Consider the following 144,179-nt stretch of genomic DNA (forward strand, 5'->3'; position numbering starts at 1 on the left):
TCAAACACTCCCAGGTCAGGTACAGCACGGGGTTAGGTACAGAACAAAGCTCCCTCTACACTGTCCGCATCAAACACTCCAGGAAAGGTGCAGCACGAGGTTGATACAGAGTAAAGCTCCCTCTACACTGTCCCCATCAAACACTCCCAGGACAGGTACAGCACGGAATTAGATACAGAGTAAAGCTCCCTCCACACTGTCCCCATCAAACACTCCCAGGACAGGTACAGCATGGGGTTAGATACAGAGTAAAGCTCCCTCTGCACTGTCCCCATCAAACACTCTCAGGACAGGTACAGCATGGGGTTCGATACAGAGTAAAGCTCCCTCTGCACTTCCCCCATCAACCACTCCCAGGACAGGTGCAGCACAGAGTTAGATACAGAGTAAAGCTCCCTCCACACTGTCCCCAACAAACACTCACAGGGCAGGTACAGCATGGGGTTAGATACAGAGTGTGGTAGTATGCATTAGGGGTCATGTTGGACTGTGAAGCCATGATGTCATTGGCTGACAGATCCCGGGTCCTGGGTGGACGTTGACCTCTAGCTCCGCCCTGAAGGCGGAGTATAAGTACCTGGAGTCCTCCCCCGCACGCAGTCTACTACTGAACTTCGGGGGAACAGTCACGCTTAATAAAGCCTCATCGACTTCACTCTATTCGTCTCTCGGAGTCTTTGTGCGCTACAATTTATTAAGCGTGACTAAAGGACTATGGAGCTCAGGATCATCCCGGAATGCCTGAGGATCAGCCCCCACGCAGTGAACGCGGCAGCAGCTTTCAAGCGCTGGCAGACTTGTTTCGAGGCCTACCTCAGAACGGCCACCGGCCGGGTCACAGAAGACCAAAAACTACAGGTCCTGCACTCGAGGTTAAGCACGGAGATTTTCTCTCTCATCGAAGACGCAGAGGATTTCCAGACGGCGTTAGCAGCACTAAAAAGTCTCTATGTCCGCCCAGTAAACCAGATCTACACTCGCTATCAACTCGCAACGAGACGGCAAAGTCCCGGAGAATCTATAGATGAATTCTACGCCGCGCTACTAATTTTGGGACGAGCCTGCAGCTGCCCGTCGGTGAACGCAAATGAACACACGGACATGTTAATGCGCGATGCTTTTGTGGCAGGTATGAACTCCTCCCAAATCCGCCAAAGACTTCTAGAAAAAGAATCGCTAGGACTCTCAGAGGCACGGGCCCTAGCAGCCTCCCAAGACGTGGCCGCGCAAAATACCCACGCCTACGGCCCCGACCACGCGGCAGCACATTGGGCTCCGTACGTACCCGTCGCGACAAACCCACCCCGCCCCCCGCCGGACACCCCACAGGCTTGCGCGGTCCAAATGCCAAGTCGCACCGGGGGCGCCCGCTGCTATTTCTGCGGCCAGGCGAAACACCCCCGGCAGCGCTGCCCGGCCCGCGCAGCGATCTGTAAGAGCTGCGGGAAAAAGGGCCATTTCACGGCTGTGTGCCGGTCCCGCGAGGTCGCCGCTGTCCCGGGAGAACAGGGAGCCCTGCACGCCGTTTACGCTCCCCAACCCCCCCAGCGCCCCATGTACGACCCGCAGGCGCAGCCACTCTGGGTCCCGACCACCGCTGTCCCGGGAGAACAGGGAGCACTGCACGCCGTTTACGCTCCCCAACTCCCCCCCCCCGCCCGCGCCCCACGTATGACCCGCCGGCGCTACCACTTTGGGTCCCGACCACCGCTGTCCCCGGAGAAGAGGGAGCACTGCGCGTTTCTAACGCTCCCCAACACCCCCCAGCGCCCCATGTGCGACCCGCAGACATCGCCATTTTGGGTCCCGGCCACCACGAGGGGAGGAAGGGCGCCGCCATCTTGGACCACCCCAGACCTGTACGACGCATGGGGGCGGCCATTTTGTCCACCCCCGCCGCCATCTTGTGACCCCCCCAGCCATGTGCGATGCATCGGGGCAGCCATCTTGTTCACCCCCGACGCCATCTTGGACTGCAACAACGGACCCCAGTGTCGACGGCTCCATGGGGTTCGAAGAAGACGCTCAACCACTACAACCACGTCTCGCTTCAATGACGCTGGACCAAGCTCGGCCCCGGACACTCCAGACGACGACGACAACGGTGCTGATAAACGGGCACGAGACACCATGCCTAGTCGACGCCGGGAGCACGGAGAGCTTTATCCACCCCGACACGGTAAGACGCTGTTCTTTGACCATCCATCCCAGCGCACAAAAAATTTCCCTAGCTGCAGGATCCCACTCCGTACAGATCAAAGGCTTCTGCATAGTTACCCTAACGGTGCAAGGGAGGGAGTTCAAAAACTACAGGCTCTACGTCCTTCCCCAACTCTGCGGCCCCACATTACTGGGATTAGACTTCCAGTGCAATCTACAGAGCCTAACCTTCAAATTCGGCGGCCCAATACCCCCACTCACTATCTGCGGCCTCGCAACCCTCAAGGTGCAACCCCCGTCCTTGTTTGCAAACCTCACCCCGGATTGCAAACCCGTCGCCACTAGGAGCAGACGGTACAGCGCCCAGGACCGGACCTTCATTCGGTCCGAAGTCCAGCGGCTACTAAAGGAAGGCATAATCCAGGCCAGCAATAGTCCCTGGAGAGCACAGGTGGTAGTAGTAAAGACAGGGGAGAAGCAAAGGATGGTCATAGACTATAGCCAGACCATCAACAGGTACACACAACTAGACGTGTACCCTCTCCCCCGCATATCCGACATGGTCAATCGGATTGCCCAATATAAGGTCCTCTCCACCGTGGACCTCAAGTCCGCCTACCATCAGCTCCCCATCCGCCCAAGTGACTGCAAGTACACAGCCTTCGAGGCAGACGGGTGATTATACCATTTCCTAAGGGTCCCATTTGGCGTCACAAACGGGGTCTCGGTCTTCCAATGAGAGATGGACCGAATGGTTGATCAACACGTGTTGCGGGCCACGTTCCCGTATCTCGACAATGTAACCAGCTGTGGCCACGATCAACAGGACCACGACGCCAACCTCCAAAAATTCCTCCAGACCGCTAAAGCCTTGAACCTGACGTACAACGAGGACAAGTGCGTTTTTAGCACCAACCGGCTAGCCATCCTGGGCTACGTAGCGCGCAATGGGATAATAGGCCCCGACCCCGAACGTATGCGTGCCCTCATGGAATTTCCCCTCCCGCACTGCTCAAAAGCCCTAAAACGCTGCCTGGGGTTCTTTTCATACTACGCCCAGTGGGTCCCCCAGTACGCAGACAAGGCCCGCCCCCTAATACAGACCACGACCTTCCCTCTGTCGGCAGAGGCTTGCCAGGCCTTCAGCCACATCAAAGCGGATATCGCAAAGGCCACGATGCGCGCCATTGACGAGTCCCTCCACTTCCAGGTCGAGAGCGACGCCTCCGACGTAGCTCTAGCGGCCACCCTTAACCAAGCGGGCAGACCCGTGGCCTTCTTCTCCCGAACCCTCCACGCTTCAGAAATCCGCCACTCCTCAGTGGAAAAGGAAACCCAAGCCATAGTGGAAGCTGTGCGACATTGGAGGCATTACCTGGCCGGCAGGAGATTCACTCTCCTCACGGACCAACAGTCGGTAGCTTTCATGTTCGATAATGCACAGCGGGGCAAAATCAAAAACGACAAGATCTTAAGGTGGAGGATCGAGCTCTCCACCTTCAACTACGAGATCTTGTATCGTCCCGGAAAGCTAAACGAGCCGTCCGATGCCCTATCCCGCGGCACATGTGCCAACGCACAAATTAACCGCCTCCAAAACCTCCACGAGGACCTCTGCCACCCGGGGGTCACTCGGTTTTACCACTTTATCAAGTCCCGCAACCTCCCATACTCTTTGGAGGAGGTCCGTACAGTCACAAGGAACTGCCACATATGCGCAGAGCGCAAACCGCATTTTTTCAGGCCAGATGGTGCGCACCTGATTAAGGCTTCCCGCCCCTTTGAACGCCTTAGTCTGGATTTCAAAGGACCCCTCCCCTCCACCGACCGCAACATATACTTCATTAATGTGATGGACGAGTACTCCCGCTTCCCATTCGCCATCCCCTGCCCTGACATGACCGCGGCCACAGTCATTAAAGCCCTGAACATCATATTCACACTGTTCGGTTGCCCCGCATACGTCCACAGCGACAGGGGGTCCTCCTTCATGAGTGACGAGCTGCGCCAGTTCCTGCTCAGCAAGGGTATAGCCTCGAGCAGGACGACCAGCTACAACCCCCGGGGGAACGGGCAAGTAGAGAGGGAGAATGGCACGGTCTGGAAGACCGTCCTACTGGCCCTACGGTCCAGGGACCTCCCAGTTTCACGGTGGCAGGAGGTCCTCCCGGACACCCTCCACTCCATCCGGTCACTACTCTGTACTAGCACTGACCAAACGCCTCATGAGCGCCTCCTTGTTTTCCCCAGGAAGTCCTCCTCTGGAACGTCGCTGCCAACCTGGCTGGCGGCCCCAGGACCCATCTTGCTCCGAAAGCATGTGCGGGCGCACAAGTCGGACCCGTTGGTCGAAAGGGTTCACCTCCTTCATGCGAACCCGCAGTACGCTGACGTGGAGTACCCCGACGGCCGACAGGACACGGTCTCCCTGCGAGATCTGGCGCCCGCCGGCAACACACACACCCCCCCGACACCAATCATCCACCCCCCCCCTTCCTGCCACCGCCGCACCCCGCGACCGCCCCCTTCCCAGGAGGATCAGTCCTCCTCCCAGGCCCGACCAGGAATGAAGCCCAAGCTGAAACCGTAAGGCTCCCAAAGAACAAAGAAATGTACAGCACAGGAACAGGCCCTTCGGCCCTCCAAGCCCGTGCCGACCATGCTGCCCGACTAAACTACAATCTTCTACACTTCCTGGGTCCGTATCCTTCTATTCCCACCCTATTCATATATTTGTCAAGATGCCCCTTAAATGTCCCTATCGTCCCTGCTTCCACTACCTCCTCCGGTAGTGAGTTCCAGGCACCCACTACCCTCTGCGTAAACAACTTGCCTCGTACATCTACTCTAAACCTTGCCCCTCTCACCTTAAACCTATGCCCCCTAGTAATTGACCACTCTACCCTGGGGAAAAGCCTCTGACTCCCGGAGACGACAGCACCGGAACAAGCACCACCACCACTGGGGCCGAGGCGATCGACACGGACGACCAGAGCGCCCGACCGACTCGCGGCGTCGATCTAACAGTACAATATGTGGACTTTTAACGAGAACATTTTGTCTTTTCCTGACGATTACTGTAAATAGTTTGAAACAAAAAAAAACCTTGTACATACTGTAATAACATGCGAAAGTTTTCCTCCCAGGACCAGCCTTGTAAACCCTTATCACCATGCGAAGCATCACCCCGCCGGGTTCATTTTTAACAAGGGGTGAATGTGGTAGCATGCATTAGGGGTCATGTGGGACTCTGAAGCCATGATGTCATTGGCTGACAGATCCCGGGTCCTGGTTGGACGTTGACCTCTAGCTCCGCCCTGAAGGCGGAGTATAAGTATCTGGAGTCCTCCCCCGCAGGCAGTCTACTACTGAACTGCGGGGGAACAGTCAGGCTTAATAAAGCCTCATCGACTTCACTCTATTCGTCTCTCGGAGTCTTTGTGCGCTACACAGAGTAAAGCTCCCTCTTCACTGTCCCCATCAAACACTCGCAGTACAGGTACAGCATGGGGTTAGATACAGAATAAAGCTCCCTCTACACTGTCCCCATCAACCCCTCCAGGGACAGGTGCAGCACAGAGTTAGATACAGTGTAAAGCTCCCTCCACACTGTCCCCATCAAACACTCCCAGGACAGGTACAGCACGGGGTTAGATACAGAGTAAAGCTCCCTCCACACTGTCCCCATCAAACACTCCCTGGACAGGTACAGCATGGGGTTAGATACAGAGTAAATCTCCCTCTTCACTGTCCCCATCAAACACTCCCAGGACAGGTACAGCACGGGGTTAGATACAGAGTAAAGCTCCCTCTACACTGTCCCCATCAAACACACCCAGGACAGGTACAGCACTGGGTTTGATACAGAGTAAAGCTCCCTCTACACTGTCCTATCAAACAATCCCAGGACAGGTACAGCACTAGGTTTGATACAGAGTAAAGCTCCCTCTACACTGTCCTATCAAACACTCCAAGGACAGGTACAGCACGGGGTTAGATACAGAGTAAAGCTCCCTCTACACTATCCCCATCAAACACTCCCAGGACAGGGACAGCACGAAGTTAGATTCAGAGTAAAGCTCCCTCTACACTTTAACATCCAACATTCCCAGGACAGGTACAGCACGGGGTTAGGTACAGAGTAAAGCTCCCTCTACACTGTCCCCATCAAACACTCCCAGGACAGGTACAGCACGGGGTTAGATAGAGTAATGCTGCCTCGACACTGTCCCCATCAAACACTCCAAGGACGGGTCCAGCACGAAGTAGATACAGAGTAAAGCTCCCTCTACAGTGTCCCCATAACACTCCCAGGACAGGTACAGCACGGGGTTAGACACAGCGAAAAGCTGCCTCTACACTGTCCTATCTAACACGCCCAAGACAGGTACAGCACGGGGTTAGACACAGAGTAAAACTCCCTCTCCACTGTCCCCATCAAACACTCTCAGGACAGGTACAGCATGGGGTTAGACACGGAGTAAAGCTCCCTCTGCACTGTCCCCATCAAACACTCCCAGGACATGTGCAGCACGAGGTTAGAGACAGAGTAAGACTCCCTCTACACTATCGACATCAAACACTCCCAGGACAAGTACAGCACGGGGTAAAATACAGAGTAAAACTCCCTCTACACTATCCCCATCAAACACTCCCAGGTCAGGTACAGCACGGAGTTAGATACAATGTAAAACTCCGTCTACACTGTCCCCATCAAACACTCCCAGGACAGGTACAACACAGGGTTAGATACAGAGTAAAGCTCCCTCTACACTGTCCCCATCAAACACTACCAGGACTGGTACAGCACGGTGTTAGACACAGGGTAAAACTCTCTCTACACTGTCCCCATCAAACACTCCCAGGACAGGTACAGCACGGGGTTAGATACAGAGTAAAGCTCCCTCTACACTGTCCCCGTCAAACACTCTCAGGAGAGGTACAGCATTGTGTTAGACACAGTGTAAAGCTCCCTCTGCACTGTCCCCATCAAACACTCTCAGGACAGGTGCAGCTCGGGGTTAGATACAGAGTAAAGCTCCCTCTACACTGTCCCCATCAAACACTCCCAGGACAGGTACAGCACGGGGTTAGATACAGAGTAAAGCTCCCTCCACACTGTCCCCATCAAACACTCCCTGGACAGGTACAGCATGGGGTTAGATACAGAGTAAATCTCCCTCTTCACTGTCCCCATCAAACACTCCCAGGACAGGTACAGCACGGGGTTAGATACAGAGTAAAGCTCCCTCTACACTGTCCCCATCAAACACACCCAGGACAGGTACAGCACTGGGTTTGATACAGAGTAAAGCTCCCTCTACACTGTCCTATCAAACAATCCCAGGACAGGTACAGCACTAGGTTTGATACAGAGTAAAGCTCCCTCTACACTGTCCTATCAAACACTCCAAGGACAGGTACAGCACGGGGTTAGATACAGAGTAAAGCTCCCCCTACACTATCCCCATCAAACACTCCCAGGACAGGGACAGCACGAAGTTAGATTCAGAGTAAAGCTCCCTCTACACTTTAACATCCAACATTCCCAGGACAGGTACAGCACGGGGTTAGGTACAGAGTAAAGCTCCCTCTACACTGTCCCCATCAAACACTCCCAGGACAGGTACAGCACGGGGTTAGATAGAGTAAAGCTCCCTCGACACTGTCCCCAAAACACTCCCAGGACAGGTACAGCACGGGGTTAGATACAGAGTAATGCTGCCTCGACACTGTCCCCATCAAACACTCCAAGGACGGGTCCAGCACGAAGTAGATACAGAGTAAAGCTCCCTCTACAGTGTCCCCATAACACTCCCAGGACAGGTACAGCACGGGGTTAGACACAGCGAAAAGCTGCCTCTACACTGTCCCTATCTAACACGCCCAAGACAGGTACAGCACGGGGTTAGACACAGAGTAAAACTCCCTCTCCACTGTCCCCATCAAACACTCTCAGGACAGGTACAGCATGGGGTTAGACACGGAGTAAAGCTCCCTCTGCACTGTCCCCATCAAACACTCCCAGGACATGTGCAGCACGAGGTTAGAGACAGAGTAAGACTCCCTCTACACTATCGACATCAAACATTCCCAGGACAAGTACAGCACGGGGTAAAATACAGAGTAAAACTCCCTCTACACTGTCCCCATCAAACACTCCCAGGTCAGGTACAACACGGAGTTAGATACAATGTAAAACTCCGTCTACACTGTCCCCATCAAACACTCCCAGGACAGGTACAACACAGGGTTAGATACAGAGTAAAGCTCCCTCTACACTGTCCCCATCAAACACTACCAGGACTGGTACAGCACGGTGTTAGACACAGGGTAAAACTCTCTCTACACTGTCCCCATCAAACACTCCCAGGACAGGTACAGCACGGGGTTAGATACAGAGTAAAGCTCCCTCTACACTGTCCCCATCAAACACTCTCAGGAGAGGTACAGCATTGTGTTAGACACAGTGTAAAGCTCCCTCTGCACTGTCCCCATCAAACACTCTCAGGACAGGTGCAGCTCGGGGTTAGATACAGAGTAAAGCTCCCTCTACACTGTCCCCATCAAACACTCCCAGAACAGGTGCAGCACGGGGTTAGATACAGAGTAAAGCTCCCTCTACACTGTCCCCATCAAACACTCCCAGGACAGGTACAGCACGGCGTCAGATACAGAGTAAAGCTCCCTCTACACTGTCCCCATCAAACACTCACAGGACAGGTGCAGCACGAGGTTAGATACAGAGTAAAGCTCCCTCTTCACGGTCCCCATCAAACACTCCCAGGACAGGTACAGCACGGGGTTAGATACAGAGTAAAGCTCCCTCTACACTGTCCCCATCAAACACTCTCAGGATAGGTACAGCATGGGGTTAGAAACAGTGTAAAGCTCCCTCTGCACTGTCCCCATCAAACACACTCAGGACAGGTGCAGCACAGGGTTAGATACAGAGTAAAGCTCCCTCTGCACTGTCCCCATCAAACACTCCCAGGACAGGTGCAGCACGAGGTTAGATACAGAGTAAGACTCCCTCTACACTATCTACATCAAACACTCCCAGGACAAGTACAGCACGGGGTAAAATACAGAGTAAAACTCCCTCTACACTGTCCCCATCAAACACTCCCAGGTCAGGTACAGCACGGAGTTAGATACAATGTAAAGCTCCCTCTACACTGTCCCCATCAAACACTCCCAGGACAGGTACAACACAGGGTTAGATACAGAGTAAAGCTCCCTCTACACTGTCCCCATCAAACACTACCAGGACTGGTACAGCACGGTGTTAGACACAGGGTAAAACTCTCTCTACACTGTCTGCATCAAACACTCTCAGGACAGGTACAGCATGGGTTTAGATACAGTGTAAAGCTCCCTCTGCACTGTCCCCATCAAACACTCTCAGGACAGGTGCAGCACGGGGTTAGATACAGAGTAAAGCTCCGTCTACACTGTCCCCATCAAACACTCTCAGGACAGGTACAGCATTGTGTTAGACACAGTGTAAAGCTCCCTCTGCACTGTCCCCATCAAACACTCTCAGGACAGGTGCAGCACGGGGTTAGATACAGAGTAAAGCTCCCTCTACACTGTCCCCATCAAACACTCCCACGACAGGTGCAGCACGGGGTTAGATACAGAGTAAAGCTCCCTCTACACTGTCCCCATCAAACACTCCCAGGACAGGTACAGCACGGCGTTAGATACAGAGTAAAGCTCCCTCTACACTGTCCCCATCAAACACTCACAGGACATGTGCAGCACGAGGTTAGATACAGAGTAAAGCTCCCTCTACACTGTCCCCATCAAACACTCCCAGGACAGGTGCAGCACGAGGTTAGATACAGAACAAAGCTCCCTCTACACTGTCCCCATCAAACACTCCCAGACAGGTACAGCACAGCGTTAGATACAGAGTAAAGCTCCCTCTACACTGTCCCCATCAAACACTCTCAGGATAGGTACAGCATGGGGTTAGACACAGTGTAAAGCTCCCTCTGCACTGTCCCCATCAAACACTCTCAGGACAGGTGCAGCACGGGGTTAGATACAGAGTAAAGCTCCCTCTGCACTGTCCCCATCAAACACTCCCAGGACAGGTGCAGCACGACGTTAGATACAGAGTAAGGCTCCCTCTGCACTGTCTACATCAAACACTCCCAGGACAAGTACAGCACGGGGTTAGATACAGAGTAAAGCTCCCTCTACACTGTCCCCATCAAACACTCTCAGGACAGGTACAGCACGGTGTTGGACACAGGGTAAAACTCTCTACACTGTCCCCATCAAACACTCTCAGGACAGGTAGAGCATGGGGTTAGATACAGTGTAAAGCTCCCTCTGCACTGTCCCCATCAAACACTCTCAGGACAGGTGCAGCACAGGGTTAGATACAGAGTAAAGCTCCCTCTACACTGTCCCCATCAAACACTCTCAGGACAGGTACAGCATGGGGTTAGACACAGTGTAAAGCTCCCTCTGCACTGTCCCCATCAAACACTCTCAGGACAGGTGCAGCACGGGGTTAGACACAGAGTAAAGCTCCCTCTGCACTGTCCCCATCAAACACTTCCAGGACAGGTGCAGCACGAGGTTAGATACAGAGTAAGACTCCCTCTACACTGTCTACATCCAACACTCCCAGGACAAGTACAGCACCGGGTTAGATACAGAGTAAAGCTCCCTCTGCACTGTCCCCATCAAACACTTCCAGGACAGGTGCAGCACGAGGTTAGATACAGAGTAAGACTCCCTCTACACTGTCTACATCAAACACTCCCAGGACAAGTACAGCACGGTGTTAGATACAGAGTAAAACTCCCTCTACACTGTCCCCATCAAACACTCCCAGGTCAGGTACAGCACGGAGTTAAATACAGTGTAAAGCTCCCTCTACACTGTCCCCATCAAACACTCTCAGGACAGATGCAGCACGGGGTTAGATACAGAATAAAGCTCCCTCTGCACTGTCCCCATCAACCACTCCCAGGACAGGTACAGCACGGAGTTAGATACAGCGTAAAGCCCGCTCTACACTGTCCCCAACAAACACTCCCAGGACAGGTACAGCATTGTGTTAGACACAGTGTAAAGCTCCCTCTGCACTGTCCCCATCAAACACTCTCAGGACAGGTGCAGCACGGGGTTAGATACAGAGTAAAGCTCCCTCTACACTGTCCCCATCAAACACTCTCAGGACAGATGCAGCACGGGGTTAGATACAGAGTAAAGCTCCCTCTACACTGTCCCCATCAACCACTCCCAGGACAGGTACAGCACGGAGTTAGATACAGCGTAAAGCCCGCTCTACACTGTCCCCATCAAACACTCCCAGGACAGGTACAGCACGAGGTTAGATACAGAGTAAAGCTCCCTCTACACTGTCCCCATCAACCACTCCCAGGTCAGGTAGAGCACGGGGTTAGATACAGAGTAAAGCTCCCTCTGCACTGCTCCATCAAACACTCCCAGGGCAGGTACAGCACGGGGTTAGATACAGAGTAAAGCTCCCTCTACACTGTCCCCATCAAACACTCGCAGGACAGAGAGAGCACGGCGTTAGATACAGAGTAAAGCTCCCTCTACACTGTCCCCATCAAACACTCCCAGGACAGGGGCAGCACGGGGTTAGACACAGAGTAAAGCTCCCTCTGCACTGTCCCCATCAAACACTCTCAGGACAGGTGCAGCACGGGGTTAGATACAGAGTAAAGCTCCCTCTGCACTGTCCCCATCAAACACTCCCAGGACAGGTGCAGCACGAGGTTAGATACAGATTAAGACTCCCTCTACACTGTCTACATCAAACACTCTCAGGACAGGTACAGCATGGGGTTAGACACAGTGTAAAGCTCCCTCTGCACTGTCCCCATCAAACACTCTCAAGACAGGTGCAGCACGGGGTTAGATACAGAGTAAAGCTCCCTCTACACTGTCCCCATCAAACACTCTCAGGTCAGGTAGAGCACGGGGTTAGATACAGAGTAAAGCTCCCTCTACACTTTCTCCATCAAACACTTCAAGGACAGGTACAGCACGGGGTTAGATACAGAGTAAATCTCCCTCTACACTGTCCCCATCAAACACTCGCAGGACAGATACAGCACGGGGTTAGGCACAGAGTAAAAGTCCCTCTCCACTGTCCCCATCAAACACTGTCAGGACAGGTACAGCATGGGGTTAGACACAGAGTAAAGCTCCCTCTGCACTGTCCCCATCAAACACTCCCAGGACAGGGGCAGCACGGGGTTAGACACAGAGTAAAGTTCCCTCTACACTGTCCCCATCAAACACTCCGAGGACAGGTACAGCACTGGGTTAGACACAGAGTAAAGCTCCCTCTACACTGTCCCCATCAAACAGTCCCAGGACAGGTACAGCATGAGGTTAAATACAGAGTAAAGCTCCCTCTACACTGCCCCATTAAACACTCCCAGGACAGGTACAGCATGAGGTTAAATACGGAGTAAAGTTCCCTCTACACTGTCCTCATCAAATATTCCCAGGACAGGTACAGCACGGGGTTAGATACAGAGTAAAGCTCCCTCTTCAATGTCCCATTAAACACTCCCAGGACAGGTACAGCACGGGGTTAGATACAGAGTAAAGCTCCCTCTACACTGTCCCCATCAAACACTCTCAGGATTGGTACAGCACGGGGTTAGATACAGAGTAAAGCTCCCTCTGCACTGTCCCCATCAAACACTCCCAGGACAGGTACAGCACGGGGTTAGATGCAGAGTAAAGCTCCCTCTGCACTGTCCCCATCAAACACTCCCAGGATAGGTACAGCACGGGGTTATATACAGAGTAAAGCTCCCTCTGCACTGTCCCCATCAAACACTCCCAGGACAGGTACAGCACGGGGTTAGATGCAGAGTAAAGCTCCCTCCATGGAGCCCAGCCTGAACCGTAGATGTGATATTTATCCAATCTCTCAGATCAGGCACTCTGAGTTCCCTGACAGATATTGCCTTCGAAAATGAAAATCTCTGAACAGTTAACGGTAGCAACAGGCCAGAAGCTCGACCCTGCAATGCTGGATATTCCTTGCATCAGAAAAAAATTAATGTCGGGAGCTGTGTCTGTGCAGGATTGAAGTACTGCCATCATTGTGTTAAAATTGGAATGTCAATGATGCAATTATTTTAGTAACCACTAGATGTCAGGGATGATACACCTCTGACAATTATTTTTGTCAACTGAGTGAGATAAGTTTTCATTCTTAAAAAGATGGAGTTTTTTGTACTTTAAAATGTTTTAATGCCCTTTTTATATTATGAAGATCAGAATAGTGCATGTTACTGTAAGTACTATCTGACTGAGCATTTTAAACTGCTTTGCTGACCTGCAATGCTGTTTATAATGATTTTTATTCTGTCCCTCTGGATCCCTTTGCTCTTCTGCCACATTCAGTTTCCAATTTGCTAAAATGCAGATGGGTGTTTTTTATTTTCTCAGCAAATATCATTCCCGCATCTTCATTTATGATGGGCAGCACGGTAGCATTGTGGATAGCCCAATTGCTTCACAGCTCCAGGGTCCCAGGTTCCAGGTTCGATTCCCGGCTTGGGTCACTGTGTGTGCGGAGTCTGCACGTCCTCCCCGTGTGTGCGTGGGTTTCCTCTGGGTGCTCCGGTTTCCTCCCACAGTCCAAAGATGTGCAGGTTAGGTGGATTGGCCGTGATAAATTGCCCTTAGTGTCCAAAATTGCCCTTAGTGTTGGGTGGGGTTACTGGGTTATGGGGATAGGGTGGAGGTGTTGACCTTGGGAAGGGTGCTCTTTCCAAGAGCCGGTGCAGACTCGATGGGCCGAATAGCCTCCTTCTGCCTGCAAATTCTATCATAATCTATGAAACCTGATGTACTGTCGATTACCACGAGACGAGAATGGTGAAACAATCGAGGCTTTATTGCACAAGATGTTGTGCCTCCTGCAGCTGGAACCAGAATGGGAGCAGCGCAGGAGAGCAGACACTTTTATACACCGCCTGCTGGGAGGAGCCAGCAGGCTGGGATTTACTGTGGTATCTGTAATACAGTGGCAGTGCCGTAATACATGCAATGTGTTACTAATGGTGTTTACCACATTCACCCCCTGTTTAAAAAAAGAGTCCGGCGGGGGTGAAGAACATTACAGATTGAGTCTGTCGGGGGCTCTGACCCTCCGCTGCAATCGCCTCAGTCCTGGTGGTGGTGTGCGCCGTTGTGGTCACCTGCGACTCCGGGAGCACGTTGTCCTCTTCTTTGTCACCCCGTAGTGGATCCAGTGGGAGGACGGATCCCGCTGGGGTGGGGGCTGTGGTGAGGTTCGCTGGTGGGAGGGTGGGTGGCGCAGGGGTGAACGATCCAACCGGGGTGTGGGTGGATGGAACGGTATCAGGTCGGGGTTGAAGGTGGCGACCCAGCGGGTGCCAGGTCCCGGAGGGAGACTGTGTCCTGTCGCCCGTCGGGCTGTGCCACGTAGGCGTACTGTGGGTTCGCATGGAGGAGGTGGACTTTCTCAACCAAGGGATCCGATTTATGGCTCCGCACATGCTTCCGGAGAAGGACGGGTCCAGGAACTGTCAGCCATGTTGGGAGCGAGACACGGGAGGTGGTCTTCCTGGGGAAGGCAACCTACATATTGTAGGTGAGGTTAAGGAGTTTGGCGGTATGGAGGAATTTTTGGAGGTTTGCATCGTAGTCCTGCTGATCGTGGCCGCAGATCGTGACGTTGTCTAGGTACGGGAAGGTGGCCCGCAACCCGCACTGGTCAACCATTCGGTCCATCTCTCGCAGGAAGACCGAGACCCCATTGGTGACGCCGAAGGGAACTCTGAGGAAATGATAGAGGCGGCCATCTGCTTCGATCGCAGTGTATTGGCGGGCCTCCGGGTGGATGGGGAGCTGGTGGTAGGTGGACTTCAAGTCAACTGTGGAGAAGACTCGATACTGCGCAATCTGATTGGCTATGTCAGATATGCGGGGGATGGGGTACGCATCGAGCTGCGTATACCGGTTGATGGTCTGATTGTAGTCAATGACTATCCTGTGCTTCTCCCCAGTCTTTACAACTACCACTTGAGCTCTCCAGGGGCTGTTGCTGGCCTCAATGATCCCTTCCCGCAGACGCCATTGGACCTCCGACTTGATAAAGGCCCTGTCCTGCTCACTGTACCGTCTGCTCCTGGTGGCGACGGGCTTGCAGTCTGGGGTGAGGTTTGCAAACAGGGAAGGTGGATCGACCTTAAGGGTCGTGAGGCCGCAGATGGTGAGGGGGGGGGGGGGCAGGGGTCCGCCGAATTTCAAAATATGGCTTTGGAGGCGGCATTGAAAATCAAGGCCTAGTAACAGGGCAGCGCAGAGGTGGGGGAGGACGTAGAGCCTGAAGTTGCTGAACTCTACGCCCTGAACGGTGAGGGTTGCGACACAGTACCCCCGGATTTCCACAGAATGAGAGCCAGAGGCCAGGGAGATTTTCTGGGTGACTGGATGTACTGGGAGGGAGCAACACCTTACCGTAGCAGGGTGGATGAAACTCTCTGTGCTCCCGGAGTCAAAGAGGCAGGTCGTCTCGCACTCGTTGCAGGTCGCGCTCCGTGCCGGGATGCGCTGCCTGGGATGTTTGGTCTGGCCACAAAAATAACATTTGGGCCCCCCGGAGTTGGCTGGCTGCTGCCCGGCGCAGGCTTGCGGTGAGTTCGAGTCGGCAGCTGGTGGGGCCCACGATGCCCACGAGGGTGCCGCGCGGTCGTTGGTGTAGGCCTCCAGATTACGGGAGACCACGTCTAGTGAATTAGCAAGCTGCCTAGTCTCCGCAAGATCGAGTGTACCTCCTTCCAATAGTCGCTGGCGAACGTACATAGACTTCAGTGGCTGCTCTGAGGTAGCCTTCGAAGCAGGCTAGCCAGTGGTCGAAGGTGGACGTGGCGTTGGCTGCGTGAGGGCTCTGCTCCAGGCGATCAGGATTGATTAAGATGTTCATCTTTTAAAATCTTGTGCAATTAATTGATGTACCGTCAATTACCACGAGACGAGAATGGTGAAACAACCGAGGCTTTAATGCACAAGATGTTGTGCCTCCTGCAGCTGGAACCAGAATGGGAGCAGCGCAGGAGAGCAGTCACTTTTATACACCGCCTGCTGGGAGGAGCCAGCAGGCTGGGATTTACTGTGGTACCTGTAATATAGTGGCAGTGCCGTAATACATGCAATGTGTTACTAGTGGTGTTTACCACAAAACTAAAACAGGAAGTGCTGTAAATACGCAACACTCTGGCACAGGCAACGTCTTTGGAGAGAAAAATAGAGTTAACCTTTCAAATCGAATATTATTTTTCTCCAGAACGATCTGCGATGAAGTTAATTTGCCGCTTAATGGCTCAGAGTGCAACTTTTCCAATGGCTTCTTATATTAACATAGAACATAGAACAGACAGTGTTGAAGGAGGCCATTCGGCCCATCGAGTCTGCACCGACCCACTTAAGCCCTCACCTCCACCCCATCCCAGTAACCCAATAACCCCTCCTAACCGTTTTTGGACACTAAGGGCAATTTAGCACGGCCAATCCACCTCACCTGCACGTCTTTGGACTGTGGGAGGAAACCGGAGCAGCCGGAGGAAACCCACGCACACACGAGGAGAACGTGGAGACTCCATATAGACAGTGGCCCAGCAGGGAATTGAACCTGGGATCCTGGAGCTGTGAAGCTACAGTGCTAGCCACTGTGCTAACGTGCTGCCCTTGGTCCCTTCCTTGGTATTTGATATCAGGGGCGGTTTTCCACCACCCTCTCCTCTTATGTCTCGGCACAAATCCCGTTCTGGTCGAAAGCTCTCACGATGGGGCCATAAGGGGATTTCCGATGGGGCGATATCAGAATGAGCGGGCGTGCAAACTCTACTCAGACTGTCTGTGTGGAGTTGGCACGTTCTCTCCGCGTCTGCTTGGGTTTCCTCCCACAGTCCAAAGGCGTGCTGGTTAGGTGCTTTGGCCATGATCAATGCGCGGGGTTACGGGGATGGAGGGAATGGGTGGCGAGGGGTGGGGGGAGGCGTTAGGACTAGGTTGTTCTCTTTCGGAGGGTCAGTGCAGAATCAATGGACCGAATGGCCTCCTTTTGCGCTGTAAGGATTTTATGAGATCTTCCCCGCTCCCCTCTGCCGGCAACGTAATAAAGGTTTACGCCTGGTTAGAGCATGAACCTGATTAATATATTGCAATATTCAAATTCGGCTTAATGCTTCTGGGAACGTCAGATATTCCCACCTGCCGGCACGGTGTAACAGGAATCACTACTGGTCCTCAAAAGAGACGTTCTGACCATGCCGGGCGCTCGGGGGCCAGTGTTGTCCCGGATGCTCAGGGACATGGCAGAGGGTAATGCCAGGTTGGCACCTGTCCACTTCAATATTCACTCGAGTTTTTTCTAATATATTCCTTCCAATTACTATTGTATTTATCTTTTTGGTCTTCACACTTAATCCATATTCTAAGCATCGGGATTTTACTTTGTCTATGATATTTTGTGGGGCCTCTCCTGATTCTGTGAGCAACTGTGTGTCATCAGCATATCGCAAATTCTTTAAGGGGATTATCTGTCCTGTGTACAGATTGAATGATTCTGGTGGCAGCGCACAACCTCATCTCTTCTCTTCCCTTCACCTGAAACATGTCTAATTGCCCATCTTCAATCCTGATGCTCGCCATTTGGTCCCAATGTAAGTTCTGGACAATTCTCACATCTTTACTGTCAATGCCACATTTCAGCAACACGTCTGTTAGCTTTTGGTGACAAACACAATCATGAAGCATTGTCTATGAAGCATATGTAAACATCTGTGTTTACTTCTAGATATGTGTTGAAGATTGCTCTAATGTTAAATATTGTTCCTACTGTATGGGGACGGGGGGGGGTAAGGAAAATTCAAAGGCAGGAGAGGACCAGAGTGAAGGAAGGATGTTCGGAGGGGTACAAAAACAACAACAAATTATCTTTGTATGGTGCCTTCAAATGCCCCAAGGCGTTACACAGGAGCATTGTGAAACAAAACACGAGACTGAGACCCCTGATGCAATAATCGGCCAGGTGACCAAAGGTTGGTCAATGAGTTGGAGAGATTTCAGAGCTTAGGGCTGAGCCAGTCATGGCTGCCAATGGCAGAGCAATTATAATGGGAATGCACAAGAAACCAAAATTAGAGGAGAGCCGGAATCCCAGAGGGCTGTGGAGCGGAGGAGATGCCAGGGATAGGTCACACGGATCAGATTAACAGGAATAATTCCGGCCCCGATTTCACAGGTAGGGTTAGCAGCGCAATGTCGAAGGGTCTCCAATTGATGCCCAACAACTGACCCATGTGGTCTATGGGTGGATGATGGAGCCACAACACTCTGCAAAAAATACGCCTCAATTAGCTACTGTTTGTAAATATTGCTCCTTCCCACGGACATTTTATTCCCTCACACGCCATTCCAATTTGGGCATATATTGGCTGCTCCCGCGGCGTTGCTTCATCAAGGTCCTCAGATTCCCGGCCTAGCAGTACTCACCACAGGCAGCCCACCGGCACTTTCCCCAAGGTCGACCTGGAATGGACAATGAACAGCACTTCCAGCAACGCTCACATCCCACGATTGCATAAGAAGCAAAGGCAGCAACCAATACAGCAAGCAGTCCCATTCACTTCCAAGGGCTCTCCCACATCACCATCACTCCTTGTACAGTCATTTCCGACTACAAATGCCGACTGCCAGTGTGACTGTCTTCAAATATAAAGTGCATGTGAAACTCCACAGAAATGGTTCATGACATAAATCACTGTGTTGTGATCTTGGCCCAGAGCCCTGCGGTCCTTCCTCAACCCCCAGCCTATCATCCGGAACCCCAGTTGCCCCCATGGTGGACACCCTCTAGGCGTCTCCTAACCTTCCTTCTCTGGGACCCGTACCAGTGACCTGCCCTCCATGTCAGGGCGCCTCGTCCCAGGCACATCGTGAGGTGCTTCATCCAGCCACTCCAGTGCTGCGCCCGGAGAATCTGGAGCCCTCCGAGGTGGGACGTCCTCCCTATGATGGATGGGCTTTCCCCCTTCTGCCAATCAATGCTCATTAGGGCATAAAATGGCAGCAGACCTGTTGGAGCCACCCCTGCCGATTCTCCAGATGGTAGGATCCAAACCCCCACCAGCAAAACATTTACACCCTGCATTTGAGCTTCAAGCAAAGGGGAAAGATCTTTCCTCTGTCTGATCTATCAAACCCTTTCATATCCTTAAAGACCTCTATCAGGTCGGCAATATAACCTGAACAAACATGTTAAAGGTTTCTGCAGGAGACAGACAGATGAAGAGGTGTATATGTACACAAACATTTGATGTTGAAATAACCAATGTTTGATTGTTTGTAAAGTACAATTTTTACGAGCTTCCGGTTGCGGCTATGCAGAGCTAAGTTCGGCAGCTCCCGCTTGGAACGGACTTTTGGGCTCTTTTCAGGGCCCCCAACGGCATTCTTTCGACATTTCCCGGTGTGGGAAGAAGACTGCAACATTCCCCCGACAGTGTATGGCTTGGACCAGGAGCGGGGCGACTAAAAAAGTGGTGGTGAACCCAAAGAAAGTTTGAGGGAAGAAGAGCAAGATGGCGGCGGGCGGGGACCAGGCAGCGTGGATGCAGTGGGCGCAGGAGGGTATCCAGCGCTGCTTCAGGGAGCTCAAAGCGGACCTGCTGGAGCCGATGAAGGCTTCTATAGATGAGCTGCTGGAGACCCAGACGGCCCAGGGGGTGGCGATCCGCGAGGTTTGACAAAAGATCTCTGATAACGAGGATGAGATCTTGGGCCAAGTGGTAAAGGTGGAGGCGCACGAGGCGCTCCACAAGAAATGGCAGGAACGGTTCGAGGAGATGGAGAACCGGTCGAGGCGGAAGAATCTGCGGATCCTGGGCCTCCCGGAGGGGCTGGAGGGGTCGGACGTGGGGGCCTATGTGGTCACCATGTTAAACTCGCTGATAGGAGCGGGGTCCTTCAAGGGGCCCCTGGAGCTGGTAGGGGCCCATAGAGTGTTGGCGAGGAGGCCCAAGGCTAACGTGCCGCCGCGGGCGGTGCTGGTGCGGTTTCATCGGTTCGCTGATCGGGAGTGCGTACTCAGGTGGGCCAAGAAAGAGAGGAGCAGCAGGTGGGAGAACGCGGAGGTTCGGATATACCAGGACTGGAGTGCGGAGGTGGTGAAGAGGAGGGCCGGGTACAACCGGGCGAAGGCGGTGCTGCACAGGAACGGCATGTTGCAGCCGGCGCGACTGTGGGTCACCTACAAGGACGGCACCATTACTTTGAGTCCCCGGAGGAGGCGTGGGCCTTTGTTCAAGCCGAGAAGCTGGACACAAACTGAGGGTCGGGATAGCGGGTCGGGCGTGGGGTGGTCGGGGATTGTGGTTGCTGTGTTACATTTTGAGGGGGGGGGGGTTCTTTGTTCTTGTTTCTTTTTGATTCGGTGTGGGTGGTTAGGGTGGGTTGGGCACTGTTTTGGTTGGGACTGTCGGGTGGGCTCTTGGAGGGGAGCAAGTAAACGGAGTAGGGGGTGGATGGTCGGTAGGGGGGATGGGACCCCGCAGGGGAGGGGGAGGCCTGAGTCGGGGGTGAGGGGACTGGGCCTGTAAAAGGAGCTGCGACAGAGGAGGCAGGGCAGAGCAGGTGGAAAGCGCGGGCTTTTCCCCGCGCTGAAGGCTGGAGGGGGCGGGGCCGGGGCAGGGAAGCGCGGGTTTTTTTTCCAGCGCTTGGGATGGAAGAGGGAGGCGGAGAGCCTGCTGGTGGGTAATGGAGGGGGAGGGGAAGTCCCACAATGGGAGGAGTCGAAGGAGAGGCGGGAGTGGCCAGGGTCAGCAGGAGTCAGCTGACTTGCGGGAGTGCAATGGGGGGAGCAAAGCAGCTAGGAGGGGTCCTAGCTGGAGGGGGGGTGGGTAACATATTAGCTCGGATTGAGGATTGGTGAACTGATAGAAAATGGAGGGCGGGAGCGGGACTTTTTCAGATTGGCAGGCCGTTACTAGCGCAGTGGTACAGGGATCAGTGCTGGGGCCTCAGCTATTTGCAATCAATATCAATGACTTCAATGAGGGGACTGATTGTGATGTGTGCAACTTGGCTGTGAAAGATAAAGATAGGCAGGGAAAGTAAGTTGTGAGGAAGACACAAGGGGACTGGAAAAACAGAAAAAAAATCCCCCCCCCCCCCCCCAGTTCCACCCTATCCCCACAACCCAATAACCCCTAACCCTAACCTTTTTTGGTCACGAAGGGCAATTTATCACGGCCAATCCACCTAACCTGCATGTCTCTGGGCTGTGGGAGGAAACCGGAGCACCCGGAGGAAACCCACGCAGACACGGGGAGAACGTGCGGACTCCGCACAGACAGTGACCCAAGCCGGGAATCGAACCTGGGACCCTGGCGCTGTGAAGCCACAGTGCTATCCACTTGTGCTACTGTGCTGCCCAGCCCTTAATGTAATTTCAGAAGCTCTTGGTGAGATCGCAGCGGAGACCGGTGTACTTTTTATATCCTTGCTTTGGTGAGGAGACCAATGTCTGGTAACTTTCTAAGGTGTGCGGGTTCCTGGAGTGAAGGGGTTAATTTATAACAGGTGGCAGAGCAGACGGGATGTATGTTCCTCGGAATTAGAGGCAATCTGATTGAAAGAGGGATTCGACGTTCTGGATGCTGGGAAGTTTCGAACTACAGGTTATAGTCTCGGAAAGAGAGACGCAATTTAAGACTGAGATTAGGAGAAATGTCTTCAATTGGAAGTTTGCAAATCTTCGGAATTCTCTGCCCAGAGAACTGTGGATCCTCGATTGTTGAACATATTCAAGCCAGAGGCTAATCGATATTTGGATACAAAGATAAAAGCAAATTACTGCGGATGCTGGAATCTGAAACAAAACCAGAAAATACTGGACAATCTCAGCAGGTCTGTGGAGAGAGGAGGGAGCTAACGTTTTGAGTCTGGCTAACTCTTTGTCAAAGTTAGGGAGATCTGGAAATAGGGTCAGATTCATATTGCTGTAGGGTGGCGGGGGGGGGGGGGGGGGTGAGATTGACAAAGATATCGTGGACAGAAAGATGAAAGGAATGTAAATGGGGGCGATTCAGGCGAAGAAGGGAACTGATAGTGGCTCATAAAGAGATTAGAATGTGTGAATGGCAGAACAAGGGTGAGCAGTGTGTCAAAGGGCAACCAGGAACAGGTGATCGAAGTGCAGTGGGGAGACGTGGGGAGGGGGTCAATGGTGAGGGAAAAACCGGTCAATGGAAGAAATGAAAAAAAATTAATAGAAATAAAAATGTGGTGAAGGTGGAGGAGAGAGTTCACAGTCTGAAGTTGTTGCACTTAGTGTTAAGTCCAGAAGGCTGTAAAGTGCCGAATCGAAAGTGATATTTGTATTCTCATGGAATCAAGGGATTATCATAGAATTTTGATAGAATTTTCATAGAATTTACAGTGCAGAAGGAGGCCATTCGGCCCACTGAGTCTGCACCGGCTCCTGGAAAGAGCACCCTACCCAAGGTCCACACCTCCACCCTATCTCCATAACCCAGCAACCCCACCCAACACCAAGGGCAATTTTGGACACTAAGGGCAATTTATCATGGCCAATCCACCTAACCTGCACATCTTTGGACTGTGGGAGGAAATCGGAGCACCCGGAGGAAACCCACGCACACACGTGGAGAAGGTGCAGACTCCGCACAGACAGTGACCCAAGCCGGGAATCGAACCTGGGACCCTGGAGTTGTGAAGCAAAGGGATGTGGGATAGTGTAGGTAGATCCCTCATGATTTTACCGAATGTGGAAACAAGCTCAAAGGTTGATTCCTGCTCCGATGTCTTATGTTATGTTCATCCATCCAGTCTCTTCAAATAATAATTACATTTATCAAATAGAACTTGCCTCGAGTTTCCACAAGACATTCATTTGGGTTCCCCTTTGAATGGACTGGGAGCTTTACCTGACTGCACCGTATCCCACGATAGTGTCACTGCGCCTCAGCGATGAAAACTACTTGTTACACAAACTAATACTCCCGAGCTCACACAAAACATCCTCCAATTCTCAGACTAGTTAAACTAATTAACAATTTAGTGTGATCAGGTCAAATGTAAAAATCAATTAATAGGTTTATTTTACAACAGTTAAATGAACAAGCAGAGTAAAATTTATAGCAACTCTCAAATTCACATCACGTCAATAAACACACTGCACTCTCCAAGTAATTGGACCAAATGTTACTTTCCCAGTCAATCATTTGCTTCAGTGCAGTTGCATCTTCAGGTGGTCCTGTTTACTTGCCAAGGCCAGGTGTTCACCTGTACTTTCGACTGCTAAGGGGGAAGCCATCGGGTTGCCCTTTGGCTCTCTCCCAGCTCTTCTTGCGTTGGCCAGTAGAGCTGCCAATTAAACCAGTCATCATTCCTTTGTGTTTGGGTCCTTCAAAACAAAACCCGTCACCTCATCTTCACAATTGAATGGAAACATGCTTACTTCAATGAGCCTGACGTTCCCGGGGAGTTTAAACTGTGTGCCCATTGTCTCATGTTTGATTGGCTCATCCACCTCTAATATGCATCACTCAGCCATCTGTTTAGTGAATATGACACCTTCAATTCTAAATTTAACAGTAGAAGTTTCATACTAATAACCAGAGGAAGAATCTTCAGTGGACCAAAAGTAAGACGTTCAAAAAGTCAAACACTGGCCATCTCTAAATATTTAGCTTGACTTGTCTTAAGTGTGACCACAACTGGCATTCAGTTAATCAATCCAAAGTTCCCGTTTATCCTTCTCTCCCTTCTTGATCAGAGGGTGCATATTAAAGATGTTCCAGTCCCACACTCCATTCTCCACCTTGACGTCTTTCTGCAGTCAAGGTGCAATGACTCATCCACCTTGTTAAACCGGGAAAAGGAGAGTGGGTTGATCCATGGAGGAATGGAATAGGTTGGTCACCGCACAGGTTTCACCCTTCCTCCTCCCCACACCTCCAACCCCACAAAACACAAGCCGTGCATCATTTGCGGACAGTTTAAACCCATGACCTGCAACTTTGCTTCTTGTATTTGTCCTCGAATTGCACCATTTAAGGACCTGTGAAGAGGAGGCATTCGCGACAGGAGAATACTTTTTTTTAAACAAAGAGTCAATGTTCAACAAAGTATTGGGGATTTGGTTTCTTGTGCAGTAGAGTTATCAGAAACTGGAGGGCGTCTATTGCTCTTTCATCGTGGATATTGCTGGCGGGCGAACTGCCCTCAGAAACAGACGGATTGAGTAGGTCCCCATCCTGCGCGTTTTTGAACATTAGCCTCTCGCTCTTTCGTTCAGATGCCTGTGTTTGTTTTGTGGGAAGGGCAACACGGAGCCGCTTCCAGAATCGCTCCTCAGTCTCGCGACCTCTCCCCCTCCCACTTGATGGTCGCCATTACTGCCTTCAGCTTTCTCAGCTCCACCACCTGGCTGACCTTCCTCACAGGGATGAACTCCAACAGTATAACTCTGATCTGCCAGTCCTGGCCATGCACTCAGTGCCAGCCTTCAGCTCTAAAAGGGCCTGGGTCCCACTTACCAGGTAATTGGGGCTCAGCACTACCACCAGCCTCCTGCTCTTCCCGATGCAGGCCAAAGTCTCATCTGTAATGACTGAGAAATGACAGAGGGAGGTGTTAGGAGAGGAGGATGATGAACAATGGTCGACATTCACAATGAACACAGTCAAACCTACACGACACTCCCATGTTGCAGTGCTATTGTATCAGGCCTTGATGAGCCCACTTGGTGCATTCTGCACTGTTCTGGTCTCCATATTACAAAATGTACAGAGGCAGTGGAAAAGGTTTAAAAAACAAATTCACAAGGATATTAGAGTTGAGAGCTGAATCAGTTGGGGTACTCTTCTCGAGAAAAGAGAAAGATGGGTAACCTGACAGAGGTCTGTAAGATACATGAAAGGATTTGATACAATAGAAGTGGGGCAGGATTTCACAGATAATGGGGCTTTATTTAGATCAGCACTTGAACATTCGTTGCGCACAAGGCTACGGACCAAGTGCTCAAACACGGGATTCGAGTAGATCGGTGCTTGGTGACCATCCGATGGCAGGGAGGGAACTTGAGGCCTGCGGGGGTTACTTGCGGAGAGGGGGGGGGGGTTTAATGGCGAGGCTGAGGTGGCAGGGATGTGGGGGAGGAGGAAGCTCCTGTTGGGGGGGGGGGGGAAGACCTTGAAGGATGGGATGCCCAATGTGGAACCGGCTCACCCCTCCCCCCTCCCCTCTTTCCCCCCCCCTCTTCCCCCCCCCTCTTTCCCCCCTCCTTTCCCCCCTTCCCCCCCTTCTTTCCCCCCCTCCCCCCCTTTCCCCCCTCTTTTCTCCCCCCCTCTTTCTCCCCCCCTCCCCTCTTCCCCCCCTCTTTCCCACCCCCTCTTTCCCCCCCCCTCTTTTCTCCCCCCCCACCTCCCCCCCACCCTCCTCTCCCCCCCCCCACTTCTCCCCCCCCCCCCTCCCCCCATTCCCACCCAAGGCCGTGCCAGGCTTCTCCCTGACTCTGAAATTCCTCCTGTCAGACTCAAAAGGGACCACCTCAGAGCCTCGATTGGAGCAGGTGCAGGCAGGCCACTTGGGGCCTCACCTGCAGCCCTCCCCCCCGCCCCCCCCTCCCTCCCCACCATGAAATTGAGGATGGTGAGGGGACAATGTTGGGGAGGTGGAATAAGAATCTGATATGGAACTCAGGAGAAACATCTTTATTCAGAGGGATTGTCTTTACTCAGGGGGATTGGCGAGAGCGTGGAACTCGCTACCGGGGGCGGTTGAAGCGAAAGTTACACTTGAGAGAAAACTAGATAACCACATGAGAGAAAGGAATAGATGGATATGCTGATTGGCTGAGATGACGAGGTGTGGGCGGAGTCTCATGTGGAACATAAATGCCAGCAGGAGCAGGTGGGCGGAGTGGCCTGTTTCTCTGCTGCAAACTGGTTCACGTATGTTAGTCTCCACCAGTTGGCTCTCGTGTAGGCATGGGCTTCCCAGATGGGTTTGATGGCCAGAATGGCCCTCTGGTGCCAAAAGGTCAGTCTTCACATGAGCCTGAATAAATATCAATGGGATGTCAATCAGATGGACAACAGCCGGGAGATTAATCCCACTCCCATCGAATGCGTTTCTGCACACTTTTAAGATGGAGTCGCTGAATGGATAAAGATGAGGACCCCACCCAAAAACAGGCGAATAGCAGCTTTCCTATTGCCACCTCAGCCAAGAACAATAATCCAGCACAGAGCTGGGATTAAAGACCTCACCAATCATTAGCTGAGATTAGTTATCAAGAATCCCTACAGTGCAGAAGATGGCCACTCGGCCCATCAGCTCTGCATCGACCCTCCGAAAGAGCACCCCATCCAGGTTCCCGCCCTCTCCCTGTAACCACGTAACCCCACGTAACTACACATCCCTGGACACTCAAGGGTAATTTTCACGGCCAATCCACCTAACCTGCACATCTTTTGGGACTTGTGGGAAGAAACCGGAGCACCCGGAGGAAACCCACGCAGACACGGGGAGAACGTGCCGACTCCGCACAGACAGTGACCCAAGCCGGGAATCGAACCCTGGTCCCTGGTGCTGTGAAGCAACTGTGATAACCACTGTGGTATCGTGCTGCAGGTCTGACAGCATCTGTGGAGAGAGAAGGGAGCTAATGTATCGAGTCGGGACGACTCTTTTACAAAGCTGGAATGAACCGGAAATAGGGTCAGATTTATACTGTATTTTTGGGGGGAGGGGGCGTGGACCATTGGGGCTGGATAGGGGGCCAGTGATAGGTGGAGATTGACAAAGGTGTTGTGGACATCTGTAGAATGTAACGGGGGTGAGTAAGGCTAAGAAGGGAATTGATATTGGGCACATGAAGAGATTAGAATGTGTAAATGGCAGAACAAGGTGAGCAGTGTGTCAAAGGACAACCTGGAACAGGAACAGGTGGCCTTAGTGGGATGGGGAGGGGGGGGGAGCTCAATGGTGATGGGAAAAACAGATCAATGGAAGAACTGAAAATAAATTGATAGAAACAAAAATTGGGGTGAAGGAGGAAAGAGTTCACAGTCTGAAGTTGTTGAACTCAATGTTGAGTCCACAGTCCGAAGTTTTGAACTCACTGTTAAGTCCGGAAGGCTGTAATTGGAAGATGCGGTGCATGTTCCTCCAGTTTGCACTGGGCTTCACTGGAACGTTGCAGCAGGCCAAGGACAGAGGTGTGGAAATAGAGAGCAGGGAGGTGAATTGAAATGGTAGCGACAAGAAGGCCTGGGTCCTGCTTGCGGACGGAGCGGAGGTATCCTGTAAAGCAGTCACCCAGTCTACGTTTAGTCTCTCCAATGCAGAATCGACCAATTTGGGCGTATGCACACTTGAGATGAATTCAATTAAAACTCAAGACAGCTGGGCTGTAAACTTTAGGATATCAAAAGATTGTAGGTGTGAAAGACAGGTACTTGAAATAAATGTGACCAAGTTGAATTTTTGACAAGTAAATGAACCATGGATTGAAATTTGCATTAGGAGCTAAGTTTGTGTTCAGTTGTTGCATTTCAAAAGCAAAGTAAAAAGGCGTTTACAACTTGGAAAAGGTCATCAATAAATACGGCAATGTCATTGCATTTTATTTTACTCAGAAAACAGGGGCAGTCGGGCGAACAGAAAAGATTTTGATATTCTGCGAAAGGTAAGTTTCAAAGACAGATAACGGCAATGGAATAAAGATGAAAGAGAAAAAGAATACTTAAAGAGCGGTGTGAAATCTGTGTTGGGAATGGCCCTGTGAGACTTTCTGGGTACTGTGTCCGGGGAAGAGTGCAGTGAAATGGGAAGCAGCCTTTAGTCAACCCCAAAATGTGCCTTTTTTTTTTAAATCAGGAAGCAGGGTTTTGTTTTAAAATTTCTTGAATGCCCAGAGTAGGGGGGAGTGAGAAGCTGTGTTACATACATACCCTAAAGCAACATTGCATTGCCTTCTGGTAATGTTATTGGATTTAATAACTTAAATATCTACAAAGGGATTGTTAGCTATTTGTGATCTAACCAAGTGTATAAATCTTTTTGGGGGGGAACAGCATGTAGTACTAATTTTAACTGTGCAAATGTGTGTGTTAAATTTTCTTTTCTTTTGTTAATAAATGTTTTAATTTTGTATTTAAAATTACCGAACGTGTTACTGGAATGTGTGGCTTCTGACTTCAGTACACCAATCTTCTCATCGTCAAAATACTAAAAGAAAAGGATTGTGATAACTTGTCAAGTTTCATTGAATCCGGAAATTTGGATGCGAACAGTGGAGCAGGCTCAAGGGGGCTGGACGGCCTACTCCAGTTCCTATTTTCCCATGTTTCAGGAACCCCAGATGATTTAATACCTCTTGAAATGCTGAGACCTGCATTGCATCAGCATCCACACAGCCCAAGTGACCAATTCAGCACAGACAAGAGAGCAATTCTGTGTCTCCTTTAATGTGGGAATGTTTTAAGCAGTGGATCTAAGGGGAGGCAGAGAGGGAGAAACCGTCCATGCGCAAAAGCTGAGCCTCAGAAGGTGCAATGTTCAGTTTTCTGTCTGCGTCACACTAGTTCACCTCAGTGTGGCCTTCACTGAGAGGGCGTCACAACTGGGCTGCAAAACCAGGGTTCAGCAAGTTGGGATGACAATTCAAACAGTGCTCTTAATTCTGATTGCGATTCAGATAGTCACACCATCAGAATTTTCCTGGGTAGAATTCAGCATCGTCAGGAGTTAGGCAAAAGAGGCAAAGGGGGTAATGGAGTACGGGCCAGGGGAAATACCAAATAATAATAATAATAATAATAATAATAATAATAATAATCGCTTATTGTCACTAGCAGGCTTCAATAATGATGTTAGGAAAAAGAGGCAAAGGGGGTAATGGAGTATGGGCCAGGGGAAATACCAAATAATAATAATAATAATAATGATCGCTTATTCTCACAAGTAAGCTTCAATGAAGTTACAGTGAAAAGCCCCTAGTCGCCACATTCCGGCGCCTGTTCGGGGAGGCCGGTACGGGAATTGAACCCGCGCTGCTGGCATTGTTCTGCATTACAAGCCAGCTTTTTAGCCCACTGTGCTAAACCAGCCCCTTTTGTGGCCTTTAAGAGAGTAAGTAACTGCACTCTGTACATACGTCCGCCTGGTAAACTGTCCCGTTCATAGATGAAGACTTTGTATCCGTATTCATTTTCCAAAACGGATCGAAGAGTGTTAAGGACAAACTCTTCTTCTTCGGTGTTCCTCGCGTACGACATGTAGACATCAAACTCCTTCCCATCTGTAAATCGCAAGAAAGGGACAAGAGAGAAATGCTTCAGTGTGTCTGTCTCGTGTCACCCTCCCTTCCATTCCTGTACCTTTCCTAGCTACGTACACACGATAAGTCAACAGAACGGTGAGATTACTGAACTAGTAATCTGAGATGTGGACCACTAATCCAGAGGGGATTGAAGAACAAGAGAGCTTCATCATGGTTCTTGATCAATAAGGGGATCAGGGGTTATGGGGAGAAGGCAGGAGAATGGGGATGAGAAAATATCGGCCATGATTGAATGGCGGAGCAGACTCGATGGGCCGAGTGGCCTAATTCTGCTACTATGGTCTTATGGTCTTCAGGTTCACTACTGTAAAGGAACTTGGATTAACCCTGGATGTATTGCAGGCTGTGCAGTGGACTAGACTAGAGTAAGGTGGTTGACTTCAACAGTCCTGTCCAAGGTAGAGAAAAGAACCAGCTGGACCCTTGTTCATTGGAGCCACTGGTAAGTGCACACACATGGTGACAGGTTGTGGGTTACTGTGGTCAGCGGGGTCCCAACCATCAGGTGAAGAGCCATGATTTGGTTGAGGTGCTGGAAAGTGTTGAGTGCCAGTGAGGGGGTCAACACCTTCGACCAGGGAAAAGTAAGGGACAATACTTTTAATGTGAATTTAAATTTAATAATACATTTTATAAATTTAGTATGAATTAACTAAAAAGCGTAAGAGACGGATCCAGGAATTTGCAAGCCCTGTTGTTGCAATGATAGTGGTGTGTGGGAGTTGGGACCCTCACTTCCTGGGTCCACCTTGTTAGGAATTCTGAGTTTGCCAAACAGGTGCAATAAAGTTAAAGAACACATCTTGTCCACCGTTGCAATGCAGAGTTCCCTCACCGCCTACTGTTTCGTCAGTCCCAAAGTACAGTCGATAGAGCAATATGATTTCCATCCACCAGAAATGGTAGACAATGATTGGAGTAACGAGTATCAGCAACGTAACGCCCAATGCACAGCCGAGTTCAATCGCGTAACTGGGAGCTGGAAGAGGATGGAGAAAATAATAAAGCAACTTGTCGGAAGGAAAACAAAACAGTGCGAAGTACAAAGATAACTGAGGCTTATCAAACACCTTGAGCATCAGCAGAACCACAGAACTGTCACCACGCAGAAGGAAGCCATTTGGCCCATCGTGTCGGCACTGAATTGCCAAAGAAAGGTGGTGACTGGAGCCTTTAGGGTAACTGTCAGTCAATTTTGAAAAAACAGGTCTAATCTCCATGGAGACTGTTGGAAAGGTTTGCATGGCGGGTGTCGGGTGGCTGGTGAACATGAGGGAAGGACAGGAAAATGGGATTTCACACATCAGTGCTCATTGTCTATTCCCTACAATTTGGTATTTTCACTGAAGATAAATATTCTTCACACTTAACGGGAGATGAAGGTGAAGTGGTATTGTTATTGGACAGGAAACCCAGGGTCATGCTATACGGACTTGGGTTCAAATCCCTCCATGGCAGCCAATGGAATCCAATTAATAAATCTGGAATTATAAAGCTAGTCTCAGCGATAGCGATCATGAATCCATTATCCAAAAAATCCAATTTGTTCACTTCCTTTCGGGACGGAAATCTGCCGTACTTACCTGATCTGGACTACATGAAACTCCAGCCATACAGCAATGTGGTTGACTATGTGTAAAGGCTTGGCAAGCCTTTCAGTTCAAGGGCAATTAGGGGTGGGATACAAACTCTGGCCTTGATAGTGACATCCAAATCCGATGGTGGAATACAAAAAGCACAAAGGCTGATGATAGAAGTAGAGGGCGTTATATCAGGAGAGGGGTGGGCTATTCAAACCTTACCAACCATTTAGTTACATAACAAGTGAAATATTCCTCCATTCCTTTTACCCACTTCTCATCCAAATCAGTAAAATACACGGTGAAACGCTGTGGCTTGACAACAGATTCCTCGGGGACACCAATTAATGTATCCACCAGAGGAGGTATCCTCCATTGCTACCAAGCTCTGGTTGAGGAGGATGCCAGGCTGCACCTTTTACCAGGCTGAGTGAGCGGGGATGGGACTAGGATGCTCTTTCCATCATTCTGTTGGCGGATAATGCCGTGTTCAGCAGTGAAAGAAAGATCCTGTATTTCCATAGTCACCACCTCATAAAGTCCCAAAGGGCCCGACAGTCAACAAGGATGCTTGAAGTAAAAGAGAAATGCTGCGGATGTGGAAATAGAACCTGAAAGTGCTGGGAAAGAGAGAGAGAGAGAGAGAGAGAGAATCTGTGGAGATAGAGAGAGAGAATCTGTGGAGATAGAGAGAGAGAGAGAATCTGTGGAGATAGAGAGCGAGAGAGAATCTGTGGAGATAGAGAGAGAATCTATGGAGATGGATAGAGAGACAATCTGTGATAAAGAGAGAGGGAGAATCTGTGGAGATGGATAGAGAGAGAGAGAATCTATGGAGATAGAGAGAAAGAGAGAGAGAGAATCTACGGAGATTGAGAGAGAATCTGTGAAGATAGAGAGAGATAGAATCTGTGGAGATAGAGAGAGGGACAGAATCTATGGAGATAGAGAGAGAATCTGTGAAGATAGAGAGCGAGAGAGAGAGAGAGTGAGAGAATCTGTGGAGATAGAGAGAGAGAATCTGTGGAGATAGAGAGAGAGAGAGAGAATCTGTGGAGGTAGAGAGAGAGAGAGAATCTGTGGAGATAGAGAGCGAGAGAGAATCTGTGGAGATAGAGAGTGAGAGAGAATCTGTGGAGATAGAGAGAGAATCTATGGAGATGGATAGAGAGACAATCTGTGATAAAGAGAGAGGGAGAATCTGTGGAGATGGATAGAGAGAGAGAGAATCTATGGAGATAGAGAGAAAGAGAGAGAGAGAATCTACGGAGATTGAGAGAGAATCTGTGAAGATAGAGAGAGATAGAATCTGTGGAGATAGAGAGAGGGACAGAATCTATGGAGATAGAGAGAGAATCTGTGAAGATAGAGAGCGAGAGAGAGAGAGAGTGAGAGAATCTGTGGAGATAGAGAGAGAGAATCTGTGGAGATAGAGAGAGAGAGAATCTGTGGAGAAGAGAGCGAGAGAGAATCTGTGGAGATAGATAGATCGATAGATAGATAGAGAGAGAGAAACAATCTGTGGGGGGAGAGAGAGAGACACACACACACAGAGAGTCCAAAATGACTCTTCTTCGGTACTGCAGCTTCGAAGTGCAGTCAATGTTGTAATGGAGGAAATGCATTGACCGATTTGTGCACAGTAAGATCCCACTAACAGCAATGTGATAAATGACCAGATAATCTGTTTCTGGTGATGTCGGTTGATGGATAAATATTGGGTCAGGATACCAAGTCTCCTGTCCTTCTTTAAGGTAGCAGCATGGGGACTTTTACCTTGGAGGGCGGACAGGGTACCAATTCAGCACCTTACCTGAAAGAAGACAATTCCGGTCATGCAACACCCCCTCAGGACTGGACTGGATGTGTCAGCCCAGATTAAAGTCCTCATGCCCCAGTACCACTAAAACACCGATACCTGGAATGCAACTTGAACCTGTGAACTTCGGACTCAGGCAAGAGTTTGAAAGGGCTGCTTTATAAATATTTATAAATATTTATGTATTGTTGGGTCCTACAGAGAGGCTGAATCAGATTAGAGTTGGTTAAAATCCAGGGCTCCCCATAACGGTCAAGTAAAGTTCAGATACCTTTCTTGAATAAGGTCACTTGAGCAAAGGTCAATCCTATTCTGTTTTTCCCAAAGCAGGTGTAGTTTCTCTGGAGGTCACTCGGGGTCACCGCTTTGATGCTTATTGTATTTGTAATTGTCCTGTCCTTGACCTTCGACTCCTCTTTACTGGAAGAAAGGAGAAAGTTAGCCATCCTGGAATATACTGAGTAATCCTTCCTCTCTGCTTCTCCCTGGTCCCTTGTTCTCTGCACAAATATATCTAAGTCAATAATCGACAGAGTACATTGACAAATGGTACATTGACAAACAGCGATTGGTTACAGTGCGGAACAAGGGGCCAAACAAAGCAAATACGTGAGCAAGAGCAGCATAGGGCATCGTGAATAGTGTTCTTACAGGGAACAGATCAGTCCGAGGGGGAGTTGTTGAGGAGTCTTGTAGCTGTAGGGAAGGAGCTGTTCCTATGTCTGGATGTGCGGGTCTTCAGACTTCTGTACCTTCTGCCTGATGGGAGGGTCTGGAAGAAGGCAATGTCTGGGTGGGAGGGGTCTCTGACAATGCTGTCTGCCTTCCCGAGGCAGTGGGAGGTGTGGACAGAATAAATGTGTGGGGGGGGGGGGGGGGGGGGGGGGGGGGGGTGGCAAGCTTGTGTGATGCGTTGGGCTGAGTTCACCACACTCTGCAGTTTCTTGCGATCTTGGGCCGAGCAGTTGCCATACCAGGCTGCGATGCAGCCGGATAGGATGCTCTCTATCGCACATCTGTAGAAGTCATCATACTTCAGGATATCTCAGGAGTTCTTCACAATTGATTATTTTGGGGGGTAGGGCATGAATGTAAGGTTGAGGGTGAGGGCGGGAGATGACCATACTGAATGGCAGAGCAGGTAGTGGGCTGAAGGGGTACTTTTGGTCCCGATGCTTTTACGAATTATCTCCATAACGAAAATGAACAGTCACTAACTAAGAATGGCCATTTTGGTAAGTTAACGGTGGGTAATTAGAGCCCACAGAATTGACCCCAGCAATGGACAGCACCTTCAGGAGTATGGGAATGGCAAGTCAGCAGGTTGCTATTTGACTGATCGCACTCGCTCCAGTCAGAAGGTTGGGGAGGAGCACAAAGAGGCGGCAGAAAAGGACACCATGGACTGTTTTGGATAGTTCCCATGATCTGTTGACTCGGTTCTTGGTTATGGGTACACGTGACCTATTATCCCTTAGACCGACTGAGGTCATTTTTACTTTCTCTAAACTAGTTTATTAAACACATCCAAGCAGGTTACAGAATTGGTGTGTTGTTCCTGACTACAGTTGCATTCCATCCTCTCTCTCTCTCGAGGGAGAGAGAGAGAGCGGGACAGAGAGTTAGCGGGAGAGAGAGTCGGGCACGTAACTGACTGACGTCACAACAGGGGCTGGTTTAGCACAGGGCTAAATCGCTGGCTTTGAAAGCAGACCAAGGCAGGCCAGCAGCACGGTACAATTCCCGTACCAGCCTCCCCGAACAGGCGCCGGAATGTGGCGACGAGGGGCTTTTCACAGTAACTTCATTTGAAGCCTACTTGCGACAATAAGCGATTTTCATTATCATTATCATCATCTACAATCACTCATTAACATATCCATTCTATTTAGAACCATGGAATCCATACAGTCCAAAAGGAGGCCATTCGCCCCATCGAGTCTGCACCAACCCTCTGAAAGCGCATCCTACCTAGGCCCACCCCTCCGACCTATCCTAGTAACCCCTTTGGACACAAAGGGGTAATTTATCATGGCCAATCCACCTAACCTGCACATCTTTGGACTGTGGGGGGAAACCGGAGCACCCGGAGGAAACCCACGCAGACACGGGGTGAATGTGTAAACTCCGCAGAGACAGTCACCCGAGGTTGGAATTGAACCCGGGTCCCTGCTGCTGTGAGGTAGCAGTGCTAACCATTGTGCCGCCGTGCCACTAAAGGACTTGAACTCTCACAACACCATTCACAATATTGGAGCATCCCAAAGTGCTCCACCGACAAGAAAGAACTAACTTTCTCAGTCCCCCATCACTTTGAGTTGGTTTGTGGCTATAATCCATGTCTTGTGAATTCCTTTTAACTACACCAGGCAGCTAATTAGATCCTACAAACAGAACAATGATTGGCTAATTTTAGGTGTTGGATGAATCAAAGCTCGGACAGTCGGCCAATCACCTGTTCTTCTCCAGATAATGCAGTGAAATCCTTGGCATCGACCTGAACAGGTGAATGCAGAGCCGGTTTAATATCTCATTCAAGCGAGTACCTCTCCGTGCGGAGAGCTGCCTTGAAGTGGCAGTCTCGATCATGTGCTCAAGGCCTGAAGTGAGACATTGATCTACCATCTTCTGACACAGAGAATACTGTGTACTACCAAAAGAGCCAAACAAACGTGAGTCACATCCTTTTGACAGGATACTTCTGACCTTTTACATTAAAGTTGACCTTTTATTGTTCGAAACTCGTGGAATCTTGTGGCTTTATACACCGTGCAAGTATCTCAAATCTTAAACTTTGGCAACTTTAACAAAACGCTATTTTCTGGACTTTTTTATGCGCGGATGGTGAGCAGGTTCCCTCAATACCCCATCCTTTGACCTTCGGGCCACTTTCTCACAATCACCGAAAAAGCAATCACATGACACAACGGTAATTGGCTTTTGACAAATATCCTGGGGGTTGAAGCCCTGCTCTGGACACAAACAGTCATTTTTTGCCCAAAACATGCTAGAAATGTAGCTGCATTTTCAATCTAAACACCAAAAATCATTTCCACAATTAGGAATTTAAAATTTCCCATGAGTCAGTTCAGTGGAGCAGTGTTAATTAATTAAAAGTCTCTAGGAATAGAGTATCTGGGGAGGCGTCCGAGATACAGAAAGAAGTTTGAAAGAATGTTTCCGCAGAGTGTCCTTGGGGATTTCATAGAATTTACAGTGCAGAAGGAGGCCATTCGGCCCATTGAGTCTGCACTGGCTCTTGGAAAGAGCACCCTACCCAAGGTCCACACCTCCACCCTATCCCCATAACCCAGTAACCCCATCCAACACTAAGGGTAATTTTGGACACTAAGGGCAATTTATCATGGCCAATCCACCTAACCTGCACATCTTTGGACTGTGGGAGGAAACCGGAGCACCCGGGGGAAACCCACGCACACACGGGGAGGATGAGCAGACTCCACACAGACAGTGACCCAAGCCAGAATCGAACCTGGGACCCTGGACCTGTGAAGCAATTGTGCCATCCACAATGCTACCGTGCTGCCCCTGCAGGGATGAACGGCAAGGACAACTTTTTCCCTCCCTGTAAACTCTTAACTGCCACCTGCCCCTTTATAGTTCAAAGTGACATTGATCTGATTAATAAATTCGTACAATTTAAATCAATGTACAAGTTTTCAAAGCTGCTTTTATCCCAGATGTGACCCCCCACCCCCCCAAAAAGGTTTTGATAAGATCCAGTGAGGGATCTATAATATTTTGTTTAAAGTTCCCAAAGTTTAAGATTTATGGGGTGGGATTCTCCGACCCCACCCCGCTGGGTCGGAGAATCGCCGGGGGTCGGTGTGAATCCCGCCCCCGCTGGCTGCTGAATTCTCCGGCGCCAGAGATTCGGCAGGGGAGGGAATTGCGCCGCGCCGGTCGGCGGCCCCCCCCCCGCCGATTCTCCAGCCCGTGATGGGCCGAAGTCCCGCTGCTGTCATGCCAGTCCCGCCGGCGGGAATGAAACCACCTCTTACCGGCGGGACGGGCGGCGCAAGCGGGCTCCGGGGTCCTCGGGGGGGCGCGGGGCGATCTGGCCCTCGGGGTGTGCCCCCACGGTGGCCTGGCCCGCGATCGGGGCCCACCGATCCGCGGGCAGGCTTGTGCCGTGGGGGCCACTCTTTTCCTTCCGCCTCGGCCACGGCCTCCGCCAAAGGCCTGTCCCGCCGACCGGCGGCGTGCCAACCACTCCGGCGCAGGCCTCGCCCCTCAAGGTGAGGGCTTGGCCCCTAAAGGTGCGGAGAAATCTATACTTTTGGGGCGGCCCGACGCCAGGGTGGTTCCCGCCACTCCCTCCCGCCGGGACGGGGAGAATCCCCGCCAAGATACTTGCACGGTGAATAAAGCCACAAGATTCCACGTGTTTCGAACAATAAAAGGCAATCTTTACTGTAAAAGGATCAAACGATTTACAATATCTATCATCCTCGAACATTCACAGTTAATGTGAGGTATGTGTGGATTTTTAAAAAAAAATTTAGATTACCTAATTATTTTTTCCAATTAAGAGGCAATTTAGAGAGGCCAATTCCCCTACTCTGCACATTTTTGGGTTGTGGGGGCGAAACCCACGTAGACACGGGGAGAATGTGCAAACTCCATGTGGTAGTATGCATTAGGGGTCATGTGGGACTGTGAAGTCGTGATGCCATTGGCTGACAGATCCCGGGTCCTGGTTGGCTGTTGACCTCTAGCTCCGCCCTGAAGGCGGAGTATAAGAACCAGGACTTCTCCCCGCAGCTCCAGTCTGTTGCTGAACTGCGGGGAACAAGTCACGCTTAATAAAGCCTCATCGACTTCATCGCTATTCGTCTTTCGTAAGTCTTTGTGCGCTACAATTTATTAAGCGTGACTTAAAGGACTATGGAGCTCAGGATCATCCCGGAATGCCTGAGGATCAGCCCCCACGCAGTGAACTCAGCAGCAATTTTTAAACACTGGCAGACTTGTTTCGAAGGCTACCTCCGAACGGCCCCCAGCCGGATCACAGAAGACCAGAAACTGCAGGTCCTGCACTCGAGGGAAAGCCCGGAAATTTACCCTCTCATAGAAGACACAGAGGAGTTCCAGACGGCGTTTGCAGCACTAAAGAGCATCTACGTTCGCCCAGTGAATCAGGTCTACGCACGCTACCAACTCGCAACGAGACGGCAAAGTCCCGGAGAATCGATAGACGAATTCTACGCCGCGCTGCTAATCTTGGGACGGGCCTGCAGCTGCCCGCCGGTAAACACGGCTGAACACACGGACATGTTAATTCGCGATGCATTTGTGGCAGGTATGAACTCGCCCCAAATCCGCCAAAGATTGTTAGAAAAAGAGTCGCTAGGACTCTCAGAGGCACGGGCCCTTTCAGCTTCCCTAGATGCGGCCGCGCAAAACGCCCGCGCGTACGGCCCCGACTGCGCGGCAGCCCCTTGGGCTCCGTGGACCCCCGTCGCGACAAACCCCCCTCCCACAGGCTTGCACAGTACAGACGCCAGGTCATCCCGGGGGGGCCCGCTGCTATTTCTGCGGCCAGGCGAAACACCCCCGGCAGCGCTGCCCGGCCCGCGCAGCGATTTGCAAGAGCTGCGGGAAAAAGGGCCATTTCGCGGCCGTGTGCCGGTCCCGGGGGGTCGCCGCTGTCCCCGGAGAAGAGAGAGTCCAGCGCATCCCAAACGCTCCCCAACCCCCCCCCCAGCGCCCCATGTGCGACCCGCAGGCGCCGCCATTTTGGGTCCCGGCCACCACGAGGGGAGGAGGGGCGCCGCCATCTTGTGACCCCCAGCCATGTGCGATGCATGGGGGCGGCCATTTTGTCCACCCCCACCGCCATCTTGGGACCCCCCAGCCACGTGCGATGCATGGGGGTGGCCATTTTGTACACCCCCGCCGCCATCTTGGACGACAACAATGGATCCCAGCATCGACGGCTCCATGGGGTTCGAAGAAGATGCTGAAACACTGCGACCACGTCTGGCCTCGGTGACGCTGGACCAAGCACGGCCCCGGACGCTCCAGACGACGACAACAACGGTGCTGATCAACGGACACGAGACACCATGCCTGATCGACTCCGGGAGCACAGAAAGCTTCATCCACCCCGACACGGTAAGACGCGGTTATTTGACCATCCGTCCCAGTACGCAAAAGATTTCCCTAGCGGCAGGATCCCACTCCGTAGAGATCAAAGGGTTCTGCATAGTGACCCTAATGGTGCAAGGGAGGGAGTTTAAAAACTACAGGCTCTACGACCTTCCCAAACTCTGCGCGCCCACATTACTGGGATTAGACTTCCAGTGTAACCTGCAGAGCCTAACCTTCAAATTCGGCGGCCCAATACCCCCACTCACTATCTGCGGCCTCGCAACTCTCAAGATTCAGCCCCCATCCTTGTTTGCAAACCTCACCCCGGATTGCAAACCCGTCGCCACTAGGAGCAGACGGTACAGCGCCCAGGACCGGACATTCATTCGGTCCGAAGTCCAGCGGCTACTGAAGGAAGGCATAATCCAGGCCAGCAATAGTCCCTGGAGAGCACAGGTGGTAGTAGTAAAGACAGGGGAGAAGCAAAGGATGGTCATAGACTATAGCCAGACCATCAACAGGTACACACAGCTAGATGCGTACCCTCTCCCCCGCATATCCGACATGGTCATTCGGATTGCCCAATATAAGGTCTTCTCCACCGTGGACCTCAAGTCCGCCTACCATCAGCTCCCCATCCGCCCAAGTGACCGCAAGTACACAGCCTTCGAGGCAGACGGGCGATTATACCACTTCCTAAGGGTCCCATTTGGCGTCACAAACGGGGTCTTGGTCTTCCAACGGGAGATGGACCGAATGGTTGATCAACACGGGTTGCAGGCCACGTTCCCGTATCTCGACAACGTAACCATCTGCGGCCACGATCAGCAGGACCACGACGCCAACCTCCAAAAATTCCTCCAGACCGCTAAAGCCTTGAACCTCACATACAACGAGGACAAGTGCGTTTTTAGCACAAACCGGCTAGCCATCTTGGGATATGTAGTGCGCAATGGGATAATAGGCCCCGACCCCGAACGCATGCGCCCCCTCATGGAATTTCCCCTCCCCCACTGCTCCAAAGCCCTGAAACGCTGCCTAGGGTTCTTTTCATATTACGCCCAGTGGGTCCCCCAGTACGCAGACAAGGCCCGCCCCCTAATACAGACCACTACCTTCCCCCTGTCGACAGAGGCTAGCCAGGCCTTCAGCCGCATCAAAGCGGATATCGCAAAGGCCACGATGCGCGCCATCGACGAGTCCCTCCCCTTCCAGGTCGAGAGCGACGCCTCCGATGTAGCTCTAGCGGCCACCCTTAACCAAGCGGGCAGACCCGTGGCCTTTTTCTCCCGAACCCTCCACGCCTCAGAAATCCGCCACTCCTCAGTGGAAAAGGAAGCCCAAGCCATAGTGGAAGCTGTGCGACATTGGAGGCATTACCTGGCCGGCAGGAGATTCACTCTACTCACTGACCAACGGTCGGTAGCTTTCATGTTCGATAATGCACAGCGGGGCAAAATTAAAAATGACAAGATCTTAAGGTGGAGAATCGAGCTCTCCACCTTCAACTACGAGATCTTGTACTGTCCCGGAAAGCTGAATTAGCCGTCCGATGCCCTATCCCGCGGCACATGTGCCAACGCACAAATAGGCCGTCTCCAAACCCTCCACGAGGACCTCTGCCACCCGGGGGTCACTCGGTTCTACCATTTTATAAAGTCCCGCAACCTCCCCTACTCCGTGGAGGAGGTCCGTACAGTCACCAGGAACTGCCACATCTGCGCAGAGTGCAAACCGCACTTTTTCAGGCCGGATAGAGCGCACCTGATCAAGGCTTCCCACCCCTTTGAACGCCTCAGTCTGGATTTCAAAGGGCCCCTCCCCTCCACCGACCGCAACACATACTTCTTGAACGTGGTGGACGAGTACTCCCGTTTCCCTTTCGTCATCCCCTGCCCCGACATGACAGCGGCCACAGTTATTAAAGCTCTTAGCACCATATTCACACTGTTCGGTTGCCCCGCATATATCCATAGCGACAGGGGGTCCTCCTTCATGAGTGACGAGCTGCGCCAGTTCCTGCTCAGCAAGGGTATAGCCTCGAGCAGGACGACCAGCTACAACCCCCGGGGGAACGGGCAAGTAGAGAGGGAGAACGGCACGGTCTGGAAGACCGTCCTACTGGCCCTACAGTCCAGGGATCTCCCAGTTTCACGGTGGCAGGAGGTCCTCCCGGACGCTCTCCACTCCATCCGGTCGCTGCTGTGTACCACCACTAATCAAACGCCTCATGAGTGCCTCCTTGTCTTCCCCAGGAAGTCCTCCTCTGGAACGTCGCTGCCGACCTGGCTGGCGGCCCCAGGACCCATCTTACTCCGGAAACATGTGCGGGCGCACAAGTCGGACCCGTTGGTCGAGAGGGTTCATCTACTCCACGCGAACCCGCAGTACGCCTACGTGGAGTACCCCGACGGCCGACAGGACACGGTCTCCCTACGAGACCTGGCGCCCGCCGGCAACACGCACACCCCCCCTGACACCAATCACCCCCTCCCTGCCACCGGCACACCCCGCGACTGCCCCCTTCCCGGGAGGATCGGTCCTCCTCCCAGGTCCGACCAGGAGTGAAGCTGAAGCAAAAACCGTAAAGCTCCCGGAGACGACAACGCTGGAACAAGCAACTGCACCACCACCGGGGCTGAGGCGATCGACAAGGAAGACCAGACCGCCCGCTCGACTCGTGGCATCGGTGTAACACAAGAATGTCGTGGACTTTAACGAGAATGTTCTTTTTCTTCTTACGAATATTGTAAATAGTTCACAAACCCTGTACATAGCCCAGTGTAGGGCACTGTAATGACATGCAAAAGTTTTTTTCCCTCCCAGGACCAGCCTTGTAAACCCCTACCACCATGCGAAGCACCACCCCGCCGGGTTCATTTTTAACAAGGGGTGAATGTGGTAGTATGCATTAGGGGTCATGTGGGACTGTGAAGCCGTGATGCCATTGGCTGACAGATCCCGGGTCCTGGTTGGCTGTTGATGTCTAGCTCCGCCCTGAAGGCGGAGTATAAGAACCAGGAATTCTCCCCGCAGCTCCAGTCTGTTGCTGAACTGCGGGGAACAAGTTACGCTTAATAAAGCCTCATCGACTTCATCTCTATTCGTCTCTCGTAAGTCTTTGTGCGCTACACTCCACACGGACAGTGACCCAGAGCCGGGAATCGAACCTGGGACCTCAGCGCGGTGAGGCAGCTGTGCTAACCACTGCGCTACCGTGCTGCCCGTAGGTATGTGTGAGTTAACGGGCAAACTATGCTCAAACACACCACACTGTACCATCCATGGCAAATGCGACCAAGACAGGGTCCATAGATTTCTCAACAACCCATTAAGACATCACTAAAAACTGTGAGTCAACTAACCTCACTGAAACTCTGTCTCTCCCATGAGGGATTCCAGTTTTCACCTTCGATGATCTAACCTGGGAATTCTCTCCAGATGTTGCATCAACTAGGGAAGCTTCAGCGATGGCCCACCTCGCAAGGGTTTCAATCTCGTCTCCCAAGAATCTGTTCCACTGGCTACCCGAGTGCGTACTGAAGCACCAACTCACAAGCGGAATTACAGATCTGCAGCAGCACCAAGCAGAACACCACAGATCCAAGGGGTACCTTTCCCCCAATGGCCTACAGCACAAAGTCACAAAGCTTCAGCTGCCTTCTTGGATCCTCAGGACCTCTCCCGAGCCTTCATTAATTACCAGACTTTACCAGCAATAACAGCAGCCTATCCGGCAGGATTTCTATCTCATCTCCCGAGGTTCCATTCCCCTAGATCCCAAGTGTGCACTGAAGCACCAACTCTCTTCCGATCTTCAGCCATGCAGAGCAGAACACTCCTGCTCCGAAGGGCAGCTTTGCCCCAAAGGCCTGCAGCCTGGAGTCACCAACCCTTGGCTGCCTCATTAAGTTAATGGTTGCTCTCCGCAGCCCTTTTCCTGTTTAGTTCCCCCCCCAACACTTTTTAAACTGAACCAGGCCCACTTGGATTGGATTTGTATTTGTTTATTGTCACGTGTACCGAGGTACAGTGAAAAGTATTTTTCTGCGAGCAGCTCAATAGATCGTTTAAGTACATGAAAAGGAAATAAAAGAAAATACATAATAGGGCAACACAACATATACAATGTAACTACATAAGCACTGGCATCGGATGAAGCATACAGGGTGTAGTGTTAATGAAATCAGTCCATAAGAGGGTCATTTAGGAGTCTGGTGACAGTGGGGAAGAAGCTGTTTTTGAGTCTGTGCGTGTTCTCAGACTTCTGTATCTCCTGCCCGATGGAAGAAGTTGGAAGAGTGAGTAAGCCGGGTGGGAGGGATCTTTGATTATGCTGCCCGCTTTCCCCAGGCAGTGGGAGGTGTAGATGGAGTCAATGGATGGGAGGCAGGTTTGTGTGATGGACTGGGCTGTGTTCACAACTCTCTGAAGTTTTTTGCGGTCCTGGGCCGAGCAGTTGCCATACCAGGCTGTGATGCAGCCCGATAGGATGCTTTCTATGGTGCATCTATAAAAGGTGGTAAGGGTTAATGTGGACATGCCGAATTTCCTTAGTTTCCTGAGGAAGTATAGGCGCTGTTGTGCTTTCTTGGTGGTAGCGTCGACGTGGGTGGACCAGGACAGATTTTTGGAGATGTGCACCCCTAGGAATTTGAAACTGCCAACCATCTCCACCTCGGCCCCATTGATGCTGACAGGGGTGTGGACAGTACTGTGCTTCCTGAAGTCAATTACCAGCTCTTTAGTTTTGCTGGAATTGAGGGAGAGATTGTTCCTGTCCCTTCTCTGGGACTCTGCTTTTGGGGCCTCTCCCTCACCCCTCTCCCCGTCCCCTCTCCCTTTGGGGCCTCTCCCTGTCGCCTGCCATGGTGCTCCGCTCTTGGTCACTATAGGGGGAGAAGGTAAATCAAAACGGCCACTAATATTCTAAGAAAAAGCAGCAACGTGGATACGGCACAAAGGTCCCGACTGGGACGACCGATCGTTCCAGTCCCAATCCAGGCCGGATTCTATGAGGTGATTTCTATGAGGAGCAGCAGATAAGCCTCCGCCCATTAGCGAGGGAGCTCGTTTTCCACGGGTCCCACGGGGAGATCGATCGGGTCGTCCCCCTGGGTCTTGTGAGGGTTGTTCCAGTCCCATGACCAGGGTTTTAATGCCATTTTCCTTCACGCAGTGCAGACACACTGGGCCTAAAGAAGATTAAAAATTGCAGAACCGCGCTTGTGAAGCCTGGTCCTGATCGGAGCACGTGCAGAAGATCAGAGGTCCATTGGGAATTCAAGTTCTGACCTCCACTCTCAAAACATATGTATAACTTTCATAACTCCTTCCGTGAGAAGTTAAAAGGCTTGTTATCTTTACAATGGCTTTGCAATTTCTTCACAAGAAGCATCTATAGGGTGGCACGGTGGTTAGCACTGTTGCTTCACAGCGCCAGGGTCCCAGGTTCGATTTCCCGCTGCGTCACTGTCTGTGCGGAGTCTGCACGTTCTCCCCGTGTCTGCGTGGGTTTCTTCCGGGTGCTCCGGTTTCCTCCCACAAGTCCCGAAAGACGAGCTTGTTAGGTAATTTGGACATTCTGAATTCTCCCTCTGTGTACCCGAACAGGTGCCGGAATGTGGCGACTCGGGGATTTTCACAGTTATTTCGTTGCAGTGTTAATGTAAGCCTACTTGTGACACGGATAAATATTATTATTAACTCCATTAACTTCCAACAAAATAGCTTTTCACATTCTACACAGATAACCGATTCAGTGCTAACCACTGTGCCAACGTTCACCCCATAACCGCAGCTGTTGTCCCACTAGTTCATGATGTCTGAATTCTTTCTCTCTTTGAAATTTAAGCCCAAACTTTCGCATTTTGATTTCTTTTCCTCTTTTTACAATGCAAACTCTTTCATTTCTTTTTCTATTCCAAACAGCTTCATTTGCAACTGAATCCCAGCCAACTCGGGTTAATTGCTATCTAGATTTTTTTTTTAATTCTTCCAATCCCAAATCCTTTTTAACCTCAATTGTGCCTGCTGCTTTAGCCCATACCTTTAACTCAAATTTCAATTTTTTGGCTAATGCGATTAATTTAGTCCGTCACCTGGGGATCAATCTTCCCTCTGCAATAGCAATGAAATAAAGAACAAAGAACAAAGAAATGTACAGCACAGGAACAGGCCTTTCGACCCTCCAAGCCCGTGCCGACCATGCTGCCCGACTAAACTACAATCTTCTACACTTCCTGGGTCCGTATCCCTCTATTCCCATCCTATTCATGTATTTGTCAAGATGCCCCTTAAATGTCACTATCGTCCCTGCTTCCACCACCTCCTCCGGCAGCGAGTACCAGGCACCCACTACCCTCTGTGTAAAAAACTTGCCTCGTACAGGTTAGCACACTGGGCTAAATCGCTGGCTTTTAAAGCAGACCAAGGCAGGCCAGCAGCACGGTTCGATTCCCGTACCAGCCTCCCCAAACAGGCGCCGGAATGTGGCGACTCGGGGCTTTTCACAGTAACTTCATTGAAGCCTACTCGTGACAATAAGCGATTTTCATTTCATTTCATTTCCTCTAAACTTTGCCCCTCGCACCTTAAACCTATGCCCCCTAGTAATTGACCCCTCTACCCTGGGGAAAAGTCTCTGACGATCCACTCTGTCTAAGCTCCTCATAATTTTGTAGACCTCTATCAGGTCGCCCCTCAACCTCCTTCGTTCCAGTGAGAACAAACCGAGTTTATTCAACCGCTCCTCATAGCTAATGCCCTCCATACCAGGCAACATCCTGGTAAATCTCTTCTGCACCCTCTCTAAAGCCTCCACATCCTTCTGGTAGTGTGGCGACCAGAATTGAACACTATACTCCAAGTGTGGCCTAACTAAGGTTCTATACAGCTGCAACATGACTTGCCAATTCTTATACTCAATAAAAGAAATGTAGCAACGAAAGGTTTTTGTTCATTGGATGTGGGCATTGTTGACTGTGCCAGCATGTAACGCCCATCATTAATTGCCCTTCAACTGAGTGGCTTAAGTGACAACAGCATTGCTGTCACATGTAGGCCAGACCAGGTGAGGACGGCAGATTTCCTTCCCTAAACGGCATCAGTGAACCAGATGGGTTTTTGTGACAATCTGCAATGGTTTCATTAATCACAGATTTTTATTGAATTCAAATTTCACCATTTGCCATGATGGGATTTGAACCCGGCATTACTCTGGGTCACTGAATTGTCTTTGCCTCGTGGGATGTGGATGACGCTGGCGGGGCCAGCATTTATTGCCCATCCCTAATTGCCCTTGTGGGCGCAGTTAGGAGTCAACCACACTGTGGGCCTGGAGTCACATGTAGGCCAGACCAGGTAAGGATGGCAGATTTCCTTCCCTAATGGAGAATACCGTTACACCAGAACTCCAATAAAGTTCAGGGGGGAAACCTTATCAACCTTAATTTCAGCAAGTAAAAATAAAGTCGCCATCGTCCCCAATGACCATGGGCTGCTTTCCCCTTTGAGGGGGAGAGCTGACTGGTGGCGATTTAACCTGAGGTTACCATACCTCAGGTGAGGGACAAGTTTGAGAAGGTGGGGCCTCCATGAATAACCTCAGCCGGTACGCGGATTGCACCCTGGCTGCTGGCCTCGCTCTGCATCACACACCACCTGTCCAGCCCACTGAGCTAAACCGTGGGAAAGAGTGCAACTCACGTTCTAAAATTCCCACATCTTTCGCATTGGTGGGCCAGTTCTGCCCCGACTGCACGGATGTAACTCAAGGAAACCTGCCCTCGTTATTTTTCTAATGCAGAGACATGACTTTCGGACAACTGATGGTTTATGTACCTCTGAAAGACTTTAATCGCTGGACTTAATTCCTGCGCATTTCTCCCATCGACCGTCCACCAGAGAATTGTGGGTGAATCCTGGATGCAATGGAAAAACATCCTGCAAGTTAAACTTACTTCCTGATCTGGAGAGAGATTGAAAATAAAGTTCAATACTCACAACTTGATAAACATACCAACCAAACAGAAGGAATGGAAATTAACTTTCACGTGTTGATCAGTGATCTCCATTTGTAAGGAAGGGCCATTTTTGAATGTTGGTCGTAATGTGACTAGATACATAAATATACAGAAGATAGGAGCAGGAGGAGGCCTTTTGGCCCTTCGAGTCTGCTCCGCCATTCATCACGATCATGGCTGATCATCCAACTCAATAGCCTCATCCTGCTTTCTCCCCATAGCCTTTTTTTAAAATAAATTGAGAGAACCCAATTCATTTTTTCCAATTAAGGGGCAATTTAGCGTGGTCAATTTACCGATCCTGCACATCTTTTTGGGTTGTGGGGGCGAAACCCACGCAAACACGGGGCGAATGTGCAAACTCCACACGGTCAGTGACCCAGAGCTGGGATCGAACCTGGGACCTCGGCGCCGCGAGGCAGCAGTGCTAACCACCGTGCCGCCCTTTCCCCATAACCCTTGCTCCCACTCGCACCAAGTGTCATATCTCGCCGCCTCTTCAATATGTTCAATGTTTTAACATCAACTACGTCTTGTGGTAATGAATCCCACAGGCTCGCCACTCTTTGGGTCAATCATGACATTTGCATCATGTCATGATTCCAATAAAACTACTTGGGGGTCCATTTATTAAAAGATACAGGTGTTATTAAAAGTTCTATTTGGGTCAGACACTTCCAATCCACAAAGATAGCTTGTGGTTTCCTGTCAACTGTTCCCTGTTGTAAAATGCTATGTCAACATAAACAATGTAGTTATAGACTCCGATCACTAGGTAGCGCCGTGGAGCACATTTCGGAAGTCTTTCTCACAACTGAGTCGCGTCGTGCACAAAAATGTGTATAGGTAATTGGCTAGTTACCAGCACAATATTTAAATTCCCTCATTCTACCAAATTTGCAAAAGGAAAAGAACGGAGACTGGCAAAGGACCACACTCACCAAATTCCACTTCAATTTGTTGGTCAGCCTTTGGTTGAATCAAAACGGGGGGCTTCAGGTCAGGTTGACTAGCTGTGACAAAACAAAATCCCACATTAGGACAACTAGTCCAGAACTTTGGGCTCCAGAACGAAACTGTGCATTAAGTCCAAAGTAACTTTTACCACAAAGTGAGACAGCAACCGTTCTGGTCAGATTGTATTGGTGATCTCTTTGCGTCATTGTTACGATACAGGTGTAGTCTCCTCTATGGTATTCTCTTACAACCAAGAAGACCAGTTTCCCCTCAATCTCTTTCATTGTGTCCTCGTCTTTCCCGACTCTCTGACCCCCCTAAGTAGAGAAGAAAGAATGAGATCAGCACGATTAGCAACATATCCGTGTATATTCTTTCCCTCCTGATGCACAATCAATAACTCTCGAGACAAGGGGAGTCATATCTAATCGGCTTTAATCAGCTAGAACTGTACCCAGCGGCTTCGATACAGAAAGTGAAGGCTGCTGGGACGGCATGGGTTCTTATACCCAGCCTCTCAGGGCGGGGCTATGTACATTAGCCAATGGTAGACTCCTAGGTCTAGCCAATGGTCATTCACCTCAGGTACTGCAATACCTGGTATTACCACACCTCCTATAACCCTTTAAACGGGCAAAACATGTATCATTGAATCACAAAATAGTCACAAAAGCAGCTTTCTTTGCATCACCTAATTTGGGGCCTCTACCGTCTAGATTGCCAAGGGCAGCTGTCACAAAGTAGTACCAGCACCTCCAGGTTCCCCTCCAAATCAGACACACCATCCTGACTTGGAAAACTGATTGGTCGCTAATTCATTGTTGCTGGGTCATAATCATGGGCCTCCCTCCCTAACAGCACTGTGGGTGTACCTACACCACACGGTCTGTGACGATTCAGCATGGTGGCTCAGCACCACCTTCTTTTAATAATAATAATCTTTATTGTCACAAGTAGGCTTACATTCACACTGCAGTGAAGTTACCGTGAAAAGCCCCTAGTCGCTACACTCCGGCGCCTGTTCAGGTATACAGAGGGAGAATTCAGAACGTCCAATTCACCTAACAAGCACATCTTTCGGAACATGTGGGAGGAAACCTGAGCACCCGGAGGAAACCTACGCAGACACGGGGAGAACGTGCAGACTCCGCACAGGCAGTGACGCAAGCAGGAATCGAACCCGGGACCCTGGCGCTGTGAAGCAACAGTGCTAACCACTCTCAAGGGTAAATGGTAATCAGCCAAAGTCCACAACGTACCCTAACCATGGGCGAAATTCTCCCCCAACGGCGCGATGTCCGCCGACTGGCGCCCAAAACGGCGCCAATCAGACGGGCATCGCGCCACCCCAAAGGTGCGGAATGCACTCCGCATCTTTGGGGGCCGAGCCCCGACATTGAGGGGCTAGGCCGGCGCCGGAGGGATTTCCGCCCCGCCAGCTGGCGGAAACGGCGTTTGTTGCCCCGCCAGCTGGCGCGGAAATGACATATCGGAGCGGTGCATGCGCGGGAGCGTCAGCGGCCGCTGACAGTTTCCTGCGCATGCGCAGTGGAGGGAGTCTCTTCCGCCTCCGCCATGGTGGAGGCCGTTGCGGAGGTGGAAGGGAAAGAGTGCCCCCACGGCACAGGCCCGCCCGCGGATCGGTGGGCCCCGATCACGGGCCAGTCCACCGTGGGGGCACCCCCCGGGGTCAGATCGCCCCGTGCCCCCCCCAGGACCCCGGAGCCCGCCCACGCCGCCTTGTCCCGCCGGTAAATACCTACTTTAATTTACGCCGGCGGGACAAGCAATTTCTCGGCGGGACTTCGGCCCATCCGGGCCGGAGAATTGAGCGGGGGGGCCCGCCAACCGGCGCGGCCCGATTCCCGCCCCCGCCCAATCTCCGGGAGCGGAGACTTCGGCAACCGTCGGGGGCGGGATTCACTGCGGCCAACGGCCATTCTCCGACCCGCTGGGGGGTCGAAGAATGTCGCCCCATGTCCCTTTCATCACAGAGAGACAATTGGTTTTATAGCTCGAGAGGCACCACTCCATGTCAAGCATGGGACAAGGCAAGGAGCCAGACCTCCATGGAATATGAGAGCCGAGAGGACATGTAAACCTGGCATCATTCTGCATCACACTCTAGCCATCGGGCCAACTGAGCGAATCAGCCCACACAAGGGCAATCAAGGGGTGGACAATAAAAGATGGACTTGCCGACAAATCTCAAAAATTAATTAAAGGATATCTTGCGATTAACACTTTTTTAGAGCAACATTTTTTCGAGACAAGAACAGCAATTCAACACCACATAAACTGAATGAGATGGTCAAGAACAGGGATAGGTTCTAAATAAATAATCTGCATGCTCGAATAAACACATGAATGGACATGACATATAGACCAGTTAAAAGGAAAGGGATAGAGTCAATGTCTGAGAACAGAGCTCATGGATGGGACCAAAGACACTGGCTTCAGACAGTGGGTCACATCCCCATATTTATGGCTTCAGTCATCACAATATTTAGCTGGAGGAAATTTCTGCTCATTTAGGAGGTGGATGCCTGCAGATTCATGCAGCAGATTAGTCAGGGGAAGTGGTCGTGAGAGCCAGCAGGGAGGTGGGGACGATGGTCATCAGTGCACTTGTGAAACCAGCAATGACGAAAGAGACCCACGTAAGTCTTAAAGGGCATTGGTGAGACCACACCTGGGGTACTGTGGCCAGCTTTGGTGTCCCCTATCTGAGGAAGGATGTTCTTGCTATGGAGGGAGTGCAGAGAAGGTTTACAAGGCTGATTCCTGGGATGGCAGGACTGTCATGTGAGGAGAGATTAAGTCAGTTAGAATAATATTCGTTGGGGTTTAGAAGAGTGAGGGGGTGGATCTCATAGAAACCTATAAAATTCTAACAGGATTAGACAGGGTAGATCCAGAAAGAATGTTCCCGATGGTGGGGGAGTCCAGAACTAGGGGTCGTAGTTTGAGGATAAGGGGTAAACATTTTAGGACTGAGGTGAGGAGAAATTTCTTCACCCAGAGTGCGGTAAATCTGTGGAATTCACTGCCACAGAAAGTAGTTGAGGCCTAAACATTGTCTAATTTCAAGAAGGAATTAGATATAGCGATAGGAGCTAAAGGGATCAAGGAATATAAGGGGAAGGCAGGATCAGGGTATTGAACTTGATAATCAGCCATTGTCATAATGAATGGCAGAGCAGGCTCGAAGTGCTGACTGGCCTCCTCCTGCTTCTATTTTGCATGTTAAAGGCAAAGGAGAGCAACCAGATTGATCCCAGTGCGACAAGACTGACTCGACGTTAGGACACTTCTAGATATAATACTTTCTGCAGGGATTGCTGAACAGCTCAAAGGGATTGGCTAACAAATAGAGGTTAGATCAGGACACAGAAATAATCTCAGAAAGGTATTCTACATGCATAGAGAGTAGGGTTGGTGTGTCATTTTGAGGGGGATTTGCAGGTGCTGGTGTTCCCTTCCATCTGCTGCCCTTGTTCTTCCCTGTGGAAGGGTTTATGGATTTAGAAGGTGTCGTCGACAGAGCCTTGGCGAGCTACTGCGGTGCACCTTGTAGATGGTGCACACTGCTGTCTACCCAGTTTCTCGAACGTTGCCCTTGCACAAGCTACAGTAAATCAACAGTTGAAAATGAAATGAAATGAAAATCGCTTATTGTCACAAGTAGGCTTCAAATGAAGTTACAGTTGGCTGTCATCCCACTTACCTACAACTTTAAACGTGCCCGAAAATATTCTCCATGCTCTATCTGGATAATTCTCCAATGCTCAGATAGCCCCTCGAATCTCTTTAACCCAGACAGACACCCACAATATTGGACTGTTCTCCCTAAATTATGCCCTCAAATCTTAGAACACAGCATGAATGAGTCTTCCTCAAACACTGTTGATTCTGGAGTAATAAACAGACACCTTTTATTTTTGGCTCGAGAGCATATTCCTGCCAAAATAACATATAATACCCCAGCGAGACCTTGGAGTGTAATTGCTAAAACGTGCTTACTCCTATCAGAGGGTCACTACAGTTCAGTTGACTACACAGTACTGCACACCTATCTGAGCATTCCCATTGACTGAGACAAGCTTCCAGCAAGTGAGAAATAGCTCGTGAACTCTGGCTGGATGCATTCCAGGAGATTCCATTGCATTTTCTCCAGTATCCCACTGCCCCACTTTGCCACCATTGATCTATCAGCATGCCCATTCTCGCCATGCTACGCCTTCCCATGACGATTCGAGAAGCAAATAGACACCCCCTCAGAGGAATAGACAGTTCTGAACTTCAGTCAAACAAGTCCTTTTCTTCGCCCATCTCCAATTTCCCTCAGTAACTAATAAACATAGAAAATAGGAGCAGGAGGAGGTCATTCCGCCCTCAAGCCCGCTTCACTATTCATTATGATCATGGCTGACCATCCAACTCAATAGCCTGATCAAGCCTTGCCCCCCATATCCTTCGACCCCATTGCAAAATTGTTCAATTGGCAACTCCCCGAACTTAAGAAAATGGAAACATTTAGAAAGGATGCTTTGAAGATCAATGCACATTCCACATGCCGAACACTTGCTTTAATGATCATAGCCCAGTTGTCCTTGGCACCTCCCAAGTCATGGAGAGGATAGCCATCGGAATTATAGCTCTATAATCCATAACAGTCTGGCGACGCAGTGGGTAAGTCCCTGCCTCTGAACCAGCGGCTCCAGGTTCGAGTCCCACTCCTGGACCTGAGGACGAGGAAGGTGGTCAAACAGGTTGAGTATCAACGTGCAAACACACACCAATGGCAGGTGGTCAGATTGGGAGAGATTCCTGGTCAGTCACGTCAAGAAAAGAAATTGGACTTTTCACTGCCACTATCCTAGTTCCAGATTGCAACATACATGCAAAAGTGCACATTGCCACTGCAAGTCAGACTCCCTGAGCAAACTGCAAAACACACCATATGAGGCTCCATACCTGACACCTGTCCTCATTCCGACCCTTAGATGGGACCTTATACCAGGCAACTGTTGAATTGATTGAAGACTTGGAGAATGCAGCAGTGTTTGGACAGCTCAAGAATCTGGTTTCTCCGAGAATGAGCTCGACTGGAAAGACCATTTCCTGAATGCTGTGACAACCATTGAGTCCTTTCTGAATGACAAGGAGAGGGATTGTCACTTGGAGACAATATGTGGTGTTCCTGGAATAAACACGGGATAATATTCTATTCAATGCAGTCCATGCAAAATTGACTTTTGTGCCCTTCCTTTTGCAAGCATTTGTATTGGAGGTGTATAACCATAATAGCTCCCAAACCACATTCATTCATCTTTACACTTGCTGTATATCTGCAACATTCCTTAATTTTATTTCAGATCTCCCCACCATTTAGGTACATCAGCTTGGCTCAGCCAGTAGGATCCCTGCGCTGGGAGTTAAAGAGAGAGTGGGGAGGGATTTGAGAGCGAATTGGTTATGGTGGTCGTGGCTCAACTCCTGACGAGAGGGAGAGTGCATCTACCCTGCTCCCAGTTTAACATCTTGGCCACAGCTGAAATAAGACAGTAAATTTTGTCTCGTTTTGTCTCTTGCGAAAGTTGATCCCCCCCCCCACCCACCATCCCAGCCCCAACCCAGCCCCATGCAGGCTCCACCCTCTGCCCTAGTTCAGCTCCAGCAATGCAAACCCAGCTCATACCATTTCAAACCACAGAATTGTATCAGAAGTGGTCGAAACAGCACAAAACTGGTGCACAGTGTTCAAATTCTCTGAGGTTCTGGCCTACTTACATCTTGAAGAACTTCCTGTCCAAACCCCTCATGTGCAAGGCAAGAATCAATAGAGAAAAACGGTTTCCATCGGCAGGCGAGTTGAGGGAATTGGTGAAAGAGCCACAAGTGAGGATTGTTATTTTACTCAAGGGTTAGGACACACTGCCTGAAAGTTAGGTAGGAGGAGGTTCAGTGAAGGCTTTCAAAAGAGGATTGATAGGGAAAATTAATTGCAAGGCTCTGGAAAGCAGTGGGACTGGGATTAATCAGATTTCTCTTCCCAAAAGGGCCAGCAGATGCTCGATGGGCTGAATGAGCTCCTTCTGTGCAGTGAGATTCTGTAATATCCCAAGTCATCGATTTCCATTCAAAACCTATCTTGATGGATGACAAAAGTTTCAAATTAAACTGTTTCAAACAAGTACCTTAAAATGCAGGTGTAGTGGCCAGAATCATTGGCAAACACTGGCCAAAACCACAGCGTGTCCACCTCCTTTGTGATTCGGTTCCCCGCTTGGTGAAAGTTAATAGGCTCTTCCAGGTCTTCATTCTGTCTGGTCTTATACCACATCAGTGTCAGTCCTGATCCATGCTCCGTGCTGTCATGGAGCTTGGTGTATGTCAGGAAGAGGGGACAACTTATCTCCGCTGGCTCCCCATGGTAGGCTTTTACTGTATTGATGATGTCCACCTCCCAGTCCGCACATTGTCCTGAGGCAAACAAAAAGAAGTGTGTGTGGGTGGGGGGTGGAGAGAGACAAGATAAGAAAACACAGGGGATGACAACTGCAATGATACGCATAAGCAATTCTGTATGTTAATATATTAGGCCTCCAACCAGCAGGTGGCAATAGAACTGCACCATGTGACACTGCAACCTCGGGGAGGTTGAGTGATGAATCATCGTGGACAGTCGTGATTATAATTAGCTCTTCTATTCTAGTTGTTAACAGTTTACAGTTCGTCAGTAGTAAAAGTATTGTTTTCTACCCACTGTTATGGGCCAGAATTTAGAGAACGCCAAAGTGTATCATGGAGTTCACCTGACCCACAACTTTTACTAGATTGTGGTCTGGGGAGCACACGGCCCTCTCAACACGTGTGGTACAGCAGAAATGGAAAAGTATTTTTTTAAAGCAAAACAATGTTTAATCAAGTTAACCTTTTTAAAACAAACAGTGAACATCTTAGCCACCATCAATTCCAATACAACCCCCAAAGACTACAACACTAAGTAATCCTTTAAGCTTTCCTTTTAACATCCATAACACTTTAAAACAACACCTTTAACAGAAGCACATTAGGTTAAAGTCACTATTGAGAGCAGTTGTTAGTTTTAAATCACCAAAGGATCGATTTACAGTTTTTAGGTTACAGAGAGAGACTCATACACCTTCTGGCTGTGACTGCAGCTATCCAGCTCTGAAAACGAAACTAAAACACACCCTGCAGCAAACAGCCTAAAACGAAAGTAAAAAGCTGACAGACAGCCCAGCTCCACCCACACTCTGACATCACTGATAAACACCCATTTCTTAAAGGTACTCTCACATGACACCACGTTATTGAAATTTAATAAATGTTAACTAGTCATGAACGACTAGTAAATCATTGCAACGCACTAGACTGGTACCAGAAGTGGTTATCTATGTATTGAAGATCTGAAGTAAAGAACTTAGGAAATGGTACTACTAAAACAAATCTACTAATTGACAAAGAGCTTCAACAGAACACGTCTCAACACTCAACTGGTCACTGAAGAAAAAGATGGATAGCTTAAAAACACCACAAAGTCTTTGTGTCACTGGTAACATGGATGCGAATTGATGTGCTTTTAAACAGCAGTTTACCTTGTACATAGCGGCTCTAGGTTTACAGGCACGACCGGATGAGCGAAAAATAGCATTACTGCTCACTGTCGCAGGTCCGCAGGCGATCAAAATCTTCAACATGTTTGTATTTGAGCGACAGGCACATAGTGAGAACTTCGATGCCATCGTTAAAAAGTCCGATGAGCATTGTACCCCAAAGAAGAACAAAACATTTGAAATGTAAATTTTCAGAACGCTTAAGCAGCAGACTGGTGAGTCGTTTGATAGTTTTCTCAGGGATCTAAAGGTTCAGACTTGTAATTTTGCCTCATTAATATTATCAATGATCAAGGATCAAATTGTATTTGGCACAAAACACGATAAAGTGCGTGAACGTCTTTTGGGGGAGAATGAGCTCCAGCTCGAAGACGCAATAACAATTTGCCATGCCAGCGAATTAGCCGCGCAGCAAATCAACACGGTAAACCTGAGATACAAAAGTCTGAGAACACGCACGAACAGACTCAAAAACAGATTCTTCCCCGCTGTTCCCAGACTCCTAAACGACCCTCTTATGGACTGACCTAATCAACACTACACGCTGTATGCTTCACCCGATGCCGGTGTTTATGTAGTTACATTGTGTACCTTGTGCTGCACTATTATGGATTTATTTTATTTTATTTCATTTTCATGTACTTAATGATCTATTGAACTGCCCACAGAAAAATACTTTTCACTGTACATCGGTACACGTGGCAATAAACAAAATCCAATCCAAGAAGATTAGGTGCGAAGATCGGAAATAGAACCCATAGGGCAGCACGGTGGCGCAGTGGGTTAGCACTGTTGCCTCACGGTGCCGAGGTCCCAGGCTCGATCCCGGCTCTGGGTCACTGTCCGTGTGGAATTTGCACATTCTCCCCGTGTCTGCGTGGATTTCGCCCCCACAACCCAAAGATGTGCAGGTTGGGTAGATTGGCCACGCTAAATGGCCCCTTAATTGGAAAAAATAAATTGGGTACTCTAAATTTATTTTTAAAATAGGAAATGAAGCCGATGCCACAGATGCTGTGATGCACCCAAAAGTAAAACACGTTAGCGCTGTGGAAATAGACACTTACAGAGGCAATATCCAGCCTTTGGGAACATTTGTGCAAAGTGCAAAGGCGAAAACCATTTTGCCAAGCAGTGCTTTTCCAACAAACAAGTCGACTCACAAAAATCTATAAACACTGTTGAAAAAATTAATTTAGAGGATACATTCTTCATTGGTGTCATTACTAATGAAGACAGGGCCAATGTAGCCAAGCAAAATGAAATGTCTTCGATGAACACAAGAAGTGGTAATAACGAAGTATATACTGTCAGTAAAGATAACTGGACCGCTTTTTTACTCATCAATCAAACGTTTATAAATGTCAAACTTGACACAGGAGCGAGAACGAATCTCATCAGTATCACGGATATTGAAGCGATGAGAATCAAGCCCAAGATTTTGAACAGATAAGTATTTTTAAAAGATTACAATGGTCAAAGGATTAATTCCTTAGGCGTGTGTGAGCTTGACGTTCAAGTCACAGAATTTATAAAGTGAAATTGTCAACTGTAGCCACAGATCGTGAATCGTTACTTGATGTGGAAGCTTGTGAAACACTTCAGTTAGTTAAGAGAGTATTTCGTGCTGGCTATGCTTTGAATGCGCAGAGTGGATCGGTGCATTCAATGGTATAAGCATTTCTGGAGATTTTTCAAGGTTTCGGTGTCTTGCCATTTACTCACCGAATTCAACTAAAGGATAATACGCAACCCATAATACGTGCTCCCAGGAGAGTACCAGTGCCATTAAGGGATCAGTTGAAAGCTGAACTTGATAGAATGATGAATCGGGGAGTCATTAAGAAAATCGAAGAACCACCAGATTGGGTAAATTCAATGGTGCGTTAAGAAATGCAATAACGATTTAAGAACTGCATGGACCCTAAGACCTCAATGTCACCATCATGCGAGAACACTATCCAATACCGAAATGTGAATAAATAACGAGCGAAATGTCAGGTGCGACGTGCTTCAGGAAACCGGATGCATCGCGGGGTTTTTGGCAACACAAATTGGATGAGGAGAGTACGAAGCTTTGCACCTTTCACACTCCATTTGGGCGCTACTATTTTCTACGAATGCCGTTAGTGAAAATATCTGCATCTGAAATCTTTCACAGGGCAATGGAGCACATTGTGGAAGGTATTCCAGGAGCTTTTGTGTAAATTACCGATATAATTGTATGGGGTTCTACAATGGAAGAACAAAACGACTGATTCAGACAGGGGCTGGTTTAGCACAGGGCTAAATAGCTGGCTTTTAAAGCAGACCAAGGCAGGCCAGCAGCGCGAGTTCAATTCCCGTACCGGCCTCCCCGAACAGGCGCTGGAATGTGGCGACTCGGGGCTTTTTGCAGTAACTCCATTTGAAGCCTACTTGTGACAATAAGCGATTTTCATTTCATTTCATTTCATCAAAGTACTACAGAGTATTAAGAAATATGGGCTCAGGATGAACAAAGCCAAGTGTGAATTTGCCGTTAAAGAAATCACGTTTCTGGGGGACAAGTTGTCTGCTCAAAGTGTACAGCCCGATCAAGTGAAGATACAGGCAATACTGAACAGACCACGAATATACATCAGACAAGGGCAGCACGGTAGCATAGTGGTTAGCACAATTGTTTCACAGCTCCAGGGTCCCAAGTTCGATTCCCGGCTGGGTCACTGTCTGTGCGGAGTCTGCACGTTCTCCCCGTGTGTGCGTGGGTTTCCTCCGGGTGCTCCGGTTTCCTCCCACAGTCCAAAGATGTGCAGGATAGGCACATTGGCCATGATAAATTGCCCTTCGTGTTGGGTGGGGTTACTGGGTTATGGAGATAGAGGGGAGGTGTGGGCTTGGGTAGGGTGCTCGTTCCAAGAGCTGGTGCAGACTCGATGGGCCGAATGGCCTCCTTCTGCACTGTAAATTTTATATTCTATAAGAAAGGAGTTCTGAGGATGTTAGGAATGATCAATTTTAGAGGCAAATTTATTCAGAATTTGTCAGCCAAGACCATATGCCTGAGAGAAGTTATAAAGAAGATGAATACTTTTGAATGGTCAGAGAGGCATGAGCATGAATGGCTTACTCTGAAGACAGCTTCGACAACAGCTCCAGTGCTTGCATTTTTTGACCCGACCAAGAAATCAAAAATCTCAAATGATGTGTCGAAGGATGGGTTAGATGCAGTGCTGTTACAGCAGGAAGGTGGAGCCAGTTGCCTGGGCATCTAGGTTGTTGGCCGATTCAGAATGTCGATACACTCAAATTGAGAAGGAATGTCTCGGGCTAGTTAATGGCTTGGACAAGTTTCATAGCAATGTGCACGGCCTACCAACTTTTCTGGTAGAAATGGATTACAAACCATTGGCAGCCATGGTCAAGAAAAACTTTAGTGAGATGTCACCACACACCCAGAGAATGATGATGAAGCTCCAGCGGTATGATTGTGATCTAATTTAAACTCCAGGCAAGCGCACTGTAGTTACAGATGTGCTATCAAGAGCTACAGCTGTGCTGGAAGACAGTCATATTGAGGATGATGTGCAAGTGCATGTCAATCTGATAACAGAGACACTGCCGGCCTCGGATGTTAAATCGAAACGAATAGTGGCAGAAACTAAAAACGATGAAGTTCTGCAGGTGGTGATCAAGAATCTCAATGAGGGTTGGCCAAAAGGGTCCTGTCAAAGTACCACAGCACCAGAGCAGAACGAAGTGTAGCCAATGGATTGCTACTAAGGCAACAAAGAATAATAATACCACAGTCTCTGCGAGCCGAGAGTTTACAGAAAATTCATGAGGGCCACCTCAGAAATGTGTAAAAAGTCAAAACTTCCAACGTAGACTAATGAAAGAACCAATGCAGATGAGTGACAAAGTGACACTTCCATGGCAGATAGTAGGGATAGACTTGTTTTATTTCAAAGGGAAAGAGTATTTACTGGTCGTGGATTACTTTTCGAAAACTCCTGAAGTGGCACAGTTATCCAGCTCATCAGCCAGGTGTGTTATAATGCACACTAAAGCTATCTTTGCTCGTCATGGCATTCCACAGGTTGTCACAGATACATAGAAGATAGGAGCAGGAGGAGGCCCTTTGGCCCTTCGAGCCTGCTCCGCCATTCATCACGATCGCGGCTGATCATCCAACTCAATAGCCTAATCCTGTTTTCTCCCCATAACCTTGGATCCCATTCGCCCCAAGTGCTATATCTAGCCGTCTCTAGAATATATTCAATGTTTTAGCATCAGTTACTTAAAATTTCACCAGCCGCCTAATTGGGATTTGAACTCTTGTTCGCAGAATATTAGCCTCAGCCTTCACATCACTAGTCCAATGACATTATCCATCCCCCCAAAAATGGGAGTGACAATGGTCCATAATTCAGTTCATAGAATTTGCTTTTATATTGCAGAAGGAGGCCATTTGGCCCATTGAGGCTGCACCGGCCCTTGGAAAGAGCACCCTACTTAAGCCCAAGCCTCCACCCGAAACCCAGTAACCCCACCTAACCTTTTGGACACGAAGGAGTAATTTAGCTGGGCCAATCCACCTAATCTACATATCTTTGGAAACCGGAGCACCTGGAGGAAACCCCAAGCAGACACGGGGAGAACGTGCAAACGCCACACAGACAGTCACCCGAGGCCGGACTTGAACCTGGGACTCTGGAGCTGTGAGGCAGCAGTGCTAACCACTGTGCCACCCACAGTTGTCAGGAAGGGAGGGAATACGCGCAGAGGTATGACTTCAAACATGTCACACCCAGACCATTATATCCACAGTCAAATGGAAAGGCAGAGAAAGGTGTGCAAATAGGAAAACAATGACCTAGGAATCGATGGACGCTACCTCACGGCGCCGAGGTCCCAGGTTCGATCCCGGCTCTGGGTCACTGTCTGTGTGGAGTTTGCACATTCTCCCCGTGTCTGCGTGGGTTTCGCCCCTACAACCCAAAGATGTGCAGGGTAGGTGGATTGGCCACGCTAAATTGCCCCTTAATTGGAAAAAACCGAATTGGATACTCTAAAAAAAAATGTAATCGAAGAACAGCCAGGATGATCCATATCTGACATCGCTCGGGTTATCGAGCATCACCTCTGAGTAACAGTTTATCATCCTCACCGTTACTGATGAACAGGAAGATAAGAACAACGTTGCCGTATCTTTCAAATCAACAAGCAAGTCACAAAATACAACATCAACTGCAGTCTCAGAAGAGGAAGTGGAAGAGATGCTGTGACAGATCAACCAGGCAGGTCACTACAACCTTTAGAACACAATCATACCAAACGGGTGAACGATCCTGATGGCTGGTTGAAGTGGGCGAAGGTGATACAGAAGATAGGTCCAAAGTCCGACACAGTCATCAGAGAGCAAGGACAAGTACTCAGGAGAAAGAAACGAGCTTTGTTAAAAAATTCAGCAACCTGTTACTTCACTGCCAGCAGATGATGTGTGTGAAAACTTCTGTCGATCCAAAGCAAGGCAGCCTGAACAAGAATCAAGTGTACAACCTGAAGGTGTGCAGAGCAATGCAGTTCCAACAGAGTCTTCAGCGCCACGAGAATGTCAAGCAGGTTCGGCGGATCAACAAAGCTTAGAAAGTCAACGAGATTTTGAAAGAAACCTGATAATCTGAATTGTTATGCGATGCATGTCATATGTATGATAATTGGTTCAAATGATGTATATTACATTTTTGTTAAAATCTAAAGGAAAGGGGATGGTAATGATATGCATAAACAATCTGTATGTTGATATGTTAGACCTCCAACCAGCAGGTGCAGTAGCACTACACCACCTGACACTGCAACCTCCAGGGGTCTGGGTGAGGAGTGTTGTGGGTAGTCGTGTTTAGTATTAGCTCTCGTATTCTAGTTGTTCACAGTTTACAGTTCATTCGTAGTATTAGTATTGTTTTCTACCTACGTTATTGTAATTTAGTAAACCTTAACTAGTCACGAACTAGACATTCTTGGCTGCACTGGCTCAATTATTGGAATGCACTAGAACATAACAACTGGATGATGTAGGTAAATGTCTCACAACACTTCATAGACATGAGGCACGAAGAAGACCACAAGAGGGCTGATCAAAAGTTTAACCAAAAAGTTATATTAAGGAGGAAATGTACGTGTTGCTTCAATGAAAGAAGTGAAAATTTGGATACGTGCGTACATGTATGTTGCAAGCAAGCTTGTGGGCATAGTGTATGAGCATCTTGTGTGAGCATGCATGTGGAAGCATGCATGCGTGATGCATGCCTGGAGGTGAAAATTGAAATGTTGGAAGGGAGGATATATATATGGAGGGATTGAGGCCATTGATAGATTTAAACGTATGGAAGAGAATTTTAAACTGGTAGAACAGGGCGGCACGGTGGCACAGTGGTTAGCACTGCTGCCTCATAGCGCCAGGGACCCGGGTTCAATTCCGACCTTGGGTCACTGCCTGTGCGGAGTCTGCACTTTCTCCCTGTGTGTGCGTGGGTTTCCTCCGGGTGCTCCGGTTTCCTCCCACAGTCCAAAGATGTGCAGGTTAGGTGGATTGGGCATGCTAAATTGCCCTTAGTGTCCAAAAGGTTAGGCGGGGTTACTGCGTTAGAGGTATAGGGTGTGGGCCTGGGTAGGGTGCTCTTTCCAAGGGTCGGTGCAGACTCAATGGGCCGAATGGCCCCCTTCTGCACTGGAGGGATTCTTTGATCCTATTAATGGGAGCCAATGTGGGGCCAGTGAGAGGTCACTGTCGACAAGGGTGAATGCGTAGCAGTGTTTTGAATGAGCGGAACTGAAGTTTACAGCAACTGGGAGGTTGCCCAGGAAAGCGCTGGGATCACAGAACTGTTACAGCTCGGGAGAAGTCCATTCACCCTATCGTGTCTGGACCAGCTCTCTGAATGAACATTTTGCCTAGAACCACTTTCCCGCCTTCATGGAATCCCTACAGTGCAGAAGGAGACCATTCAGCCCATCAAGTCAGCACTGACTCTCTGAAAGGCCCACTCCCCACCCTATCCCCATAACCCCACCTGACCTTTAGACACTAAGGGGCAATGTAGCACGGCCAATCCATCTAACCTGCACATCTTTTGGACTGTGGGAGGAAACCGGAGCACCCGGAGGAAACCCACGCAGACACGGGGAGAGCGTGCAGACTCCGCACAGAAAGTCACCCGAGGCCGGAATTGAACCCGGGTCCCTGGTGCTGTGAGGCAGCAGTGCTAACCAGCGTGCCACCTTCTCCCCGTAAGCCTGTACCTTCTTACTTCTTTGAATGCTACACTTGAACCTGCCGACACCACACTCTGGCAGAGCATTCCAAACCCTAACCGCTCGCTACGTGAAATCACTTTCACTTCTTTTGCCAGTTACTTTAAATCATTAAAAAGGAGAACTGTGCAGGACTGTGTGGAAAGAGGGGAGGAAGAGCGGGCAGCACGGTAGCATAGTGGTTAGCACAATTGCTTCACAGCTCCAGGGTCCCAGGTTCGATTCCCGGCTTAGGTCGCTGTCTGTGCGGAGTCTGCACGTCCTCCCCGTGTGTGCGTGGGTTTCCTCCGGGTGCTCCGGTTTCCTCCCACAGTCCAAAGATGTGCAGGTTAGGTGGATTGGCCATGATAAATTGCCCTTAGTGTCCAAAATTGCCCTTAGTGTTGGGTGGGGTTACTGGGTTATGGGGATAGGGTGGAGGTGTGGGCTTGGGTAGGGCGCTCTTTCCAAGAGCCGGTGCAGACTTGATGAGCCGAATGGTCTCCTTCTGCACTGTAAATTCTATGATTTTATGAACTACGAACAGCCCTGATGGGCTGAATGGCAATCCTTTACGCTGCATGTGACACAGACAACGGAATGAGCAGAACAGCAAGACGATTGTCATAACAACAATCTATTAAGAAGAGCACCTGGGACACAAAAGGTGAAGAGAAAGCAATTTTCTTTTGTCGCACTACAGCAGCTTGGGAGACAGCCCCATCACATTTAACAAGAGTACAACATGCTTCAGAATGCTGCTTGCCCACCCCATGGCGATTCCTCATCTCTCGCCTCGGGTTACACTGGAGTGTTGCTGCATCCCAGCACAAAAAGAGAATTGCATTTCTTTTTTAAAATAAATTTAGAGTACCCAATTCATTTTACCCGATTAAGGGGCAATTTAGCCGTGGCCAATCCTCCTAGCCTGCACATCTTTGGGTTGTGGGGGCGAAACCCACGCAGACACGGGGAGAATGTGCAAACTCCACACGGACAGTGACCCAGGGGGCCTGGATCGAATCCGGGACCTCGGTGCCGCGAGGCAGCAGTGCTAACCACTGCGCCGCGGTGCTGCCCAGAGAATGGCATTTCTGTAGTGCCTTGCACATCCTTAGGATGTGCCAAAATGCTTTAGGGCCAACGAAATATTTCTGCAATGCCGGCAGCCAATTTGCCCACAGCGAAACACCCACAAACAACATGATCAGAACCAGATTATCTGTTTTGCTGTGACGTTGGTTCAAACATAAATCATTTCCCGACACAAAGAAGAACTCTCCTAACAGTGCCACGCGGCCATTTACATCCGCCTGAAGGGTCAGATGGGGCATTGGTCAGATCTAGAATTATGACACCTAAAACAGTGCAGCACTCCCTTGGAGTGTCATCTTAAACTTTGTACTCCGCTCTCTGGAGCGGGACTTGAACCCGCAACCTCCTGATTCAGAGGCAAGAGCGTCTTATCCACAGAGACACGGGTTGCAGTCCTCCCAAAGGAGTGCCACCATTACGCTTCCCATCCAACCAGCGGCGGCAGAATGCATTGTTGACAAAGCTGCCATCACGGAGTACAATAACCAACAAAACATAGAATTAACACCTCGCAATGTGATGAATGGTTGGAAGAGGCCAGCACAAAATAAACACTTCCAATATGGCAATCGACCAGGCATCATGCCCCTCTACACAGAGAAGTTATGCAGCCACAGGTTCTATGCTCCTTGGCAGAATATTATAATAAATCAGGTCACCTACTTACCCAGCCCAGTAACATAACCCAAGAGAAAATGGAACTCGGGGCAAGATGTCATGACCAACAATGGTGACCATATTATAAAGACTCAGAGAATCATAGAAGAATAATAGAATCTCTGTAATGCAGCCTGCACCGACCCTGTGAAAGAGCACTCTATCTAGGCCCAGGCTCCCACCCAATTCCCCTAACCCTAGTCACCCCACCCAATCACTTTGGTCACTAAGGGCAATTTATCACGGCCAATCCACCTAACCCGCAAATCTTTGGACTTTGGGAGGAAACCGGTGCACCCGGAGGGGACCCACACACACACGGGGGGAACGTGCAGACTCCACGCAGACAGTGACCCGAGGCCGGAATTGAACCCAGGTCCCTGGCGCTCAGAGACAGCAGTGCTAACCACTGTGTCACCGTGCCTTTGGAGAGTGGGATTAATTGGATACCTTTTTAATAGAGCCAGCACAAGTGTGATGGGCTGAATGGCCTCCCTTGGTCTGTTGGGTGACATAATTCAGGCATGAAAGCAATTCGGAAGGGAGGATGAATACTGTAAACGCGCCTCAGTATTCAGAGTTAGAAAAAAACAGGTCCGCTCACCAGATTCACTGTGTGTTTCTGTTGCTGCAACACAGGCCAATATCCACAGGACGAGGACTGCACGAGACCAAGGCATTCTAGAATAAAGCAGAAATAAGCTTCATCATCTTTCTAATTGACACACAAGGTAAGGGTGCCCAACAAGGTAAGGGGGTGGGGGGTTAGCACAAACTGTTACGGAAAGGGAAGGGATGGCAGGAATCCGCTTTGGGGGGGGGTAGAGACATCCACCTCACGTATCGAGAGGCTATGGGGAGAAAGCAGGATTAGGCTACTGAGTTGGATGATCAGCCATGATCGTGATGAATGGCGGAGCAGGCTCGAAGGGCCGAATGGCCTCCTCCTGCTCCTATCTTCCAGGTAGCTATAACTCAAGACATGTTTTTGAAAACAGGAATCGTGTTCTAAACTCGGAGCGCTGTAAACGTCACAGAGAGATAAATGACAGGTTTGCTCATAAGTTTTAAAGATAAATGATTATGACTCAACACCCGAATATATGATCACCCTCGCCCACTCGCAGATTCATGAAGACACACACACCCTCACAAAAACATTGTGATTACAAGAGGTAACGGTCATGACTATGGGGAATAAGCACTCCCTCACTGAGGGGCTGGCACCCCTTCCACATCCTGTATAAATCTGGAGGGCCGTGAACAGTGAGTAGTTCCTGTAGTAGAGTAACTGCTCTGTACTCCTGCTCTGTTGCACTAAATCTTGTTCCTTTTGATTCAACCTGTTCGGCCCAGTGTGGACTTCTCCGGACCGTATAATTTTTGATTTTAAGAGTTTGAGAGTTCTGTGTCACACTTGCTTTACCCTAGTGCGAACACTTGAAAAGATGGAGGCCTTGGGTGGGATTCTCCGACCCCCCGCTGGGTCGGAGAATCGCCGGGGGTTGGCGTGAATCCCACCCCCGCCAGTTGCCGAATTCTCTGGCACCGGATATTCGGCGGGGGCGGGAATCTCGCCGGCGATTCTCCGGCCCGCGACTGGCCGAGTCCCGCTGCTCGAATGCCTGTCCCGCCGGCGAGAATCAAACCACCTCTCTTACCGGCTCCGGGGTCCTGGGGGGGGGGGGGGGGCGATCTGTACCCGGGAGGTGCCCCCACGGTGGCCTGTCCCGCGATCAGGGCCCACCGATCCGCGGGTGGGCCTGTGCCGTGGGGGGCACTCTTTTCCCTCCGCCTCGGCCACAACCTTCACCATGGCCGACGCGTACGAGACCCCCCCCCCCCCCGCCCTGCGCATGCGCGGGGATTACGTCAGCCCCCCACGGTGAGCGCTTGGCCCCTAAAGGTGCGGAGAAATCCGCACCTCTGGGGTGGCAGGACGCCGGAGTGGTTCCCGCCACTCCATCCCGCCGGGACCCCCCGCCCCGCCGGGTAGGGGAGAATCCCGGCCCTTTTCTTTGGTCCATTGAATAAAAAGCTCTGGCGAATTTAGGAAGGCGGAATCACTGTTGTTTATTGTTTGCATGGGCAGATGTCTCTTGTCCCACTGCAGTCGAGGTGCAGTCAGAGGCCTGTAGTGAAACGCGCGTCCACTTCCTCGGTTAGAGGCGTTTGTCGTGTTACCTGCGTGGTCGATAACACGCGTTACTCAATCCTTGGCTGATTGGTGAGGTCCTCTGAATCTTGTTGAAGACTCGAGCTCGTCCAGTAACAACAAAGGTTTATTGAGTAACTATAACTATTAATGCGCGAGTTCTTTACCTTAACATGGGAACTAGGAATTGGACAACAAGATTTAACAATTGTAACTAAATGCAACTCCACTAACTATCGATGTGATTCTGATGTTTCCTGTTCACAGCACACCCGAGAGAGAGACAGAGACCCCGTGTGGCTGCCCTTTAGACCCCTGTTGGTCCAGCCCTCTGGTGATCATGTGGTGCTGCTATCTACCCATTAACCCCTTGTGTGCATGCACCTACAGAGGTCACCACAGGGTTAAGGTCAACTTAATGCCTCTGCCTACTCGTGTTGGGCAGGGTTTGTTCTCTGACGGCTCCAGATGTTCTGTCTCTGCCCGCTCCAGAAACGTGACTTATTAAATCTTGTCAGAAACCCTAGTTTCTATTATGTGACCAGCTTGTAACTTTCTGCTGTGTCCGCGCCGGCCCCGACGGCAAATGGCGCAGGGCTACAGGAGCCGGCGCGGAGGAATGGAGGCCCCCCCCCCCCCCGACAGAGAGGCCGGCCCGCCGATCGGTGGACCCCGATCAGGAGCCAGGCCACTACGGAGGCCCACCCCGGGGTCGGAAGCCCCTCCCCCACAGGCCGCCCCCGGACCCTTCAAGGCCGAGGTCCCGCCGGCTCAGAGGATGTTAGAACGGCGCCAGCGGGACTCGGCTTTTTGGTGACGGCGGCACATTCGGGCCGGAGAATTGGCGCGCTGACCCGTGCCGGCCAAGCCGGAGAGTCGGCGCATACCCCGACCGGTGCCATGCCGACCACGCCGGCCCCAGTGGCGCCAATTCTCCGCTCTCCCGGCATCGTGTGTGGGTCGGAGAATTCCTCCCATTATCTAGATTTGAAAATCTGAAGATGAAGGGCGGGATTCTCCCCTACCCGACGGGGCGGGGGGTCCCGGCGGGACGGAGTGGCGTGAACCACTCTGGCGTCGGGCCGCCCCAAAGGTGCGGAGTCCTCAGCACCTTCAGGGGCTATGCCTGCCCTGGAGTGGTTGGCGCCACGCCGGCCGGTGGTAAAGGGGCTTGGCGCCACGCCAACCGGCACCGAAGGGCCTCTGCCAGCCGGTGCGAGTCGGCGCATGCGTGGGAGGGCCAACGCGTGCTGGCGTCATCCCCGCGCATGCGCAGCGGGTTTCGCATCCGCACCGGGAATGGCGGAGGACCACGGCCTCCGGTGCGGAGGGATAGAGTGCCCCCACGGCACAGGCCCGCCCGCGGATCAGTGGGCCCCGACCGCGGGCCAGGCCACCGTGGGAGCACCTCCCAGGGCCAGATCCCCCCGCGACCCCCAAGGAACCCCGGGGCCCGCCCGCGCCGCCAGGTCCCGCCGGTAAGGGACCTGCTCTAATTTACGCCGGCGGGACTGGCGAAGAACGGCCCATCGCGGGCCGGAGAATTCGGTCAACTTCGGGGCCTATTGAGTCGTGCCGGAGCCCACCATTCTCCGAGGCGGGCGGCGCGACTCATGCCTGGGCAATTTGTGCGGGGCGGGAGAATTAGGAGGGTGGCGGGGGCGGAATTCACGCCGACCCCCGGCGATTCTCCCACCCAGCGAGGGGTCGGAGAATCTCGCCCGAAAGGTCTGCAAGCAATACTCTGAAACCAGTTTCTTTCATGACCAGCTGTCTCGCTCTAATATGCAGCTCTGTCAGAAAGTGATCCCGCCCACAATGGGCATTGTATTGGGAGTCCTGGCAAGCAGGGTAGATCCCAGAAGTGGGACATCCCAGCATCTACTGGTCACGTTGCGCCGCGCTAATTCACGTGTGCAATGTGACCGGTAGATCCTGCCCAATCTCTTCTCTCCCACTCAGGGTAATCAGTTTAATTTCCAAACTTCTCTCCTCATCAAGGTGATGGAGGTCAGTGCCAAGGAATAGAACATTTTCCATTTCAGGCGCAAGTTAGCAGCATCAAGCTCTCACAGGTCAATGATAGAATAAAGTACCCTTTGCTCAGTCCCATCAAATACTCCCAGGACAGACACAGAATACTCCTTACTCTAACCATCCAGAATAATAATAATCTCTCTTTATTAGTGTCACCGGTAGGCTTACATTAACATTGCAATGAAGTTACTGTGAAAAGCTCCTAGTCGCCACACTCCGGCGCCTGTTCGGGTCACAGAGGGAGAATTCAGACTGTCCAATTCACCTAACAAACACGTCTTTCGGGACTTGTGGGAGTAAACCGGAGCACCCGGAGGAAACCCACGCAGACACAGGGAGAATATGCCGATTCCGCGCAGACAGTGAGCCAAGCCGGGAATCGAACCTGGGACTCTGGTGCTATGAAACAAACGTGCTAACCGCTGTGCTGCCCATATCGAGATACGCAGCAGAAGTTAGATTTTTTTTACTGCATTTTGGGGATGTGCTCACCATCAGCAACGTCAGCACATATTGCTAATCCCTAAATGCCTCTAAAGACGGTGGCTAGTCTATTCCATTTATGTGGTGGAGGTAAATCTTTGGTGCTGTTATGTAAAGGGAGTTCCAGGATTCTGACCCAGTAAAAATTAAAGATCAGGGGCGAGATTCTCCGACCCCCCGCCGGAGGAGGGGACAACTGGGTTGCTGCTGCGGAAATCCAAAAGGAAATGGCTAAAGAGTGGGTGGTCGGGGGCGGAATGCGACGCTGGGGGAGCGAGCGGGAGCGCGGAGGCGGGGTATGGGACTGGCCTAGAGAAGGTAATGGCTAGTCAACACGGGAGGGGGGCAGGTAGCCCCCTAGTGAGGCTGATCACGTGGAATGTGAGAGGCCTGAATGGACCGATAAAAAGGGCCCGAGCGCTCGCGCATTTGAAAGGACTAAAGGCAGACGTGGTTATGCTCCAAGAGACGCACCTAAAGGTGGCGGACCAAGTTAGGCTAAGGAAAGGATGGGTGGGACAGGTGTTCCACTCAGGACTGGACGCAAAGAACAGAGGGGTGGCCATTTTGGTGGGGAAACGGGTAGCATTTGAAGCAAAGAACATCGTAGCAGATAGTGGAGGTAGATATGTAATGGTGAGTGGTAGGCTGGAGGGAATGGAGGTCGTGTTGGTTAATGTGTATGCCCCAAATTGGGACGATGCGGGGTTCATGAGACGGATGCTGGGGCGTATTCCGGACCTAGAGGCAGGAAATTTGATTTTAGGAGGGGACTTCAATACGGTGCTGGACTCGGGGCTAGATAGATCCAGCTCAAGGACTGGAAGAAGGCCGGCAGCGGCCAAGGTACTTAAGGGGTTTATGGACCAAATGGGGGTCCATGGCGATTTCTTAGACCCAGGGCTAGGGAGTATTCCTTCTTCTCCCACGTCCATAAAGTGTACTCCCGGATAGATTTTTTTGTTTTAGGAAGGTCGTTGATCTCTAGGGTGGAAGAAGCTGAATACTCAGCCATAGCGGTTTCGGACCATGCCCCACATTGGGTGGACCTGGAAGTAGGAGAGGACAGGGAGCAGAGAACACTCTGGCGATTAGATGTGGGACTGATGGCGGATGAGGGAGTGTGTGCAAGAGTGAGGGGGTGTATTGAGAGATACCTGGAGGTCAATGACGACGGCGAGGTCCCTGTGGGAGTGGTCTGGGAAGCACTAAAAGCGGTGGTCAGAGGAGAGCTGATTTCTATTGGGGCCCACAAAAGGAAAACAGAGGCCAAGGAAAGGGATAGATTACTGGGGGAGATTTTAAGGGTGGACAGGGAATTTGCAGAGACCCCGGAGGAGGAGCTGTACAGGGAGAGGAGACATCTCCAGACCGAGTTTGACCTTCTGACCACCAGAAAGGCGGAGGTACTGTGGAGGAAGGCACAGGGGAGGAGGTATGAATATGGGGAAAAGGCTAGTCGCCTGTTGGCGCATCAATTGCGAAAGAGGGCAGCAGCGAGGGAGATAGGAGGAATTAGGGATGAAAGGGGAGACACTGCGAAGGGCAGGAAAGATAAATGAGGTGTTTAAGACCTTTTATGAGGAACTGTATAGGTCTCAGGCCCCAGAGGGAGAGGAGGGGATGCGGCAGTTCCTGGACCAATTGAGGTTCCCGAAAGTGGAGGAGCAGGCGGTGGCAGGCCTGGGGGCGCCGATTGAGGTGGACGAGGTTATTAAGGGACTGGGAAGCATGCAAGCAGGGAAGGCCCCGGGGCCGGACGGGTTCCCGGTGGAATACTACAGAAAATATGTGGACTTGTTGGCCCCGTTGTTGGCGAGGACGTTCAATGAGGCCAGGGAAGGGGGGACTCTACCCCCGACGATGTCGGAGGCGACGATATCGCTAATTTTGAAGAGGGACAAAGATCCGTTGCAGTGTGGGTCCTATAGACCTATTTCACTATTGAACGTGGACGCCAAATTGCTGGCAAAGGTGCTGGCATCGAGGATAGAGGACTGTGTCCCGGGGGTGGTGCACGAAGACCAGACAGGGTTTGTAAAAGGGAGACAATTGAATGTTAACGTGCGACGACTATTAGGGGTGATAATGATGCCCTCAGTGGAGGGGGAGGCAGAGATAGTGGCGGCAATGGACGCAGAGAAGGCATTTGATAGGGTGGAGTGGGAGTATTTATGGGAAGTGTTAAGGAGGTTTGAGTTTGGGAACGGGTTTATTCGCTGGGATAGACTACTTTATGGGGCACCAACGGCAAGCGTAGTTACAGGTCGACATAGATCGGAGTATTTCCGATTATATTGGGGAACAAGACAGGGATGCCCGCTGTCTCCATTGTTGTTTGCGCTGGCAATTGAACCTCTGGCCATGGCGTTGAGAGACTCCAGGAAATGGAGAGGGGTGACTAGAGGGGGAGAAGAACACCGAGTCTCGTTATACGCGGATGACCTATTGTTATACGTGTCGGACCCAGCGGGGGGGATGATAGAGGTTATGCGAATTTTGAGGAGGTTCGGGGAATTTTCGGGGTATAGGTTAAACATGGGGAAGAGTGAATTATATGTGATACATCCAGGGGACCAGAGTAGAGAGATAGAAGGCTTACCGCTAGGGAAAGTGGAAAGAAACTTCCGATACCTGGGGATTCAGATCGCTAGGAGCTGGGGAACCTTGCACAGACTTAATCTGACACGGCTGGTAGAACAAATGGAGGAGGACTTTAAGAGGTGGGACATGCAGCCTTTATCGCTGGCGGGCAGGGTGCAAGCAATTAAGATGATGGTCCTCCCAAGGTTCTTATTTGTATTTCAATGTCTCCCTATTTTAATCACCAGGACCTTTTTTAATAAAATAGACAGGAGCATCACGAGCTTTGTGTGGGCAGGGAAAGTTCCGAGAGTAAGGAGGGGGTTCCTACAGCGCAGTAGGGACAGAGGAGGACTGGCACTACCGAACTTGGGAGATTATTATTGGGCCGCCAATGTGGCAATGATATGTAGATGGATGATGGAGGGTGAGGGAGCGGCGTGGAAAAGGCTGGAGAGAGGTCCTGTAAAGGGACGAGTCTAGAGGCGCTGCTGACGGCACCGCTACCGCTCTCACCTAAAAAGTACACCACGAACCCAGTGGTCGGGGCAACACTGAACATATGGGGACAGTGGAGGCGACAGAGAGGGGTGCGGGGAGCCCTGGTGGGGTCCCCTATCAGGAACAACCATAGGTTCGCCCCAGGAAGAATGGATGGAGGATTTCAGAGCTGGTACCAGTTGGGAATTAGGAAGGTGGGAGATTTATTCATAGATGGGACTTTTGCGAGCTTGGGAGCACTGGAGGAAAAGTATAAGTTACCCCGGGGAAATTTCTTGAGATATATGCAGGTGAGGGCGTTTACTAGACAACAAGTGAGGGAATTTCCGCGGCTCCCGACACAGGGGACACAGGACAGGGTGCTTTCAGGGGTGTGGGTCGGAGAGGGCAAGGTGTCAGAGATTTACAGAGAGATGAGGGAAGAGGGGGAGGAGTCGGTGGGCGAACTAAAAGGAAAGTGGGAAGAAGAACTAGGGGAGGAGGTAGAGGAGGGTGTGTGGGCTGATGCCCTAAGCAGGGTAAACTCCTCTTCCTCATGCGCCAGGCTTAGCCTGATTCAATTTAAGGTGCTACATAGAGCACACATAACGGGGGCAAGATTTAGCAGGTTCTTTGGAGTGGAGAACAGATGTGGGAGATGTGGCGGGAGCCCGGCAAACCACGCACATATGTTTTGGGCGTGCCCGGCACTGGTAGGATATTGGAAGGGAGTGACGGGAGTAATCTCGCAGGTGGTGAATGCCCGGGTCAAACCAAGCTGGGGGTTAGCTCTATTTGGAGTTGCGGAAGAGCCGGGAGTGCAGGAGGCGAAAGAGGCCGATGTCGTGGCCTTTGCGTCCCTCATAGCCCGGCACAGGATCCTACTGGAGGCGAAACCCCCCGGACTGGAGGCCTGGGTAAACGATATGGCGGGGTTTATTAAACTGGAGCAGATAACGTTTGCCCTGAGAGGATCGGCTCAAGGGTTCACCAGGCGGTGGCAGCCATTTCTCGACTACCTAGGGGAACGTTAGAGGGAAGACAGATGACCAGCAGCAGCAACCCAGGGGGAGGGGGGGGGGGGGGAGGGGGGGAGGAGGTTTAGTTGAGTATAGGTCAATAGAGTATGAGGTTTTGTTACTTGTGTATTATTATTATTATTATTGTTAAAAAGTTAAAAATTTCTGTTTTGTTATTGTTTCGTTTGTTTTGTAAGTGGGAAAAATGTTGCTCAGGGAAAAAATTTTCAATAAAATATATTTTAAAAAACCTTTGGGGCGGCGCGATGCCGGACTGATTTGCGCCATTTTTGCCGCCAGTCGGCGGACATCGCGCCGATTACAGAGAATTTCGCCCCAGAGATGTAATAATAGGTCAGGATTTCCCAGTCAATACTCCCAGGTCAGATCGGGAGAAACTTTTCCTCATAAAATCTGATCCAACACTCCCAGGACAGGTACAGCACGGGGTTAGATACAGAGTAAAGCTCCCTCTACACTGTCCCCATCAAACACTCTCAGGACAGGTACAGCACGGGGTTAGATACAGAGTAAAGCTCCCTCTACACTGTCCCCATCAAACACTCTCAGGACAGGTACAGCACGGGGTTAGATACAGAGTAAAGCTCCCTCTACACTGTCCCCATCAAACACTCCCAGGACAGGTACAGCACGGGGTTAGGTACAGAGTAAAGCTCCCACTACAATGTCCCCATCAAACACTCCCAGGACAGGTACAGCACGGGGTTAGATACAGAGTAAAGCTCCCTCTACACTGTCCCCCATCGAACACTCCCAGGACAGGTACAGCACGGGGTTAGATACAGAGTAAAGCTCCCTCAACACTGTCCCCATCAAACACTCCCAGGACAGGTACAGCACGGGGTTAGATACAGAGTAAAGCTCCCTCTACACTGTCCCCATCAAACACTCCCAGGGCAGGTACAGCACGGGGTTAGATGCAGAGTAAAGCTCCCTCTACACTGGCCCCATCAAACACTCCCAGGACAGGTACAGCACGGGGTTAGATACAGAGTAAAGCTCACTCTATACTGTCCCCATCAACCACTCCCAGGACAGGTACAGCACGAGGTTAGATACAGAGTAAAGCTCACTCTATACTGTCCCCATCAAACACTCCCAGGACAGGTACAGCACGGGGTTAGATACAGAGTAAAGCTCCCTCTACACTGGCCCCATCAAACACTCCCAGGACAGGTACAGCACGGAGTTAGATACAGAGTAAAGCTCACTCTATACTGTCCCCATCAAACACTCCCGGGACAGGTACAGCACGGGGTTAGATACAGAGTAAAGCTCACTCTATACTGTCCCCATCAAATACTCCCAGGACAGGTACAGCACGGGGTTAGATACAGAGTAAAGCTCACTCTATACTGTCCCCATCAACCACTCCCAGGACAGGTACAGCACGAGGTTAGATACAGAGTAAAGCTCACTCTATACTGTCCCCATCAAATACTCCCAGGACAGGTACAGCACGGGGTTAGATACAGAGTAAAGCTCACTCTATACTGTCCCCATCAAACACAAAGTTTCAGACCATCCTGGACAAGTTTGATAGTCACTTTGAAGTGGACACCAATGAAATCTTGGAGCGCTACATATTCAAACAGCGTCTTCAAAGTAAAGATTAATCTTTCAATGCCTTCTTAACTAGCCTCCGCCTGCTAGCGCTGCCCTGCAACTTTGGTTATTTTGCTGACTCCATGATCAGAGACCAAATCATGTTTGGAGTTCACTCTGATCCTCTGAGAGAGCAGCTCTTACAAATCAAGCATATGACCCTGCCAGTCACGATTGAAACAATTACAGTGCATGAGCACGCAAAGAATTGGTATTCCCAATACAAATCGGCTGAAAATGAGAAACTTGCCTCCCACGAGGCAGAGAGTGTGCAGGCCATCTCCCGGATGCAGCGCCTCAGCATTGAAGACAGCGGCCATCTCACGCGCTTTTCCCGGAGCCCCACGCATGCGCGATGCGAACAGGATAATGAAGCGGCCGACACCCACATTGCGCAGGTGCAGACGTCTGCCGACTGCACATGTGCGACGCCGACGTCATGACATGCCCAAACTGTGGCATTTAAAGGGACACTGCCCTGCAAGAGGCAGGCGATGTTTAAACTGCGGGAAGCCTGGACACTATGCAGCCTTGTGCAGGTCTGCACCAGTCCGGCTTCAATCCTGTTCATCAAGGCGCTGTCGTCCCCACCACCACCTCTCCGGCGGGTGACCAGGATCAGACGCAAGCCACAGAGACTGAACTTATGAACATTTGTTCTGTTTGCTATGTTCTGCGTTCTCGCATTAGACAGCTGTTTTCACATGTACATATGTTCACATCCACTGCATGTATATATGTTAATATTGGCCTGTTCTTGTAAATACGTTCACATATGTCATCCAAACAATGTAAAAAGGGGAGATGTCATGATATGCAGACACACATATAATTATGTACAGACAAGCAGCTAATGGACACAGAGAACAAGACGTGACCAATAAGCAGGCAGGACACTCAGGGGTGGGATCTGACTATAAAAGACACGAGGCACTCACACTCCGCCTCTTTCGACTCATGAACATCTCGAGAGTCAGTCAAGGGTGTTGCTACAATCCCACATCTCCACCATGTGGCTAAGGGCTAGTCTGGTTCAGTCAGACAGAGTAACCACACTTAAGTTAGAAGGGAGTCGAACTCCCAGAGAACTGTGCTAACTGTGCTATTAGTTCAATAAACCTGATTGAACTAAATTCAAGGGCTGGAGCATCTTTCTGACCTAAGTTGCATCCAATTGCAGCCAGTGTTGGACCAGTGTACCTAACACTGTCCCCATCAAACACTCCCAGGACAGGTACAGCACGGGGTTAGATACAGTGAAGAGGATGTAATGCTCTGTATCTGAGTATTTTCATCCCAAAAATGCTAACAGGCACCAACCTGAATTCCAAACCATGTGAGCTGGTAAAACCAGTTGAGCAATTTTCTGATGTGCAGGTCACTAAAGAAGAGTGTCAGAGACTTTTCATTCATTGAAAAGGAGCAAAACATTAGACAGAAAAGGAAGCAGGAATTAAATTTATATAGAGCACCTTTCTCCAGCCTCTGACATCCCATAGCAATTTACAGCCAGTTTGGAACTTGGTTGAAATGCTGCGGCATTGCAGGAAATGTGGCAACCAATTGGTATGCAGTGAGCTCACAGTGACCACACTTAAGTTAGCAGAGAGTCGAACTCACAGAGAACTGTGCTAACTGTTTATTTGTTCAATCAATAAACCTGATTGAACAAACTTCAAGGGCTGGAGTATCTTTCTGATCTAAGCTGCATCCAATTGCAGCCAGTGTTAGACCAGTGTACCGAACACGACACCCATCAAACACTCCCAGGACAGGTACAGCACGGGGTTAGAGACAGAGTAAAGCTCCCTGTACACTGTCCCCATCAAACACTCCCAGGACAGGTACAGCACGGGTGAGATACAGAGTAAAGCTCCCTTTACACTATCCCCCATCAAACACTCCCAGGACATGTACAGCACGGGGTTAGATACAGAGTAAAGCTCCCTGTACACTGTCCCCATCAAACACTCCCAGGACAGGTACAGCACGGGGTTAGATACAGAGTAAAGCTCCCTCTACACTGTCCCCATCAAACACTCCCAGGACAGGTACAGCATGGGGTTAGATACAGAGTAAAGCTCCCTCTACACTGTCCCCATCAAACACTCCCAGGACAGGTACAGCACAGCGTTAGATACAGAGTAAAGCTCCCTCTACACTGTCCCCATCAAACACTCCCAGGACAGGTACAGCACGGGGTTAGAGACAGAGTAAAGCTCCCTCTACACTGTCCCCATCAAACACTCCCAGGACAGGTACAGCACGGGGTTAGATACAGAGTAAAGCTCCCTCTACACTGCCCCCATTAAACACTCCCAGGACAGGTACAGCACGGGGTTAGATACAGTGAAGAGGATGTAATGCTCTGTATCTGAGTATTTTCATCCCAAAAATGCTAACAGGCACCAACCTGAATTCCAAACTATGTGAGCTGGTAAAACCAGTTGAGCAATTTTCTGATGTGCAGGTCACTAAAGAAGAGTGTCAGAGACTTTTCATTCATTGAAAATGAGCAAAACATTAGACAGAAAAGGAAGCAGGAATTAAATTTATATAGAGCACCTTTCTCCAGCCTCTGACATCCTATAGCAATTTACAGCCAGTTTGGAACTTGGTTGAAATGCTGCGGCATTGCAGGAAATGTGGCAACCAATTGGTATGCAGTGAGCTCACAGTGAAAGCAATGAGACATGATCTTATTACCTCAGTGATGTGGATGAAGTGATAAATATTGGTCAGAACTCCTGTACTCTGCTTGGCATAGTGACTGTAGAATGTTTAACACCTAACCCAAGAAATTAGACAGCTCAGTTTAATATATGAAAGTGTGGGATCCTCCAACAATGCTGGACTGTATCAGTGCTGCGCTCGGGAATGTCAGGTAAGGCTGTGCTCACGTCTCTGGAATTGGGATTTGGATGCAGAACCTCCGACACAGATCATAGAATCCTTACATTGCAGAAGGAGGTCATTCCGCCCAGCGAGTCTGCACCAACCTTCTGAAAGAGCACCCCATCTACTCCTCACGTTTACCAGACTGATTCCAGGGATGGCGGGACCGTCATATGAGGAGAGATTGTCTAGGTTAGGAGTGTACTCGCTGAAGTTCAGAAGAATGAGGGGGGGGGATCTCCTAGAGAATTATACAACTCTACCAGGACTAGACAGTGTTATGTTATGCTGTTTGATTAACATAAGTTGCTGCTGACCACAGACGACGTTGAAAGACACTCCAGTCCTTGAAGTAAGTTGAAAGGATTTATTCAGTGACAACAACTACATAAATGAGTTTGACACTCTGCTGATCTAATTCTAGTAACTCAGTGATAATGACTAACTGTACAACTGGGATCTAGGCCACATGAGGTCTAAACTATCCTGATGCTAATCCTACAGTTCCTGCCAGGAGTGAGAGCGAGGGTCTAGTGTTTTTCTGGCTTTATAATGAGTTGTGTAGTGCCTCTAGTGGTCGGGCCGCAGCCGGGTGTTCTGATCAAGCCCTTAGTTTCATGTCAGTCTACATATCATTACAGACAGGGTAGATGCAGGGAAGATGTTACCAATGGTGGGTGTGTCCAGAATCTGAGGATTCAGGGTAAACCATTTCGGACAGAGATAAGGCTACATTTCTTCACCCAAAGAGTGGTGAGCCTGTGGAATTCATTATCACAGTAAGTAGTTGATGCTAAAACATTGAATATATTCAAGAGGCGGCTAGATATAGCACTTGGGGAGAATGGGATCAAAGGCTATGGGGAGAAAGCAGGATTTGGCTATTGAGTTGGATGATTAGCCATGATCTTGATGAATGGCGGAGCAGGCTCGAAGGGCCGAATGGCCTTCTCCTGCTCCTATCTTCTATGCATCTGTGTACCCTATCCTCAGAACCCAGTAACCCCACCTAACCTTTTAAACACTCAGGGACAATTTAACATGGACAATCCACCTAACCTGTACAGCTTTGGACCGTGGGAGGAAACCCACGCAGACACGGGGAGAATGTGCAAACTCAACAGTCACCCAAGACTGAAATTGAATCTGAGTCCCTGGCACTGTAGGGCAGCAGTGCTAACCACCATGCCGCCCTGTGGGGTTGCTGCCCACTGAGCCAATGGTAACAAGAGCTAAAGGTCAAACTGCAGAATTCTTCTCTTTGGGCGAATGAGGAACTGAACTGAGCAATTCCATAGATAACTTTCCTCTGTTTGGTCACACTGGCCTGGGTCTCTCCCTGGCAAGAATGCTGTCACTTCCATCTCCAGTCTCAAAGAAAAATAAATCTTATTTTCACAACAGGATTTCTGGCTGATTGGGATGTCAGAGGGTCCAATAAAATCTCCAATTACCACTCAGTTGTGCAGGCAATCAGTTATTGGCAGATAAGGCAGCTTGTCGATCAGGAACCATGAAAAGTCCTCAATCACTCCGATAGTCACCAGCTTCTTCCAGAGTCACTGCATAGCGTCTTGCAAGGAGAAAACCTTTGCTGACAATTCACTCTGAGTTCTTTTTAGGTCCAAACATAGATTATGAAGGGTTTTGATGAGTAAATAACGACACACAGTTGTCTTTCTCAGAAGGGCGAGTAACCAGACGTCACAGATTTCAGATACCAGCCCCAGATGCCCCACACCATCCCAATAACACGCTCCCAGTCCCAGCTCCTGAGGCCCTCTTTCGCCCCACCACTATTTCTCCACCAGTAACCCTCAGCCTTCCCACATGCCACATTGGCGATCTCTGCCTCCCCAGCCTCAGTCAACACCCCAAGCTCACGGATCTCTCTCCTCACATTCCCAGCCTCCAAGGAGCAGCATCAAACACTGTCACAGCAGAGGGAGGACATTGAAAAGACTGAATTTAAATCATTTAGAGTTTGCAGTTCTCCAGCAGAAACACTGACACAATATTAATCTGATAGAACAGTTTGGGGTGACATCATAAACGATGAGAAAGGACACCAAATATTTGATGAACAGGAAGATTACTTTTCTTTGTTCTATTAAATTGCCATCTCTGACTCACTGGTCTCAATTCTACATGTGGAAGAAATCATGATTCATCAGCGAGCAGTGAAAGAAATTGGAAGCAAATCAAATGTAACAAAGGTGATAGTTAGGTTTATACAGGAGGGATGTGGGATCACATAAAACAGATTCATATTCACCTCCGATAGAGCAATATTATCACCAGCATCTTCAATTTCTCCCTGCAGCTCTCAATGGTCCAAGATACAGACATTGGCAGAACTGGGATTCTTTTCAAATTCATTTTTATAGGGCGTGGGCATCACTGGCAAGGCCTGCATTTGTTCCCCAGCCCTAATTGCCCTTGCGAAGATGGTGGTGAGCGGCCGACTTGAACCGCTGCTGTTCGTGTGATGGAGGTACTCCCACTGTTGGAGAGGGAGTTCCAGGAATTTGACCCAGCGACAGTGAAGAACGGCCGATACATTCGCAAGTCAGGATGGCGAGTGACTTGGAGGGGAACCTCCAGGTGGTGGGTATCTGCTACTCTTGTCCTTCGAGATGGTCGTGGGTTTGGGAGGTGCTGCCGAATGGGCCTGGGTGAGTTACTGCAGTGCATCTTGTGGATGGTACACACGGCTGCCTCTGTGCATCACTGGTGGAGGATTTGAATGTTTGTGGAAGGGCTGCCAATCATGCTGCCCGTCTGAACTAAAATCTTCTACACTTCCGGGTACATATCCCTCTATTCCCATCCTATTCATGTATTTGTCAAGATGCCCCTTAAACGTCACTATCGTCCCTCCTTCCACCACCTCCTCCGGCAGCGTGTTCCAGGCACCCACTACCATCTGTGTAAAAAACGTGCCTCGTACATCTCCTCTAAACCTTTCGCCTCGCACCTTAAACCTATGCCCCCTAGTAATTGACCCCTCTACCCTGGGAAAAAGTCTCTGACTATCCACGTCTATGCCCCTTATAATTTTGTAGACCTCTATCAGGTCGCCCCTCAACCTCCTTCGTTCCAGTGAGAACAAACCAAGTTTATTCAACATCTCCTCATAGCTAATGCCCTCCATACCAGGTAACATCCTGGTAAATCTCTTCTGCACCCTCTCTAAAGCCTCCACATCCTTCTGGTAGTGTGGCGACCAGAACTGAACACCATACTCCAAGTTTGGCCTAACTAAGGTTCTATACAGCTGCAACATGACTTGACAATTTTTATACTCAATGCCCCAGCCAATGAAGGCAAGCATGCCGTATGCCTTCTTGACTACCTTCTCCACCTGTGTTGCCCCTTTCAGTGACCTGTGGACCTGTACTCCTAGATCTCTCTGACTTTCAATACTCTTGAGGGTTCTACCATTCACTGTATATTCCCTACCTGTATTGAACCTTCCAAAATGCATTACCTCACATTTGTCCGGATTAAACTCCATCTGCCATCTCTCCGCCCAAGTCTCCAAACGATCAAAATCCTGCTGTATCCTCTGACAGTCCTCATCGTTATCCACAATTCCACCAACCTTTGTGTCGTCCGCAAACTAACTAATCAGACCAGTTACATTTTCCTCCAAATCATTTATATATACTACGAAAAGCAAGGTCCCAGCACTGATCCCTGCTGAACACCACTAGTCACAGCCCTCCAATCAGAAAAGCACCCTTCCCTGCCACTTTCTGCCTTCTATAACCTAGCCAGTTCTGTATCCATCTTGCCAGCTCACCCCTGATCCCGTGTGTCCCAGTCTGCCATGAGGCACCTTGTCAAAGGCTTTACTGAAGTCCATATAGACAACATCCACTGCCCTACGTGCATCAATCATCTTTGTGACCTCCTCGAAAAACTCTATCAAGTTAGTGAGACTCGACCTCCCCTTCACAAAACCGTGCTGCCTCTCGCTAATATGTCCATTTGCTTCCAAATGGGAGTAGATCCTGTCTCGAAGAATTCTCTCCAGTAATTTCCCTACCTCTGATGTAAGGCTCACCGGCCTGTAGTTCCCTGGATTATCCTTGCTACCCTTCTTAAACAAAGGAACAACATTGGCTATTCTCCAGTCCTTCGGGACACCACCTGAAGACAGTGAGGATCTAAAGATTTCTGTAATGAGGTCAGGAGTTGAGTGACCCTGACGGAACCCAAACTGAGCGTCAGTGAGCAGGTTATTGTTCAGTAAGTGCCGCTTGATAGCACTGTTGATGATTCGTTCCATCACTTTGCTGATGATTTTAAAAATAATTTAGAGTATCCAATTAAAGGTTAATTTAGTCTGGCCAAACACGGGTCGACAGGACTGGTTTTGCCGTTGCCATGTCCAGTGCCTGGGTCGATGCCGGGTCGTCCGTCCAGTTCCCCTCCTTTTTATTGACTTTGTAGCGGTTTGATACAACTGAGTGGTTTGCTGGATCATTTCAGAGTCAATCACATTGCTGTGGGTCTGCAATCACATCTAGGCCAGACCGGGATGGAACCTTTCCCTCTCTCTCCTCCCGGGATGGAACCTTTCCCTCTCTCTCCTCGCGGGATGGAACCTTTCCCTCTCTCTCCTCCCGGGATGGAACCTTTCCCTCTCTCTCCTCCCGGGATGGAACCTTTCCCTCTCTCTCCTCCCGGGATGGAACCTTTCCCTCTCCCTCCTCCCGGGATGGAACCTTTCCCTCTCTCTCCTCCCGGGATGGAATCTTTCCCTCTCCCTCCTCCCGGGATGGAACCTTTCCCTCTCCATTCTCCCGGGATGGAACCTTTCCCTCTCCCTCCTCCCGGGATGGAACCTTTCCCTCTCTCTCCTCCCGGGATGGAACCTTTCCCTCTCCCCCCTCCTGGGATGGAACCTTTCCCTCTCTCGCCTCCCGGGATGGAACCTTTCCCTCTCTCTCCTCCCGGGATGGAATCTTTCCCTCTCTCTCCTCCCGGGATGGAACCTTTCCCTCTCTCTCTCCTCCCGGGATGGAACCTTTCCCTCTCTCTCCTCCCGGGATGGAACCTTTCCCTCTCTCGCCTCCCAGGATGGAACCTTTCCCTCTCTCTCTCCTCCCGGGATGGAACCGTTCCCTCTTTCTCCTCCCGGGATGGAACCTTTCCCTCTCTCTCCTCCCAGGATGGAACCTTTCCCTCTCTCTCCTCCCGGGATGGAATCTTTCCCTCTCTCTCCTCCCTCAAAGTTCAGCATCTTCGACTGATGTAGCAAATGGCCCGGCCTGTCATTCATAATTAAATATATTATCGGCGGAGTTGGATGTTTTGAGGATATGCTACAGCTAGCCTAGAATCTGAAAAGTCCGAAAGCTTCTCCTCTGAATGTAGAACTCATTCCCACAGGATGAGACAAATAGCTCGAACACTTTCAAAAGGAAACGAGGCAGGTATCTGAGAGAAGGAATGGAAAGATAGATTGAAAGGCTGAGATGAGGTATCAGGAGATGGAATGTGAGCAGGCTCGAGTGAGGTTTAAATAGCAAAACAAACCAACTCACTGGGCTGATTGATCAGTTTCCCACCTACACGCTGCCTTGAGGTATCATTATCCAAACGCAGGTCAGTCTGCACATGCACGCTGATTACGTTCAGTTCTACCTGAACATCAACTCTCTCAAACGCCTGTTGTGCTAAATTGTGTGCCTGTTTATCCAACATGCAGTACTGGATGAGCAGTAATATCCCCTAATTAAATATTGGGAAGGCCAAAACAGTTTCCTGCAGTTTCTGCTCATTGCTACATTCACCACCTGTTGGGGCTGGTTTAGCACAGTGGGCTAAACTGCTGGCTTGTAATGCAGAACAAGGCCAGCAGCGCGGGTTCAATTCCCGTACCGGCCTCCCCGAACAGGCGCCGGAATGTGGCCACTAGGGGCTTTTCACAGTAACTTCACTGAAGCCTACTTGTGACAATAAGCGATTATTATTATATGGGCAGCACGGTAGCATTGTGGATAGCACAATTGCTTCACAGCTCCAGTGGTCCCAGGTTCGATTCTGGCTTGAGTCACTGTCTGTGCGGAGTCTGCACATCCTCCCCGTGTGTGCGTGGGTTTCCTCCGGGTGCTCCGGTTTCCTCCCACAGACCAAAGATGTGCAGGTTAGGTGGATTGGCCATGATAAATTGCCCTTAGTGTCCAAAATTGCCCTTAGTGTTGGGTGGGGTTACTGGGTTATGGGGATAGGGTGGAGGTGTTGACCTTGGGTAGGGTGCCCTTACCAAGAGCCGGTGCAGACTCGATGGGCCGAATGGCCTCCTTCTGCACTGTAAATTTTATGATAAACATACACTCTCTTCATCACCAGTCACAGTGGCAGCCTTGTGTGCTGCCTACAAGATGCACTGCAACAACTCACCGAGGTATCTTCAACAGTACTTTCCAAACCCATTATCTGTGCCACCTAGAAGGCCAAGGGCAGCATGGGACCACCACCTGGAAGTTCCCCTCCAGTTCCACGCCATCCTGGCTCGAAACTATAATCAGCGTTCTTTCACTTTCATCGAGTCTAAATCCTGGAGCTCCCTCCCTAACAGGGAGGGGGGGGGCTGAATCTGTACCACACGGACTGTGGCAGTTCAAGAATGTGGCTTCTCAAGGACAATTAGTAATGGGCAACAAATGCTGGCATTGCCAGAGACGATCGCGTTCCACGAACAAAAAATAAAAAGATCAACTCCATTACCTCACCACTGAGTCCACTATTCTCTCTGATCACAGTCTAAGACTGAACCTTGGTGTCATAGCTGACCCCGAGATGAGCTTCCAATGACATAACTGAGCCACCATGGAGAACCCAACTATCTCCACCTCCATTGGCTCAATTGGTGCCGAAACCCTATTTCGCTGCAGCGTAGGGGTTCTATAGATTCTATATTGCTGACCTACACTGGTTCCCAGATAAACAACAACCTGATTTTAAAATTCTCATTCTTGTCTCCATGGCCTTGCCCTTCCTGATGTCGGTAACATCCTCCAACCTGACAACTCTCCAGGGTATCTGTGGCTCCTTCGGTTTTGGCCTCTTTATTTCACTTTCCGCCCTTAAGCTGCTCCTTAAAACCATCCCCTTCGACCAAACCTTTGGTCATCTGTCCCATAATAATAATAATCTTTATTATCACAAGTAGGCTTACATTACCACTGCAATGAAGTTACTGTGAAAATCCCCTCGTCGCCACATTCCGGCGCCTGTTCGGGCACACAGAGGGAGAATTCAGAATGTCCAATTCGCCTAACAGCACGACATTCGGGAGGAAACCGGAGCACCCGGAGGAAACCCACGCAGACACGGGGAGAACGTGCAGACTCCGCGCAGACAGTGACCCAAGCCGGGAATTGAACCTGGGACCCTGACACTGTAAAGTCACAGTGCTAAACACTGTGCCACCGTGCCGCCATTGTCTCCTCATATGGGCTCGGTGTCATACTTTGTTTAATCATTCTTGAGAAGCATCTTGGGTCATTTTGCGGTACAAAGGGAGTGGTATAAATACACTCCTGCTGTTGCAACACAGAATCTGGACAAGGAAATGTGATGTAAATGAAAACCAGCTCTGGCATATTCAGACAGGCTCGTGGGATTCACCGAGGAATCATCACTGACCTCCTGCCCCACAATTCCGTCATTATTTTCCCTATTCTCCCAGCAAATGGAAAACCAACAAACCCTGCTATCTGATTGGGTGCTTCTCGACTGTCAATCGAGTAGCTTTTCCCTCTGCTACCTCTCAGCATTTTGGGGAGGCAATGAATAAAAATGTTTGAAGACAATTCCAGGAGAAACAGTTTTTTTTTCAATTCACCGTTCAGTTTTTGCTCACAGCGGTGACCTGCGAATGAATCCCTAATTCCTGGAGACTCATGTGTTGAGTGGGCTGGGTCGATGTGGACTGCATTTGATGCAGTGTAGCGAGAGACAGGCCTCCAACACTTGATAAGATGCAACACGATTTTATTTAACATCTAAACTATTTTACATGTTCAACTGTGGGTTGACACGATGCTGACTTGACTGGAGACCTGACACTAGCCTGACCAGACTTACTATGGTGTTTGCACTGGCCAGCTCACTAACTCTGACTGTCTCAGAGGCTGGGCCCCGAGAGAGCAGGAAAACTAACTGGTGCCCTCTGGCTTCATAGTGGTCGTGTCCTGTCTGGTGATTGGCTGCTCTGTTCTGTGTGCTTACTGGTCATCCTGTGTGTCAATCACTGCCTGTCTGCATTCCATTGTATACATAGATGTATATTTTGACAGAGACTTCGGGGAAAACCGGGATGATTGGGAACTCTGCGTCAGACTGAACAATTTGAAAACTGAGGGGAGAATCTAGTGAATCCCCTGGGAACGGGAAATGAAGTGGACTTGTGCGGGAGGCAAAATGTCAGTGTTACACTGCGAGGCGATCGATCAGGCAGTATAGAAACACAATAGAGCTTTGATGAACTAAGGTGAACAATATACACTGGACAGTCCAACTAATACACACAGGTCTTGTTCCCATGACTCTCGGGCTAAATCTGACCAAACCCAACCCCATAATGATAATAACAATAATAATAATTGCTTATTGTCACAAGTAGGCTTCAGTGAAGTTACTGTGAAAAGCCCCTAGTCGCCACATTCCGGCGCCTGTTCGGGGAGGCCGGTACGGGGAATTGAACCCGCGCGCTGCTGGCCTTGTTCTGCATTACAAGCCAGCAGTTTAGCCCACTGTGCTAAACCAGCCCCAACGGCCAGGATTGTGCCTAAATTCCTGCTGTGTGTCCCCAGAGGCTCTCGTCCCATCATGTGGCCCAAGGTATCACCTTAAAGGGGCCACTCAACCACATTCATCCTTAAGTTCCCTTAAGGAGGAATAAAACAGAAAAACTCTTATTTCCAGTTATAGACATTTACAGTAAAGGACAAAGTTCCCAAAAGAAGTCCTCACTCTGGCCGAACATCTCAACTTGACCACTGGCTCTCCCAGATTAGGAGCACCTGAGTCTTCAGCAACAGCAGGCGTATCTGTAGAGTGCACAACAGGGGTTGTGCTGCCTGCCACATCAGTGCCCTGGGTGGCCCTTGATGAAACCCGTTGCGAAGATCACGGTTCTATAAAGTTGAGTCCGTCCTAAGACCCCGGCGCATTAACAACTCAGGCAGGGTCATCCCAGTGCTGGTCTGGGGGTTTGTATTGTGCGGGAGCAAGACATCTGCCAAGCGAAGCAGTAGTGGCCAATCAGCTTGTTTCGTCATCGATGCTTCGAAAGTTTGGTCGGCTCTTTCGGCCGGCCTACTTGATTCGGGGTGGAAGGGGGGGCTGTTCCTACCTGTCGTATCCCATTGGATTTCACGAAGAGTTGAATATCTGCGGCTGTGAAGGCAGAAGCGTTCTCGGAGACAATCACCTCGGAGGCCGTGAAAGGTTGTCCACTGTGGCTGCAGCGGTGGGGCCGAACGCATTGGCTGCACATCTGGTCACTTTGAGTGGCCGTCTACTATGACCAAAAACAGCATTCCCCAAAAAGGGACAGGCAAAGTCTATGTGGAGTCTCCTGGCCATTCCTGCTCCTGCAAACTTGCTGGAGGTGGAAGGATGGGGCGGCGCAGTGACGCAGGGGTTAGCAGTGCTGCCTCAGAGCTCCCGGGTTGAATTCCGGCCTCGGGTGTCTGTCTGTGTGGAGTTTGTACTGTCTCCCCGTGTCTGCGTGGGTTTCCTCCGGGTGCTCCGGATTCCTCCCACAGTCCAAAAGTGTTCTGTTTAAATGGATTGGCCATGATAAATTACCCCATAGTATCTAAAGGTTCAGTGGGGTTACAGGGATAGGGTGGAAGAGTGTAGGGTGCTCTTTCAGAGGATCGGTGTAGACTCGATAGGCCAAATGGCCTCCTTTTACACCGTAATGATGCTATAAATGAGTTGCGACTGACAGTGGTCACACCGATTGACCATACTTTTGACCTCCTTGTCAATCCCCAGCCACCATACGCAATTCCTGGCCAGTATCTTTGTTTTAGATTTCCCCGGATGACCACTGTGTAATTGTTGAAGAAGAAACTGCTGCCCCAGGGTGGCACTATCACTGTGCAACCCCACAGGAGGACCCCATGCTCAGAAGTGATTTAGGCCTAATTTAGGCCCATTTAAGGCCTAATCTGTTCTGACTTCTGTCATGTGAGAGTGCCTTTAAGAAATGGGTGTTTAAGAAATGTACCTTTAAGAAATGGAGCTGCTCATGTTACTGGGGTGATGTCAGAGTGTGGGTGGAGCTGAGCTCAACTTCTGCTTTTTAGTTTCAGTTTGTGATAAAGCTTGGGTGTGTCTGTTTTTTTTCAGTGAGCTGCATCTGAAGTGTAAACAAAGAGCTGTACAGTTGATCTCTGCCATCCGAAGACTATCTATGGATCATTTGGTGAACCCAGAATTGTAAAAGGTCGCAGTATTGAATGTAAACCTAATGTGCTCCTGTTTGAAGGTTTGTTAAGTCTTTTGGATGTTAAAAGGACAGCTTACAGGGTTACTTAGTGTTGTAGTCTTTGGGGTTGTATTTGAATTAATGGTTGCTAAGATGTTCACTGTTTGTTTTAAAAAAGGTTAACTTGAGTTCATAGAATAAACATTGTTTTGCTTTAAAAAATACTTTTCCATTTCTGCTGTACCACACCTGTAGAGTGGGCCGTGTGCTCCCCATACCACAATCTATTAAAAGTTGTGGGTCAGGTGAACTCCATGATACACTTTGGGGTTCTCTAAACCCTGGCCCATAACAATTCTAAAAATGCCGCTTCCCTATTCCAGAGTGAAAGTTGGGAATTAGGTGGGCACTGGATAGTGGGAATAAATGCCAGAAGCAGCTCAAGTAATTGAGAGGAGATTAAGAATGATTGAGGATTGGTCAAGAGTGATAAAGGGTCAAGAACGATGAATGGTAGGTTGGGGGTGACAGGGGCAAGTCCAAGGTGACGGGGGGTAGCTCAATGGCAGGCGGCAGCTGTAGGTTGTCTATGCATAGCTAATTAGCTGGCAACCATGTGACTGCACGTGGCGAATCCAAGTGCAAGTCCCTGCTCACTTCCAGTCCCACTTCGGGACACTCACCACGCCAACAAGTGTGAGTCACTACAAACTAATAATAGCTTATTATCACAAGTAGGCTTCAATGAAGTTACCGTGAAAAGCCCCTAGTCACCACATTCCTGTTCGGGGAGGCCGGTACAGGAATTGAACTGGCTGCTGGCTTGTTCTGCATTACAATCCAGCTGTTTAGCCCACTGTGCTAAGCCAGAAGGATCAGGACCAAAGCCCTTGACAGCATATTTGAAACTAATATTTTTACATATATTATCAACATCCTGGAAGTCACCATTGGCCAGAATCTGAACTCGACTACCCATGTAAATACTGTGGCTGCAAGAACAGGTCATAGGCTCGGAATCCTGCAGAGAGTTACTCACCTCCTGACTTCCCAAATCCTGTCCGTCATCCAAAGGCTCAAGTCAGGAGTGCGATGGAATACTCTCCACTTGCCTGGATGAGTGCAGCTCCAGCAACACTCAAGAAACGCGACAACTAGGACAAAACAGCCCCGCTTGATAGGCACTCCATCCAGAAACATTCACTCCCTCCACCATCGACACACAGTAGCAGCCGTGTGTACCATCTACAAGATGCGCTGCAGTAACTCACCAAAGTTCCTTAGACAACACCTTCCAAACCCACAACTTTTACCAACTAGAACTAGAGCAGCAGATACCTGGAACCACCCCCCCACCCACAATCTGGAGGTTCCCCTCCAAGTCACTCACCATCCTGACTTGTAAATATATCGCCGTTCCTTCACTGTCGCTGGGGCAATATCCTGGAACTCCCTCCCTAACAGCACAGTGGGTGTACCTACACCTCAGGGACTGCAGCGGTTCAAGAGGACAGCTCATCACCACCTTCCCAAGCGCAATTAGGGATGGACAATAAATGCTAGTCTAACCAGTGACACCATGTCCCATTAAGGAATTTTAAAAAACAAAAACGTGGACAGCACGGTAGCATAGTGGCTAGCACTGTTGCTTCACAGCGCCAGGGTCCCAGGTTCGATTCCCCGCTGGGTCACTGTCTGTGCGGATTCTGCATGTTCTCCCCGTGTCTGCGTGGGTTTCCTCCGGGTGCTCCGGTTTCCTCCCACAATCTAAAGATGTGCGGGTTAGGTGGATTGGCCATGCTAAATTGCCCTTAGTGTCCAAAAAGGTTAAGTGAGGGTTGCTGGGTTACGGGGATAGGGTAGCTACGTGGGCTTCTCTTTGTAAGGGCAGGTGCAGACTCGATGGGCCGAATGGCCTCCTTCTGCACTGTAAATGCTATGATTCTAGATGGGGAATATACACCCCGTGTGTTACTGACAGTGAGACAGACTCTGATCCTACCTGAGTTGTCCTGTGCAGGTATCGCTGTCTCTCCGAATCCAGTCCTCACTCAGCCCATCAGCTCCACTCTCCCCCTGCCCCAGTGCCTTACCTCTTTCCTTCATACTCGCAGCCTTATCCCCTCTCTATATCCCAAACTCTATGTTCCCCTCTCTCTCTTCCCCCACTGCCATCCCCACTTTCCTGTTTATCTCTATTACTTTCTGCTCCTCAGTCTCTACCTCTTTTCTTCTTGCTTTCTGTATGTCTCTCTCCCTTCCTGCCTGCCTTTCTCTCTCTGTCTATCTGTCAGTCTTTCTACTCTCTCTGCCTGTTACCTCTCTCTCACTTCCTCTCTATGCTCTCCCTATTTGACACTCTATGTCTCTCCAACCTCTGCTTGTCTGTCTCTCTCTCTCTCTATCTCCCTGCCAGTCGCCCTCCCTCTTCCTCTCCCTCTTTCCACCTGCCTGTCTTTCTGTCACTTTCACTCCCTCCCTCTGTCTCTCTCGGTCTGTCACACTTTCTCACTTTCACTCCTCTCCCTCTCTCTCCATCACACTTTCTCCCGGTCACATTCACTCCCTCTCTCCTTCCTTCTCTCTATCACACCTTCTCACTGTCATACTCTCTCTCTCTCTCTCTCTGTCACACCTTTTCTCTGTCACTTTCTCTCTCTCTGTCACACTTTCTCACTATCACTTTCATTCCCTCCCTCCCCCCTCTCTCTGTCACACCTTCTCACTTTCACTCTCCCCCTCTCTCTGTCACACCTTCTCACTTTCACACCCTCCCTCTCTCTCTCTCTGTCACACCTTCTCACTTTCACTCTCCCCCTCTCTCTGTCACACCTTCTCACTTTCACACCCTCCCTCTCTCTGTCACACCTTCTCACTTTCACTCCCTCTCTCTCACTCAGACTCTCTCTCACTCCTGCCTCTCTCTCGGTGTATCTCATCGCCTGTCATTTCCACTCTCTCTCTCCTTGCCTCGATCTTTCTCATTCTCTTCCTGACTGCTCCGTGAGCGGAAACTGACCAGCTTCCCTCCCACTTTGCTGAAACTGACCCGAGTTAACCCGGGGGGTGGAAATTGACAAATGGGGCGGTGGGATTACAGGAAATCCCCGGGCCAGCAGCCAGGGATCTTTCTGTTTCTCGATCGTGACAACCCAGGAGACGGAACCATTCCCATATTACAGCAATCCAGATTACAGAATCCCCCATTCCCAGATTGCAGCAATCCCACATTCCCAGATTGCAGCAATCCCAATCTAAACAGCACAGACACGCTGCAGCCCCGCCTGTTTCAAGGGACCTTCTCTTCCGGACAGAAAAGTCGGCCGACTTTTTGTTTGACTTACTGTTAAAAACATGAAACAAATCATACAGTCATACAGAGCTCTCTCTGTCTGCCTCACTCCCCAGACTGTCTCTCCCTCAGTCTGCCTCTCTCCTCAGTCTTTCTCCCCCCAGTCTCTCTCTCCCCCTCCCTCAGTCTCTCTCTCTCTCCCTCAGTCTCTCTCTCCCTCAGTCTCTCTCTCTCTCTCCCTCAGTCTCTCTCTCTCTCTCCCTCAGTCTCTCTCTCTCTCTCCCTCAGTCTCTCTCTCCCTCAGTCTGTCTCTTTCCTCAGTCTCTTTCTCCCTCAGTCTCTTTCTCCCTCAGTCGCTCTCTCTCCCTCAGTCTCCCTCTCTCCCTCAGTCTCTCTCTCTCTCCCTCAGTCTCTCTCTCTCTCTCCCTCAGTCTCTCTCTCTCTCTCCCTCAGTCTCTCTCTCTCTCTCCCCCTCAGTCTCTCTCTCTCTCCCTCAGTCTCTCTCTCCCTCAGTCTCTCTCTCTCTCCCTCAGTCTGTCTCCCCCTCAGTCTCTCTCTTCATCTGTCTGTCTCTCCCTCAGTCCCACATACCCTCATTCTCTCTCTCAGTCTCTCCCTGAGTCTTGATCTCCCTCGGTCTCCCTCTCCCTCGGTCTCCCTCTCCCTCGGCCTGTCACTCTCCCTCGGTCTCTGTCTCTCCCTTGGTCTCTGTCTCTCCCTCGGTCTCTGTCTCTCCCTCGGTCTCTGTCTCTCTCTCTTCCTCAGCCTCTCTCTCTCTTCCTCAGTCTGTCTCTCCCTCAGTCTGTCTCTCTCCCTCAGTTTGTCTCTCCCTCGGTCTCTGTCTCTCCCTCGGTCTCTCTCTCTCCCTCGGTCTCTCTCTCTCTTCCTCAGTCTCTCTCTCTCTTCCTCAGTCAGTCTCCCCCTCAGTCTGTCTCCCCCTCAGTCTGTCTCTCCCTTAGTCTCTTTCTCCCTCAGTCTGTCACCCCCTCAGTCTATCTCTCCCTCAGTCTGTCTCTCCCTTAGTCTCTTTCTCCCTCAGTCTGTCTCTCTCCCTCAGTCTGTCTCTGTCCCTCAGTCTGTCTGTCTCCCCCTCAGTCTATCTCTCCCTCAGTCTGTCTCCCCCTCAGTCTATCTCTCCCTCAGTCTGTTTCCCCCTCAGTCTGTCTGTCTCCCCCTCAGTCTATCTCTCCCTTAGTCTCTTTCTCCCTCAGTCTGTCTCCCCCTCAGTCTGTCTCTCCCTCAGTCTGTCTCTCCCTTAGTCTCTTTCTCCCTCAGTCTGTCTCTCTCCCTCAGTCTGTCTCTCTCCCTCAGTCGGTCTCTGTCCCTCAGTCTGTCTGTCTCCCCCTCAGTCTATCTCTCCCTCAGTCTGTCTCTCCCTCAGTCTGTCTCTCCCTCAGTCTGTGTGTCTCTCTACCTTTCATTCTCACCGTTTCTGTCTCTCTCTACCCCTCAGTCTGCCTCTCTGTTCATTTCTGTCTCTTCCCTGGTCTCTGACTCTCTCTCTTTCAGTCTCTTTCTCACAGTCTGTGTCACTCTCTCACCCAGCCTCTGTCTCTCTCCCCCTCAGTCTCTGTATCTCACCATCCCTCTTTCTCTATCTCTCTCTCTCATTCTCTCTGTTTCTCTCCCCCCTCAGCTTGTCTCTGTCTCCCTCTCCCTCATCCTCTGTCTCTCTCACTCAGTCCGTGTCACTCGCTTCCTGAGTCTCTGGCATGTTCTACCTGTTCAATAATGGCCTCCATTTTGCACTATCAATTACGACGAGACGAGAGTAGAATGTAATCGAGGCTTTATTACACAGAGATGTGTGGCCTCCTACAGCAGCTGACGAAATGGCTGCTGTACGGAGAGCACACACATTTATACTCCGCCTACTGGGCGGAGCCAGCAGGCTGGGATCTACCCCGTACCTGTAGTACAGGTGCCTTAGCATAATACCCATATATATACAATATAATACATCAGTAGTGACTACCACACTCCACAAACAGGGGACTAGACGGATGCCTCTGGGGAGTAGGCCTCCAGGCAGGTTGGCACCCTGGCACTGTTAGTACAAGGTGGGCACCTTGGCAGTGCCACCTGGGCACCCTGCCAGTGCATGGGGGGGGGGGGGGGAGATCGATGGCATCCCTATGTCTTCCTGCTCCGTTCGTCGGAGCTCTTCAGTGCAGGAAATGAAGCTAAGTGCAGACAGCAGGTTGTGTTGGGGGCTGGGGGGGGATCCCACCGGGAAAACAAGACAGAGTGCCATAGCGCTGGGAATGACCCCAAAACCCCCACCCAGAACGGACTGTGTTATTTTGGGTGGATCGTGCCCTCAGTCTCTCTAACGCCCCCTCAGTCTCAGTTGTTGTGTTCTGCTTCTTCGTGTAACATAAGCTGCTTACTTGATGTACGTGCTGACAAAGGAAGGTCCAGACTTTGTAATGAGTTCAATATGTTTATTGAACGATTAACACTGTTCTTAAATGAGTTAGACTCTCCTGCTAATCTAACTGTAGTAACTCAGTCTAACTAAACCAGCCTGCTCTAAGCCACGTGCTGGGTGTGATGCTTCTGATCAACCCTGATGTACTCTCTAGTTGTGGGTCTGTGGTAAGAGACAGGGCATGTGTGCCCTGTCCTTATATACGGGTTGTGTAATGCCCCCTTGTGGTAGTGTCACCTCTGGGTGTCTTGACTGCCCATTGGTCGTGTCCTATTCTAAGTGTTCATTAGCTGTATGTCTGCATGTCATGTCGTCTCTGGTGCTCCCTTTATTGGTTACTTAGTCGTAGTGTATTTACATTAACCCCTTGTGTATTTACAGTGATGCATATCACCACATCAGTCTCTCTCTCTCTCCCTCAATCTCTCTGCCTCTTTCTCCTGTCTTTCTCTCTCCCACTCAGTCTCTGTCACTCTCTCTCTCTCTCTCTCTCAGTCTGTCTCTCTCCCTCAGCCTGTCTCATTCTCTCTGTCCCTCAGTCTCTGTCTCCCTCTCTCCCTCATTCAGACTCGTTCCCTCAGCCTTTCTCTCGCTCTCTCTCTCTCACTCTGTCTCTCTCTCCTGCTGTCTTTCTCTCTCTCTCCCTCTCCCTCTCTCTCTCCACATCACTCTGTCTCTGAGCGTAGTTCAGTTGATGTAGGTACAATGGATTTCAGCAAAGCCTTTAAACGGTCCCACATGGGAGATTTATAAAGAAGGCAAATGCACACTGGATAGAGGACCTTGATATGGTAGATTCAAAATTGGCTTAGTTGTAATGTGACCAGGAAGTATTCAATGAATGGCCTGACACTAGGAGGTTCTGAGGAACAAAGGGACCTTGGAGTGTTTGTCCATAGATCTCTGAAGGCAGAAGGGCAGGTTAACAGGGTGGTGAAAACGGCATATGGGATACTTGCCTTTATCAATCAAGGAATAGATTACAAAAGCAGGGAGGTCATGTTGGAGTTGTATAGAACTTTGGTGAGGCCACAGCTGGAGTACTGTGTCAATTCTGGTCGCCACATTATAGGAAATAGATAGCTTCATAGAATTTACAGTGCAGAAGGAGGCCATTCGGCCCATCGAGTCTGCACCGGCTCTTGGAAAGAGCACCCTTCCCAACCGCACACCTCTACCCTATCCCCATAACCCAGTTACCCCACCCAACACTAAGGGCAATTTTGAACACTAAGGGCAATTTATCATGGCCAGTCCACCTAACCTGCACATCTTTGGACTGTGGGAGGAAACCGGAGCACCCGGAGGAAACCCAGGCAGACACGGGGAGAACGTGCAGACTCCGCACAGACAGTGACCCAAGCCGGGAATCGAACCTGGGACCCTAGCGCTGTGAAACAATTGTGCTAATCACTATGCTACACGGTATATGTTCGGTTTATCAAAGGTTACAGAGTGTTGTTACGAGGGAAGGAACATTTACTCACAATAGTTCCTCACAACATTTACTCACAACATTTACCCACAATTCCTCACAACAATTCCTCACAACATTTACTCACAACATTTACTCACAACAATTCCTCACAACATTTACTCACAACATTTACTCACAACAATTCCTCACAACATTTACTCACAACAATTCCTCACAACATTTACTCACAACATTTACTCACAACATTTACTCACAACAATTCCTCACAACATTTACTCACAACATTTACTCACAACAATTCCTCACAGCATTTCCTTCCAACAATTCCTCACAACAATTCCTCACAACATTTACTCACAACAATTCCTCACAACATTTCCTTCCAACAATTCCTCACAACAATTCCTCACAACAATTCCTCACAACATTTACTCACAACAATTCCTCACAACATTTACTCACAACATTTACTCACAACAATTCCTCACAACATTTACTCACAACATTTACTCACAACATTTACTCACAACAATTCCTCACAACAATTCCTCACAACATTTACTCACAACATTTACTCACAACATTTACTCTCAACAATTCCTCACAACATTTACTCACAAAATTTACTCACAACAATTCCTCACAACATTTCCTTCCAACAATTCCTCACAACAATTCCTCACAACATTTACTCACAACAATTCCTCACAACAATTCCTCACAACATTTACTCACAACATTTACTCACAATTCCTCACAACAATTCCTCACAACATTTACTCACAACATTTACTCACAATTCCTCACAACGTTTCCTTCCAACAATTCCTCACAACAATTCCTCACACATTTACTCACAATTCCTCACAACAATTCCTCACAACATTTACTCACAATTCCTCACAACAATTCCTCACAACAATTCCTCACAACATTTACTCACAACATTTACTCACAACATTTACTCACAATTCCTCACAACGTTTCCTTCCAACAATTCCTCACAACAATTCCTCACAACATTTACTCACAATTCCTCACAACAATTCCTCACAACATTTACTCACAATTCCTCACAACAATTCCTCACAACAATTCCTCACAACAATTCCTCACAACATTTACTCACAACATTTACTCACAACAATTCCTCACAACAATTCCTCACAACAATTCCTCACAACATTTACTCACAACAATTCCTCACAACATTTACTCACAACAATTCCTCACAACGTTTCCTTCCAACAATTCCTCACAACATTTACTCACAACATTTACTCACAACATTTACTCACATTTCCTCACAACGTTTCCTCACAACAATTCCTCACAACAATTCCTCACAACATTTATCACAACGTTTCCTCACAACGTTTCCTCACAACATTTAAGAAGCATTTAGATGAACACTTGAAATGCATAATTGGCTCAGTACAATCATTCAATTCAATTTGGCGCCGCTAAACACACCAACAGAGAACAATGGAGAGAACAAAGAACAATACACCAAGCCTGTACCGGTCATGATATCAACCTTGGCCAAAACCCTCAGCACTTCCTAGTGCCGTATCCCTCTATACCCATCCTATCCATGTATTTGTCAAGATGCCTTTTGAACGCCGTTAATGTATCTGCTTCCACAACCTGCCCTGGCAACGCGTTCCAGGCACTCTCCACCCTCTGTGTAAAATACCTGCCTCGCACATCTCCTCTAAACTTTGCCCCATGGACCTTAAACCGATGCCCCCTGATGAATGACCCCTCCACCCTGGGAAAGAGAGCCTGCCCATCCACTCTATTCATGCCCCTCATAATCTTGTAGATCTAAAGGATAAAAAAATGAAGCCAAGAAAACCTGGTAAAATGGAGCACACCTTCCCACACGCCGATTGGTCTCAACCACCAGGACAGTCCTGGATACATTTTTCCTCAACTCTAGCAATACCAGAAGCACCAACGACACACGGTCATCCCCTCCTCTCCGGGTACCAGACTCGTCTGTATCCTTGCAGGAGCCAATCACAGGTTCGTAAACCCCATCATAGCAGACGTAGCAAAATACAAAGAAAATACCCGGGATCCCCAGTTCTAGAAGGATGTTTTACACTCACCGCACAACACAACCTAATCCCAACCTCAGGCACAGTACAGAATCATCATCAATCCACACATTGATACAGAGAGGGCCAGCAGCTATAAATTCGGATTATGGTCAGTGACGCCAATGATTCCCAATACATTAAACGAGGCAGGATAAAAAAGGGAGAGCGACCAGGAGCCAAAGTTCTTAGACTGAAAGAGGACCGCAATGTTGTGTAATGTACTCTGGGATAACACAGGCTGCAACTGGATGCAGCTTTAACCAAAAGATACTCCAGACCTTGAAGTTAGTTCAATCTGAGTTATTGAACCAGTAGCACAGTTAGCACAGTTCTCTATGAGTTCGACTCTCTGCTAACCTAAGTGTGGTTACTCTGTCTGACTGAACCAGACTAGCTCTTAGCCACGTGCTGGAGGTGTGATACTGTACATACACCCTGACTCACTCTGTAGATGTTCATCAGTGGAAAGAGGCAGAGTGTGAGTGCCTCGTGCCTTTTATAGTGAGATACCACCCCTGAGTGTCCTGCCTGCTCATTGGTCATGTCCTGTTCTCTGTGTTCATTAGCTGCCTGTCTGTGCCTGTCTGTATATCATTACCTGCATGTCTGCATATCATGACACGAGATACATCCATAAATTTATATTCCTCTGCACACGCACAGTACAGGGCCAGGCGCAGCCCCACACCCTCGTGCACTTAGGAATCAATAAATCAAGTTATATTCAAACACATCAAAAGGATCAGCCTGTCAGGACGTCCCCATTAAGTTCCTTCGAGACCCTTTTTTGAGCCGAGCTGAACCATTCCTGTGATTGGGTTGCGTCATTTGTTAAAATGAAAAACGTCAATGAAAATGCTTCAAAACAGAAAGATGCCAAAGCAGCAAACGGCCTGTTTGAACCCCAGACAATGGTCAGGGAGAGCCGGGGAGTTAGTGGCTCAGGAACAGAGTCTGTGGCAAGGTCCACTTGCAATAGCATCACCCTTCCCAACGTTGAACCGCAGTACGGAATTTTCCAGCTCCGCCGCGATGAGGGCAGGGCCGGAAAATGCGGCCAGCCGTTCAACTGCCCACTCACTGTGGCTGGACAGGAAGGTTCTGCTGGTGGGACTGACTGGGAAATTCTGGCCAGAGTTTATTATTACAACGTCACCACTGTTGCAATGTCGCAAATAGAACAACCAATCAAAAAATATATATTTTGTGGGTCATATGTGTCACTGTCTAGGCCAGAATTTGTTGCCTAATCGCCCTTGAGAGGGTGGTAGTGAGCTGCCTTCTTGAACTGCTGCTGTCCATGTGTTGTAGGTATACCCACAGTGCTATTGCAGGGGTTGGGGGGGGGGGGGGGGTCAGGATTTTAATTCAGCAATAGTGAAGGAACGGCGATATGTTTCCAAGTCAGGATGGTGAGTGACTTGGAGGGGAACCTCTAGGTGGCGGTGTTCCCAAGTGTCTTCCACTCTTGTCCTTCTAGATGGTAGAAGTTGCGAGTATGGAATGTGTTGCCTAAGGAGCTTTGGCGCGTTCCCTTGTAGATGGTACACACGGCTGCCGCTGTTCATCAGTGGTGGAGGGAGTGAACGATTGTGGAAGGGGTGCCAATCAGGAGGGGCTGCTTTAGCCTGGATGGTGTCGAGCGCTTTGAGTGTTGTTGGAGCTGCACTCACCCAGGCAAATGGAGAGTATTCCATCACACCAAAGAGAAAATGCAGGAAAATCTCAGCAGGTCTGGCAGCATCTGTAGGGAGAGAAAAGAGCTAACGTTTTGAGCTTCAGATGATTAGCTCTACCCCACCTCGACCCATTTGTTTTCATCCCATTCCATTTCAACTGCCTTTTACCATTTTTTTATTTCTTGTCTTTCTTTATATATATTTCTCCCCCTATCTCTTATCCCCCCTTTCCTTACCTTTTCTTCCCTTTGCTTTCCCTCCCCACATCTACATCTGTCACAGTTCACCCTCTGATGTTAGTTTCTCTGCTGTTTGGCCTTTCACACCTTTTGTTCTCTCTGGGGACTGCCATTAGCACTCTTTCCCCTTGGTTTATGTAGCTATTAGCACTCTGTTGCCTTGGTTTATGTAGCTATAAGCACTCTTTCTCCTTGGTCTCTGTAGCTATTAGCACTCTGTTCCCTTGGTTTCTGTGGCTATTAGCACTCTGTTCCCTTGGTTTCTGTGGCTATGACTCATCTTTCATTCTCTCACCTCACAGTATGAATATTTCCCACTTTCTTTTAGCTTTGACAAAGAGTCATCGGACTCGAAACGTTAGCTCCTTTCTCTCCCTACAGATGCTGCCAGACCTGCTGAGATTTTCCAGCATTTTCTCTTTGGTTTCAGATCCCAGCATCCGCAGTAATTTGCTTTTATCCAGTATTCCATCAAACTCCTGACTTGTGCCCTGTAGATGATAGATGGGCTTCGAGGAGTCAGGAGGTGAGTTTAATACAGGTTGCCTTCAGGGATCTATGTACATGCACCCCATGATCCTGCTGGTCCTCTGTACTTCCCAGTGTCCTAGTGTTCGTTGTGTATTCCCTTGCCCTGTTAGTCTTTCGAAAATGCATCACCTCTCACTTTTCAGGGTTAAACTTCATTTGCCACCGCTCTGCCCACCTGACCAGCCCACCTATAACGTCCTGCTATCCAAGGCTATGGACGTTGCTATTTACCACACCGCCAAATTTTGTGTTATCTGCAAATTTACTGATCATCACTCACATTCATGCCCAGATCTTAAATGTACACTACGAACAGCGAGAGACAGAGCACCGATCCCTGCGGTACGTCACTGGACACAGCTTCCAGTCACAAAAACAACCTTCGACCATCACCCTCTGCCTCCTGCCACTAAGCCAATTTTCCAAATTGTCCTGGGGCCCGTGGGCTCTTACTGTCATGACTCGTCTCCCATGTGTGACTTTCTCAAAGGTCTGACTGAAGTCCACACAGACCCACATCAACTCTCTCAACAGGTCACCTCTTCGGAAAATTCATTCACATTTGTTGGGCAGGGTTTCTCCCTGACAAAACCGTGGTGTTTGTGAGGGGTGGGGGAAATGGACGGGAGGGGGATTTGGGCTGCGCTTGTCAAAACCGTGAAACACTAACATTTCAATCGGAGGTCCAGTCTGCCACCTGATTTCCCATGGTGCAAAGCAGAAGGCGTGCCAGAGTCCTAACGGCAGAGGATCCCACAACCCAAAATGTAAACACTGACTCTCAGTGAAATGAAATGAAATGAAAATCGCTTATTGTCACGAGTAGGCTTCAAATGAAGTTACTGTGAAAAGCCCCTAGTCGCCACATTCCGGCGCCTGTCCGGGGAGGCTGGTACGGGAATTGAACCATGCTGCTGGCCTGCCTTGGTCTGCTTTCAAAGTCAGGGATTTAGCCCTGTGCTAAACCAGCCCCTAACCTGATACAGCAATCAAACATGGCTGGTAAATTGACTTGGCGGTGGGAAGGGAGAGGCTAGTGTACAGTGTGCAGTTTGGGTCTCTTTATCTGAGGAAGGATGTTCTTGCTATGGAGGGAGTGCAGCAATGCAGCTGCGCACCGACCTGACACGCCCCCTTCTGACACGTCACCAGCCTCGTGCGAATCATGGGAGCGGCCATCTTGTCGGCGGCCATCTTCCCGACCCGATACGTGCGACCCACAGCGGCGGCCATTTTACGAGTCCGACTCGGCTGAGGACTCGGATGAGGACCAGGAGCCGGTGATACAGTGCCCAAGACATGACTTTTATCAAGGCAGAGGTCCAGCATTTACTGGGAGAGGGGGTCATCGAGGCTAGCAACAGCACTTGGAGAGCACAAGTGGTGGTAGTCCGGTCCGGGGATAAGAAACGGATAGTCGTGGATTATAACCAGACCATAAACCGCTTCACGCAGCTTGATGCATACCCCCTTCCTCGCAGAGCAGAAATGATAAATCGGATCGCCCATCATCACTTATTTTGTCGTTATTGAGGGTACAACAGACACAATGCACTAACCTCTAAATAAGGGGGGAGAGATACCGTGTCCAACATGGCCTGAGGGCCACCTTTGTGTGTGGCTGCTTCAAGCTATGCGTAGAACCTTGTTACGTAAACACCAAGTGTCACTATATGTTGAGGTTCTACCGGGGTTCTGGAGGGTGGGTCTGACCACGGTACTACAGAACGCTCCAAGTGGTTGGACCATGCCACACCACCTGACCCTCAAGTCAGGTCCATCAGGCACTGGTCTGCACGTAACCTCCCAGAGGCCCAATGGAAAAAGGAGATGGTGGATTCTGTCGAAAGGTTCCCTGAGCAGATTGTCAAGTTCATTTGGTCGAAAACCTCATCACCAGAAATTCCAAACAAACACCAAAATCTAGTTTGGCCATTGGTGAAAAATACCCTCACGGTCAGATCCTTCACCCGGAGTCTCACCCCATCCACATGCTGCCCTCGAGGTGACTGTGGTGGGGGAGAGACCCTCCTTCTAGAATGTGCCTTTGCGAAAGAGGTGTGGGGAGAGATGAGGTGGTTTTTGTTGAGGTTCATCCCGAGCAGCTACGTGACGCAGGACTCTGAGCTCTACAGGGACGCACACCGAGACAAACATCAACTGTCGCTGGAGGGTCATCAACTCGGTGAAAGATGCTCTTTGGTCTGCCCAAAACCTGTTGGTCTTCCAAAGAGTTGCCCCGACTGAGTGTAGCAGACTGGCACATTCCGAAGCCCAGAGCTACGTGCTGAGGGACGCAGTAAAGCTTGGGGCAGTCGCCACAGAGACACAATGGGGGAAGGTCGCTATCTGAGACCTTTCAGCCATAGTGAACCGAGGGAAGGAGAATTGTATTGAACCCCCTCAGGCTGTCTGACACATTGAATGAATATTACATATTAGTAGTAGAGTGGGGGAATATGTCGGGCCATGATTACAGATTTTCTTTGAATACAATTCTGCTGCTGCTGATGGCCCACAGAGCCTCATGGATGTCCAGCCTTGTGTTGCTAGATCTGTTCAAAATCTATCCCATTTAGCACAGGGGTAGTGCCACACAACACGATGGAGGGTATCCTCAATGTGAAGACGCGATATTGTCTCCACAAGGGCTGTGCAGTGGTCACTTCTACCGATACTGTCATGGGCAGATGCACCTGCGACAGGCAGGTTGGTGAGGATGAGGTCAAGTATGTTTTTCCCTCTTGTTGGTTCCCTCACCACCTGCTGCAGTCCCAGTCTAGCAGCTCTGTCCTTTAGGACCCGGCCAGCTTGGTTATTGTACATCTGTACAATAGACAAAGCTGAGGCATTCACAATAATATTATTATGGCGCTACCGTGACACTCTTGGAGTTGGACATTGAAGTCCCTTGCCACCCTCAGTGCTTCCTCCAAGTGGTGTCCAACGTGGAGGAGCACTGATTCATAAGTGATGATGGCCGGTACGTGGTAATCAGCAGAAGGTTTCCTTGCCTGTGTTTAACCTGAAGCCGTGAGACTTCATGGGGTCCAGAGTTGATGTTGAGGGCTCCCAGGGCAACTCCCTCCCGACTGTATCCCACTGTGCCGCCCCCTCTGCTGGGTCTGTCCTGCCGGTGAGACAGGACAGACCCAGGGATGGTGATAGTGGTGCCTGGGACATTGTCTGTAAGGTATGGTTCTGTGAGTTTGACTGTGTCAGGCTGTTGCTTGACCAGTCTGTGAGACAGCTCCCCCAACTTTGTCACAAGCCCCCAGATGTTAGTAAGGAAGGACATTGCAGGGTCGGCCGGGCTGGGTTTGCCGTTGTCGTTTCCGGTTCGATGCCGGGTGGTCCGTCCAGTTTCATTCCTGTCTATTGATTTCTTCGCAGTTTTACACAACTGACTGGCTTGCTGGGCCATTTCAGAGGGCATTGAAGAGTCAATCACATTGCTGTGGATCTGGAGTCACCAGACCAGACCAAGTGAGGAGATTTCATTCCCTAAAGGCCGTTAGTGAATTAGTTCGGTTTTTACAACAATCGACAATGGTTTTATGGTCGCCATTAAACTTTTAATTCCAGATGTTGATTGAATTCAATTTCCACCACCTGCCCCGGTGGGATTCGAACCCAGATTCCCACCCTGGGTCTCCGGATCACCAGTTCAGTCACAATACCACTATGCCAGTGCCTCTCGATCTTTGGGCCAAGGCAACTGAAGGCATGGTCACCAATGGAATTGGTTGAAGAGTGGTGGGGCTGCAGGAGATACAATACAAATAATAATCTTTATTATGGTCACAAGTAGGCTTGCATTAACACTGCAATGAAGTTACTGTGAAAATCCCCTCGTCGCCACATTCTGCCGCCTGTTGGGGTACACAGAGGGAGAATTCAGAATGTCCAATTCACCCAACAAGCACGTCTTTCGGGACTTGTGGGAGGCAACCGGAGCACCCGGAGGAAACCCACGCGGACGCGGGGAGAATCTGCAGACTCCGCACAGACAGTGACCCAAGCCGGGAATCGAACCTGGGACCCTGGAGCTGTGAAGCAACAGTGCTAACCTCTGTGCTAGAGACAGGAAGAGGGAATATGGCTCAAACTCCTGACATCAGCGTGGAGTAACGAATATCTCACTGCAATGATGCAAAGACATTAGTTTTACATTTAATGCATTTTCAGTAAGATCAGATTGGGTTAATGGGCAAAGATCACCATCACACTCCGTCTTGCATTCCGACGCACAATTCACCAATTACTTAAGATACGCCTCCCCCTAGTGTTCACAAACACTAACTTCAACCTCGGAAAGATGTTTGGCAGGAATCTCAAAGTCTGTTGGAAAATGACAGGACTGGTAAATTTGAGTGAGGCATTTCAACCCATCTGAGATCAAATATCCGAACTTAACCCACAGCAACACCCTCCCCCACCACAAAGCATTCAATTTTATTAAATGCTCAAAGTTCAAGCAAGTGAGTTCAACTCATTGTGAATTGCAGCATGACTCCAGTAACCAAGCCAATGATCCAATACCTTACTGAGGGAGTGCTGCACTGTTGAAGGTGCTGTCCTTCATTTGAGACATGACACCAAACTTCGCCTGCCCTCTAAAGTTGGACCTATGAGATCCCAGAAGATCAGGGATCTTGGATGGGGCAGCACGGTGGCACAGTGGTTAGCACTGCAGCTTCACAGCTCCAGGGTCCCAGGTTCGATTCCCGGCTTGGGTCACTGTCTGTGTGGAGTTTGCACGTTCTCCCCCTGTCTGCGTGGGTTTCCTCCGGGTGCTCTGGTTTCCTCCCACAGTCCGAAGATGTGCAGGTTAGGTGGGGTTACAGGATTGTGGGCACGGGTAGGTGCAGACTCAATGGGCTGACTGGCCTCCTTCTACATTTTAGGGGTTCTATGATATTTATCACTCAATCAACATTAAAACAGACGCTGACGCCGATTGTGTAAGTATAGGCTCAGTAAAGACATTTAACTCTTTCTTTGTGTGGGGCACAGTAATTTTGGAAATTAATATAATATCCTTTAATTTTGGAAATTAATATAATATCCTTTAATTTTGGAAATTAATATAAAATTAATATAATATCCTTTTCGATTTGCCTTCATTCCCGTTGTTTGAAATCCAGAATTGTCTTGGACACAAGCATTCCGGACTGGGATGTATCACACTCAACGAAGACTCTCGTTCATCGTGTCGCCGAAAAGAATAGTAAGGCTGAGGTAAACTAACACAGGAAGTGCTGCAAACCTTCAGCAGGTCCGGAAGCCATCTGTGGAGAGCGAGACTGAGTTAAGGTTTCCGCTCGATGACCTTTCACCTGAACTGGAAGAAGTTCGAGACATGACAGGTTTTAGGGAGGTCGAGGTAGGGGGAGGGAAGAAAAGAATCAAAGGGAAGGTCTGTGATGATGCGTTAGGCAGGTTGGTTCGACTGCACTCGATGCAGGGAAGTTAGAAACAGACGTCTAACACAGGAGAAGATCCAACACTGTTTTATTCAACTAGATGAACTACTGTACATATTCAGCTGTGGGTCGACACGATACTAATCTGACTAGTGACCTTGTAGTAGTCTGACCAGATGTACTAGCTACCACATGGTGTTTGTGCTTGCTAGCTCGTGGACTCTGTCTCAGTGGCTGGGTCCCGAGAGAGCGGGAAACCTAGTGCCCTCTGGCTTTATAGTGGTGGTGCCCTGTCTGGTGATTGGCTGTGCTGTGTTGTATGCTTACTGGTCATCCTGTGTGTCAATCACTGCCTGTCTGCATCTCATTATCTACATGAGTGGATATTATGACATGTGATAGGGTGAAAGATGGGAGAAATTAATTACGTGATTGCATCGGATTACATTGGTTATACAGCCCACAAACAGGCCATTCGGCCCATCCAGCCCATGCTGGTGTTTACGCACCACTCAAGCCCCCTCCTGCATCTTCTCATCTAAACGTACCACTGTAATCACCTATTCCCATCTGCCCGAAATGCTTGTCTAGTCCCTCTTAAACATATCTACATTGTTCACTTCAACCGCTCCCTGGGGTAACGGGTTCCACATTCTCACCTCTCTTTGTGTATGAAGGTTTCTTCCGAATCCTTTACTGGGTTCCTCAGTAACTATGTATCTGGATGGTCTCCTCCCCACAAGATGAAATAGTGACCTGGATTTTCATCCTCGAGGTGAGGAGTGGGAGTTAGGGAAATTCCCAGCTCAGTCCGCCTGCCCTGGAAGGATGTGCTCAGACAGGCAGAGGAGGGGTGTTGGGGTGGCGGGCTGGAGTCGGGATAACCAACCCTGGAGGTAATGCAGAGGCAGACAGGAGCAGGTGTGATGTCACAGCGGGTTTAGTGATGTCACAGTGGGTGCAGAGATGGAACAGAGGGTACGGAGATGGCACAGCGGGTGTGGAGATGGGCATAGTGGGTGCAGAGATGGGCACATCCTGAGGCTGGTTTAGCACACTGGGCTAAATCGCTGGCTTTGACAGCAGACCAAGGCAGGCCAGCAGCACGGTTCAATTCCCGTACCAGCCTCCCCGAAAAGGCGCCGGAATGGGGCGACTAGGGGCTTTTCACAGTAACTTCATTTGAAGCCTACTTGTGACAATAAGCAATTTTCATTTCATTTCACAGTGAGTGCAGAGATGGGCACAGTGGGTGCAGAGATGGCACAGTGGGTGTGGAGATGGGCACAGTGGGTGCAGAGATGGCACAGTGGGTGCAGAGATGGACACAGTGGGTGTGGAGGTGGGCACAGTGGGTGCAGAGATGGGCACAGTGGGTGTGGAGATGGGTACAGTGGGTGTGGAGATGGGCACAGTGGGTGCAGAGATGGCACAGTGGGTGAAGGATTGGCACAGTGGGTGTGGAGATGGGCACAGAGGGTGTGGAGATGGCATAGTAGGTGCGGAGATGGCACAGTGGGTGCAGAGATGGGCACAGTGGGTGCAGAGATGGGCACAATGGGTGGAGTGATGGGCACAGTGGGTGCAGAGATGGGCACAGTGGGTGTGGAGATGGCACAGTGGGTGCAGAGATGGGCATAGTGGGTGTGGAGATGCCACAGTGGGTGCAGAGATGGGCACAGTGGGTACGCAGATGGCACAGTGGGTGGAGTGATGGGCACAGTGGGTGCAGAGATGGGCACAGTGGGTGGAGTGATGGGCACAGTGGGTGCAGAGATGGGCACAGTGGGTGTGGAGATGGCACAGTGGGTGCAGAGATGGGCATAGTGGGTGTGGAGATGCCACAGTGGTTGCAGAGATGGGCACAGTGGGTACGCAGATGGCACAGTGGGTGCGGAGATCGCACAGTGGGTGCACAGATGGGCACAGTGGGTGCAAGATGGGCACAGTGGGTGCGCAGATGGCACAGAGGGTGTAGAGATGGGCACAGTGGGTGCAGGGATGGGCACAGTGGGTGCAGAGATGGCACAGTGGGTGTGGAGATGGGCACAGTGGTTGCTGAGATGGGCATATTGGGTGCAGAGATGGGCACAGTGGGTGCAGAGATGGGCACAGTGGGTGCAGAGATGGCACAGTGGGTGTGGAGATGGGCACAGTGGGTGCGGAGATGGGCATAGTGGGTGCGGAGATGGGCACAGTGGGTGCAGAGATGGGCACAGTGGGTGTGGAGATGGCACAGTGGGTGCAGAGATGACACAGTGGGTGTGGCGATGGCAGAGTGGGTGCAGAGATGGCACAGTGGGTGTGGAGATGGGCACAGTGGGTGCAGAGATGGGCACAGTGGGTGTGGAGATGGGTACAGTGGGTGTGGAGATGGGCACAGTGGGCGCAGAGATGGCACAGTGGGTGAAGGATTGGCACAGTGGGTGTGGAGATGGGCACAGAGGGTGTGGAGATGGGCATAGTAGGTGCGGAGATGGCACAGTGGGTGCAGAGATGGGCACAGTGGGTGCAGAGATGGGCACAATGGGTGGAGTGATGGGCACAGTGGGTGCAGAGATGGGCACAGTGGGTGCAGAGATGGCACAGTGGGTGCAGAGATGGGCACAGTGGGTGCAGAGATGGGCATAGTGGGTGTGGAGATGCCACAGCGGGTGCAGAGATGGGCACAGTGGGTACGCAGATGGCACAGTGGGTGCGGAGATGGCACAGTGGGTGCAAGATGGGCACAGTGGGTGCAGAGATGGGCACAATGGGTGGAGTGATGGGCACAGTGGGTGCAGAGATGGGCACAGTGGGTGCAGAGATGGCACAGTGGGTGCAGAGATGGGCACAGTGGGTGCAGAGATGGGCATAGTGGGTGTGGAGATGCCACAGCGGGTGCAGAGATGGGCACAGTGGGTACGCAGATGGCACAGTGGGTGCGGAGATGGCACAGTGGGTGCAAGATGGGCACAGTGGGTGCAGAGATCGCACAGTGGGTGCAGAGATGGGCACAGTGGGTGCAAGATGGGCACAGTGGGTGCGGAGATGGCACAGAGGGTGTAGAGATGGGCACAGTGGGTGCAGAGATGGGCACAGTGGGTGCAGAGATGGCACAGTGGGTGTGGAGATGGGCACAGTGGGTGCTGAGATGGGCATATTGGGTGCAGAGATGGGCACAGTGGGTGCAGAGATGGGCAAAGTGGGTGCAGAGATGGCACAGTGGGTGTGGAGATGGGCACAGTGGGTGCGGAGATGGGCATAGTGGGTGCGGAGATGGGCACAGTGGGTGCAGAGATGGGCACAGTGGGTGTGGAGATGGCACAGTGGGTGCAGAGATGGCACAGTGGGTGTGGCGATGGCACAGTGGGTGCAGAGATGGCACAGTGGGTGTGGAGATGGGCACAGTGGGTGCAGAGATGGCACAGTGGGTGCGGAGATGGCACAGTGGGTGTGGAGATGGGCAGAGTGGGTGTGGAGATGGGCACAGTGGGTGCGGAGAGGGCACAGTGGGTGCGGAGATGGCACATTGGGTGTGGAGGTGGGCACAGTGGGTGCAGAGATGGGCACAGTGGGTGTGGAGATGGGTACAGTGGGTGTGGAGATGGGCACAGTGGGTGCAGAGATGGCACAGTGGGTGAAGGATTGGCACAGTGGGTGTGGAGATGGGCACAGTGGGTGTGGAGATGGGCATAGTGAGTGCGGAGATGGCACAGTGGGTGCAGAGATGGGCACAGTGGGTGCAGAGATGGGCAAAGTGGGTGGAGTGATGGCACAGTGGGTGCAGAGATGGGCACAGTGGGTGTGGAGATGGCACAGTGGGTGCAGAGATGGGCACAGAGGGTGCAGAGATGGGCATAGTGGGTGTGGAGATGCCACAGTGGGTGCAGAGATGGGCACAGTGGGTGCGGAGATGGCACAGTGGGTGTGGAGATGGCACAGTGGGTGCAAGATGGGCACAGTGGGTGCAGAGATGGCACAGTGGGTGCACATATGGGCACAGTGGATGCATGATGGGAACAGTGGGTGCGGAGATGGCACAGAGGGTGCAGAGATGGGCACAGTGGGTGCAGAGATTGGCACAGTGAGTGCAGAGATGGCACAGTGGGTGTGGAGATGGGCACAGTGGGTGCTGAGATGGGCATATTGGGTGCAGAGATGGGCACAGTGGATGCAGAGATAGGCACAGTGGGTGCAGAGATGGCACAGTGGGTGTGGAGATGGGCACAGTGGGTGCGGAGATGGGCATAGTGGGTGCGGAGATGGGCACAGTGGGTGCAGAGAAGGGCACAGTGGGTGTGGAGATGGCACAGTGGGTGCAGAGATGGCACAGTGGGTGTGGAGATGGTACAGTGGGTGCAGAGATGGCACAGTGGGTGTGGATATGGGCACAGTGGGTGCAGAGATGGCACAGTGGGTGCGGAGATGCTACAGTGGGTGTGGAGATGGGCATAGTGGGTGTGGAGATGGCACAGTGGGTGCAGAGATGGCACAGTGGGTGCGGAGATGGCACAGTGGGTGCGGAGATGGTACAGTGGGTGTGGAGATGGCACAGTGGGTGCAGAGATGGCACAGTGGGTGCGGAGATGGCACAGTCGGTGCAGAGATGGCACAGTGGGTGTGGAGATGGGCACAGTGGGTGTGGAGATGGGCACAGTGGGTGCGGAGATGGCACAGTGGGTGCGGAGATGGCACAGTCGGTGCAGAGATGGCACAGTGGGTGTGGAGATGGGCACAGTGGGTGCAGAGATGGGCACAGTGGGTGCGGAGATGGCACAGTGGGTGCAGAGATGGCACAGTGGGTGTGGAGATGGGCACAGTGGGTGCGCAGATGGCACAGAGGGTGTAGAGATGGGCACAGTGGGTGCAGGGATGGGCACAGTGGGTGCAGAGATGGCACAGTGGGTGTGGAGATGGGCACAGTGGGTGCTGAGATGGGCATATTGGGTGCAGAGATGGGCACAGTGGGTGCAGAGATGGGCACAGTGGGTGCAGAGATGGCACAGTGGGTGTGGAGATGGGCACAGTGGGTGCGGAGATGGGCATAGTGGGTGCGGAGATGGGCACAGTGGGTGCAGAGATGGGCACAGTGGGTGTGGAGATGGCACAGTGGGTGCAGAGATGACACAGTGGGTGTGGCGATGGCAGAGTGGGTGCAGAGATGGCACAGTGGGTGTGGAGATGGGCACAGTGGGTGCAGAGATGGGCACAGTGGGTGTGGAGATGGGTACAGTGGGTGTGGAGATGGGCACAGTGGGCGCAGAGATGGCACAGTGGGTGAAGGATTGGCACAGTGGGTGTGGAGATGGGCACAGAGGGTGTGGAGATGGGCATAGTAGGTGCGGAGATGGCACAGTGGGTGCAGAGATGGGCACAGTGGGTGCAGAGATGGGCATAATGGGTGGAGTGATGGGCACAGTGGGTGCAGAGATGGGCACAGTGGGTGCAGAGATGGCACAGTGGGTGCAGAGATGGGCACAGTGGGTGCAGAGATGGGCATAGTGGGTGTGGAGATGCCACAGTGGGTGCAGAGATGGGCACAGTGGGTACGCAGATGGCACAGTGGGTGCGGAGATGGCACAGTGGGTGCAAGATGGGCACAGTGGGTGCAGAGATCGCACAGTGGGTGCAGAGATGGGCACAGTGGGTGCAAGATGGGCACAGTGGGTGCGGAGATGGCACAGAGGGTGTAGAGATGGGCACAGTGGGTGCAGAGATGGGCACAGTGGGTGCAGAGATGGCACAGTGGGTGTGGAGATGGGCACAGTGGGTGCTGAGATGGGCATATTGGGTGCAGAGATGGGCACAGTGGGTGCAGAGATGGGCAAAGTGGGTGCAGAGATGGCACAGTGGGTGTGGAGATGGGCACAGTGGGTGCGGAGATGGGCATATTGGGTGCGGAGATGGGCACAGTGGGTGCAGAGATGGGCACAGTGGGTGTGGAGATGGCACAGTGGGTGCAGAGATGGCACAGTGGGTGTGGCGATGGCACAGTGGGTGCAGAGATGGCACAGTGGGTGTGGAGATGGGCACAGTGGGTGCAGAGATGGCACAGTGGGTGCGGAGATGGCACAGTGGGTGTGGAGATGGGCAGAGTGGGTGTGGAGATGGGCACAGTGGGTGCGGAGAGGGCACAGTGGGTGCGGAGATGGCACATTGGGTGTGGAGGTGGGCACAGTGGGTGCAGAGATGGGCACAGTGGGTGTGGAGATGGGTACAGTGGGTGTGGAGATGGGCACAGTGGGTGCAGAGATGGCACAGTGGGTGAAGGATTGGCACAGTGGGTGTGGAGATGGGCACAGTGGGTGTGGAGATGGGCATAGTGAGTGCGGAGATGGCACAGTGGGTGCAGAGATGGGCACAGTGGGTGCAGAGATGGGCAAAGTGGGTGGAGTGATGGCACAGTGGGTGCAGAGATGGGCACAGTGGGTGTGGAGATGGCACAGTGGGTGCAGAGATGGGCACAGTGGGTGCAGAGATGGGCATAGTGGGTGTGGAGATGCCACAGTGGGTGCAGAGATGGGCACAGTGGGTGCGGAGATGGCACAGTGGGTGTGGAGATGGCACAGTGGGTGCAAGATGGGCACAGTGGGTGCAGAGATGGCACAGTGGGTGCACATATGGGCACAGTGGATGCATGATGGGAACAGTGGGTGCGGAGATGGCACAGAGGGTGCAGAGATGGGCACAGTGGGTGCAGAGATTGGCACAGTGAGTGCAGAGATGGCACAGTGGGTGTGGAGATGGGCACAGTGGGTGCTGAGATGGGCATATTGGGTGCAGAGATGGGCACAGTGGATGCAGAGATAGGCACAGTGGGTGCAGAGATGGCACAGTGGGTGTGGAGATGGGCACAGTGGGTGCGGAGATGGGCATAGTGGGTGCGGAGATGGGCACAGTGGGTGCAGAGAAGGGCACAGTGGGTGTGGAGATGGCACAGTGGGTGCAGAGATGGCACAGTGGGTGTGGAGATGGTACAGTGGGTGCAGAGATGGCACAGTGGGTGTGGATATGGGCACAGTGGGTGCAGAGATGGCACAGTGGGTGCGGAGATGCTACAGTGGGTGTGGAGATGGGCATAGTGGGTGTGGAGATGGCACAGTGGGTGCAGAGATGGCACAGTGGGTGCGGAGATGGCACAGTGGGTGCGGAGATGGTACAGTGGGTGTGGAGATGGCACAGTGGGTGCAGAGATGGCACAGTGGGTGCGGAGATGGCACAGTCGGTGCAGAGATGGCACAGTGGGTGTGGAGATGGGCACAGTGGGTGTGGAGATGGGCACAGTGGGTGCGGAGATGGCACAGTGGGTGCGGAGATGGCACAGTCGGTGCAGAGATGGCACAGTGGGTGTGGAGATGGGCACAGTGGGTGCAGAGATGGGCACAGTGGGTGCGGAGATGGCACAGTGGGTGCAGAGATGGCACAGTGGGTGTGGAGATGGGCACAGTGGGTGTGGAGATGGGCACAATGGGTTCAAGATGGGCAGAGTGGGTGCAGAGCTGGCACTTGGGTGCTGAGATGGGCACAGTGGGTGCAGAGATGGCACAGTGGGTGCAGAGATGGCACAGTGGGTGCAGAGATGGCACAGTGGGTGTGGAGATGGGCACAGTGGGTGTGGAGATGGGCACAGTGGGAGTGGAGATGGGCACAGTGGGTTCAAGATGGGCAGAGTGGGTGCAGAGATGGCACAGTGGGTGCAGAGATGGCACAGTGGGTGCAGAGATGGCACAGTGGGTGTGGAGATGGGCACAGTGGGTGTGGAGATGGCACAGTGGGTGTGGAGATGGGCGCAGTGGGTGTGGAGATGGCACAGTGGGTGCAAGATGGGCACAGTGGGTGTGGAGATGGGCACAGTGGGTGCAGAGATAGCACAGTGGGTGCAGAGATAGCACAGTGGGTGTGGAGATGGCACAGTGGGTGTGGGGATGGGCACAGTGGGTGTGGAGATGGGCACAGTGAGTGTTTAGATGGCACAGTGGGTGCAGAGATGGCATACTGGGTGCAGAGATGGGCACAGTGGGTGTGGAGATGGGCACAGTGGGTGTGGAGATGGCACAGTGGGTGTGGAGATGGCACAGTGGGTGTGAAGATGGGCACAGTGGGTGTGGAGATTGCACAGTGGGTGCAAGTTGGGCACAGTTGTTGTGGGGATGGGCACAGTGGGTGCAGAGATAGCACAGTGGGTGCAGAGATAGCACAGTGGTTGTGGAGATGGGCACAGTGGGTGCAGAAATGGCACAGTGGGTGCAGAGATGGGCACAGTGGGTGTGGAGATGGCACAGTGGGTGTGGAGATGGCACAGTGGGTGCAAGATGGGCACAGTGGGTGCGGAGATGGCACAGTGGGTCCAGAGATGGGCACAGTGGGTGTGGAGATGGGCACCGTGGGTGTGGAGATGGCACAGTGGGTGCAAGATGGGCACAGTGGGTGTGGAGATGGGCACAGTGGGTGCAGAGATAGCATAGTAGGTGCAGAGATGGGCACAGTGGGTGTGGAGATGGGCACCGTGGGTGTGGAGATGGCACAGTGGGTGCAAGATGGGCACAGTGGGTGTGGAGATGGGCACAGTGGGCGCAGAGATAGCATAGTAGGTGCAGAGATAGCACAGTGGGTGTGGATTTGGACACAGTGGGTGCAAGATGGGCACAGTGGGTGCAGAGATGGCACAGAGGGTGTGGAGATGGCACAGCGGGTGTGGAGATGGGCACAGTGGGTGTGGAGATGGGCACAGTGGGTGCGGAGATGGCAAAGTGGGTGCAGAGATGGCACAGTCGGTGCAGAGATGGCACAGTGGGTGTGGAGATGGGCGCAGTGTGTGCAGAGATGGGCACAGTGGGTGCGGAGATGGCACAGTGGGTGCAGAGACGGCACAGTGGGTGTGGAGATGGGCACAATGGGTGTGGAGATGGGCACAGTGGGTGCAAGATGGGCAGAGTGGGTGCAGAGATGGCACAGTGGGTGCAGAGATGGGCACAGTGGGTGCAGAGATGGCACAGTGGGTGTGGAGATGGGCACAGTGGGTGCAGAGATGGCACAGTGGGTGCAGAGATGGCACAGTGGGTGCAGAGATGGCACAGTGGGTGTGGAGATGGGCACAGTGGGTGTGGAGATGGGCACAGTGGGTGTGGAGATGGGCACAGTGGGTGCAAGATGGGCAGAGTGGGTGCAGAGATGGCACAGTGGGTGCAGAGATGGCACAGTGGGTGCAGAGATGGCACAGTGGGTGTGGAGATGGGCACAGTGGGTGTGGAGATGGCACAGTGGGTGTGGAGATGGGCACAGTGGGTGTGGAGATGGCACAGTGTGTGCAAGATGGGCACAGTGGGTGTGGGGATGGGCACAGTGGGTGCAGAGATAGCACAGTGGGTGTGGAGATGACACAGTGGGTGTGGAGATGGGCACAGTGGGTGTGGAGATGGGCACAGTGGGTGTGGAGATGGCACAGTGGGTGCAGGATGGCACAGTGGGTGTGGAGATGGGCACAGTGGGTGCAGAGATAGCATAGTGGGTGCAGAGATGGGCACAGTGGGTGTGGAGATGGGCACAGTGGGTGTGGAGATGGCACAGTGGGTGTGGAGATGGAACAGTGGATGCAGAGATGGGCACAGTGGGTGTGGAGATGGGCACAGTGGGTGCAGAGATGGGCACAGTGGGTGCAGAGATGGGCACAGTGGGTGTGGAGATGGGCACAGTGGGTGTGGAGATGGCACAGTGGGTGCAGAGATGGCACAGTGGGTGTGGAGAGGGGCACAGTGTGTGCAAAGATGGCACAGTGGGTGTGGAGATGGGCACAGTGGGTGCAGAGATGGGCACAGTGGGTGTGGAGGTGGGCACAGTGGGTGCAGTGATGGGCACAGTGGGTGTGGAGATGGGTACAGTGGGTGTGGAGATGGGCACAGTGGGTGCAGAGATGGCACAGTGGGTGATGGATTGGCACAGTGGGTGTGGAGATGGGCACAGTGGGTGTGGAGATGGGCATAGTGGGTGCGGAGATGGCACAGTGGGTGCAGAGATGGGCACAGTGGGTGCAGAGATGGGCACAGTGGGTGGAGTGATGGGCACAGTGGGTGCAGAGATTGGCACAGTGGGTGTGGAGATGGCACAGTGGGTACAGCGATGGGCACAGTGGGTGCAGAGACGGGCATAGTGGGTGTGGAGATGCCACAGTGTGTGCAGAGATGGGCACAGTGGGTGCGGAGATGGCACAGTGGGTGCGGAGATGGCACAGTGGGTGCAGGATGGGCACAGTAGGTGCAGAGATGGCACAGTGGGTGCAGAGATGTGCACAGTGGGTGCGGAGATGGCACAGAGAGTGCAGAGAGGGGCACATTGGGTGCAGAGATGGGCACAGTGGGTGCAGAGATGGCACAGTGGGTGTGGAGATGGGCACAGTGGGTGCTGAGATGGGCATATTGGGTGCAGAGATGGGCACAGTGGGTGCAGAGATGGACACAGTGGGTGCAGAGATGGCACAGTGGGTGTGGAGATGGGCACAGTGGGTGCGGAGATGGGCATAGTGGGTGTGGAGATGGGCACAGTGGGTGCAGAGATGGGCACAGTGGGTGTGGAAATGGCACAGTGGGTGCAGCGATGGCACAGTGGGTCTGGAGATGGCACAGTGGTTGCAGAGATGGCACAGTGGGTCTGGAGATGGGCACAGTAGGTGCAGAGATGGCACAGTGGGTGTGGAGATGGGCACAGTGGGTGCAGATATGGCACAGTGGGTGCGGAGATGGCACAGTGGGTGTGGAGATGGGCATAGTGGGTGTGGAGATGGGCACAGGGGGTGCGGAGATGGCACAGTGGGTGCGGAGATGGCACAGTGGGTGTGGCGATGGCACAGTGGGTGCGGAGATGGCACAGTCGGTGCAGAGATGGCACAGTGGGTGTGGAGATGGGCACAGTGGGTGTGGAGATGGGCACAGTGGGTGTGGAGATGGGCACAGTGGGTGCGGAGATGGCACAGTGTGTGCAGAGATGGGCACAGTGGGTGCAGAGATGGCACAGTGGGTGTGGAGATGGGCACAGTGGGTGCTGAGATGGGCATATTGGGTGCAGAGATGGGCACAGTGGGTGCAGAGATGGACACAGTGGGTGCAGAGATGGCACAGTGGGTGTGGAGATGGGCACAGTGGGTGTGGAGATGGGCACAGTGGGTGTGGAGATGGGCACAGTGGGTGCGGAGATGGCACAGTGGGTGCAGAGATGGGCACAGTGGGTGCAGAGATGGCACAGTGGGTGTGGAGATGGGCACAGTGGGTGCTGAGATGGGCATATTGGGTGCAGAGATGGGCACAGTGGGTGCAGAGATGGACACAGTGGGTGCAGAGATGGCACAGTGGGTGTGGAAATGGGCACAGTGGGTGCGGAGATGGGCATAGTGGGTGTGGAGATGGGCACAGTGGGTGCAGAGATGGGCACAGTCGGTGTGGAGATGGCACAGTGGGTGCAGCGATGGCACAGTGGGTGTGGAGATGGGCACAGTGGGTGCGGAGATGGCACAGTGGGTGTGGAGATGGGCACAGTGGGTGCAGAGATGTGCACAGTGGGTGCGGAGATGGCACAGTGGGTGCAGAAATGGCACAGTGGGTGTGGAGATGGGCACAGTGGGTGTGGAGATGGGCACAGTGGGTGCAAGATGGGCCGAGTGGGTGCAGAGATGGCACAGTGGGTGCAGAGATGGGCACAGTGGGTGCACAGATGGCACAGTGGGTGTGGAGATGGGCACAGTGGTTGCGGAGATGGCACAGTGGGTGCAGAGATGGCACAGTGGGTGCAGAGATGGCACAGTGGGTGTGGAGATGGGCACAGTGGGTGTAGAGATGGGCACAGTGGGTGTGGAGATGGGCAGAGTGGGTGTGGAGATGGGCACAGTGGGTGTGGAGATGGCACAGTGGGTGCAAGATGGCACAGTGGGTGTGGAGATGGGCACAGTGGGTGCAGAGATAGCATAGTGGGTGCAGAGATGGGCACAGTGGGTGTGGAGATGGGCACAGTGGGTGTGGAGATGGCACAGTGGGTGTGGAGATGGCACAGTGGATGCAGAGATGGGCACAGTGGGTGCAGAGATGGCACAGTGAGTGTGGAGATGGGCACAGTGGGTGCAGAGATGGCACAGTGGGTGCGGAGATGGCACAGTGGGTGTGGAGATGGGCATAGTGGGTGTGGAGATGGCACAGTGGGTGCGGAGATGGCACAGTGGGTGTGGAGATGGGCAGAGTGGGTGTGGAGATGGGCACAGTGGGTGCGGAGAGGGCACATTGGGTGCGGAGATGGCACATTGGGTGTGGAGGTGGGCACAGTGGGTGCAGAGATGGGCACAGTGGGTGTGGAGATGGGTACAGTGGGTGTGGAGATGGGCACAGTGGGTGCAGAGATGGCACAGTGGGTGAAGGATTGGCACAGTGGGTGTGGAGATGGGCACAGTGGGTGTGGAGATGGGCATAGTGAGTGCGGAGATGGCACAGTGGGTGCAGAGATGGGCACAGTGGGTGCAGAGATGGGCAAAGTGGGTGGAGTGATGGCACAGTGGGTGCAGAGATGGGCACAGTGGGTGTGGAGATGGCACAGTGGGTGCAGAGATGGGCACAGTGGGTGCAGAGATGGGCATAGTGGTGTGGAGATGCCACAGTGGGTGCAGAGATGGGCACAGTGGGTGCGGAGATGGCACAGTGGGTGTGGAGATGGCACAGTGGGTGCAAGATGGGCACAGTGGGTGCAGAGATGGCACAGTGGGTGCACATATGGGCACAGTGGATGCATGATGGGAACAGTGGGTGCGGAGATGGCACAGAGGGTGCAGAGATGGGCACAGTGGGTGCAGAGATTGGCACAGTGAGTGCAGAGATGGCACAGTGGGTGTGGAGATGGGCACAGTGGGTGCTGAGATGGGCATATTGGGTGCAGAGATGGGCACAGTGGATGCAGAGATAGGCACAGTGGGTGCAGAGATGGCACAGTGGGTGTGGAGATGGGCACAGTGGGTGCGGAGATGGGCATAGTGGGTGCGGAGATGGGCACAGTGGGTGCAGAGAAGGGCACAGTGGGTGTGGAGATGGCACAGTGGGTGCAGAGATGGCACAGTGGGTGTGGAGATGGTACAGTGGGTGCAGAGATGGCACAGTGGGTGTGGATATGGGCACAGTGGGTGCAGAGATGGCACAGTGGGTGCGGAGATGCTACAGTGGGTGTGGAGATGGGCATAGTGGGTGTGGAGATGGCACAGTGGGTGCAGAGATGGCACAGTGGGTGCGGAGATGGCACAGTGGGTGCGGAGATGGTACAGTGGGTGTGGAGATGGCACAGTGGGTGCAGAGATGGCACAGTGGGTGCGGAGATGGCACAGTCGGTGCAGAGATGGCACAGTGGGTGTGGAGATGGGCACAGTGGGTGTGGAGATGGGCACAGTGGGTGCGGAGATGGCACAGTGGGTGCGGAGATGGCACAGTCGGTGCAGAGATGGCACAGTGGGTGTGGAGATGGGCACAGTGGGTGCAGAGATGGGCACAGTGGGTGCGGAGATGGCACAGTGGGTGCAGAGATGGCACAGTGGGTGTGGAGATGGGCACAGTGGGTGTGGAGATGGGCACAATGGGTTCAAGATGGGCAGAGTGGGTGCAGAGCTGGCACTTGGGTGCAGAGATGGGCACAGTGGGTGCAGAGATGGCACAGTGGGTGCAGAGATGGCACAGTGGGTGTGGAGGTGGGCATAGTGGGTGCGGAGATGGCACAGTTGGTGCAGAAATGGGCACAGTGGGTGCAGCGATGGGCACAGTGGGTGGAGTGATGGGCACAGTGGGTGCAGAGATGGGCACAGTGGGTGTGGAGATGGCACAGTGGGTGCAGAGATGGGCACAGTGGGTGCAGAGATGGGCATAGTGGGTGTGGTGATGCCACAGTGGGTGCAGAGATGGGCACAGTGGGTGTGGAGATGGCACAGTGGGGGCGGAGATGGCACAGTGGGTGCAAGATGGGCACAGTAGGTGCAGAGTTGGCACAGTGGGTGCAGAGATGGGCACAGTGGGTGCGGAGATGGCACAGAGGGTGCAGAGATGGGCACAGTGGGTGCAGAGATGGGCACAGTGGGTGCAGAGATGGCACATTGGTGTATGAGATGGGCACAGTGGGTGCGGAGATGGGCATAGTGGGTGCGGAGATGGGCACAGTGGGTGCAGAGATGGGCACTGTGGGTGTGGAGATGGCACAGTGGGTGCAGCGATGGCACAGTGGGTGTGAAGATGGCACAGTGGGTGCAGAGATGGCACAGTGAGTGTGGAGATGGGCACAGTGGGTGCAGAGATGGCACAGTGGGTGCGGAGATGGCACAGTGGGTGTGGAGATGGGCATAGTGGGTGTGGAGATGGCACAGTGGGTGTGGAGATGGCACAGTGGGTGCAGAGATGGCACAGTAGGTGCGGAGATGGCAGAGTCGGTGCAGAGATGGCACAGTGGGTGTGGAGATGGGCACAGTGGGTGTGGAGATGGGCACAGAGGGTGTGGAGATGGGCACAGTGGTTGCGGAGATGGCACAGTGGGTGCGGAGATGGCACAGTGGGTGCGGAGATGGCACAGTCGGTGCAGAGATGGCACAGTGGGTGTGGAGATGGGCACAGTGGGTGCAGAGATGGGCACAGTGGGTTAGGAGATGGGCACAGTGGGTGCAAGATGGGGTGAGTGGGTGCAGAGATGGCACAGTGGGTGCAGAGATGGGCACAGTGGGTGCACAGATGGCACAGTGGGTGTGGATATGGGCACAGTGGGTGCGGAGATGGCACAGTGGGTGCAGAGATGGCACAGTCGGTGCAGAGATGGCACAGTGGGTGTGGAGATGGGCACAGTGGGTGTGTGGAGATGGGCACAGTGGGTGTGGAGATGGGCAGAGTGGGTGTGGAGATGGGCACAGTGGGTGTGGAGATGGCACAGTGGGTGCAAGATGGCACAGTGGGTGTGGAGATGGGCACAGTGGGTGCGGAGATGGGCACAGTGGGTGTGGATATGGGCACAGTGGGTGCAGAGATGTGCACAGTCGGTGCAGAGATGGCACAGGGGGTGCAGAGATGGGCACAGTGTGTGTGGAAATGGCACAGTGGTTGCAGAGATGGGCACAGTCGGTGCAGAGATGGCACAGTGGTTGCAGAGACGGGCAGAGTGGGTGCAGAGATGGGCACAGTGCGTGTGGAGATGGCACAGTGGGTGCAGAGATGGGCACAGTCCTTGCGGAGATGGCACAGTGGGTGCAGAGATGGCACAATGGGTGCAGGGATGGGCACAGTGGGTGTGGAGATGTCACATTGGTGCGGAGATGGGCACAGTGGGTGAGATGGGCACAGTCGGTGCAGAGATGGGCACAGTGGGTGTGGAGATGGCATAGTGGGTGTGGAGATGGCACAGTGGGTGTGGAGATGGGCACAGTGGGTGTGGAGGTGGGCATAGTGGGTGCGGAGATGGCACAGTGGGTGCAGAGATGGGCACAGTGTATGCAGCGATGGGCACAGTGGGTGGAGTGATGGGCACAGTGGGTGCAGAGATGGGCACAGTGGGTGTGGAGATGGCTCAGTGGGTGCAGAGATGGCACAGTGGGTGCAGAGATGGGCACAGTGGGTGCGGAGATGGCACAGAGGGTGCAGAGATGGCACATTGGGTGCAGAGATGGGCACTGTGGGTGCAGAGATGGCACAGTGGGTGTGGAGATGGGCACAGTGGTTGCTGAGATGGGCATATTAGGTGCAGAGATGGGCACAGTGGGTGCAGAGATGCGCACAGTGGGTGCAGAGATGGCACATTGGTGTATGAGATGGGCACAGTGGGTGCGGAGATGGGCATAGTGGGTGCGGGATGGGCACAGTGGGTGCAGAGTTGGCACAGTGGGTGCGGAGATGGCACAGTGGGTGTGGAGATGGGCATAGTGGGTGTGGAGATGGGCACAGTGGGTGCGGAGATGGCACAGTGGGTGCAGAAATGGCACAGTGGGTGTGGAAATGGCACAGTGTGTGCAGAGATGGCACAGTGGGTGCGGAGATGGCAGAGTCGGTGCAGAGATGGCACAGTGGGTGTAGAGATGGGCACAGTGGGTGTGGAGATGGGCACAGAGGGTGTGGAGATGGGCACAGTGGTTGCGGATATGGCACAGTGGGTGCGGAGATGGCACAGTCGGTGCAGAGATGGCACAGTGGGTGTGGAGATGGGCACAGTGGGTGCAGAGATGGGCACAATGGGTGCGGAGATGGCACAGTGGGTGCCGAGATGGCACAGTGGGTGCGGTGTTGGGCACAGTGGGTGTGGAGATGGGCACAGTGGGTGCAAGATGGGCAGAGTGGATGCAGAGATGGCACAGTGGGTGCAGGGATGGGCACAGTGGGTGAAGAGATGGCACAGTGGGTGTGGGGATGGGCACAGTGGGTGCGGTGATGGCACAATGGGTGCAGAGATGGCACAGTGGGTACAGAGATGGCACAGTGGGTGTGGAGATGGGCACAGTGGGTGCGGAGATGGGCATACTGGGTGCGGAGATGGGCACAGTGGGTGCAGAGATGGGCACAGTGGGTGTGGAGATGGCACAGTGGGTGCAGCGATGTCACAGTGGGTGTGGAGATGGCACAGTGCGTGCAGAGATGGCACAGTGGGTGCGGAGATGGGCACAGTGGGTGCAGAGATGGCACAGTGGGTGCGGAGATGGCACAGTGGGTGTGGAGATGGACCTAGTGGGTGCAGAGATGGGCACAGTAGGTGCGGAGATGGCACAGTGGGTTCAGAGATGGCACAGTGGGTGCGGAGATGGGCACAGTGGGTGTGGAGATGGGCACAGTGGGTGCAAGATGGGCAGAGTGGGTGCAGAGATGGCACAGTGGGTGCAGAGACGGGCACAGTGTGTGAAGAGATGGCACAGTGGGTGTGGAGATGGGCACAGTGGGTGCGGAGATGGCACAGTGGGTGCAGAGATGGCACAGTGGGTGCAGAGATGGCACAGTGGGTGTGGAGATGGGCACAGTGGGTGTGGAGATGGGCACAGTGGGTGCGGATATGGCACAGTGGGTGTGGAGATGGGCATAGTGGGTGGGGAGATGGGCACAGTGGGTGCGGAGATGGCGCAGTGGGTGCGGAGATGGCACAGTGGGTGTGGAGATGGCACAGTGGGTGCAGAGATGGCACAGTGGGTGCGGAGATGGGCACAGTGGGTGTGGAGATGGGCACAGTGGGTGTGGAGATGGGCACAGTGGGTGCAGAGATGGCACAGTGGGTGCGTAGATGGCACAGTGGGTGCAGAGATGGCACATTGGGTGTGGAGATGGGCACAGTGGGTGCAGAGATGGGCACAGTGGGTGAGGAGATGGCACAGTGGGTGCAGAGATGGCACAGTGGGTGCGGAGATGGGCACAGTGGGTGTGGAGATGGGCACAGTGGGTGCAAGATGGGCAGAGTGGGTGCAGAGATGGGCACAGTGGGTGCAGAGATGGCACAGTGGGCGCAGAGATGGCACAGTGGGTGTGGAGATGGGCACAGTGGGTGCGGAGATGGGCACAGTGAGTGTGGAGATGGGCATAGTGGGTGTGGAGATGGTACAGTGGGTGCAGCGATGGGCACAGTGGGTGCAGAGATGGGCACAGTGGGTGTGGAGATGGCACAGTGGGTGTGGAGATGGGCACAGTGGGTGCGGAGATGGCACAATTGTTGTGGAGATGGCACAGTGGGAGTGGAGATGGCAAAGTGGGTGCAGAGATGGGCACAGTGGGTGCGGAGATGGGCACAGTGGGTGTGGAGATGGGCACAGTGGGTGCAGAGATAGCATAGTGGGTGCAGAGATGGGCACAGTGGGTGTGGAGATGGGCACAGTGGGTGTGGAGATGGCACAGTGGGTGTGGAGATGGGCACAGTGGATGTTGAGATGGTCACAGTGGGTGCAAGATGGGCACAGTGGTTGCGGAGATGGGCACAGTGGGTGCAGAGATGGGCACAGTCCTTGCGGAGATGGCACAGTGGGTGCAGAGATGGCACAATGGGTGCAGAGATGCGCACAGTGGGTGTGGAGATGTCACATTGGTGCGGAGATGGGCACAGTGGGTGCAGAGATGGGCACAGTCGGTGCAGAGATGGGCACAGTGGGTGCAGAGATGGCACAGTGGGTGCCGAGATGGCACAGTGGGTATGGAGGTGGGCACAGTGGGTGCGGAGATGGGCACAGTGGGTGTTGAGATGGGCATAGTGGGTGTGGAGATGGCACAGTGGGTGCAGAGATGGGCACAGTGGGTGCAGAGATGGGCACAGTGGGTGTGGAGATGGGACAGTGGGTGTGGAGAGGGGCACAGTGCGTGCGGAGATGGCACAATTGTTGTGGAGATGGCACAGTGGGTGTGGAGATGGCACAATGGGTGTGGAGATGGGCACAGTGGGTGCGGAGATGGGCACAGTGGGTGTGGAGATGGGCACAGTGGGTGCAGAGATGTGCACAGTCGGTGCAGAGATGGCACAGGGGGTGCAGAGATGGGCACAGTGCGTGTGGAGATGGCACAGTGGTTGCAGAGATGGGCACAGTCGGTGCAGAGATGGCACAGTGGTTGCAGAGACGGGCACAGTGTGTGCAGAGATGGGCACAGTGCGTGTGGAGATGGCACATTGGTGCGGAGATGGGCACAGTGGGTGCAGAGATGGGCACAGTCGGTGCAGAGATGGGCACAGTGGGTGTGGAGATGGTATAGTGGGTGTGGAGATGGCACAGTGGGTGTGGAGATGGCACATTGGTGCGGAGATGGGCACAGTGGCTGCAGAGATGGCACAGTGGGTGTCGAGATGGCACAATGGGTGCAGAGATGGGCACAGTGGGTGCAGAGATGGGCACAGTGGGTGTGGAGATGGGCATAGTGGGTGCGTAGATGGCACAGTGGGTGCAGAGATGGGCACAGTGGGTGCAGAGATGGGCACAGTGGTTTCAGAGATAGCACAGTGGGAGTGGAGATGGGCACAGTGGGTGCAAGATGGGCACAGTGGGTGCAGAGATGGGCACAGTGGGAGCAGAGATGACCAGTGGATGCAGAGATGGGAACAGTGGGTGTGGAGATGGGCACAGTGGGTGCAGAGATGGCACAGTGTGTGCAGAGATGGGCACAGTGGGTGTGGAGATGGCACAGTGGGTGCAGAGATGGCACAGTGGGTGTGGAGATGGGCACAGTGGGTGTGGAGATGGGCACAGTGGGTGCAAGATGGGCAGAGTGGGTGCAGAGATGGGCACAGTGGGTGCAGAGATGGCACAGTGGGTGCAGAGATGGCACAGTGGGTGTGGCGATGGGCACAGTGGGTGCGGAGATGGGCACAGTGAGTGTGGAGATGGGCATAGTGGGTATGGAGATGGCACAGTGGGTGCAGAGATAGGCACAGTGGGTGCAGAGATGGGCACAGTGGGTTTGGAGATGGCACAGTGGGTGTGGAGATGGGCACAGTGGGTGCGGAGATGGCACAATTGTTGTGGAGATGGCACAGTGGGTGTGGAGATGGCAAAGTGGGTGCAGAGATGGGCACAGTGGGTGCGGAGATGGGCACAGTGGGTGTGGAGATGGGCACAGTGGTTGCAGAGATAGCATAGTGGGTGCAGAGATGGGCACAGTGGGTGTGGAGATGGGCACAGTGGGTGTGGAGATGGCACAGTGGGTGTGGAGATGGGCACAGTGGATGTTGAGATGGTCACAGTGGTGCAAGATGGGCACAGTGGTTGTGGAGATGGGCACAGTGGGTGCAGAGATGGGCACAATGGGTGCAGAGATGGGCACAGTGGGTGTGGAGATGTCACATTGGTGCGGAGATGGGCACAGTGGGTGCAGAGATGGGCACAGTCGGTGCAGAGATGGGCACAGTGGGTGCAGAGATGGCACAGTGGGTGCCGAGATGGCACAGTGGGTATGGAGATGGGCACAGTGGGTGCGGAGATGGGCACAGTGGGTGTGGAGATGGGCATAGTGGGTGTGGAGATGGCACAGTGGGTGCAGAGATGGGCACAGTGGGTGCAGAGATGGGCACAGTGGGTGTGGAGATGGGACAGTGGGTGTGGAGATGGGCACAGTGCGTGCGGAGATGGCACAATTGTTGTGGAGATGGCACAGTGGGTGTGGAGATGGCACAATGGGTGTGGAGATGGGCACAGTGGGTGCAGAGATGGGCACAGTGGGTGTGGAGATGGGCACAGTGGGTGCAGAGATGTGCACAGTCGGTGCAGAGATGGCACAGGGGGTGCAGAGATGGGCACAGTGCGTGTGGAGATGGCACAGTGGTTGCAGAGATGGGCACAGTCGGTGCAGAGATGGCACAGTGGTTGCAGAGACGGGCACAGTGGGTGCAGAGATGGGCACAGTGCGTGTGGAGATGGCACAGTGGGTGCAGAGATGGGCACAGTCCTTGCGGAGATGGCACAGTGGGTGCAGAGATGGCACAATGGGTGCAGAGATGGGCACAGTGGGTGTGGAGATGTCACATTGGTGCGGAGATGGGCACAGTGGGTGCAGAGATGGGCACAGTCGGTGCAGAGATGGGCACAGTGGGTGTGGAGATGGCATAGTGGGTGTGGAGATGGCACAGTGGGTGTGGAGATGGCACATTGGTGCGGAGATGGGCACAGTGGCTGCAGAGATGGCACAGTGGGTGCCGAGATGCCACAATGGGTGCAGAGATGGGCACAGTGGGTGTGGAGATGGGCATAGTGGGTGCGGAGATGGCACAGTGGGTGCAGAGATGGGCACAGTGGGTGCAGAGATGGGCACAGAGCGTGTGGAGATGGCACAGTGGGTGCAGAGATGGGCACAGTAGGCGAGGAGATGGCACAGTGGGTGCAGAGATGGGCACAGTGTATGTGGAGATGGCACAGTGGGTGCAGAGATGGGCACAGTGGGTGTGGAGATGGGCATAGTGGGTGCGTAGATGGCACAGTGGGTGCAGAGATGGGCACAGTGGGTGCAGAGATGGGCACAGTGGGTTCAGAGATAGCACAGTGGGTGTGGAGATGGGCACAGTGGGTGCAAGATGGGCACAGTGGGTGCAGAGATGGGCACAGTGGGTGCAGAGATGACCAGTGGATGCAGAGATGGGAACAGTGGGTGTGGAGATGGGCACAGTGGGTGCAGAGACGGCACAGTGTGTGCAGAGATGGGCACAGTGGGTGTGGAGATGGCACAGTGGGTGGGGAGATGGGCACAGTGGGTGTGGAGATGGGCACAGTGGGTGTGGAGATGGCACAGTTGGTGCAAGATGGGCACAGTGGGTGTGGAGATGGGCACAGTGGGTGCAGAGATAGCATAGTGGGTGCAGAGATCGGCACAGTGGGTGAGGAGATGGCACAGTGGGTGCAGAGATGGCACGGTGGATGTGGAGATGGGCACAGTGGGTGTGGAGATGGGCACAGTGGGTGCAAGATGGGCAGAGTGGGTGCAGAGATGGGCACAGTGGGTGCAGAGATGGCACAGTGGGTGCAGAGATGGCACAGTGGGTGTGGAGATGGGCACAGTCGGTGCGGAGATGGGCACAGTGAGTGTGGAGATGGGCATAGTGGGTGTGGAGATGGCACAGTGGGTGCAGAGATGGGCACAGTGGGTGCAGAGATGGGCACAGTGGGTGTGGAGATGGCACAGTGGGTGTGGAGATGGGCACAGTGGGTGCGGAGATGGCACAATTGTTGTGGAGATGGCACAGTGGGTGTGGAGATGGCAAAGTGGGTGCAGAGATGGGCACAGTGGGTGCGGAGATGGGCACAGTGGGTGTGGAGATGGGCACAGTGGTTGCAGAGATAGCATAGTGGGTGCAGAGATGGGCACAGTGGGTGTGGAGATGTGCACAGTGGGTGTGGAGATGGCACAGTGGGTGTGGAGATGGGCACAGTGGATGTTGAGATGGTCACAGTGGGTGCAAGATGGGCACAGTGGTTGTGGAGATGGGCACAGTGGGTGCAGAGATGGGCACAATGGGTGCAGAGATGGGCACAGTGGGTGTGGAGATGTCACATTGGTGCGGAGATGGGCACAGTGGGTGCAGAGATGGGCACAGTCGGTGCAGAGATGGGCACAGTGGGTGCAGAGATGGCACAGTGGGTGCCGAGATGGCACAGTGGGTATGGAGATGGGCACAGTGGGTGCGGAGATGGGCACAGTGGGTGTGGAGATGGGCATAGTGGGTGTGGAGATGGCACAGTGGGTGCAGAGATGGGCACAGTGGGTGCAGAGATGGGCACAGTGGGTGTGGAGATGGGACAGTGGGTGTGGAGATGGGCACAGTGCGTGCGGAGATGGGCACAGTGGGTGCAGAGATGGGCACAGTGGGTGTGGAGATGGGCACAGTGGGTGCAGAGATGTGCACAGTCGGTGCAGAGATGGCACAGGGGGTGCAGAGATGGGCACAGTGCGTGTGGAGATGGCACAGTGGTTGCAGAGATGGGCACAGTCGGTGCAGAGATGGCACAGTGGTTGCAGAGACGGGCACAGTGAGTGCAGAGATGGGCACAGTGCGTGTGGAGATGGCACAGTGGGTGCAGAGATGGGCACAGTCCTTGCGGAGATGGCACAGTGGGTGCAGAGATGGCACAATGGGTGCAGAGATGGGCACAGTGGGTGCAGAGATGGGCACAGTCGGTGCAGAGATGGGCACAGTGGGTGTGGAGATGGCATAGTGGGTGTGGAGATGGCACAGTAGGAGTGGAGATGGCACATTGGTGCGGAGATGGGCACGGTAGCTGCAGAGATGGCACAGTGGGTGCCGAGATGGCACAATGGGTGTGGAGATGGGCATAGTGGGTGCGGAGATGGCACAGTGGGTGCAGAGATGGGCACAGTGGGTGCACAGATGGGCACAGAGCGTGTGGAGATGGCACAGTGGGTGCAGAGATGGGCACAGTGGGCGTGGAGATGGCACAGTGGGTGCAGAGATGGGCACAGTGCATGTGGAGATGGCACAGTGGGTGCAGAGATGGGCACAGTGGGTGTGGAGATGGCACAGTGGGTGCAGAGATGGGCACAGTGGGTGCAGAGATGGGCACAGTGGGATCAGAGATAGCACAGTGGGTGTGGAGATGGGCACAGTGGGTGCAAGATGGGCACAGTGGGTGCAGAGATGGGCACAGTGGGTGCAGAGATGACCAGTGGATGCAGAGATGGGAACAGTGGGTGTGGAGATGGGCACAGTGGGTGCAGAGATGGCACAGTGGGTGCAGAGATGGGCACAGTGGGTGTGGAGATGGCACAGTGGGTGGGAGATGGCACAGTGGGTGCAAGATGGACACAGTGGGTGCGGAGATGGCACAGTGGGTGCAGAGATGGGCACAGTGGGTGTGGAGATGGGCACAGTGGGTGTGGAGATGGCACAGTGGGTGCAAGATGGGCACAGTGGGTGTGGAGATGGGCACAGTGGGTGCAGAGATAGCATAGTGGGTGCAGAGATGGGCACAGTGGGTGTGGAGATGGGCACAGTGTGTGTGGAGATGGCACAGTGGGTGCAAGATGGGCACAGTGGGTGTGGAGATGGGCACAGTGGGTGCAGAGATAGCACAGTGGGTGTGGAGATGGGTACAGTGGGTGCAGAGATGGCACAATGGGTGCAGAGATGGGCACAGTGGGTGCAGAGATGGGCACAGTCGGTGCAGAGATGGGCACAGTGGGTGTGGAGATGGCATAGTGGGTGTGGAGATGGCACAGTAGGAGTGGAGATGGCACATTGGTGCGGAGATGGGCACGGTAGCTGCAGAGATGGCACAGTGGGTGCCGAGATGGCACAATGGGTGTGGAGATGGGCATAGTGGGTGCGGAGATGGCACAGTGGGTGCAGAGATGGGCACAGTGGGTGCAGAGATGGGCACAGAGCGTGTGGAGATGGCACAGTGGGTGCAGAGATGGGCACAGTGGGCGTGGAGATGGCACAGTGGGTGCAGAGATGGGCACAGTGCATGTGGAGATGGCACAGTGGGTGCAGAGATGGGCACAGTGGGTGTGGAGATGGCACAGTGGGTGCAGAGATGGGCACAGTGGGTGCAGAGATGGGCACAGTGGGATCAGAGATAGCACAGTGGGTGTGGAGATGGGCACAGTGGGTGCAAGATGGGCACAGTGGGTGCAGAGATGGGCACAGTGGGTGCAGAGATGACCAGTGGATGCAGAGATGGGAACAGTGGGTGTGGAGATGGGCACAGTGGGTGCAGAGATGGCACAGTGGGTGCAGAGATGGGCACAGTGTGTGTGGAGATGGCACAGTGGGTGGGAGATGACACAGTGGGTGCAAGATGGACACAGTGGGTGCGGAGATGGCACAGTGGGTGCAGAGATGGGCACAGTGGGTGTGGAGATGGGCACAGTGGGTGTGGAGATGGCACAGTGGGTGCAAGATGGGCACAGTGGGTGTGGAGATGGGCACAGTGGGTGCAGAGATAGCATAGTGGGTGCAGAGATGGGCACAGTGGGTGTGGAGATGGGCACAGTGTGTGTGGAGATGGCACAGTGGGTGCAAGATGGGCACAGTGGGTGTGGAGATGGGCACAGTGGGTGCAGAGATAGCACAGTGGGTGTGGAGATGGGTACAGTGGGTGCAGAGATGGCACAGTGAGTGTGGAGATGGCACAGCGGGTGGAATGATGGGCACAATGGATGCGGAGATGGCACAGTGGGTGTGGAGATGGGCACAGTGGGTGTGGAGATAGGCATAGTGGGTGAGGAGATGGCACAGTGGGTGCAGAGATGGGCACAGTGGGTGCAGAGATGGGCACAGTGGATGTTGAGATGGCACAGTGGGTGTGGAGATGGCACAGTGGGTGTGGAGATGGGCACAGTGGGTGTGGAGATGGCACATTGGTGCGGAGATGGGCACAGTGGCTGCAGAGATGGCACAGTGGGTGCCGAGATGGCACAATGGGTGCAGAGATGGGCACAGTGGGTGCAGAGATGGGCACAGTGGGTGTGGAGATGGGCATAGTGGGTGCGGAGATGGCACAGTGGGTGCAGAGATGGGCACAGTGGGTGCAGAGATGGGCACAGAGCGTGTGGAGATGGCACAGTGGGTGCAGAGATGGGCACAGTGGGCGTGGAGATGGCACAGTGGGTGCAGAGATGGGCACAGTACGTGTGGAGATGGCACAGTGGGTGCAGAGATGGGCACAGTGGGTGTGGAGATGGGCATAGTGGGTGCGTAGATGGGCACAGTGGGTGCAGAGATGGGCACAGTGGGTGCAGAGATAGCTCAGTGGGTGTGGAGATGGGCACAGTGGGTGCAGAGATGGGCACAGTGGGTGCAGAAATGACCAGTGGGTGCAGAGATGGGATCAGTGGGTGTGGAGATGGGCACAGTGGGTGCAGAGATGGCACAGTGGGTGCAGAGATGGGCACAGTGGGTGTGGAGATGGCACAGTGGGTGGGGAGATGGCACAGTGGGTGCAAGATGGGCACAGTGGGTGCGGAGATGGCACAGTGGGTGCAGAGATGGGCACAGTGGGTGTGGAGATGGGCACAGTGGGTGTGGAGATGGCACAGTGGTTGCAGAGATGGGCACAGTCGGTGCAGAGATGGCACAGTGGTTGCAGAGACGGGCACAGTGAGTGCAGAGATGGGCACAGTGCGTGTGGAGATGGCACAGTGGGTGCAGAGATGGGCACAGTCCTTGCGGAGATGGCACAGTGGGTGCAGAGATGGCACAATGGGTGCAGAGATGGGCACAGTGGGTGTGGAGATGTCACATTGGTGCGGAGATGGGCACAGTGGGTGCAGAGATGGGCACAGTCGGTGCAGAGATGGGCACAGTGGGTGTGGAGATGGCATAGTGGGTGTGGAGATGGCACAGTAGGAGTGGAGATGGCACATTGGTGCGGAGATGGGCACGGTAGCTGCAGAGATGGCACAGTGGGTGCCGAGATGGCACAATGGGTGCAGAGATGGGCACAGTGGGTGCAGAGATGGGCACAGTGGGTGTGGAGATGGGCATAGTGGGTGCGGAGATGGCACAGGGGGTGCAGAGATGGGCACAGTGGGTGCAGAGATGGGCACAGAGCGTGTGGAGATGGCACAGTGGGTGCAGAGATGGGCACAGTGGGCGTGGAGATGGCACAGTGGGTGCAGAGATGGGCACAGTGCATGTGGAGATGGCACAGTGGGTGCAGAGATGGGCACAGTGGGTGTGGAGATGGGCATAGTGGGTGCGTAGATGGCACAGTGGGTGCAGAGATGGGCACAGTGGGTGCAGAGATGGGCACAGTGGGATCAGAGATAGCACAGTGGGTGTGGAGATGGGCACAGTGGGTGCAAGATGGGCACAGTGGGTGCAGAGATGGGCACAGTGGGTGCAGAGATGACCAGTGGATGCAGAGATGGGAACAGTGGGTGTGGAGATGGGCACAGTGGGTGCAGAGATGGCACAGTGGGTGCAGAGATGGGCACAGTGGGTGTGGAGATGGCACAGTGGGTGGGAGATGGCACAGTGGGTGCAAGATGGACACAGTTGGTGCGGAGATGGCACAGTGGGTGCAGAGATGGGCACAGTGGGTGTGGAGATGGGCACAGTGGGTGTGGAGATGGCACAGTGGGTGCAAGATGGGCACAGTGGGTGTGGAGATGGGCACAGTGGGTGCAGAGATAGCATAGTGGGTGCAGAGATGGGCACAGTGGGTGTGGAGATGGGCACAGTGTGTGTGGAGATGGCACAGTGGGTGCAAGATGGGCACAGTGGGTGTGGAGATGGGCACAGTGGGTGCAGAGATAGCACAGTGGGTGTGGAGATGGGTACAGTGGGTGCAGAGATGGCACAGTGAGTGTGGAGATGGCACAGCGGGTGGAATGATGGGCACAGTGGATGCGGAGATGGCACAGTGGGTGTGGAGATGGGCACAGTGGGTGTGGAGATAGGCATAGTGGGTGAGGAGATGGCACAGTGGGTGCAGAGATGGGCACAGTGGGTGCAGAGATGGGCAAAGTGGATGTTGAGATGGCACAGTGGGTGTGGAGATGGCACAGTGGGTGTGGAGATGGGCACAGTGGGTGTGGAGATGGCACATTGGTGCGGAGATGGGCACAGTGGCTGCAGAGATGGCACAGTGGGTGCCGAGATGGCACAATGGGTGCAGAGATGGGCACAGTGGGTGCAGAGATGGGCACAGTGGGTGTGGAGATGGGCATAGTGGGTGCGGAGATGGCACAGTGGGTGCAGAGATGGGCACAGTGGGTGCAGAGATGGGCACAGAGCGTGTGGAGATGGCACACTGGGTGCAGAGATGGGCACAGTGGGCAAGGAGATGGCACAGTGGGTGCAGAGATGGGCACAGTACGTGTGGAGATGGCACAGTGGGTGCAGAGATGGGCACAGTGGGTGTGGAGATGGGCATAGTGGGTGCGTAGATGGGCACAGTGGGTGCAGAGATGGGCACAGTGGGTGCAGAGATAGCTCAGTGGGTGTGGAGATGGGCACAGTGGGTGCAGAGATGGGCACAGTGGGTGCAGAAATGACCAGTGGGTGCAGAGATGGGATCAGTGGGTGTGGAGATGGGCACAGTGGGTGCAGAGATGGCACAGTGGGTGCAGAGATGGGCACAGTGGGTGTGGAGATGGCACAGTGGGTGGGGAGATGGCACAGTGGGTGCAAGATGGGCACAGTGGGTGCGGAGATGGCACAGTGGGTGCAGAGATGGGCACAGTGGGTGTGGAGATGGGCACAGTGGGTGTGGAGATGGCACAGTGGGTGCAAGATGGGCACAGTGGGTGCGGAGATGGGCACAGTGGGTGCAGAGATAGCATAGTGGGTGCAGAGATGGGCACAGTGGGTGTGGAGATGGGCACAGTGGGTGTGGAGATGGCACAGTGGGTGCAAGATGGGCACAGTGGGTGTGGAGATGGGCACAGTGGTTGCAGAGATAGCACAGTGGGTGTAGAGATGGGTACAGTGGGTGCAAGATGGGCACAGTGGGTGCATAGATGGGCACAGTGGGTGTGGAGATGGGTACAGTGGGTGTGGCGATGGGCACAGTGGGTGCAAGGATGGCACAGTGGGTGATGGATTGGCACAGTGGTTGTGGAGATGGGCACAGTGGGTGGGGAGATGGGCATAGTGGGTGCGGAGATGGCACAGTGGGTGCAGAGATGGGCACAGTGGGTGCCGAGATGGGCACAGTGGGTGGAGTGATGGGCACAGTGGGTGCAGAGATGGGCACAGTGGGTGTGGAGATGGTACAGTGGGTGCAGAGATGGGCACAGTGGGTGCAGAGATGGGCATAGTGGGTGTGAAGATGCCACAGTGGGTGCAGAGATGGGCACAGTGGGTGCGGAGATGGCACAGTGGGTGCGGAGATGGCACAGTGGGTGCAAGATGGGCACAGTAGGTGAAGAGATGGCACAGTGGGTGCAGAGATGGGCACAGTGGGTGCGGAGATGGCACAGAGAGTGCAGAGATGGGCACAGTGGGTGCAGAGATGGGCACAGTGGGTGCAGAGATGGCACAGTGGGTGTGGAGATGGGCACAGTGGGTGCTGAGATGGGCATATTGGGTGCAGAGATGGGCACAGTGGGTGCAGAGATGGGCACAGTGGGTGCAGAGATGGCACAGTGGGTGTGGAGATGGGCACAGTGGGTGCGGAGATGGGCATAGTGGGTGCGGAGATGGGCACAGTGGGTGCAAAGATGGGCACAGTGGGTGTGGAGATGGCACGGTGGGTGCAGCGATGGCACAGTGGGTGTGGAGATGGCAGAGTGGGTGCAGAGATGGCACAGTGGGCGTGGCGATGGGCACAGTGGGGGCAGAGATGGCACAGTGGGTGCGGAGATGGCACAGTGGGTGTGGAGATGGGCATAGTGGGTGTGGAGATGGGCACAGTGGGTGCGGAGCTGGCACAGTGGGTGCGGAGATGGCACAGTGGGTGTGGCGATGGCACAGTGGGTGCAGAGATGGCACAGTGGGTGCGGAGATGGCACAGTCGGTGCAGAGATGGCACAGTGGGTGTGGAGATGGGCACAGTGGGTGTGGAGATGGGCACAGTGGGTGTGGAGATGGGCATAGTGGGTGCGGAGATGGCACAGTGGGTGCGGAGATGGCACAGTCGGTGCAGAGATGGCACAGTGGGTGTGGAGATGGGCACAGTAGGTGCAGAGGTGGGCACAGTGGGTGCGGAGATGGCACAGTGGGTGCAGAGATGGCACAGTGGGTGTGGAGATGGGCACAGTGGGTGTGGAGATGGGCACAGTGGGTGCAAGATGGGCCGAGTGGGAGCAGAGATGGCACAGTGGGTGCAGAGATGGGCACAGTGGGTGCACAGATGGCACAGTGTGTGTGGAGATGGGCACAGTGGGTGCGGAGATGGCACAGTGGGTGCAGTGATGGCACAGTGGGTGCAGAGATGGCACAGTGGGTGTGGAGATGGGCACAGTGGGTGTGGAGATGGGCACAGTGGGTGTGGAGATGGGCAGAGTGGGTGTGGAGATGGGCACAGTGGGTGTGGAGATGGCACAGTGGGTGCAAGATGGCACAGTGGTTGTGGAGATGGGCACAGTTTGTGCAGAGATAGCATAGTGGGTGCACAGATGGGCACAGTGGGTGTGGAGATGGGCACAGTGGGTGTGGAGATGGCACAGTGGGTGTGGAGAATGCACAGTGGATGCAGAGATGGGCACAGTGGGTGTGGTGATGGGCACAGTGGGTGAAGAGATGGACACAGTGGGTGCAGAGATGGGCACAGTGGGTGTGGAGATGGGCACAGTGGGTGTGGAGATGGCACAGTGGGTGCAAGATGGGCACAGTGGGTGCAGAGATGGGCACAGTGGGTGCAGAGATGACCAGTGGGTGCAGAGATGGGATCAGTGGGTGTGGCGATGGGCACAGTGGGTGCAGAGATGGCACAGTGGGTGCAGAGATGGGCACAGTGGGTGTGGAGATGGCACAGTGGGTGGGGAGATGGCACAGTGGGTGCAAGATGGGCACAGTGGGTGCGGAGATGGCACAGTGGGTGCAGAGATGGGCACAGTGGGTGTGGAGATGGGCACAGTGGGTGTGGAGATGGCACAGTGGGTGCAAGATGGGCACAGTGGGTGTGGAGATGGGCACAGTGGGTGCAGAGATAGCATAGTGGGTGCAGAGATGGGAACAGTGGGTGTGGCGATGGCACAGTGGGTGCAGAGATGGCACAGTGGGTGCGGAGATGGCACAGTCGGTGCAAAGATGGCACAGTGGGTGTGGAGATGGGCACAGTGGGTGTGGAGATGGGCACAGTGGGTGTGGAGATGGGCATAGTGGGTGCGGAGATGGCACAGTGGGTGCGGAGATGGCACAGTCGGTGCAGAGATGGCACAGTGGGTGTGGAGATGGGAACAGTGGGTGCTGAGATGGGCACAGTGGGTGCGGAGATGGCACAGTGGGTGCAGAGATGGCACAGTGGGTGCAGAGATGGCACAGTGGGTGTGGAGATGGGCACAGTGGGTGTGGAGATGGGCACAGTGGGTGCAAGATGGGCCGAGTGGGTGCAGACATGGCACAGTGGGTGCAGAGATGGGCACAGTGGGTGCACAGATGGCACAGTGTGTGTGGAGATGGGCACAGTGGGTGCGGAGATGGCACAGTGGGTGCAGTGATGGCACAGTAGGTGCAGAGATGGCACAGTAGGTGTGGAGATGGGCACAGTGGGTGTGGAGATGGGCACAGTGGGTGCAGAGATGGGCACAGTGGGTGCGGAGATGGCACAGTGGATGCGGAGATGGCACAGTGGGTGCAAGATGGGCACAGTAGGTGAAGAGATGGCACAGTGGGTGCAGAGATGGGCACAGTGGGTGCGGAGATGGCACAGAGGGTGCAGAGATGGGCACAGTGGGTGCAGAGATGGGCACAGTGGGTGCAGAGATGGGCACAGTGGGTGTGGAGATGGGCACAGTGTGTGTGGAGATGGCACAGTGGGTGTGGAGATGGGCACAGTGTGTGTGGAGATGGCACAGTGGGTGCAAGATGGGCACAGTGGGTGTGGAGATGGGCACAGTGGGTGCAGAGATAGCACAGTGGGTGTGGAGATGGGTACAGTGGGTGCAAGATGGGCACAGTGGGTGCAGAGATGGCACAGTGGATGCGGAGATGGCACAGTGGGTGTGGAGATGGGCACAGTGGGTGTGGAGATAGGCATAGTCGGTGAGGAGATGGCACAGTGGGTGCAGAGATGGGCACAGTGGGTGCAGAGATGGGCACATTGGATGTGGAGATGGCACAGTGGGCGTGGAGATGGCACAGTGGGTGTGGAGATGGGCACAGTGGGTGTGGAGATGGCACATTGGTGCGGAGATGGGCACAGTGGCTGCAGAGATGGCACAGTGGGTGCCGAGATGGCACAATGGGTGCAGAGATGGGCACAGTGGGTGCAGAGATGGGCACAGTGGGTGTGGAGATGGGCATAGTGGGTGCGGAGATGGCACAGTGGGTGCAGAGATGGGCACAGTGGGTGCAGAGATGGGCACAGAGCGTGTGGAGATGGCACAGTGGGTGCAGAGATGGGCACAGTGGGCGTGGAGATGGCACAGTGGGTGCAGTAATGGGCACAGTGCGTGTGGAGATGGCACAGTGGGTGCAGAGATGGGCACAGTGGGTGTGGAGATGGCCATAGTGGGTGCATAGATGGGCACAGTGGGTGCAAAGATGGGCACAGTGGGTGCAGAGATAGCACAGTGGGTGTGGAGATGGGCACAGTAGGTGCAAGATGGGCACATTGGGTGCAGAGATGGGCACAGTGGGTGCAGAGATGACCAGTGGGTGCAGAGATGGGATCAGTGGGTGTGGAGATGGGCACAGTGGGTGCAGAGATGGCACAGTGGGTGTGGAGATGGCACAGTGGGTGGGGAGATGGCACAGTGGGTGCAAGATGGGCACAGTGGGTGCGGAGATGGCACAGTGGGTGCAGAGATGGGCACAGTGGGTGTGGAGATGGGCACAGTGGGTGTGGAGATGGCACAGTGGGTGCACGGTGGCCACAGTGGGTGTGGCGATGTGCACAGTGGGTGCAGAGATAGCATAGTGGGTGCAGAGATGGGCACAGTGGTTGCAGAGATAGCACAGTGGGTGTGGAGATGGGTACAGTGGGTGCAAGATGGGCACAGTGGGTGCAGAGATGGGCACAGTGGGTGTGGAGATGGGTACAGTGGGTGTGGAGATGAGCACAGTGGGTGCAAGGATGGCACAGTGGGTGATGGATTGGCACAGTGGTTGTGGAGATGGGCACAGTGGGTGGGGAGATGGGAATAGTGGGTGCGGAGATGGCACAGTGGGTGCAGAGATGGGCACAGTGGGTGCAGAGGTGGGCACAGTGGGTGGAGTGATGGGCACAGTGGGTGCAGAGATGGGCACAGTGGGTGTGGAGATGGTACAGTGGGTGCAGAGATGGGCACAGTGGGTGCAGAGATGGGCATAGAGGGTGTGGAGATGCCACAGTGGGTGCAGAGATGGGCACAGTGGGTGCGGAGATGGCACAGTGGGTGCGGAGATGGCACAGTGGGTGCAAGATGGGCACAGTAGGTGAAGAGATGGCACAGTGGGTGCAGAGATGGGCACAGTGGGTGCGGAGATGGCACAGAGGGTGCAGAGATGGGCACAGTGGGTGCAGAGATGGGCACAGTGGGTGCAGAGATGGCACAGTGGGTGTGGAGATGGGCACAGTGGGTGCTGAGATGGGCATATTGGGTGCAGAGATGGGCACAGTGGGTGCAGAGATGGGCACAGTGGGTGCAGAGATGGCACAGTGGGTGTGGAGATGGGCACAGTGGGTGCGGAGATGGGCATAGTGGGTGCGGAGATGGGCACAGTGGGTGCAGAGATGGGCACAGTGGGTGTGGAGATGGCACGGTGGGTGCAGCGATGGCACAGTGGGTGTGGAGATGGCACAGTGGGTGCAGAGATGGCACAGTGGGTGTGGAGATGGGCACAGTGGGTGCAGAGATGGCACAGTGGGTGCGGAGATGGCACAGTGGGTGTGGAGATGGGCATAGTGGGTGTGGAGATGGGCACAGTGTGTGCGGAGATGGCACAGTGGGTGCGGAGATGGCACAGTGGGTGTGGCGATGGCACAGTGGGTGCAGAGATGGCACAGTGGGTGCGGAGATGGCACTGTCGGTGCAGAGATGGCACAGTGGGTGTGGAGATGGGCACAGTGGGTGTGGAGATGGGCACAGTGGGTGTGGAGATGGGCACAGTGGGTGCGGAGATGGCACAGTGGGTGCGGAGATGGCACAGTCGGTGCAGAGATGGCACAGTGGGTGTGGAGATGGGCACAGTGGGTGCAGAGATGGGCACAGTGGGTGCGGAGATGGCACAGTGGGTGCAGAGATGGCACAGTGGGTGTGGAGATGGGCACAGTGGGTGTGGAGATGGGCACAGTGGGTGCAAGATGGGCCGAGTGGGTGCAGAGATGGCACAGTGGGTGCAGAGATGGGCACAGTGGGTGCACAGATGGCACAGTGGGTGTGGAGATGGGCACAGTGGGTGCGGAGATGGCACAGTGGGTGCAGTGATGGCACAGTGGGTGCAGAGATGGCACAGTGGGTGTGGAGATGGGCACAGTGGGTGTGGAGATGGGCACAGTGGGTGTGGAGATGGGCAGAGTGGGTGTGGAGATGGGCACAGTGGGTGCAGAGATAGCATAGTGGGTGCACAGATGGGTACAGTGGGTGTGGAGATGGGCACAGTGGGTGTGGAGATGGCACAGTGGGTGTGGAGATGGCACAGTGGATGCACAGATGGGCACAGTGGGTGTGGTGATGGGCACAGTGGGTGAAGAGAATACACAGTGGGTGCAGAGATGGGCACAGTGGGAGTGGAGATGGGCACAGTGGGTGTGGAGATGGCATAGTGGGTGCAGAGATGGCACAGTGGGTGCAGAGATGGCACAGTGGGTGTGGAGATGGGCACAGTTGGTGCAGAGATGGCACAGTGGGTGTGGAGATGGGCACAGTGGGTGCAGAGATGGGCACAGTGGGTGTGGAGGTGGGCACAGTGGGTGCAGAGATGGGCACAGTGGGTGTGGTGATGGGTACAGTGGGTGTGGTGATGGGCACAGTGGGTGCAGAGATGGCACAGTGGGTGAAGGATTGGCACAGTGGGTGTGGAGATGGGCACAGTGGGTGTGGAGATGGGCACAGTGGGTGCGGAGATGGGCACAGTGGGTGCAGAGATGGGCATAGTGGGTGTGGAGATGCCACAGTGGGTGCAGAGATGGGCACAGTGGGTGCGGAGATGGCACAGTGGGTGCGGAGATGGCACAGTGGGTGCAAGATGGGCACAGTAGGTGAAGAGATGGCACAGTGGGTGCAGAGATGGGCACAGTGGGTGCGGAGATGGCACAGAGGTGCAGAGATGGGCACAGTGGGTGCAGAGATGGGCACAGTGGGTGCAGAGATGGCACAGTGGGTGTGGAGATGGGCACAGTGGGTGCTGAGATGGGCATATTGGGTGCAGAGATGGGCACAGTGGGTGCAGAGATGGGCACAGTGGGTGCAGAGATGGCACAGTGGGTGTGGAGATGGGCACAGTGGGTGCGGAGATGGGCATAGTGGGTGCGGAGAGGGGCAGAGTGGGTGCAGAGATGGGCACAGTGGGTGTGGAGATGGCACGGTGGGTGCAGCGATGGCACAGTGGGTGTGCAGATGGCACAGTGGGTGCAGAGATGGCACAGTGGGTGTGGAGATGGGCACAGTGGGTGCAGAGATGGCACAGTGGGTGCGGAGATGGCACAGTGGGTGTGCAGATGGGCATAGTGGGTGTGGAGATGGGCACAGTGGGTGCGGAGATGGCACAGTGGGTGCGGAGATGGCACAGTGGGTGTGGCGATGGCACAGTGGGTGCAGAGATGGCACAGTGGGTGCGGAGATGGCACAGTCGGTGCAGAGATGGCACAGTGGGAGTGGAGATGGGCACAGTGGGTGTGGAGATGGGCACAGTGGGTGTGGAGATGGGCACAGTGGGTGCGGAGATGGCACAGTGGATGCGGAGATGGCACAGTCGGTGCAGAGATGGCACAGTGGGTGTGGAGATGGGCACAGTGGGTGCAGAGATGGGCACAGTGGGTGCGGAGATGGCACAGTGGGTGCAGAGATGGCACAGTGGGTGTGGAGATGGGCACAGTGGGTGTGGAGATGGGCACAGTGGGTGCAAGATGGGCCGAGTGGGTGCAGAGATGGCACAATGGGTGCAGAGATGGGCACAGTGGGTGCACAGATGGCACAGTGGGTGTGGAGATGGGCAAAGTGGGTGCGGAGATGGCACAGTGGGTGCAGTGATGGCACAGTGGGTGCAGAGATGGCACAGTGGGTGTGGAGATGGGCCGAGTGGGTGTGGAGATGGGCACAGTGGGTGTGGAGATGGGCACAGTGGGTGTGGAGATGGGCAGAGTGGGTGTGGAGATGGGCACTGTGGGTGTGGAGATGGCACAGTGGGTGCAAGATGGCACAGTGGGTGTGGAGATGGGCACAGTGGGTGCAGAGATAGCATAGTGGGTGCACAGATGGGTACAGTGGGTGTGGAGATGGGTACAGTGGGTGTGGAGATGGCACAGTGGGTGTGGAGATGGCACAGTGGATGCAGAGATGGGCACAGTGGGTGTGGTGATGGGCACAGTGGGTGAAGAGATGGACACAGTGGGTGCAGAGATGGGCACAGTGGGTGTGGAGATGGGCACAGTGGGTGTGGAGATGGCACAGTGGGTGCAGAGATGGCACAGTGGGTGCAGAGATGGCACAGTGGGTGTGGAGATGGGCACTGTTGGTGCAGAGATGGCACAGTGGGTGTGGAGATAGGCACAGTGGGTGCAGAGATGGGCACAGTGGGTGTGGAGGTGGGCACAGTGGGTGCAGAGATGGGCACAGTGGGTGTGGTGATGGGTACAGTGGGTGTGGTGATGGGCACAGTGGGTGCAGAGATGGCACAGTGGGTGAAGGATTGGCACGGTGGGTGTGGAGATGGGCACAGTGGGTGTGGAGATGGGCATAGTGGGTGCGGAGATGGCACAGTGGATGCAGAGATGGGCACAGTGGGTGCAGAGATGGGCACAGTGGGTGGAGTGATGGGCACAGTGGGTGCAGAGATGGGCACAGTGGGTGTGGAGATGGCACAGTGGGTGCAGAGATGGGCACAGTGGGTGCAGAGATGGGCATAGTGGGTGTGGAGATGCCACAGTGGGTGCAGAGATGGGCACCGTGGGTGCGGAGATGGCACAGTGGGTGCGGAGATGGCACAGTGGGTGCAAGATGGGCACAGTGGGTGCAGAGATGGCACATTGGGTGCAGAGATGGGCACAGTGGGTGCGGAGATGGCACAGAGGGTGCAGAGATGGGCACAGTGGGTGCAGAGATGGGCAAGTGGGTGCAGAGATGGCACAGTGGGTGTGGAGATGGGCACAGTGGGTGCTGCGATGGGCATATTAGGTGCAGAGATGGGCACAGTGGGTGCAGAGATGGGCACAGTGGGTGCAGAGATAGCACAGTGGGTGTGGAGATGGGCACAGTGGGTGCGGAGATGGGCATTGTGGGTGCGGAGATGGGCACAGTGGGTGCAGAGATCGGCACAGTGGGTGTGGAGATGGCACAGTGGGTGCAGCGATGGCACAGTGGGTGTGGAGATGGCACAGTGGGTGCAGAGATGGCACAGTGGGTGTGGAGATGGGCACAGTGGGTGCAGAGATGGCACAGTGGGTGCGGAGATGGCACAGTGGGTGTGGAGATGGGCATAGTGGGTGTGGAGATGGGCACAGTGGGTGCGGAGATGGCACAGTGGGTGCGGAGATGGCACAGTGGGTGTGGAGATGGCACAGTGGGTGCAGAGATGGCACAGTGGGTGCGGAGATGGCACAGTCGGTGCAGAGATGGCACGGTGGGTGTGGAGATGGGCACAGTGGGTTTGGAGATGGGCACAGTGGGTGTGGAGATGGGCACAGTGGTTGCGGAGATGGCACAGTGGGTGCGGAGATGGTACAGTCGGTGCAGAGATGGCACAGTGGGTGTGGAGATGGGCACAGTGGGTGCAGAGATGGGCACAGTGGGTGCGGAGATGGCACCGTGGGTGCGGAGATGGCACAGTGGGTGTGGAGATGGGCACAGTGGGTGTGGAGATGGGCACAGTGGGTGCAAAATGGGCAGAGTGGGTGCAGAGATGGCACAGTGGGTGCAGAGATGGCACAGTGGGTGCAGAGATGGCACAGTGGTGGTGGAGATGGGCACAGTGGGTGCGGAGATGGGCATAGTGGGTGCGGAGATGGGCACAGTGGGTGCAGAGATGGGCACAGTGGGTGTGGAGATGGCACAGTGGGTGCAGCGATGGCACAGTGGGTGTGGAGATGGCACAGTGGGTGCAGAGATGGCACAGTGGGTGTGAAGATGGGCACAGTGGGTGTGGAGATGGGCACAGTGGGTGCGGATATGGCACAGTGGGTGTGGAGATGGGCATAGTGGGTGGGGAAATGGGCACAGTGGGTGTGGAGTTGGCACAGTGGGTGCGGAGATGGCACAGTGTGTGTGGAGATGGCACAGTGGGTGCAGAGATGGCACAGTGGGTGTGGAGATGGGCACAGTGGGTGTGGAGATGGGCACAGTGGGTGTGATGGGCACAGTGGGTGCGGAGATGGCACAGTGGGTGCGGAGATGGCACAGTCGGTGCAGAGATGGCATAGTGGGTGTGGAGATGGGCACAGTGGGTGCAGAGATGGGCACAGTGGGTGCGGAGATGGCACAGTGGGTGCAGAGATGGCACAGTGGGTGTGGAGATGGGCACAGTGGGTGTGGAGATGGGCACAGTGGGTGCAAGATCGGCAGATTGGGTGCAGAGATGGGCACAGTGGGTGCAGAGATGGCACAGTGGGTGCAGAGATGGCACAGTGGGTATGGAGATGGGCACAGTGGGTGCGGAGATGGGCACAGTGGGTGTGCAGATGGGCATAGTGGGTGTGGAGATGGCACAGTGGGTGCAGAGATGGGCACAGTGGGTGCAGAGTTGGGCACAGTGGGTGTGGAGATGGCGCAGTGGGTGTGGAGATGGCACAGTGGGTGCGGAGATGGCACAATTGTTGTGAAGATGGCACAGTGGGTGCAGAGATGGGCACAGAGGGTGTGGAGATGGCACAGTGGGTGTGGAGATGGCACAGTGGGTGCAGAGATGGGCACAGTGGGTGCGGAGATGTGCACAGTGGGTGTGGAGATGGGCAGAGTGGGTGCAGCGATGTGCACAGTCGGTGCAGAGATGGCACAGGGGGTGCAGAGATGGGCACAGTGCGTGTGGAGATGGCACAGTGGTTGCAGAGATGGGCACAGTCGGTGCAGAGATGGCACAGTGGGTGCAGAGACGGGCACAGTGGTTGCAGAGATGGGCACAGTGGGTGTGGAGGTGGCACATTGGTGCGGAGATGGGCACAGTGGGTGCAGATATGGGCACAGTCCTTGCGGAGATGCCACAGTGGGTGCAGAGATGGCACAATGGGTGCAGAGATGGGCACAGTGGGTGTGGAGATGGCACATTGGTGCGGAGATGGGCACAGTGGGTGCAGAGATGGGCACAGTCGGTACAGAGATGGGCACAGTGGGTGTGGAGATGGCACTGTGGGTGCGGAGATGGCACAGTGGGTGTGGAGATGGCACATTGGTGCGG

The 144,179-nt window shown here is 52.6% G+C and overlaps 1 protein-coding gene across 1 annotated transcript; it reads right to left on the reverse strand.

The window, feature by feature from the left end:
* Positions 1 to 23,304: 23,304 nt before the first annotated feature.
* Positions 23,305 to 91,173, reverse strand: LOC140389520 (interleukin-1 receptor accessory protein-like). Its single transcript, XM_072473696.1, is given in 13 exon segments — positions 23,305 to 24,585; positions 24,587 to 24,704; positions 24,707 to 24,841; positions 29,393 to 29,536; positions 30,414 to 30,557; positions 33,249 to 33,397; positions 46,934 to 47,060; positions 48,057 to 48,128; positions 48,221 to 48,389; positions 53,050 to 53,275; positions 54,273 to 54,558; positions 65,347 to 65,423; positions 90,482 to 91,173. Coding segments are annotated over 13 exon segments (1,995 nt in total). The 5' UTR covers positions 90,586 to 91,173; the 3' UTR covers positions 23,305 to 24,341.
* Positions 91,174 to 144,179: the final 53,006 nt, after the last annotated feature.

Source organism: Scyliorhinus torazame, chromosome 14 (genome assembly GCF_047496885.1).
Source record: "Scyliorhinus torazame isolate Kashiwa2021f chromosome 14, sScyTor2.1, whole genome shotgun sequence".
Lineage (NCBI taxonomy): Eukaryota > Metazoa > Chordata > Chondrichthyes > Carcharhiniformes > Scyliorhinidae > Scyliorhinus > Scyliorhinus torazame.